General features: G+C 39.6%; 3 protein-coding genes across 4 annotated transcripts; 1 reads left to right on the top strand and 2 right to left on the bottom strand.

Moving 5' to 3' along the window:
- Nucleotides 1-31,678: 31,678 nt before the first annotated feature.
- On the bottom strand, nucleotides 31,679-34,638 carry C25H4orf33 (chromosome 25 C4orf33 homolog). 2 transcript variants are annotated; one of them, XM_054392380.1, is made up of 7 exons: nucleotides 34,615-34,638; nucleotides 34,443-34,477; nucleotides 33,853-34,042; nucleotides 33,553-33,613; nucleotides 33,309-33,360; nucleotides 33,003-33,202; nucleotides 31,679-31,796 (listed from the first exon to the last, which is right to left on the bottom strand). In XM_054392380.1, the coding sequence occupies exons 3-7, from the start codon at nucleotides 34,037-34,039 to the stop codon at nucleotides 31,697-31,699; spliced, it is 600 nt and encodes a 199-aa protein (XP_054248355.1). In that variant the 5' UTR covers nucleotides 34,040-34,042; nucleotides 34,443-34,477; nucleotides 34,615-34,638; the 3' UTR covers nucleotides 31,679-31,696. The 2 variants fall into 2 exon arrangements, with proteins under 2 accessions (XP_054248355.1, XP_054248354.1); XM_054392379.1 differs by lacking the exons at nucleotides 34,443-34,477; nucleotides 34,615-34,638 and having other exon boundaries at nucleotides 33,853-34,048.
- A 2,577-nt stretch (nucleotides 34,639-37,215) lies between these two features.
- On the top strand, nucleotides 37,216-62,448 carry SCLT1 (sodium channel and clathrin linker 1). Its single transcript, XM_054392230.1, has 20 exons — nucleotides 37,216-37,269; nucleotides 37,680-37,732; nucleotides 38,601-38,670; nucleotides 39,771-39,826; nucleotides 40,206-40,338; nucleotides 41,114-41,236; nucleotides 41,886-41,951; nucleotides 43,006-43,076; nucleotides 44,772-44,862; nucleotides 45,035-45,126; nucleotides 46,606-46,783; nucleotides 47,917-48,015; nucleotides 48,939-49,010; nucleotides 49,892-49,966; nucleotides 50,410-50,555; nucleotides 51,430-51,622; nucleotides 52,811-53,007; nucleotides 60,007-60,085; nucleotides 61,244-61,339; nucleotides 62,386-62,448. Exons 1-20 carry the CDS (start codon nucleotides 37,216-37,218, stop codon nucleotides 62,446-62,448), a joined length of 2,007 nt encoding a protein of 668 aa, XP_054248205.1.
- Nucleotides 62,449-65,565: 3,117 nt separating this feature from the next.
- Nucleotides 65,566-104,567, bottom strand: JADE1 (jade family PHD finger 1). The gene is made up of 11 exons (XM_054392203.1): nucleotides 104,555-104,567; nucleotides 95,038-95,115; nucleotides 85,246-85,328; nucleotides 81,635-81,792; nucleotides 78,984-79,171; nucleotides 77,334-77,545; nucleotides 76,461-76,628; nucleotides 75,629-75,745; nucleotides 71,537-72,064; nucleotides 69,960-70,077; nucleotides 65,566-69,098 (listed from the first exon to the last, which is right to left on the bottom strand). The coding sequence occupies exons 2-11, from the start codon at nucleotides 95,087-95,089 to the stop codon at nucleotides 68,197-68,199; spliced, it is 2,526 nt and encodes an 841-aa protein (XP_054248178.1). The 5' UTR covers nucleotides 95,090-95,115; nucleotides 104,555-104,567; the 3' UTR covers nucleotides 65,566-68,196.
- Between the last annotated feature and the right edge of the window lie 39,612 nt (nucleotides 104,568-144,179).

Here is a 144,179-nt window from a genome sequence, read left to right as displayed (position 1 = left end):
AACGTTCTTCAGTACCTTAAAAAAAATGAAGTTCATGTTCCATATAACAAGGGAAATATAAATTACATATTGCTATAAATAACCTGTGTGTTGTATCTTTCTCTCAAGGAAAGATCTAAAAGCCAGGGCTTGGAATACATTTTTTGCTACTTGGGAGATTTCTCTGTGCTTGTGAAAACTATTTATTCTCAAAATTGGACTTAAACTGACCTATGAATTAGCTGATTGTTTCAGCTCCCTATTGCAAGTTTTGTTGTTTTTATTGGCAACTAACAGCTGTGTTTTCCAGTTAGAGGAACCAATTCCATCTAGTTAGTTTTCCCATCGGCTTTAGTAGGCTTTCTCAGGCTTGTTTAGTGTTTTCCATCCAAAGAATTCTAGCTAGCTTAATTATAGGCAGAAAATTTCCTAATATTTAACTTCATGGAAGACAAATTTGAATCCCAAAGGTTAAGTACAGTTTTAAAGATCAGCAATAGGTTTTGATCATGGCTTTTTAAAATTTTGCTGAAGGAAAGTTAACCTAGGGCAAGAATCTGCATCACAAATCATTAGACTAACCAGATTATCCCTAGTTTTATTCCACATTATTTCTCAGCATATTCTTGGAAGCAGACTTTATATGTAAATTCTGTATGAAGACTACGAGGCTAGTTCACATTCAGATTAGGTCATTAACTTTCTACCTCAGGCATTTAGTAATGAGAGATTTGGGTTTTATTTTCTACCACCAGAGAACGAATCAAAATATAGCAAACTTTTTTTTCCACCTGTTGAGCAGCAGGTTTTGATTTTCTGTGCTACTGCAATGATATCCCATAGGAAGGGCAAAGAATCAGGTTTTCCAAAGAGCAGAGATTCTGATGACAACTGCAGTTAGAAAAATAATACCTTGAATTCTCCAGTTCCACTAAGGAAGTGTGGGGGGGTTCTTCCAATATTTCTAAAGGGGTTTGTCTGCTTCAAACACATTTATTCAAGTTTGACAAGAGTAATCTGCTTTAGCTGTACCTGCTTTGAGATCCCTTCCAACATGGGTTCTGTGAGTCTAAAGCCCTGGAAATGGATCCATTTACACACACCAGCAGTCTTCCTAAAGACCAATTCAATAAATCCTGGAGATGACTAGCACACAACATATTTTTACAGAAGATGCTTTCATACCTTACTAAGATTTCTCATAAACATCACTTCAGGAGAATATTATAAGAGCCTTAAAATAATAGGAATTCCAGATATTTGTATAGTAAGTATATTACATTTAAGGAAAGAGTCTTACTTCAAACGGAGCAGCTTGCTTTCAAAATCAAGTGGTTTGCACATTCACACTCTACACTTATGATGGGGATTGCTCCATCCAGATGGTTAGGTTTGGAATGCATTTACATATGTGGTCTAATAGCCCAAACGCTCTCTTCCAAATAACAACCTGGTCTAACAATCTACTTGACCAACTCAACTCTTAGGTTACCATTAGGGACTGTCTCTTCCTGTTCCATCTCTATCTGTGATGACACAGTCACTCTTGTTCATTTTCTGAAGGGTTTCTGAAGGTTTAGCTCAGTGATGGCATTGATTATGTATAAAATTGTCAATTATCTAGTATTATTGTTTACAAAGCGGCATCGTCTTCACAAATAAAGCAAACTCTCTGGGGTGGTTCTATTTCTTTCCACAGAACGACTACCTTTGAAAAATACCAGAGGAATTACTTATACACAGTCATTTTAACTAGGCTTTGTAAAAACCACCCAAGTGTTTACGCTTTACCAGCCCTCTTAGCAGGGACTTAAATTGCGAACAGGAACCTCTGCCCTAGTGGCACGAAGGAGAAGGCAGAGAAGTACGACAGTCTCCTACTGCTCTCCCTTATCCCTCAGCCACCACTGGCATGGTTTTCCTGTGGAGCAGAGCAAGTGAGGGCAGTCAATGCCATTTCTAAAGCAGCTTTATTTCTCCATCAGTTTCCAGCCAAGAAATTTGCAGGGTCAACAGGGGACATTGTTAGGGAGTCACACTTCTTGTTGCTTCGTTGCATCTAGAGCTTTGTTAAACATTTGGCATACCTTACGAAACACACTGCACACTGATAAGGGACATCTGCACCGTAGAGAACATTCTTCACGCTCCACTAATAATGGACCCAACTGTACCTTTAAGAGGCATGTCCTTGCATCTGCTAAGAGGGCCAGTTATACAGCTCTTGGTGCTTTATTTTTTTCATCTCTAAGAATTCCCTGTCTTTCTAGTTCCAGATTATTATTTTCCTATATTATGAAATCTTATTTCATCATTTCTTTTGTCTAGTTGTCTGGTAGCAGCCCTCCACAAATTAGGGGATTCTTCCCCTTTCAGTGAACTGTACATTAATTTAAATGTATGAATATATAAATAAAAGACACACTGACCTCATCACACTCAGAATATTTGAAGCCAATTTCTTTTATTTCTTCTTCAACACCACTTAACACCTTTCTAGTCATTGTGGCTATAGCTATGTCATGATAACTTGGATGCATTAGGGCATTCATGGTCTCAGCTAGTGTCAAGAGCAAGACTTTCAGCCTTCTATCTTACCCTATTATTTGTCTCTGCACAAAATAAATGTCATACCTATCTAAAACAGTATTTTCCTCTCAGCGGTAGGCACATACACAGTTTTAGCTACAAGATCCGTAACAGCTTCCCACGAATGCCTTCAGGGTATAGAATCCTTACAAGACTGGTACACAATCTTTACTAGATTTACTGCAAAGTTAAACCACACCTCTGCAAGATTTCCTAACATCTCCATCAAGGTTTGGTAAATACTATCGATTTCCATTGATTTTCAGATTACATTTAGAGAAAGGACCATCATTCAGTGTGAATCCTACAGCAATGACGTTCAGATTCATCACACTTAACTGAGATACCAAAGGTAGGTGTGCAATAACCATAAGTTCCCTCTATAATCATCAGAGACAGGCACTTTCAGAAAGCAATTCAGATTTTCAAAGGAGTGAATGGCTTGTGGAATGTGTTTACGTCCATTAAGTGACTACAGAAGGAGCCTGAGACTACAACGTGTTCAGTTTAGCCATGTCAGTGCAGTGCTAAAGGTTAAGTGGCTGGAAGGTCCAGGCTGTTTCTGACTATCAAATACTGTTGCACTAGACAAATATCAGGCAGCACACATTTCTCTCTCAGAATCAAACACTAAACAGAAGTAATGGACTAGATGTAAGAATCTTACCCAGCTGATTGACATAATTTGCATGTAACGGTTTTACCAATGTACAACAGCCAACAGGCATCCCGTCTAACCTCAATCAGAGCTTCCATATCCTTTGTAGAGCTCTTCATGACAGCACCCATGTCACACAATCATTCCTAACTTCAACACCTAAACCTGCATTTAAGTGCCCTTGCTTTAAAACCTTTGTATGTAGGACTTGCATGTAAAAGTAGTAATGACTTGCCCACGTTTCTTCAGGAACATGCTGAAAAAGGTCTAATGTAGTTAATTGTAATAAAATCATTACAGGTTATATGCCACTAGATGTTCATAGTAAAGTGAACTCATTAAGAAGAAAAAGTGGTGGTGTGTCTACTCCCTTGTAAGGAAATAGAGCGATTATTATAAGTCGGCTAAGCTTCATTAGGAAAACAGCAGCATTTCTGAGTTAGAGCAGCACTAGCAGACAGCAGGCTAGCCTGGTTGATCCATTTTAAAATCCATTTCTCTTAGCCTTCAACTACTATTTTCAACAGTACAATGTTTAAATTGCCTACCGTAACACAAAATCACCTACTCAAAGTATAATTGAAGCATTCAATAAATGAGGTATTCTGGCAAGTAATGAAAAACAGGGCACTATATACAACAGTAAATATTTGACTGGTTCTTCTGAAGAAAATTGCAGCATTTCAATATTTACTTTCAGTCAGAAGTGTTGATGATTCCCCTGCTGAGCAATAAAAGGGAAAAATTAAAAGTGCCTCCGTAAGCACTTGATCTTCCTTTTAAAAAATATTTGCCAAAATATTCTCTGTATTCCTATTGTTTGTGAATTAGAAAATGTAAATTGCAACTACATTTGGAAGTGTTACTGTTTTAAAATAGTATCTCAAACTTTGATTTTCCTATCTGCTCTCTGCCTTAAAGCGAATAGCAGTTTCTCACTATGACAAGATGGATCTGCCACCCTCAAGCTATATCAGCATGAACTACCATCAGCACTTGCTGAGCATCTATCTCCCATTATATACAGTTCCTAATGCATTTATGCAACAACAGCAATTATAAAAGTAACACTGGATGCCTGCAGATGGTTATTTGATCTCTAAACAATGAGACGACTCATTTTTGTTGTTATCACTGGTGTAAAATCCATCCTGAGTAGAAGACAGACAACAGGTATCTCTTCAACTATGTAATCTCTTGAGAGGAATCATCACTTACCCATGGTCATAAGGGTGACCCAAAATCTCACTTCAATTTTGATCATTCAAAACACCTGGAATAAATCTCATCTAAAGTAGTAACAACAACCTGCTCTTCACACACCTTTTTTCAGAACTAAATGTGTATTTAGCACAACTAGGTGCAATTCACATGAGAAAAAGTCACCTATTTGCTGGCTTCCACCAAGCAGCACACACTTGGAACCAATTTATGAATCTCGTCTCCATCTTCACCATGCAAAATAACTAGGACTGGCAATATGACATCATTTATTTTCTTTTAAAGATTAAATCTCACGTTGATTTTGAAATACTTATTCTATAAACAAAGGAACAAATCTTTAGTTATGGCTGAAAGCAGCTCTTCAGCATTAATCTTATTTTCCCACATCAAACTTTGAGTATTTCATGATAAAAAGTAAACAAAGAGTTAGTTCTGATTTTTCTTACTTTAACAACCTGAAGTTATAGCCTCAGCAAGCCCTCTAGGCTCTCACTGAGAAACAGGCATCTCCAGAGTGCAATTCATCCCATCCCATAACAAATGTCATGATACAGAATTGCTGTCACCAATGTGTTCACCACTGAATAAATGAGATACCTGCTTTTCCAGGTAACAAAAGATGAGAAAGTCCCCTCTGAAAGTGTCTTCGTCCAAAGCAACACACAACTCAGTAAAAGCAAACCAGAAACAGCATTCATGGGGTAGTGGCCACAGCCAACCAATAATTCCTGGCCTAACTGCAGGACAATGGCAACAGCATTACAAAGAACAAAGAATAGGTTATCATTAATTAAAATTATGCAACAAATAATTAAGTTCTGGTATAGATAAAATGCTATATGTATCAAAATACTTTTTTCTCTGCTCTTAAAATTACTCTTTAAAAAAGCCTGAGGAAGCAAAATGTGTTGAGAAAGAATTGGCTGAAAAACATTAGCCCATCACCCCCTTTTGCACAGCTCTTAATGTATTAAAAATAATGAATAAAGGAGACTAACGGGAGAAGTCAAATATGACAATACAATTAAATTACTCACCATCCAGAAATCTCTTGCTTTTCAAATCTGTGAGTTAAATATATGTCAATTCAATTTCCTTAAACATTTGACAGGACCTGTTTTCTATGAGATTTCCTGCTAACAGGCTTTCAGTCACATTAAGTGCTCACAAAGTGCACAGAAGTTGTGTTTTACTGCATAGTCCTAATTGAGCTGTCTGGGCTAAAGCACCTGAATGTTACAGGAATGTTTATTATACAAGCCCACTTACTCTCAAACTAGAAAAGAACATTCCTGTACATTTGAGTGCAATTTATCCTAGAAAAAAGGAAAAAAAAAAAAGAAAGTAAAAGGTCTTTTATCACTCTCTCATTTTACTGAATTATGCTTATGGAGTTCTTTTACAACGCAAAATCTGGTTTCACTCCGAACGCAAAAGAGCAAAGTCTCCAACACCTTTCAGGTGGTTTTCATTACATTTGATGTCTCTTTCTGACCTAGAAATATAAGTTTGTTCCTTGCCACATTCAGTGGTAACCTCCTATTTACAAGTACAACTTGACCTGTTTTCCTTTATTTCTGCATATCTCTGTAGTTTCTTTAACAAATTAATAAATAAGACACAAAAACTGCACAGCAGTTTAGTAAGCTCTTTAAGGATACAGAAAAACTTGGTTTACATTCTGGTTTTCGCCTCAAGTCTGGCCCCACTTATGCAAGCTTATTACCATAAAAACAACCCAAGATACTTCAACCTAAGAAAACAAAGGAAGACAGAACAGCGACTGGGAACTGTATCTATTTGTTTATAACCAAAAAATCACAAAATGAAGCAATATATAAAACATGCTTCTAGTAGTACTTCCCAAAACGCAATCAGTGCAATTACAGGCAGGGATATTAGATCACAAGATGAAAAGGCACTTGCCCATAGGTCCATAAAGTCTTTGCTCTCCTGTCAAATCTTCTTTTTCTCCTGTGTATTACTTCTGATTTTCCAACTAATTCTTTTTTTATTATTATTATTATTTCATTTACTTTTCCCAAATATCCTTTCATTGTAATTCAGCATCTACACTGGACCTGCATCTTGACTGACTGATTTTTCTCCCCCGTATGTCCATGCTTGGCAAGCATTTATTAGTAATTAAAGATTTCTCTAGTTTATTCAAAGGGTACAGAGATAATCAACAGGCAGTGACTTTGATTGATAGTCACTGTCATGAAACCTGGAGGATGAAACATCTGAGTGAATTTCCTTGAAGAAAAGCTCTGTAGATAATACATTCCAAACTATGACAGAGACATATTTTTACCCCATGCCAGTGATGCTCAGAAAGATGATACTGTCTACAAGAGATTGGCACAATGAAAGAGATTTGCTGCAGCCATCTGAGTTTCTCAGTGATCTCATTTGCCCTGGGGCATCTCACTTCTCAATATTACTTTAGACTCCTTAGTGGTATGACATATCAACAGAAAATCAATTGCAATAAAGCTACAGTGAAGCAACTTTGATTGCTGAGAAATTAAGACAGAAAGTGAATCTCATGGATTTCCAAATAATGATGAGAGATGACAAAAACCAACAGCAACGCTAGAAGAGTGAGAACAGCTAAAGCACCTCCATGGGTCATCATTCCAAACATTATTTCTGTATATATACACTTGATCTAGTGCATGTTACATGAGGGCTATAGTACCACAAAAGCTAATAAGTCATTGCCTTAGATGACAGCCTTAGCACCTGTGCTTCATCAGACAGCAGGAAGCCTTGGAAATTACCTAGAGAAGCAACTGGTGACCATACAGTATGGCCATGAGAATCTTGCAAATTCCATTTCAGCACATTGATTAGGTGCCTTTTACTCTCAATATCATTAAATTCCACATAAACACTTTATAGTACTATCAATTCTTTTGCCCTGATTGCTGTTTTTATCATGAAGTAAATACCACTTCTGCTTCCTGCACTAACAGATGCATTATTTCTGATTTTTCAAGTACTGCCAGCATGTCTTCAACAACAGTCTGGAACGTCTACTAATTTAAAAGAAAAAGTAATGGCTAGAGAGTGATGTTATAGAAGAGGCTAAGCACTTGTATTTCATAATAGATGGCTAGTTTATTTGTATGGGAGTGAAATCATAGGAAAACTTTTACAAGTATTTGACCTGACAAAAAGTCTTGGGGTTTTCTTTTTCTTAAACTGCACTAACCATTTTTCATGTCAATCAAAATTACTTAGAGTTGAACAGAAATATTAGATTATATGTCAGCATCAAGGAGAGAAATTCCATTGACATGACTAGACCTCCATTGATATCAGTAGGAAACAGCGTCACAGGGTCTTGACAGTATGCAGAACGTGCAAACAAAGCAAATTCATGGGTTGCATCTCAAATTCCAGCCTGGAAATGCTTAAGATTTTATGTGATTTTATGTACATTTCAAAGAGAAAGAACGGGAGAAAACAGGAAAAAAATCTGCTTCAAATGTTGAGAGGCACAAGTTAACTCAGTGGATTTAAAAGTATTTGAAGTTAAAATCTACCAATAATTCCACCTTTAAACAAATGAAACTAACCTGACAAAAGTAGAGGCTACTAGTAACAAAGGGAAATGGGGCACCAAAATTCCTGGTGTGTTGAACACTTACTTCTGAGTTCTGCTTCTTAATACATAGCATGACTTTACATGTGAAACACGTTTGGTCCCTTTCTCCTTCCCTCCTTTGAAAGCTAGACATGAAATACATGATCAACTTCTGCCACAAGAGATCTCACCGTGCAGGACAGCTTCAAGAACTCTTTTTTTGCAAAAAGAAGTCAAGTTCAAAGAAACGTGACTATCCACAGGAGAAGGCAAAAGTCACATTCAATTTGTCCCACAGTCTTTAGCCAATAATCTAGAAATCATGTCCCTTAAAGGCAATCTTTACCTCTTCATACATACCAGCAGTGTTCTTCTTCCCAAAGGTTTAAGAAATCATTCAGTGTGCATATTTTTTCACAGAGGCCAAATAGCAAATTTCTCTTGAGCATGGCATTTTCTGATCCTCTGAAGCCTTTCATGCAAGCTGGGATTTAGGCACACAGGCATAGTAGGAGCAGAGAAGTTGTTCTATTCCTGCCTATATTGTGCCTCTGAATAAACGGCTCCACACTTCACGCCTCCTCTTTTAGCCAACAAAGCCAGCTCTACATTCAGAAAAGGTTACACTACATTCTCTCCCCCCATACCCCAATCCCATTTAGATCAATCTAAAATGAACTTTCCTGCATTAGACTGCTAACCTGTGGAACATTCTGGCTGCAGCTTTTATGATTCCACCCAATAGTATTTTGACAAACAAGTTTAACATTGAAGGCAACAGCTGCAATTTGGCAGCCAGGAATTTTCTCTCTTTCGTTTAAATAATGTTTCTGCCAGCACTCCCTGTTCTTGTTATTCAAGGTACAGCAGCCATAACTCATGTCTCTGCAGCATTATTGTATGTATACTTTGGAGTAAAGAGGGCTCTTAGGATGTCTAATATGATGTCCTTTGCAATCTATTATTCAAGTATGAATCACCTTGCCAGTTAATCATACCATTATGAATGCTGAAGACGTGAAAACCAAGAGGGACTGCAATGCATATACTTCCAGATTCAGAAAAGCTATTTGAGGAATACAGACAGACGAGGGAAGATAGGTTTTGAACTGTGTTGGATTGGTGCACAAAAAATCAAGGGGGCTTTTTCCCTTAGTTGCTTGTAGTGATACTGGAAAAGAAAGGGGGGAAAATGCAAACTTCTACCTTCTGCTATAAGTGAAGACGTAAAAGGAGGAATTCAGCATGTTTGGATGAAACCAAATAGAATTAAAACCAATAGATAAATACATCATCTCTTTATTTACCTGCACTGTCATTTTAAGCTGGAAGAGGCTGATGCATTTAGTCAATCATCACCAGCACTGCATAGCATCATTAATCGCTTGCCCCTTTACGTGTTAGCGTACATTTTACTTCCTTGCGTGTACTTTGCTGCCACCTCCAGGACATTGTGGGTATAAGACTGAAAGTTTAAAAAGCTGTAATCGATTGAAAGGTACTTTACTCTGACCTCCAATATTTAAAACTGTAAGCAGGGCTCTAGTTTTTTTGTTTGGGTCTTTGGTTTGGGTTTTTTGGAGGGTTTGATTTTGTTTTTTTAAAGTGACTAAAAATCTGTTTGCAGACACCATTCATAACATATGGTTGTGATGATGGTTTATAAATGCAAACACTGCAGGCTGCATGTTAGAAAAGTAAAGGGTGCTTTAACGTAGTAATAACCTATTTAGCACAATGTTAAATTACAGAGGAAAGTCTATAAAAAGATACTCATTCTGAAGGAGTCTTTTGTGATTGTTATTCCACCTAATGTCAGAAGAAGAAACAGTAAACAGAGTTCTTAAACTGAAGTATTGTATAGGATTTTTTTTTCTTTTCTTTTCTTTTTTTTTTTTTTTTTAACTCTTAAGAAATTAAAGAAACACTGACAGCCCCTTAGAATTAGGCAATAATTGCCCTGGGAAAAAAAAGTTTCAAAATCCTCTAGAATGAGAAGGTAGTACCAGTATCTTTCTCCATCCTTTACTAATGAGAGGATCAAGTTCAAGTGGATGGAATACCAGGTATCATTAAATGATTAATTTTTCTGTCTTGACTCATGGGCCTTTTGACCTATCTTCTCTCTCCCCTATCCATCTAAGAAGGTGAGTGATAGAGCATCTTTGGTGAGCATCTCGCCCCCCACCAGGGCCAAACCAACACATCTGGTTATAGACATAGTATATACTTTTCTGGGGTATCTCCAAAAGCACAAGATCCTGAAGTCATAATTTGCACATGAAAGCAAGGTCAAAGAGATGGTACTAGAATTAGGTTTTTTTTTTAATTATAGAAGAAGATTGAATCGTGCCTTAACTTTCATTTTTATTACGAATCTTCCTATCTCAAAGCTATAGAATGCAGCCTAGTTCTATTGTCCCAAATTTGAACTCCAGCTTTCTCAGTCCCCAATTAACTGTAACAACGGTCAAATGAACACCTCACACACCCAGGCAGAAAAGGTCTGTACCAGTGGATTAGGAATTGCCACGCTCTGTAGAAAAGATCAGCACAAGTACTATGTATCACAGAAGACACAAAATAAATTTAGGGGCATTTAAGCAAATTATTTAAAACTTCTGTAGTTTATCCTACTGGCAAGTGCTTCTACACAAATCATGCTTTGCCTGGCAAGCCTTTGTAGATGACAACCTGCAACACAAACATAAACATCTTCCCATGTTATAGCTGAAGTGCTTTGCCAAAAACCCTTCAAAAATCTGTATACAGGGTAAGCGACGTGGCTCTGTTGCTATTTTTATTCTTGCTGTTATTTGAATAAAAACTTGAGTTGCTAGAGGTGAGGTGTATGTTCACAAGGTTCTTCTAAAATCACATGGCAATTATCTTGCCAGAAAAAGTAGAAAGCTCAGTAATATCACTTCCATTGATTTCCTGCACTAAGATCATTACAAATGTATCAGAGCCATGAAAATGCATAGGTGTTTGCTCTGTTTACAATACTACTGAACTGTACTTATCTTTCAGATTCAAAAGGCTCAATTACTTTTCCTCTCTTTAGATAGAATTAACTTGCTTTCCAATATGATCAGAATTCAAAGTAGGTACTAAGCTGTACAAAGCAAAAAGTATTTTTGAACAGAATGGTTTGAGATGAAGACAAGACAAAAACTTCAGTGTAATATTTGTATGTAACTTGATTTTGACCTGCAATCCAGAAAACAGTGCATAACATGTCAGTATTTCAGAATACGTCAGAACCACTGCAGAAATTATACAGAAACAAAAGCATTGCACCTGCAGTAAGGATCCAGATGCCTGCAAAATTCATAAACAGTAGCCTTAACTGAAATAATCAGCTACTCTGGGACGTTGTATTTCCTGAAGATCCCATTTAAAAACTGCCATAACACAGACCCTCTTTTTTGATATTAGCCACCCTGAAGAACTAAAATTTAACATGAAGTTATTTTGTTCAAAAAGTAAGCCTATGGTAATTCACAACATATTAGCACCTCATCAACATGGCATAGTTGTGGATATTATTTGGATGAGGGTTTTAAGTGTCTGCTAGAAGAAATTCTATCATCAAGTAGTAATGAGGGTGGTTTGGATCCTTTGGGTCTGGCTTTCTGCTTTTCCCATGCTCTGTAAATAGTCAAATTCACATTAAAAAATGTCTGTCATCCAAGAAAAGCTAGAACTTAGAGTTAGTAAATAAACTGAGGATTCCTAAGAACAAATCATCTTCTGCAATTCAGTCTTTCTTATATAGAACAAAAACAAAAGGCTCATATAGCCTGAACATCTAAAACATGTTTCCAGAACACAGTAACTCCATTACTGTTGTAATGTCTCATAGGTTTTTCACCACACAAAGCTGGATCACATTTTTGCCGATATTGTTAACATGCTATAGTTCCATGTAAACATAATCCAAATTAGATGTTCATCACATACAGACTTCTGCTGTCAATATTCAGAATGGTTCTTCACTAGAAGCCATCAATATGACCTACACACTGTATTTTCTAACTGACAGCTCATGCATCAGCCACATGCTGTTTATTTGTTAGCTTCATTGATTTATATGCTTTCTTACGCTTTCACTTGTACGTTTGGGAGGGGGATAGAATTAACAGAGGCCTCACAACACAGGTGCAACGAGCTACTCAGTGTGGACACACCATGAGATAAGTGTCCATGTCTTGAAGAGCAAGAAAAAATTACATACTGTGGAATATATCAAGCTGGTTTTACAAACTTGATTAAAGGGTAACAAGCTTTCAGGCATATATATGCCCCGAACAGAGAGCTCATACACTCCACTCACCGTGTAGTGTCATCAGCATCTTATTTGCAACTAAGCTTTGTCTCATTTTTTTAAAAGACAAAAATTTAAATGGGGTTTTGGGGGGCTTTTTTTGTTTTGGTTTGGGGTTTGTTGTTTGTTTGGGTTTTTTTAAAATAGTTTGCATTGCTGTCATGACAGCTAATACAGATGGGATGAAGAGTTCAAGTCCCTACTGTGGAGAATGAATCACAATTTCTGACAGCTTTAAACCAGACAGAATTAAGGGTCTTCCTCATCACATGAGTGGAACAGTATTGTTTCATGCTAAAAGAAGAACCTAATGCTTCCTTAGCCTTGCTTTATAAAAAGTGTTCCTGAGCCTGAAGCAACTACCAAAAAAACATGAAGGTCTAATTCATAGTTTCACCCCACAAGAGCAAAGGGATCAGATTCCCTGTACACAGGCAGAAAATTCACAACGTCAAAAAACACAGGGAAAAAGTCCTGATCAAGATAAGGCACAAAAGCAAGTAATAAATTAGTGACCACTGCAGGTGTAGTGTGACTCCAATTTCAGACTAAATCTTATTGAGATGAAAGTCCCAAGACAGCCCCATTTAAACTACTTTAGCATAAAATACCACTCAGTGTAATGGTGGCACTGTCTAGTTTCAACTGCCTCCTGCAATTTACTTTTAATCTATAACGTTCCCCACCTTCTGTGCAATTTCATGGCAGAAAAATAATACCTATAAAGGCTACTTTAAAAATAGTGTTTGTAGCTACAGATCGTTAGTTGTGAAGACACTGAAGTACCCTAGTGCTTCAATTCAAATGTAAATATTTGTGATTTTTAACATCACACTGCTCATAGCAAAACAAAGTAGTCATTTACCACACTTCTTTTATTCAGAACTCTTTGAATTATATTTACGGTCAACACTTGATTTTTTTCAAAGAAAGTATTCCCCCCCCCCCCAATTAAATAATGATTATTTCTTGAATGTTGTTATCACTAATGCTACTAAATACCACAGCATCTTTTCCAGAAATTGTAACAACTGAAGAAAGAGATAAAATATTTCAGTTACAAAACCACATTGTATAAACTAAATCAGGCCTCCTGTACCTCAGAAGGACCTGAAGGAAGGATCTTTGAAATAATTATAATTACCTCCTTGCTACCATTTGTCTCAAGACCTTCATCATAAATGGGTTAGTTCTTCCCAGTTCCCACTCCCTCCCCAAATCCTCCCTCCCCAGTATGAGTTAAAATGGACGGTACAGCAAAAGCTAAAATACAGATGCTGCCCATTTCTCTCACCTCACCTTGTTGAGCAAAAGCATCAGACACAACAGAGAGCAGGAAAGGAGCAGGAGACAAAAATAGTCATGCAAAAGAAAGCACTGAAGATCACTTACCCACTTACACCCAGGCATTCTGGCCCTCAGCAACCAGGGAAGTGAATGGTGAATACCCCAGTAAGATCATACTGTTTGAGTAAACAATTGTGTGTAACCTTTACTTCAGCTGATAGAAAATGATGCAGTATTCTATTATCTACACTGACAGGTGATTTATTGGTATACTTTTTATTCTTCAAAACTGTTTTAGGTATTACACTTCTCCACAACTGGACTGAATTTCGAACTCTAGTCTGCAATTCTGTGTCTGAACATTACAGCATTACAGTAATGCTGGAGATCCTTAACTGTTAATGATAGAGTAGTTCATTTTTTCCCTAATACATGCTTCCTAGGAATATTTTTACAGCTAGTCTGCTACAATATTTGAAGGCTGATCTCAAAGCCTTGAGACTAATTTTTCACAGCAGATGTTTCACTTGTGTCTTTTCCCCCTTCCAAGATTAAAAAACAGTCAAATGAGACAGGAATACTTCTCTATTAATATGCTGCTTCACTACCATGCATCTTAGCATGTTTTACCCGAAAACATTTCAGGTGGCCTCTAGGTTTCTAGCTAGTTGAATACAAGTAACCAACTTCAGAGATTCAAGATTATTCTAACTTATCTCATAGTAATTTCTTAAAGGATCAAGGCTACATTTTGAAAAAATTCTCAGCAATTCTCCCATTGTATTCCAGAAAATCTAACCATTTGCACAGAAAAAAAAAAAAATCAGTGAAGGGGCAGATGTTTTTAATCCAGGCATTGTTAATGCACTGGACTAGCTTCACTGCCTACAATCACTCTGTTCTCACAACAAGGGCATTTTTCTACCTTAACTTCAACTAGTAAGTTGCCTTCTCAGAAAAGGCATCTTTAAGTAATGCTGCTCACTGCCAGCTATTAAAGGAGATAATGCTAAATATAATTGCTAGATTAACGCAGTGTCTCCCCTTCACTACATTTAATTCATCTCTATGTTCAGATTTGCCTGCACCTGCTCAATCATACATGTTTCCTTCTGTAAGATCATTTGTAGGAATTTCATTCAACTTCCTTAATAAGTAAGAAAGTCTAGCATTGATTTATTTTCAGAAATTTTTTAAAGGAAAAAAAATGCTAGATAATACCAAAAAGTTAAATAACCATCAAGCACCCTTTCATTGCATCATATACCTAAAAAAAAGGTAATGTCTGAAGAGTTTTCAAAGGCAAACTCTGGTATTTCAGAATATTTCAGTTCTTCAGGGATGCTATTAAACGAATTTCAAGTTTCACTTCAAGTAAGATGTTTGTAACATTTTTTTTGTAGGTTGATGTGTTTTTCAAAAAAGTGAAGCTTTCAAATCCCTAGTCCACCCAAAAACCCCAAAATATCATGCCGTTGTGGGAAACAAGCTCTTCATGAACTAAAAATCCCACTTCTTGCTGGGCTTCACTCCATGATGCCATATGAACTCTATTTTCCTGCACAGCAGGAGTTAGCTAGCAATGCAAGTACTGAGCCATAGAGACTTCTCGGTGTGGACAGCTATTTCTTCTTACAGAACCAAACCTGTGGAATATCCCAATGGAGCTTTTGAAACAGCTTTTGCCTTAGCTTGGATGCAAGGAGTTAAGTTTATTTCATGTTTGACTCAGCATTGTTTGTCATTATTGTCCCATGAAGATAGTTGCTTATCTACAAGACCACAAGTTCATTGACTGTAGCAGCTGATAACCAGACAAGGCCACAGGTTCCAGAGGGTAATGCAAGCTGGGGCTCACTGTGACCGTTCTATGGGTCTTTTCCTGGAGAGGAACCTCAGAGATGACTGACACAGCGGTTTAGAGCCAAAAAAGCACACAACTGCAGGATCAGTGCTGACACCACACAAACATGCTATAATCATGGCAACTGAATGAGGAACTGTGATCACACATGAGACTGGAAAAAGTATGAAACCTTGAAGCTAACAGGGAAGTCTGAAGTCTGTTTTTCTCAACCAACTACTTGGCTCCTTCTCGGTTTCATTCAGGGGATTCATAAAGAACTACTTCTTCCCCAGCAGTGGATCGAGACACCAGATAATTCATGTCTTCATCACATGAATTTTGTGAAGACTGTTCTGTGTGAAGAGGCTTCTAAATTCTGAAGTTATATTCTCCATTCACACCATTTAACTGAAGATTGTGCCAAGTCTGTCTCCATCTTGCTGAATCTGGGAATGTGTGCATCCACAAATATAAAACCTACAGAAAGACACCGTGGCACAAGTTTCTCCTTTCTGTTATAACAAATCTGTTCTGCCTGAGAGAAGAACCTGAGAAGTACTTGAGTTCTTGTGAATTTTCATTAAACAAGATATGTAAACTTTGTTGCTTGTGAACAAAATGTAATTACAGTCAGCTTGTTCACATAGCCTTCAGATAGTTCAAGTTATAAGACAAGGCACATTATATTCTTTTTTAAAAGTATAAAACATGAGAAGGAATAATCAAAGAGTAAATACCTCAAAACAGTTTTCATTTTCTAACGTGTTCTATTTTTTAAGAACACAAGTATATTCATAGAGTGACTAATTTCCAAAAAGGGGCAAGATGAAAATTTGTTGCTGGTACAGTCATAGTATAGGTGCATTTATACTCCAAACCAATGCAGGACATAAATTTGGGGAAATCGTTCTCACAAATTTCACAAAACTACCTAATACATTGTTTCAAACTTAGTGGGAAGCTCAAGAGATCAACTTTTCCATATTCTAATCTAATAGAAGGCAAAGATATGAAATTATAGAGACAGCTTGATGATAGCCAAAGTCCCCCTAAGGAAAAGCAAGGTATTTTGTTGCTTAGGTCCACAGCAGCATGCCAAACAGTGTTTATGAACTTGGATACCCTTCTTAAAATCGCAGGTTTGCAGTTAATGAGCCATTGATACACGTACTTCAGAGATGCATAAAATTAAGACTGAGGCAGACTGCTGACCTAATAGATTTTTCATTAGAACTTTTTCAGGTATCATTTCCATCAAAGTCATAACAAAACTAAGACCAACGGAAGGCCCACAGATTTCAAGGAATAGTCTTACTCTGTTCTCTAGTGACTCTACTGACTTCAGCAGGTAGTTGATGCTACCAAACCACGAATTCAGACTCTGCACTTGACAACAGCCTTAGAGTCATTGTTCCACCCTTTGCATCAAGGGTTACAGCACAATCCTCAGGAACACAAGGGAATTGGCAGTAAACCGGCTCTGTACACAACAGACAGATGCACTGAAACACTGACCTTGGATTGCCAGTTAGTTTCCAGGATATCATGTTGGCAGTTTTCATGAGCACTAAATTCAGTGAAATGGAATGAAGTTTATTAGATTAATTGGCAGTTATTAAATTAGGAGTGAAGTGATGATAGTACCTAAGAGTCTTGCCTTCAAGACCCTATCTAAGCAGCAATAAAGGGTTTAACTAGAATCCAGTTTACTGTGAACTTGCAAACAAAATTTGATGTAAAAAGCACAAAGATTTATTTTCTTATCAAATACATTTGCAGGACTTGCTGTGAATGGAAAACTTCAATGGCATTTCAAAGTGCTATCAATGGGTTGCATCATGAAAGCTGAAAATAAAACCTGAGGGATATTCTAGAATAATTGTCAATACTGATGTAATAATCCTCCAAGAAAGAATAATTCATGGACTTAAATAGCCACTTGCTGTTGTGCCAGAAAAGCAAGACTTTTTGCTACAAACGCCCTCTCCTTTTCAAAGCCAGGAGGACATTATGTAGAGGAGCACTAAGATGAAAATTAAGTCCTCTGTTGAATTAAGACAATTGAACAGTGCTTCCTTTTGAAGTCTTTCACTAGTACAGGCACAACTGTTTGATAGCACAAACCTACCAAGCAGCTATGGAGTTGGTCTAGGAATTTAAGACATACTATTATAAGGTTTTTTCTCACTTGAGAATGACCAAAGATAAATCAAAACTCCGTACTTCTAAGGCACTATAAATACATTTAGTTCCATTGTAAAAGAATCATCGTTTATCATGACCCAATGAATATGACAAATCACTAAGAACAACAGCATCTATTTTCTGATAATATTGGGTAAAGAAGCAAGAAACACACTTGGGAAGATGCCTCATATCGAAGTACACACAAGAGCTCTGCATAAGTGTAACCTCAGAAGAGGGCAAACAAATTCAGTTTTGGAAGCCTACAGAGTCTGGCTTTATTTTAGTGTCTTCTATACTACCCAGGCTCAGCTTAATAAACTCAACAGCCTGAAGCTTAAACGATTAAAGAAAGGACATGTAGCAAGAAAAGACATATTAAAAGTTAAAGCCATCCTCAGACATAGCTATGTTAAAAAACAGAAAAATTGTAATGAACCCGACGCTTAGGAGAGAGCATTGTGCAGTTAACGTAAGTAATGAACCTTTCATGTGAAATGATGTAGTGTCACAACTCATTTGCATCCCACTTAAAGTGTAATTAAGTTTCCCTGACAGCATGGCTTATGGCTGAAAGAACAGACCTGGCTGCTAAATTAATCCAGAATCCCTCTAGTTAATAACACTCTGCAAAGAAAACTTCACACACTTTCATTTAAAGTTCCTAAACTTACATTTAAAGTGGCACTATAAGGAATTTCAGTGACTTCAAGCCACACTCAATTGCACAGCTGACTCCAAGACAAGGTTTGACCTTGCACACACCATAATACACAAGACAATGCAGCAATGTGTCTGAACACGTTCCCATTTTTCGTTCCTCTTGGAAAACTACAGCAAAGCAGATGATCATCAGCTGGTTCATTACTTGTAATGATACCAGTGCCTGTTTTTTTTTATATAAAAAAATAACATCCAGCAATGCTCAGTAACAGCCAACAGTTGCTCTGATTGAAATTTTAAAGAAGCCCTATTATTAATCATTCTTCTCAGGCACCTATAAATCTGTATCTAAAAAGGAGTTAACGAAAAACATTATAGGATTGTCCATATAAAGCAGTCATGCTTTTAATTTTTTGGCTAGTATTTTATTACCCTCCCATGGTGGAAGGTTGGAGTTGATGATCTCTAAGTCCCCTTCCAGCCTAAGCCATACTATGAGTCCATGTTTTATGGATTAGTTTAATCTTTACTGAGTTTCATCTTAAAGGTTCTATTTAGAGCAAAGAAGGTGAAACACTCCAGAACATACAAATCCCATAAAATTCACATGGACCTAAGAAAAGTTAACTCATTACTATGAACTATAAGTTATGGAGTGTCTAGCACAAGCAGTTTATAAACACTGTCATCTTATTCATGATTATATTCCTGTATGAATGTTACAAATCACAAGCAACCTACACAGTCTCTCCATTACTCTGAAAATATCATTAGAAAGAATTCCATTTCTGCCACTGGAAAGAATCCAGTTTTAGTAGCTCCACGGGATCAATCCCAAGAGTCAGTCTGAAATACATTACATGAAAATCTGCGAAGTCAGAATCTGGATCCAAAAGGAACAGGTACACTGCAGCTATAATTAAACTGTAGCTGTTACCAAGAGCTTATTCCTTCCCTACCGGAGGATTAGATATAACAGCTTTTTTGACTACCACATATGACTAACTGAAAAACAAAAATCATGTTTTGCAAAATGTTTTGATGTTCTGGAAATCAATTCTACTCTACAGCTGAAGAAAATGAAAGCAGGTAGCAGTCATTTTTTTATACATAAATAAATGTTCCAACTACTCACAAAAAAAACTTTTTACATTTGGTAGTAACAGAACGTGAACAACTAAGTCTCTCTGAGACATTAAGCTATACCTTTATAATATGAATATCATTGCTTAGACAGTTAAAATAATTTCAAATATTTTCTGTTTAGGGGATGTTCTAGAAAGCACATTGTGTCCAAGAAGTTTAAAGCACCAGTTATCCCCCCACAGTAAGAATTTATAATGATCAATACAAAACCCAAGGAGTACTTGAAATGCAGCCCCTTAGACTTGCTTATTTGCCTCAAATAACACAGTTTTATAGATTCAGAACAGATGTTTGTTTTCAAGTACTTCTAGTCATTATTTAATAGTAGCATCCGATTTATCTATATACAGCTACCACTTTTTACTTGACTTTCTGAAATACACCAGCAGGAACTAATGAAGAAAGTAAAGAACAGTAAGAAAATGTTGTGAGTTCCACTAATAATTTACAATTCAAAATTGAACTCTTAGATGTGATGAAACCAGAATTCATAGTCTCTGGCTTTTATATGGAGCAACTTGCAAGTATTATCCAAGGCCGTATGTGTATCTCATCAGACACAACTGTATTGGCCACATGTTTCACGGTAGCAAAATTCAACTTTCTTTTAAATGCAATGACTTTGAGTTGATTTTGCAAGGAATTACCAAGAGTATTGGCAATAACTGAGCTAGCATTGTAGAATAATTTTTTTAAGAATATGAATACTAAGACATTCCCACCCATCAGGTAGTTAGATATCAAAATACTGGTTTTTTTTTTAAGCAGCAAATAATTACACTTTTTTTTTTTTTTTTGGCACAGAGCAATTTCCAATTCCTTTCTTGCAATAGTGAATTGGAAAACGTGCTTTAACAGAATTAAACAGAAACTACCTAGGGTCCTTCAGGCAGCCAGAAAATTCTGAGGTAGTACAGAACCACCATGCCTCAAATGAAGGAAGAGCTGCTACAGTAGTTTCTCCTCTAACAACATCCTGTTTAAGTTTTCAAATCATGGCCACAGGGCACAATAAATCAGCCCCATGGCATTAAAAATCAGTGAGTTCCTGCATTGAAGAAATGCAGCTGAATATATTCCCTGAAACTTGTTTGCATATAGATGTTACATTTCCTCTAAAACATTTATTCCTTGTTATTATATGCAAATAATCACCTTGCATAGGATACTCCATACTCTCATTAGCTGAAAAGTATCATTGCAGATGTCAGTCCAGATGACATTTCTCTCTGGCTTTAATGCAAAACTCATTAAAATCAAAAGGAAAAAACTTATTTCCAGACTTTACTGCCTTCACTGAAGCCAATCTTGCTTTACAGGCAAAAAGAATCTGTTCATACTCACAAATCCAGCTCCTGACCCAGTTCACTCTCTTCTTTAAGCATTGGATAAAATGCTTATATATTCTTCCAATCATATACCCATATTGATAGCATAGAATTTATTATTCTCAGGTGACAAATACTTTCAAAGAATGATGCACCATTTCAACAACTCCAGCTTATCTCCACTTTTTATAGCAGATCAATCCCTTTGCGGGGCATTCTTTTTTAAGAGTCATTAAAATTTCAACATCATTTTTTATGTGATACTGGCAAAGTCCTTTGAAACCAACCCAGGCAACCAAACTTAGGAAAAGACCAGTTGCTGCTTAAGTACAAGAAACTATTTCATTACATGTGGTGAAATCCTATGAGTTTTGCATTATAATTCAACAGAAGCCAAATTACAACCTTAAGTATAATAAAAGACTATAATCAGCTATATTTTATGCAGTCTTGAGGACATACTCTTACTTCTATCTCAAATTAATGCACTTCACTCAAGTATACAAACATTCTAAAAGCTACCTGCCAGTTTTCACACATTACAGAAATCTTATTACCCTAAAAACATTACATGTGCAGTTAACTGAAAGTGTGAGCAATTGAAAAAAATGTATTTGTATTCTGAAAACTGTTTTTCCAAAAACCTGATCATTCAGAAGTGATTTCCCCTAAAAATTCTCTGATCTCATTGATAAGAACACAATCAAGAAGCCCTTTGACTTTTAAGAACATTAAAGTAATAATGCCTAGAGAGGAATCAAGAAAGAGTTCCTTTCAGATGGCATTTTGTTGTCCTTGCATTACTCACTGCACAGAGCACTGTCCTCCAGAGTAGAATCCTCCACACTCAATCAGAAAACAGAATTTCAATTACAATAAGGTTAAAACAAGCTCAGAGTCACCATTCATTAAATACTGAATACAACTTCACATCCAAACTCTCCTTCAGTCAGTAACTTGGATGATCTTTACTAATTTTCCATCAATAAAAATCACAAACATATGCAGTCACATAAAAGGCTTTGATCTTTATGCAAATGATTGCAATAGTTACCAGTCCAAATTTAAACGGTGTCTGAATTTAAATTATGCACAGACACACAGGCCATAAATCAAACCTTCATCAGCTCACTTTTGTGCTCCATCAGAAGTTAATTACTAAAGAGGGAAACAAATTTAAGGACCAGATGTTTGCATTCATTTTATTAATTGCTTATCACACTATGTAACTGCTAAAATACTCTATATACAAATTCTAAATCAAGTGAAGTTTCAACAATCAATAACCTTACAATCAGTGCAGTCTGTTACAGAAACTAAGCTATAATAGTACTTAAAACTGAAGCAAATCATAGCTTATATTAATTCCTATTAATAAAATTAACAAATGCTTTTTAAGCCTGGAGGCTTTTCAGTGTGTACAGGTTTAAGCTGTCTGGCCCCATGAGGAGGGATGAGGGATGGGACTACCCTGCAGTGGCACAGAACAGAAGAGCAAGCTGGATCATATATTCTACACCACGCTTACTTCATTATCACTATATGACAAGAAAGGGGTTGGCCAGGGTTTATAGCACTTATAATATATTCTATAGCTTGTAAAGTTTCCTGTTCCAGGATTTTTGTGTCCTCTCCCCAGTTTCCAGGCTGGGGTTCATCCCTTTTATTCCAGTTTCGGTTTGTGTGTAGCAGCAGCAGTTTCACCTGCTGTGTATGCCAGTACCTTTGCCCCTGTTTAGTTGTTTTGGTTTTTTTTTCTGTTTGGCAAGCAAAGAAACAGTTACATTTTTCACTCTCAGAAAAAATAATAATAAAATCAACGTATTGCTTTTGTCTCCACTTGTGAGAAATGGATGACTGATACTCAGCTCAATCACAGTCTGACAGCAACTACAAGCTCCTTAACTGTTACTCTTCTAACAAGACCTAAGATTCTTAAGTGATTTCTAATGCAGATAAGAAGGGCTCAGGGAACATGGAACACAAATCCAGTAGAAACCAGGCTTCACAAATCAGCTTGTAATTAGTATGTTCTAATTAGATGCTGAAAGACACATAACCATCCACAATTAATTCTATTAATGTTACAGCTTAGGGAACATCACAACTAGGTACCAAACATGTGAAAGCAATGCTAGTTATCTTCTGTTCTGTAGCTTGCTGAAAAAACAAAACTCATCTCCTAAAAGACCTGGAATTTATCTAAAACAATCCAGTCCTTATGACCATAATTAGTTACATTGCGGCTGATAAAATAAAACAATGATGATTAACAGTTCTAATAAACAAGCTATTAACTTGTACCTATACATAACCGATTTTAAGAGCAGTATATTTAATAGCTTAACAGAATCATTACATTTGTCAACTAGGAGCATCTTTTTTTTAATTAAATCATCTTCTCATGATTAAAAAAAGGAGATATTTAACAAAGTTTAATCAGAGCAGATAATTCTTCTGACTAAAATCAAATTTTTAAAGGCTATAATGGCTAAACCAAAGTTTAGAGCTGGAAATGTTGATACACAAGCTAAAAAGAGAGAAGGTGCACACTGAACAAAAGTTCTACTTTGAGAAAATTATTCTGGTCTTGATAATCAGGACAAAAAATTATTTTAGGAGACAAAAAATTCCAGATATTGGGGAAAACTATAGAAGGCTTCTAGAATACATTTAAGAATCATGAAGGGGGAAGGTGTTAACAACCAAAGAGGGAAATTCAGCACGTAACATTATAGGGAACACAAAATCAGATGAACACAGTCAACGCTTGTGGTGCATCTGTGCAATAGTCCTAGTTTTAACTGATAAATTTCACATCTTACAAGCAAGCTATCGTGATGTTAAGCAGTGCAGACACTGAAGACTCAGGAGGATGAAAATAAAGACTCGGCATGTGATACTAACACATGCAGCATGTGATTACTTCTCCCTATACCATTTACCAAACCTACTAATTAGTCTGGAGAGCCTCACCCAAACAACAAATATCCACAGATTAACTGAGATGGAAAGCAGTCAATTTACTTCTCTATTAAAACTAACTGGACAGGTGCAGGAATAAAATTTTTTTTAAATATTTCCACTTCTCATTAGCTCAGAGATTCTTCTCAAGTTCTGAATGCTAAATCTGAAATGTGTTGACACCTCAAAAATGCAATGTGTGGAAACGGATTCGTGTCTGAAGGAACTTCCAGGATATAAACAAATCCCCTTCTTTCAAAGGAAGTAAGCGCCTTACGTTTGTCAGTATCTCAAACTGTATTCCTACTCTCTGGCCTGCTGCCTACATCTTCATTTCTTTATGTCCATACTCATTCAACTGAAGTTTATTTTGGTTTAGGTTTTTTGCAGGTGTTTTACTACACATTGTTTCCTCTTCTCAGAGGGAGAACCTGAGGTTAGAGTCGGGTGGGACTGCAAAATATCCACTGCAATCACAGAAAGGATTTCAATCCAGAGGCACCTGCAAGACAAAAACGCCCCCTCTTAAGTAGCAACCTGCACTCAACTTCCAAAACCATCTTTCATGCCAAAGACTTCACTAATCTCATGAACAGAATCTGAATAGATACAATGTAGCCACTATTTCCTACTCAGTAAACACTATTACTACATGACCTGACAGAGTTTGAAGCACCAGGTCCATTGAAGGAAGATTTGTCACCCTTCTTCTCTACAAAGATTATATCAACAATGTAAAAATCCAAGTAAGATAGCCAGATCTCTTTGACAACATAAGGAAAACATGACTAACACCAGTTTGATCAGGGATTTTTGATATACTGACTGGTATCACTTGCCTATCCTCAAGGCAAAAAAACCTGTAGAAGTGATTGAAATGATCCATCAAAGAGCAATAAAGAAGCATTAAAGCCAGTATGTCATAAACTGTTCAAGAGTTCAGAAGTGACCATGTACTCTGCAGCCTTCTGTATTACATATTGAGTTTCTTGTCTACGATTATATGAACCCACAATGCACTAAACTACATATGCCACATGAACTGACACTTGTATTCTGTACTCATTTCACATGGACAGCATGCAGAGAATCAATCTGTTAGAAGCCAGAATTCTGCATTTACTGCAAAAGCAGGGAAGAAAATCCAGAATAATTTGTAGCCCCATAGCCTAACCAGTAGATACTCATGAAACAAGAGCTTTCCTATTCCCCATCGCATAACCTGTCACTGGAGGCAGAAAAGACCACTCAACACTGAATGAGTTAAAGCCTGGCAAATCTGCCTGACAGTGGTATATTCTCACCCCCAGCAGAATCTTCAAAGAGATCGCCTGTCAAGCTGCAAAAAGCTCTTTTGAAGGCTCTGCAAAGCTGTTTCACAGAGATTATAAAAGACTCCTTGACAATAATACAGACCTCTCACCAAGACTCAGGATTTCATTCTAGAAGTCAAAAGAATTTAAGAGGGTACAAGACCATGTATTTATCTTCTGACATCATTAACTATCTTCCTCTGAAGCAGCAACGTACTTTGCTGAAATTAAAAAAGGCCTGAAGTAGAGACCTGGCATAAGAGGTTGTAGACCACCCTGTTAACATTTAGGAAAATAATAAGGAACTTTAAAACCAGAACCAATTATTTCAAGTGCCAGGCACAACTGAAAATAAATACCATGGCTTGTATAAGCTACAAAGCACTGAGAATGTTACCCGCTTCCAGAATGCTTAATTTGCTGATGTAAGCAAACTCAGCAGTAAGAAGAAAGTGAACCAATTACACTGCCTAGAATTTAAGAGATCAATAGTTTTAGGACAGTCACTACTGGCTGGTTTTAAAACAGCGGTGAAGGCACAGCAATTTAGATTTCATTTCAGTGCTACTTTAATAAAATTTAGTCAGCTCTGGTCTACCACAAGTGTAAGAATATATTTGTATTGGCAAATAAACTACATAACTAACAGAGGGTATTTACAGACATACTCAGTGGTAGTTGAAATCATCATTTCTGAAAATGAATCACAAACATACTTTGGTATGCTTATAGCTAGTGCTGATACAAACAGTGCCTCCTGAAACATCACTCACAACCTTCCAACAGACCTTGCAGCTAAGGCTTTTTGCTTGTTTGAAATCAGAATAATGAAAACAAGCAGTGCCAAGCAGTATGCTCAGATAGAACTAGCTTCTAGAACTGAATTCTCCTAATAATACTGATGCTAATTTCAACAGACAGACAAGTAGATGGAAAAAGGCATAACTGCAATACACTTCATGTTAACTGTAGCACCAATCTCAATGGGACTATTTGCATGAGCATGTGTATAGCTGTTTGTACAACCAATGTAAATAAGGGTTTCATAATCAAGCTTAAAGCACCTCCCAGTACTTATGTTGAAACACTGTAGTAAACTAAAGCACCCACTGAAAGCAAAAAGAAGTCATCAATAAAATAATTGCAGCTTAACAAATTGTAACATTATAAGAAATACACCATAATAAAATGCAATGAAGTCCACTTCAGAGATGGCTCTGGTAGTGTGAAAGAACAGTTTTAAATTTTATGAGCAGCAAATTATGTACTGAGCTGTATTTCACATGGTCACAATTTAAAATACAACAGTTTTGTACTGTGCGTTTCAGAGGCACAAAACATCTCAGCCTAGAAAAAAAGAATAGCAGGCAACATAGTGCTGAACATCACATTCACCAGTATTGTATCATCAAAGTACTGGGCAGGACAAATATTAACTGACTTGCATTTCTAATGAGTTAACTAGAACAGATAATACAGTAGCTACACCAGTTGTTGCCAACAAAACATACATAAGCCAGCATGAACTTGGAGCTTACTAGCTCAAATAGCTGACCAGGCAGAGAGAAAATTATATAAAAAGTATATGAAGACAAGAACAAAATTTTACTCATGTTCAGAGCTTTTGCATACTGCCCCCCCCCAACCCCTTACTGCAATATGCAGTGTTAGATGTTACTATCCACCACAGCTAACAGCCTAAGCTGCTCCATCTTTGTATTTAAGGCACAAAACACTTCTGGCAGGAGGACACATTATCACCCAAGTTTTCTTAAAGGAAAACTTTGTTTTTGCTTTTTTGTATTGAACAACAATTTTCTGTTCCTCTTGAGCTTCGCACCATTCCACATTTTTCTCTAAGCTTCACTCCGGAGTGTTTGCATCGCTCAAGCCTTATCCTTGAAAGGACAGCACCATCTCTTACTAACCAGGCTGCATAAAAAAAAAAAACAAAACAAAACAAAACAAAACAAAAACAAACACAAAAACCCACTCCTTCAGAATTAAATATGGTATTTTGGAAACTTTGCAAGAGATTATCCAAGCCATTTGTAAGGAAGAACAAACAAGCAAGCAAGCAAAAGAATATTCAAAGCATTTGCATATCACAGCATTTTTTTGTGTATTACTGATATGTCATGGAATGTATATTCTATTTGTCTCATAGGAATACTACTGTAGGAAAAGAAGCATTAGAACTCTAACTACACAGCATGCCATAATGTTTCTTCTGATTAAGATGTCTCAAAAATTCAAAATAAGCCATCATCAGCTTATCTGAAATGGCTTTTTTCTCAAGTCAAGGATCTAGTAAGAAAGAATGGCTCTGGTTGAGGATAACAAGGTTGATAACACCGACATAACAGTTTTGACAACCTTCTTCTTCCACCTAGTGGCAACAAGCAGAAAAAACAAGGTCTTTGGGAGCGTAATCATGTTTTCGAACACCAACTCCATGAAGATTCACTGGCATTACAAGGAAGACTGAGCCATGTAGAATTCCAGTTTTCATGATTGCGTTTACAAGTAATAAACATACTATCAGAAGGAACTTAGAAATGCACTTAAAAGATAGAATTGTTGAAACAGACTTAAGGTCTCCTATGTACATTTTTCATTCATGAACCTCAATATTTTTATTTTCCAGGTTATTCAGTCTGATTAAGTAGGAGGCTGCAGCTATCCAAATCTACATTCTCCCTCAACTGTTCAAGCATTTACTACAAAGATTTGGAAAAAAAAAAGTAAAAAACATGGCAGCAAAACTGCTCACAGCATTTCATTAAATTTAGTAAACCAACCACCACAATAGTATAAACTAGGACAGGTAATGTTATTGCCCTACAAACATGGGGGGTGGCTGTAGCAGAGCATAAGAAGTAATTAAAAGGTTTGTTGAATTATCTGGCCACAGTGGAAAAAATATATCTGTTGGTATTAAGCACTATGTAAGAAACAGTTGTATCCATTATCCCAATAGAAATTTTAAGAACAGTATTTTCAAGGTTGCATTCTGCTTCTCTTTAGGATCAGCATTGTTATAGCAGAACCTACTGAACTAGAAAATGGATTAAGCCACAAGTGTATTTTCAGAGGCAATGACAAGATGATACTACAGATAAATGATGATACTTGTTTTTAAGCTAACCCTAGCATTAAACTTGGGGAAACTCCATTCCTTATCCTTCTTTGTCAGATATTCTCCTGGACAGGAGCAGCAGAACTATTTCCTCAAGCTTAAAAGCAAACAAACAAAAAACCACCACACAAAAACACACCCAAAATAAACAACACACACACACACACAAAAAGGCACTGTAAATATGCTTAGGTATTTACCATGTCTGGTATTTGTTAACAGCAGGACAAAGAAAGTATGGCTACACACAAATTTATGAGTTTAAGAGGTTTTTTTATACACACACTTGTCTCCTAAACCCTGTACCTCAAGGGAACATGAGGGCATAGGTCTACAAAATCTAAGCTCATCTCTGGGACAGTACCTCATGCCCATTAAGTTCACACAAAGTCTAAAGACAACAAGTTGTACACACTACTGCTGAAGCATGCACCAACTGGTCACCAGAAACAGTTTATGAGGTACAGAGATTATTTCTCCTTTTCCTGAATTTGGGGTGCTGTTGTCACGGCCCAGTCATCCTGTACCAGCCGTGTTCAGTGGTGGTGCGGCTCAAATGATTCCCTGGGGAGTAACTAAAAGTGAACTAATGCCAAACCACTTGATGATTGGACCAGAGTACAAGGGAAAGGGGACGGAAAAGGAAAGGGAAAAGTAGAAAGAGAGGAAGAGACATCGTTAAGGAGCCAATGAACAGACAAAACTATTTACTGGTTTCAGTTCTTAGAATTATCACAGGTAGAGTACCAAGTTCTTGGCAGCAGGTGCACACTTGAGAAGGCCTGAGGGCCCTCCACAGCAGCAAGGGCGGGAACGAAGAGGTGCGGAGCTGGTGGAGCAGCACGGCTGGAGGGAGCCATCCAGGCGGTGCGGACACCGCGCAAGGAGCGGCGGCAGGAGCGGGGACACGGCCGGTGGGGAGCTGGAAGGGCACTGCGGGCCATGGGGAGCCGAGCCGTTGAGCCTGCTCCTAACACGTGGCCGTCCAGAAGTTGCCGTTCGTCCTTCGCGCTCTGAGGGGCAGAGGTAGTGCTCCCAGAGCTGTGCAGAGCGCAGTGCGAACTTTAGCCATTCAAGGGCGCTGTTGCAACGCGCTTAAAATAAGGGCGGAGGGATTTCCCGCCTTCACAGACACCATCTCCTTTAAGCCAAGCCGTGAGGCAATTTCACACACACCCTGAGACAGTAATATAATTGGTATCTCAAAGCTGTTAACACCCAGACATTTTGCAAAACATGTCTTTTGAAGCTGGCTGTTCCTCAGAAATCGGCTAATGGCTTTAAAAACTGTTGTAGTGCTGAAAAAGGTGATGACAACAGAAAAGCTGTTGTAGAAGGACAACAGAAAAAATAGTGGTAACTTAGCCTCATTTTCTTAGGAGTTCCAGGTAGAGATGACAAAATAATTAATACTCGCCAAGACAGGCACTTAATTTTAGCCTTTGCAGAGCTAAAACCAAAAGCATCAAATATTGTGCCCTCCCTAGTGGGTATTTCCCCCCTTTCTAAAGCAATAAAACTCCAGCATGTTAGATTGTTTGTCACATGATAGCACTGGCACAAGGCCAAATATCATCCACAAGAACTATTTGACACGCGATGATCGCTTCAATTTTAACAGAGTAATACATAAGCAGTGCTCACAGGATTGAAGTGCTTAAATCAAAATGAAATGGATTGGTGGATAGAGTGTGTGCACAATCCGTGCTTCCTATCATGCAGCTCTGCATTTTATCCAACTGAAACTTACACAGGGTATAGCCAGTGTGACAGTTCAGATTATCTGTATTACTCCTGCTACACGTTTGCCATACAAAACTAGTACAAAGTTGAAAGCCTATATATATATATATAAGCATTTGTACACACTCATAAACTGAGATAGATTGGATTGAATCACATACCAAGATGAATAACGAATGAACATATACATGTACTGTTTAAAATTAAGTTTAAAAGTTAAGTGAAATGGGGTGGGGGGATTTGTTTTGCTTCTGAATGGAACTTCAAAAGCAGCTTGGAGATGTCAATATCTAGAATTTTTTTTTAATCAATACGTATTAGATGATTCAATATTTCAGACTGATTTAATTCTTTAGAAAACTGTACATGGACTCAAGATAGAAAACAGAACAATTGAATGTACAATACTTGTAATTTTCAACAGATGGCACTTTATAGCAAGGAATATAGAGTATCTAATTAAAAGACAGCAAAAAGCATTGGATCATTGATATGCCCTCGTGTATGACCAAGACATATTTCCTCATATTCCGAACCCAAGTCTTCTCACAAAACTAGAGAACATGACCACCTTTTACCCTGTGGTGCTATTTCAACAGGATGCAGGAAGCTCTCGTTCGAGTACAAGACTGAGGACCGTGTCGTGGTCTGAATCCTCATTCTGAACTAAAAGTTTGATTTTCATGTTGCCTATTTTTCAGACGCAAGATCTAGTTCCTGGGCAAGCTTCCCATCTTCTAATTAACCTACATAGGATCGAGTCGGCAGCCACAATCAAACAGCATTTGCTACGCTAGATTGAAAGAAAAGGGAACACTTAACTTGTAAATCCTGTCAGAGTTCACAGATTAGAGGTTACCATGTAACAGCATCCAGCACTGTTAAAGCATTCATGCCCATGTGTAGAAAATGTAGGCACACACAGTATTACCAACGTTAGGTGACATGCTTTTGTAAGCAGTTTACTGAACTTTCTCCCAGAAGCTTTTCTTGGAAAACATAATACATAGCCCCACTTGAAAGTCTATCCTCTGTACCTAAACATCACTAGAAATTCCACACTGAATTTGAACCAAAGAGGTCTGCTAATGAAGTAATACAGATTAAGCTACCTCTTCAGCACTGTGCAAGGGAAAACTGCAGCGATAGGAAAGTGTAGGGAAGGACAGCGTTAAACCCCACAGCGTCTTTCAATGCAAATACTGGGCCACATAACGCCACGACAGCAATATTCCTTTATGTTCCTCAAGAGGCATTCTTCTCCCGATTGCAATGAAAAAAGGGAAAAATATTAAAATAGACACATAAGAATCTCTTACAACAGACAATAAACAAAAAAGCAGCAGTGAAAACACAGCCACCACAGGAGAACGATTCCACCACAGATCCTGGACTTGTCAAGCTTAGAGCTCAGATGAAAACACAGCTGTAATTTTAGCACGTTTTCCCCCTCATTGGTAGAAGCAGATTCATCTCTTCACACAGATGAAAAACTCCACAGCCAGGTGAACTGAAACACAAGTGGTTGCGTGATTCATACACTTAGAATCAACTGGCCCAGATACTTCAGAGTTAATCTCAAGACTTACCAATGATTTTGTGTCAATGAAAGCCTTATTAATCTGATATTTACAAACTCTGCTCAGAATGAAGAAGTTGTTTTCATATAGCTTTATCCAATCATAAAGCTGTAAAAATTCATGTCTCAATCCATTTAATTAGTGAGAGACTTCCATATATTTGATTCAGGCTGCTTCCAATCTTCTCCCATTAGTCGGCTCAGGTTCAAGTCTTTGAAAAATTCCAGGCGATGACTGCAGGGATGAGAAATAAAAATAACTTCTAAGTCAGAATTTGTGACTAAGTTGCAACTCGAAAACTGGGTTCAGTTTTGGGCCCCTCACTACAAGACAGACCCTGAGGTGCTGGAATGGGTCCAGAGAAGGGTAACAAACTGGTGAAGTCTAGAGAACAAGGCTTAGGAGAAGCAGCTGAATGAACTGGGGTTGTTTAGTCTGGAGAAGAGAGAAGGCTAAAGGAAGACCTCCTTGCTCTATACAATTACATGAAAGAAGACTGGAATGAGGTAGGGGTCAGTCTCTTTTCTCTGGTAGCAGGTGGCAGGACAAGAGAAAAATAATTCCATGTCTTAATAAAATGCAGCATCCTCAACAGGACAAATTAATCTTTATTTTCAGGTTTCCTTGGACAGGAATGTAACCGGCATTCCATGTGGTCATTTTCCAAAACTTGAGTTTCTAGATTAAAAAAAAAAAAACACTACTGTGTTGTGTACTCGAGAACACTGCTGGGTGTGAAGGAGTTTTTTCTTAAATGGCAAAAAAAGGGTAACTTATCTAAAATACACCTTACCTGACTGTCATTTTATATTGAGTAACAAGTCTGCATAATAACTGTCATGTACTCTAGAGCTAGTTCATTTACACAGAATGCCCAGAAGTAGCAGTACTTCATCAAATCATCTCAGCCTCATAGTCAAAAGAAAATGAACAGGCCGAAAGCACAATTTTAAAATCAAGGTATTCTACTATTGATACTGGGCATCTTTTTTATGACACCTTTGAGTTTAGCTTGCCTTCTCAGATTTTTCCATAATATGGAGCCATCTGAAGAGGTGAGGCTGTTTATAACAGTAGGGGAGAAGCAAAAGAGATTTACTGGAAATTCTGTCTGGTGAAATTAACACTAATTGGCATTTAAGGAGGTGCTGGAGGCAAGGAAAAAGCAGAACAACCTAGCTATGATTTAGCTGAGGAAGGTGATAAAACAGATGCCAATGGTGTTTAATGCATTATTTCCTATGTACCTTGGGAATAACAGAAATCGAGTACCAATTACATCTCTCTGCCACAGTGCTTTATGTAAAGTGCTGTGCCAATGGATCTGGGGCTAAGCAGTGTAATTTAAGTACAAGTGGCATTCATTCTGAAAAACAGATTAGCTTTAATTATCCCAAGAACAGTGTAACTATATTACCAAAGAGCTAACTTTATGCTTACAAATCTGGTTTCTGCCCTTCCTGTAGCTCATGTTGAGGCACAGGATGAAGTGCTTCATATATTCTTGCTTCTCCTGAGCCATGAATTGCAAATGCATTGAACTTGTTAGTGCACGGTGGAAAGTAATTCCAAGGAAGATGAGCTCTACCCTCCCATTTAGTTTTCATTCTGGTCACCTCAAACTCTAAAGGAAGCGCTTCCTGTAAAAGGAAGAAATAAAAGCAGTAATATCAACTTTTAATCAGGCAACAAGAACCTAAAAACAATTAGTTCCTCTGTGTATTACAAACGTACTCAACCACTTACTTTCAATACTCTTCTTCTTCCAGAAAGCAGCAGCACCAAGTGTTGTCCATGGCTGTCAAAAAATGAGCAAAATTGTCTTAAAATGATGCCAAGTTGTGAATGTACTGTTCTGCTACAAGTATGTACCTTCCCTGTAATCTAACATTTCTGTACCCAGTCTTCATCATATATGCATCACCTTACAAGCATTAGAACTGGAAATGCAAATTAACGTTTGTGATTTTTTTCAGAGTGGAGTACTTACGGACAAAGTTCAACTTCTAAATACTGTTCAGTTCTGTCACTCAGGAAAAACGCTTCTACAACTGAAAAAGAACAACAAAAATCCAGGCTGCCAGCATTTTCTATTACATATTTTGTGATATCCTGAGCCCTCCACACCCCACTAGAACAACTCTGTTTTCACTATTTTGGGCCTGTTCCATGCCAGAGCTTGACTGGCTGTGCACTTGCTACTGGCAGCTTCATAGCTATTTGAAATGCTGTGCTACAACTGTAACTTCAACAGCTTTGATTTTTAGAGCTGAACAGTTAAAAAACTTACCCTCATAGTCCCAAAGTCTACTAAAAGGTTTTCCTGCCTCTCCAAGAGGAGCTGGAGGATCATTAAAGAAAGGAGCATTAACTTCCATTAGGAGTCCTGCACTGTCCAACTTCAACCCAATTGTTACTGGCTCATGGCTCAGAGGTAAGCCATCCCATGTGTGGTTAACTGTAAAGTCCATTTTCATATCCTGCATAAGTGAGAAAGCAAGTTTCTGAGAAAGAAGACCTCAGATTCCACTTCCATAGTTTGCTGGCTCAGGAAAAAGGTTCACTTTTGTACAAAGTCAATCATCAAAGTATTTAGACTTGAATGTGTAACTTTAAAAATAACCATAAAGTAATAAGGAAAACTGCAAAACTTTCATTAGCTTTCATTAGAGGTGTACCCAGTGCTAAGGCTGCTCAATTTACAAGACAGCAGAACTAAGATTTTCCAAATTAATGGCCCTTGTGGAAGTTTTAAGTTTATTACATTGCATCGATTTAGGTAAGCTGGTTAGTAGCATGCTTTTCAATTAAAATAAAAATAGCAGCAGATAACAACGGTGTAAAAGTAAATTAAAATAGCAAGATGAGGCCTTTCATTACCTTTTAACAGGTCACCTCCGCCAGTTGTTAATACCCTGTTAAAAAGATGCAAGTGCTAAATGCGACGGTTTGAAAGCAAGTAGTTTCCCAGCCTTTAAAAGCACCGCACGGCCTCTAGCCACGCAGAACTAGTAACGGACACGCTCAGACCGCAGCCTGACGAGCCTCGTACCTCGGAGGCGAAGGCTACTGCTGCTTTCCACCGTCAGCACCTTATGTCCCTCTGTACTCAGGAGATTTACGCCTTCCATCGCAAACCCCACCGATGCCGGTAACAAGGACAAAACCAAACAGGAAATAATTACACTGGTTTGTTTCTTAATTTCTCCAGGAGGAAGGAAAGCTAGAAACCGAGTACGAGGCAGCAACTTTACCGCAGCTCAGACTTCATTGCGAGACAGCGGCATAAGCTCCAATCCCGGTTTCAGTCACCCCCAGCTTCTCCAGCCAGCAGCCACACTTCCTGAGGAGCAGCTTAACACGCAAGCACCTATCGCAACCCCTTAGTTCCTCAGAGAAGTTTCACGCGGACATTTTTACGCCTCCAGAGCACTGCAGCTGCGCGACGAAGCGCAGCGCCACCCCTAATTCCCGTCTGCCCCCGCCTCAGACCGGACGCCCACCCGCTCCCGCCACAGCACGCATGCGGCCTCCCATATCCCGCCCTGCCAGGGGTGGTGCTGCTAAGGGACGAGCTGGTGGCTAAGGGCGGGGCGAAGGCGCCGCTGCCGTCACCGGGGGCGCGGCGCGAGGCGGGGTAACGGTCGTGAAGGCGGGTGGGTGCCGTCAGTGATCGTGGGCTGTCTCCGGGACGTGGTGGTTGGGGGTGCCTCTGAGGGGAGATCGGGGTTACTGCCCCCACCCCAGCACAGCTTTCCTTAGCGAGAGAAGTGCACACGGGTGAGTGTGCTACCGGCGCTTGGAAGTTGTTGCTTCCGTCTCTTTCCGTGATGCATCTCGTCCGGTGCTGAAGGGAAGCCCCGCCAGACACCCTGGGTGGCGGGTGGCAGACATAACCGGCTTCTCCTCGGGGTTTTGCAGGATTTGTGTGGGGAGAACTGCGAGCGGTGGTGAACACTGGAAACGTGGCCACTGATCTCGGCCAGGGAGAGAGCCAGGTAAGGGCTCTCCGAGCGGCCGGCTTCGGGGGCGCCCCGTCTGTTCCCGGGGCTGGTCGAAGCTGAGGGGCCAAGGCCTGGACGCTGCCTATCGGCAGCCGGGGATCAATTTCTGCAGAGGGTTAGAAACCCTTTCGCCTGTGGTTGGGGCAATGAGGTTTATATTCTGCAGCTCTGCTACTGTTTGCTACCGTGAATAACAGCATCAGAACTATTTTTTAGCTAGTTGAAGACTAAAAAGCTGTTAATGAGGGTAATAACCAAAACCATGAGAATTTTGTGATAATGCCTTTTCTTCCTATATCTGACAGGCAAAAAAGCTGTCTTGCAGTTACTCATAAAATTCGTTTTATAGATCAAAGTCAATATTCTTTATTATGTGTGATTTGTTTCAATTGGTAATTTTGATGTAAGCTTAACGTGACTGAGTACGTTTTAACTGCTTAACAGCAAAATGCTGGCAAAATTTGCGTCCGCAGAGTTTGTATTCCTGTGAGTAGGAAATGGGTTAATGTGGTGTCCAAGGATGTTTCTGTCTTAGAGAAACAGTGTTGCAGGAAAACTCCCACAGCGGGACACCATTCCAGAGCACAAAGTGCTGTGGCTGCACATCAATTTCAATGGATGCTAAACTTTGTATGATAGCTTTTGGTGGCCAGAGGTGAAAGAGCAGCTCTTGATTCCAAGGACTTTAGAAGCCAAAAAGCTTCTATCTGAGCCAACAGAGTCATCCAGGCTCAGAAACCCATGCCTTTATTGAGCTTTGCATGAGTGTTTATTGTACCGTGCTGTGAATAACAGATTTTCAAGTACTTGTAGTTTGCTTTTTGACTGTATTTAATTTTATCTGGGTGTAGTTTCTTATTCTGTAAATCTTTAGACTCTAAAGAGAGCTGAGAGTACATTTACTGTGAAGTGGTAAGAGTTGCCCTTTCTATTAAGGAGTTCAATTCTCTCTTCAAAACACTTGATACATTTTGAAAGGTGCCAAATGACAAATCTGAAGTTTGCTTGTATGCCAACTGAGAGCTAAATTATTTAAAGCCTACACTGAGTCTGATATATGGGTTTATGTTTTACTGGTTTCATGAATGTGAAATCAAAGTTCTAAAAATGCTGAATGTGAGTAATAAACATAAAAAGAGATTCTCTAAACACTGTCATATTTGATGTTGTAGAATAAATACTCATGTTAAATATGTAGTTGTAAAGAAGGTTCTTGGAATGAAATGCTAGTCTCTGACACTGATCAGTTATAAATTGGGTATTCCTGAATGCATTTTGAAGTATCAGCAGCCAGTCTTACAAAAAGTAATTCTTCCATTCCATATGTATAAGATAAGCTACTAAATACACAGAATTTGTATCAGAATGTATTTAAGAATTCATGTTTGAAGGTGAGACGTCGGTGTCATTTGTCCCCCTTTGCACCTTGGCCTGTCATGTTTGCAGACTGCTTTGGCTAGTGAGGGCAGCTACCTTCTTTGGCATCCTCTTACTATTGCCTTCTGTCTGTATTCTCTTTTTCCTATATCATTTTTTAGAAGAATAGATCATTAAATATCTCTCTGACTGCCAATCAAGTGTACACAGGTAATGGCCTGTGTTGTAGCTGTGATTCTCAAACTTGGTATTTTTCAGATCAGAGCCTAAATATGGCACTTGGACAGTATAAAGCAGATGAGAGTTTGAGAGCTACTGCTGAGCAGGTATGTGCATGCAGGGATGAAAGCAGTAAGAATTCTTATGATGAGGTTTTGTGACAAACACACACATAGATCACAACCCACTTCAGTGTGATCTGGCCCTGCTTTTGGTCCATCACACAACTCTAGAGCTGCTTATTTTCCAAGCAGCAACAGCAGAACAGAGCTGTCATACCAATGAATTCTGATATTTTTGGTGCATTTTCAAAAAGCTTGTCATATGCAGGAGAACATATCCCTGAAAGAATACTTGATTTCTGTTTTCACTCGTGGATTTTTGAACGTAGTATCTCACACCATCACTTTCAGCTTTATGATTACAGTAGAGACAGAACAACAGCTGAGTTGTATATAAAATTTAAAATTATATGTAGTCATGTGTAAATGCTAATGTATAATGTGTGCCATTACAGGAAAATGTCCCTGGTCATGATGGCATATCAGCATCTAGGATGATGGACCAAAGGTAACTGATTCCAGATAAGCAGGAATACTTGCAAATAGTCAAAAGAAATTGCCATGTGCTTTTAAAAGTGTAAATACCAAGGTGACTGTGGTCTTACCTGCATATGTTCACAGGTCTGAGAACTTGTGAGTTGAGTCTGTAAAAGTGTTTCTGTAGTAGTTGTTTGTAGGTACTATTCTATTATGTAAATTGAATCTATGACTTTTCCTCCACAATTAAAATAAAGGATGAGAGATGAATGAAGGAAATCTCTAATCTAAATTTGAAGATAATAAACAATCTTAGAGGTCTTTTCCAACAATTCTATAATGTTATGTTTATGGAAACAGTTCTTTGACAATCTCCAACTAACACTTGCCTATTAGTAAATTCTTTAATAACCACTGTAATTTCTTGTTACAAAAATAAACTATCCTTTCTTGTTAGCTTTTAAGACACTTCAGACTAATGCAGAATTTTCAGAGAATTACTATAGGTTACAAAAATGTTATGAAGGAAGAACTATACAAGTAGAACTACATTATTTTACATTGCCTTACAGGTCATTTTGCTGTTACATGTGAAAGCAGTAACAAAGACTAGGTTTTAATCATTTGGGATTTTATACATGAAATATGAACGTTCTATTAATTCTCATTTGTAGTGTCTCATGTGCTAGTTCTGTATGTAGGAAATCTGCTATTAATGATCATACTTTGAAAGTAGCAATTAAATTTGTTCATTTGATTCTGATGAATGTCGAGCTTGGAAATAAAGAAAAGTGACTTTTCTATTCTCTAAACTAAGAAATCTGTTCTGATAATTAACTAATTTAAAAATATTTCTGCATTTACAAGATTTTTTCTCAGCATGTTTTTCAACTTTTTAGCTTGTCAGTACTAATCACAGAGTATGATAAACATTTGGAAGAAATGAGAGAACAGCTGCAGCTTTACGAGGTATGGATATTCCTAACATTTCAGACTGTATGTTACTATTTTAGAGTGTTAATATCTAGGACATTAATTTTTATCAATGAAGTACAAATGTGCCGTGCTTGACAAACTCACTGGGCTGCAGTCTGCCTTGAATGGATGGACAGAAAGCTTTCTATCAAAAAGTTGGGAGTTTGTCCAAATTGCAAAGATGACTGTGCATTTGGAGAAGTAGTGTTGTCAAATGAAACGTGCATATTTTATTCCTCTAAATGTTCTCATGTGGTTGCAGGCTTTTTTGTAGGTGACATTCAGAGGAAGCAGCTGTTTCCCTCTTTCCTTGCAGGTATGATCTTGGACATGCAGTCCAGTTCAGTCCTGCAAGTGCAGATCCATCCAGCCTTCTTCATTCTTAATAGTTCTTCAGATTCAAATAATTCTTTAAATGTTAATTATCATGGAGGCAGTGGTGAAAGGGCACTCTCCTTTCAACCACAGCAAAATGAATTTTTTTTATCCTTCATACCAGTACGAAAAAGCAAAGGGATACGTTTACAATCTGTGGCATACAGGAAGGAATTTTTACTTGTGATTTACATGCAGAAGTTATACTGTCACTTAATTTGTTTGATCTGCCCATCATAAAGATTCTGCAAACACAGTCCCCAAGCCTGACCTGTTTCAGAAGGCTGTATAGAAGCTGTATGGTTTCAGTTAACAAAGCAGGTTACTTCCTCAACTTTTTTTCTCAAATGCTTACTGCATAAAAGATGAGAATTATCCACTGTACCCATAAAAGAACTTAAGTTAATTAAGAATCTGTAAGAGCTTTAAGAATTCCAAAAGATAAGTTTAATGTTGATGATAACTTCTGAATACTTAGGTATAACGGGACTTAGCACCTATTAAATTTAAGTGGCATCCTGTGACTTTCCTTAAAAAAAAAAAAAAGAGAGTGACTTTCAATTACTGTATTATGCTGAATTAAATTGTTTGTTGGTGTGAGAGGGGGATTTCAGCTCTCACACTGTTACATACAGTATTAGTCAGAATTAAAGTATGAAAGGATTACCAAAGCTTGTGTCACTAAATGAATGCTTACTCCTGCATGGTTTTTTTGTTAGGTACAAATGAGTGAGATGAGACTAAAATTTGAACAAGTTGCCAAGGAAAATGAAAGGTAAATAGTTGCACTTCCCTGTTACTACTGCAGCTTTTCTCTTTATTTCTAAACCTTAAAAAGCTTTTTTTTTCCCTAGGTCATTTTGAAATCTTTTGAACCTACTTAATAGCTGAAGATTTTATACTCAAAAGCTTAATGTTAGAGTCTTTAAGTGCTTATACAGATTACAGCACCGAGTTTAGGAGATGTAACCATGCCCCTAAGAGAACTAGATACTGAACTATTTCAGACTGTCTGTGTTTATAGAACATAACTTAATAGATTTCAATATGACTTTGAAGTAAATAGTATGTACATACTGAAGGTACAATAGACTTTGGTTGTTAAAATCTATGTTAGATTAATACCTTGCTGAACTTAGTTCTTTGAATTTCAGGCTGCATGCAGAGTTGAAAGAGGCTCTTGAGAAGCAACTGGAAACTATTCCTTTCATGGCTCTGGGAAATGATATTCCTGCAGATGAAGGCATAGTGAAAAACCTTCAAGAACAGCTACAACTGATGACTGAAGTATGTGAGATGAAACACTTGTAGTTTTTTATTTCTTTTGTTATGCCTTGACAGACTGGGGGAAGGTGTTTTATTTCTTGATTCAGAAATCACTTGTTTCAAGTTCCTTCAAAGTATTTTGAGGCCCTCTTGACTTCCTGTAGCCAAAGGAACAAGTACGTATGCTTCCAACTTAAAGACCTGAAGAAACTTCTTTTCTAGTCTCATATAAAAAGTTTTTCGTATTATTTCTTGCCTGTAATTTAACCTGATTGACTTGATCTTTATAATGAATTTCTGACCAGAAAATTAATGAAGTACTTCCATTCAAGTTTTTGTAGTAGGTTGGTATTTTAATCCAAAACACTGTAATGTGATATGAGGAGGTAAGTATACATCTGCAAAGATAAGCACATTTTTTTGAGCTTATTGCAGTGATGTATTAATCCTTTTGCATATGGTTAAGTGAAGATAAACTGACAGCTGAGTTTAGGTATTTGAATATTGTATATGCTGTAGTTATATATGCTGTAGGCCCACAATAAATACCTGTAAAAGTTTGAGCTATTATAAAAAGTCTGGAAAACTTGCATTTCACTTGCAGGTGGATTTTGAGTTTGTAATCATCTGGTTTTCTGAATCAGTTTGGCATTTTGTCTGCTTAGCTGTAGCGCGTGCAGAGAAGTACCAAAAATGGCATTTCTTGACTTGAAAACAGATCTCTTTAGAGAGTGATAGATGAAGGTAAATGTGATATAATAGAATATTTTATGCAAACTATTGTTCTGTAACTTAGGGAAAAGAAGAAGCAACAGAGCTCTGGCAGAGTATGTTACAGGAGCATGATCGACTCCAACAGCAGTACCAGGAACGCATGACTGAAATGCAGATTCACATGGCTGAAAGGCAAAAGCAAAAAGTAATTCTTATTTATATTACTGTTAATTTTGGAATGTTTTTTTGTACTGTAGAGATTCTGGGTCTTTGTGGGTCCCCCTGAAGTGGGAGAGGGTATTCTACCAGTACTGTTCCTTATTTTCCATAATGGTCATCTAAAGTTGTGTGGTCTGATGTGGTCACTGATTCATCAGTGAAATGCAGCGTGACAATTGGAAGGGTTCTTTAGGTTCTTTATTTCAAACATCTGGGCAAGAACTTGAGGAAGGCACCAAGTCTGAGCCAGAGATCTTCATCAGAGTTCAGCATCTGAAAACGCTGCTGAAGATTCCTGAAATATAATGTCTAAGCCTTTCACATTTTCTTCTGTGTTTGAATCCTGAGTTTTCTCTCGAAGATCACCATGGGATAGTGGGGAAAAATAGTCTCCATTTCCTGTTGCCATTCAATAAAGAAGCCTGTGTAAAAAGCATGTGTAAACGGATGAAAAATTAAAACACTGTCTTGTGTTTAGCATTCTGTTTCTCTTCTGCTCTTTCTGGGAAAGGCATATTGCATTGCCTGGAACACACATAAATTTATTTGAAAATGTTTTCATTTGACTATGAAACACTAATTCTATACTGTTTGTGTTGATAATGAATATAAGAAACTGTGAATTCTCTTTTTAGAATCAACTGGCTGTCTTTCAACAATTGACTCAGCAACTGCATATAGACAAAGAGAAAATAGAGTTGGTAAGTAAAACCTGAACAGTGACCTAATAAATTACTATTTTTTTCTGAATTGAGCACTAAAGTGTAAAAGAAGAGCAAAAAGTCCTTCACACATACCTGTTTGAGGATGAAATCGTGCCACTTGGATTTGCAAACTTGCATAGGGACCAGTTAAAAATCAAGTAGTAGCCACATTTTCTCCTGAGCATCAAAGATCAGCTCAGTGTGGTTGAGAGGTTAGCTCTTAATATCGTGAGCTCTGTCTTTAAGAAGTCACTGGTAAGCTTAGGCTCTGGAATTTAAGTATGTAGTCAGTGTACTTCGATAGCACAACCAAAACCATCTTCACAAAGGAAAAAAATAGGTAAATTATGTCCTCTTCTACAGTCGAGCTTTGCCACATGTTTATTGATTCCTAGTTTGGCACTGCTGGCTTCAGTGTCTTAGTCTCTTAAGATTCAGCCTAGGACTTCCAAGTTTGACAAAAAATGTTAATAATGTAGAAAAATCAAGGTGAAAGATTCAGTGAAGTTTGTGCTAGAACAGCTTCTTCTCATATGCGAAGAGGGACTTTCACTTTGAGTATTCTGTAATAGTCTTGAAATTAACTGTTACCCCTTAGAGTTAGATATTTTAGAAGCAAGAGATGCCTGAAACAATTCTTAGCAATAGTCAAAAAGGCAGGAAGAATCTCAGCAAGTATGAGGAAAGAAGGAAAAGGAATATATTGTGCTTAAGTCCACAGTACAATAGCATCTTGAATACTGCTTGCAGTTGTGGTCTTCTCTAATATCTCAATGTGATGTATACATAAGATGTAGACAGGCTAGCAGAGCCACAAACATATGAAATGATTCTCAAATGAAAGGACAGTTGAAGGAGAATGACACCTCCAACACTCACTGTGTTTGCCTTTCTCAAACACTCTACCTAAACCTTGGCAGTTGGAGACCAGCCACAGTGTTAAATGGACTGTTTTTATGGTATTATGTTCTTTAAAAATGCCCTATAACAATTCTGAATGTGGCATTTTCAATACAGTAAACTACATGTTACAAATCTCTTTATTTTGCAGAGCAATCAAGAGCTTCTGAAAACTGTAGCAGAACAGAATGTGCAACTAGAGCAGCTGCGAAAACAAATGAGGTATAAACTAGACAAGCAAAAAAATTATTGTATCTCTCTTTTGTATTTTTTTCTAACCTACTGCTGTACCATGGGGTTTGATTTTACTGCAAACTTACCTGGTAGTGATAGTCACAATGGTTTCAGTTAATGCATCTTAAGTTTGTTAGAAATGTGTGCATCATTAATGTTTGCATATTTCCAGTTTGGTTCATCTGTTTTCTGAAACATGCAACATTTCACCTTTGATTTAAAAGGATCAAAGTGTCAGTATCACATCTAATTTGACTCTGAAGGTAGTTTTTATTAGAATACAATTTGCTCAAAACCCAGTTATGTAATTATTCCTTACACTTCTGAAATTTGAACATTCAAAGTAGTTTCAAATGTGAATGTTTTTAATAACATTTTCATTCACTGTTTCCCAATAAAGACCTCTAAACCATAGGCCCTTTGGGAGTTAAAGATAAGAGAAGTGTTAATTATATTCCTGAAGTGTGCTAAGAAAAATGAGAACCTATTACACATTTTCATGATTATTTGTTTTTACAGAGAAAGTTTCTTCAGTGCCAGTTTACTGTTAATTCTTAATTAGTGATGGATGAGGTCAAACTAAAATTTAATTCCAGTAAATAGTGGATTTGTGGACTGAGAATAAAAAGGAAATTGATTTATTATCAAGCAGTGATATTTCTTTGTAAAGCATTACTTAAAGTTTAAATAAACTCTTTAAAATAAACTTATGCATTTCTAAGCTTAAAATTTATAATGTACTCGAAGTTTGTTTTAATTATTAAATTTTCCTTTTTGTTACTCTAATTTTCTTTTGATACTGTGATCAAAATATTTAATATAATAGGACTGCTACGTTTTAGTTGTTCTTTAAAATCAAACTACAAAGCTATCACCCAAAAAATGGTAAAAATAATTTCTATTTTCATGTAAACAGTTGAAGACGGCCCTCTTATATGCAGCTTTTGCAGGTAAAGCTGGTATTTAGAGGCCTAGGCTGGCTGAACACATGTTGGTACTGATTTTATCCCTGCAGGAAAGAATGTCTGCGTCAGACATTCCTTTTCCTCCCTTCCAAAACCATACAAAATATTCCAGTAAAGAACAATTGGTATCTACTATAATGCTACGTGCTTATCACTGCAGATTGAATGTTAGACAAATTTCAGCATCTGTTTAATGAGCCTAGTTGCACTATTCCTGAATATTGAAGTTACTGTGTCACAGTACCCACACTAAATGATACAGGATTAGAGTAAATGAACAGATTCACTACTGTTTCAGCTCATAAAACGTATTCAGATTTCAGAGCACATGAGTTAAATTCTTCAGAAGTGGTTAATGATTTTTTTCAATTCCTAGCCAAAATGCTTTAAAAAAGTGAAATTTAAATATAAAAAAAAAAAAAAAAGATTTCTCTATGAAGTGTCTGTGGCCAGTTATATTTATTGAATCACTTAAAAGTTTTTGCTTGCTTACTCCTTCCAAATATTTAATCAACACATACACATTTTTGTTAGGGTATCTTTCCACAGGACGATAGTTCAAAGACTGTGGTATTCCACTCAGTAAGAATGAGAAGAAAGGGGAAACCTTTTCTGCCCTAGATAAGCAGCATTATGGAATCTACCTATCCTTCACAGCTGTGACAACAAAGTTGCAATGGAGCTGAAATGTAGTTGATAGACTGTTTTCTTTATATAGGCAAACCAAACTAGATGGGCAGACCGCAATTGCTAAAGTTGATGAAATGACCAAGTTGACAGAGAAGCTTCAAGGCCGATTGAAAAGAAAGGTATTGTGGAGAAAGGAACAATGTTCTGTTGCATTTGACTGCCTAGTCAGTTACTGGAGTGCTGATGTTAAATTAATTGCAAGTTGTTCTATAATTTGGTTTATGTTAGTGTATCTCTATTTTGTTGATCAAAGCTGAGATGATGTCTGGATAATACATACATTCTTTCTAGGAAGAGGATGTGGTATTTGCCCTGCAAAGAGAAACTGCATCTGACAAACGCTTGCAGCAGATGCAGTCTAGCATAAAACAGTTGGAAACAAGGTAAAGATGACTCCTCAGGTGTTAATAAGAGGATACATGCATGTGAGATAAAACATTCCATCTTCTTCAGCCTCTGGGGTCTGTGCTTTCGAGCAGTTCTGTTTTCTCAAAGTACAGATGTCCTACGCTTGGCTGCTCTCTATTTGTAATTTTTTTCTATTCTGTAGCCTTTCAGAACAGCTTCTGATTTCAGTGTATTTAAAACGATAAAACACACTACTTGATCTTTATTGACTGTAATAGAGGAAAAAGTGAAGCATATGTGTTTTGTTCTAGTGCACAAATTCTAGTTACTCAGTTCTCTTTAGCTTTAGGCGAAATTTTAAAGAAAAACATTCACACTGAAACTTGAAAATATTCATATAAATTAGCTGGTTTTGAGGTGAATACAAATTTTTCTTTCTGTGGTAAGTAAGACCTGGCTTCAGGTCTTAGTAGAGCAATCTTTATACCAAAACATACTATTTAAGAATGCTATTAAAGCATGCTTCTTAAGAGTAAATACTAGTTACAAAAGTAGCTTGAATACCTGTAAGGAGCAGAACTTTAATTCCAGCACTAACTAGTGGCAGATCTAAGACTCAGATTCTTTCCTTCTCACAGCCTTATGAGCACAATTAGCAGACTCTTCATTAACTCTAGAAACCAAATACTTAGTAGGAAGCCAACCTTGTGACTGATAGTGCTGCCTCAAGTTGTTGTACAGACTTTTGCAGCTACCTCTACTTGATTAATTTAACTGGCCAAAGAATTATGGAAGCCCTTCAGTTTCTTTTAGAATGCCTAAAGAATTAGCTAATATTATTTTCTGTAGGGTTTTGGCTCTATGAAAATAGAGTTGTTGCTCTTCTTTGTATGTTTTATTACAAACATTTTAGAAAGTCAAAAGCATGGCTGCTCAAAAAGGCAGCCCAAGTGTTGCCAGAGTGCTCACTATGGATTTTTAGAACCATGCAATTTATTGTACCAGCAGCTTGTGGAAGTTTCTGAGGTTTTTTGGAGGATACCGCTGAGGCTCTCTTGCCCTTTCTCATGCCTACTAGTACTGACAATCATAATTAAACATTAAGAATTTCTGAGGTGCTGTAAAATTGCCAACAGTTTTCTTGTTCTAATGGTATAGCTGCAGCTTTATTGCCCACATCCAATTATTTGTTTCCTCCACAGAGGAAAACTATTCCTTCTGAGGCTGTTCTGTTCTGTTTTAATATAGAACATTTTCAGTGATGTATCCCAGGACAGCAGCATTCTTCTAATCATCTTCTGAGATCAGATATCTGAGTTAACTCCTTTAATTCTGTTTCTCTCTAGAAGTTGATGAATATTAAACTCAAGGACTCAGTCCAAAAACAAACAGAAGAATAGGAATGCAGTTTTGGCAACTTATGAATAAATATTTCCTATTAGTTTAGTTTGAAAGAATTAGTGTCTTAGTTAAGCATCTTACTGTTAAATGAGTAAAATACTGCTGTCTTGTAGATTATGTGTTACTGTTGAAAACGCTGAACTGCTGAGAACAGAACGAACAGCCCTGGAGAAACAAATTGGAGAGCTTCAGACAAGGTGTGCTAATCTAGAAAGGGAGAAGTCTGACGCTGTTGCAAAAGTCCAGGATTGTATACAGCTCTTAGAAGAAGCTAACCTACAAAAAAGTGAGGTAAGGCAATGATGAAGATGTTTCTTAGATGCTGGAATACTTTCATCCTTTGGAGTTGTGAAGTGCCTGACAATGTATTCTTATAGGCATACATGCATACACAGCCAAGCTGCTTTTATATCCGTTGTGCTAAAATCAGCAATGTGTAAGACAGTATGAATTTCAAAGAATATGTTGAGTGCCTGGATAAAGGTGATCTAAGTGATAATACTGTACCTGAACTTGAATTTTCAAACATTTTTGACAGTTTCTTATCAAAACCTTAAAAACTTAGTCTTACCAGTCAAAGAACATTTTAGGAGATAGTGTAGATGTTTCTTAAGAGTACCTTGAGATAATGCTCACAGGTGCTCAATGCAATGAATACAAAGGTCAGAACAAGAGTTAAAAATAAAGATGCCTTTAAACATAGTGCAGATTTTTTTTTTAGTGCAGATTTTCCTTTAAATGTGCAGATTTGATCAGCCTATTTCAGGCAAGCCTTGAGAGATCAGCAAAGTGCAGGAGGAGTCGACAAAGAAAACTAGACATGCAGGGAGGCCATAAAACAAGTCTTTACATACAAATGTCTGTCATAGGATGATGTCATGGGTGGGAGTGCTGCTCCTGCTAACATTATAATGCACACAAAGCTAAGCTTGCAAAAAGATATCAGAAGAATTTTTACAAGAGTGGTTTAAAAACAAAACACAAAATTTAACTTAAAGGTGGCAGTAAAAGAGTACAACCAATGAAGTGGCATTTTACTGCCTGAATTTGTCTCAGCCATTAGGGGTGGGTTTATGTCTTTCTCCCTTTATGTTCCCTGTGCCACCTAAGATTTTTTTCACCTCATCCATCAAGAACTGCGTATTCTGTAATCTTTCCAGACCAGCATCTCCTATTTTACTTTAACATCAGCAGCATTCTTCCATCCTCCGGAGGAAGGGATCCTTGCTGCACCTTTTTCTGTAATTCTCACCATTTTAGTGCAAAATGTTCTCACTGTTCTTGTTTTCTTGTTGGGTTTTGGTGTCAGCTACTTCAAAGTAAAAAGGGAAAAAGTTTTTTTGAACAGTGACTGTGTGATTTCCTCTCTCTGTGCTAGGTATCACCACTGGAATATTATCAAGTTGTTTTTTCTTTTTTTCTAGGCACTCTTTAGAGAGAAACAAAAGGAAGAGGAAATAAAAAAAATGAAAGATGAAATGTCTCAACTTGTAGAAGATACTGCTGCAGGAATTAGAAAGGCAGTAAGTTATGATGTTTAGAAGGAATCAGAAGATGGTTTTGTTTTCCTCTGTGTGAAAAGCTATTGATGGTGCAGTGATGCTGAGCAGTTTTCTTATAAGTGTTTTGATAATACAGGTAGCAAGGCAGTCTGCTGACAGTACTGAACTCTTCAGCTTTGTTATCCAGATGTATATGCTTCTGAACAAAACTATATTCTTAACTGTCTCAGTAACCAAAAGTGTTGATATCTGTGCAGACACAGATATACAGAAGGCTGCACTGTGGAGACATAAAGAGTGGCACTTCATTTTCAGAGATTCTGTTCATTAGCACATCGACAGCCTGAGTTGTATTGATATCAAGGTATTTGATTTATGACACACGGCCTTACCTTGGAAGATGTTGAAAGCTTATAGTGTGCATTCAGAGTACAGGGACCTGTTGAAAGCTATACTGACAGGTTTTTGGCATGGCAGTGGTTAAAAATATTCCCCTATTTGGGCAAGTGAGACTCTTCTACTAAGTACAGGTAACAGTCCAAAGACCCAGTATCACAAACTAGAATTTGCTAGAGAAATGACTAAAAAAAACGATTAAAAAGTAAAATTTTAAACTATGAGTTATCATGTTTCTCCAGGTATTAACAAATACAGCTTTTGTTCTCCGATCTAAAAATACTTGTTACACAAATTGCAAATACCTTGCACCTAATAGTCAGCAGGTTTCCTCATAGTCTTACTGTTCTTTTTGTCAGGCCTTGTCAAATTAGTAGTGATTGATAAACATTCTTGTGCATTTCTGCAATAAGACTTGTCAGTTATTGCAGTCCCAGGTATTTTCATATTTATGTATGTGCATCACATACAGACTCTATATAAAAGAAAGAGGATGGGAAAACACTGCAATGGAATTTTTTTTAGGTTTTCTTTGTTTCTGATCACAGGTAGACTCTGCAAAGAAGCAATACAATGTTCAGATTTCTCGACTAACAGAAGAACTTTCAGCTCTTCAGATGGTATGGCGTTGACTGATGAAACTGGGTTGACAGCAAAACATTTGAGAGGTCTAGCTTTGTTGGTCAAGTAAAATATTAAATTCAGGTAAAAGTTAACTGAAGTATGATCAACAGCCCAGGACTCTGTTTACATCCAGCACATCTCCAAACATGAATGCAACATCCAGTGACTTTCATGTTACTTGACATAAGTGACCACTGCAGAGGTGTCAAGGAGATTTGCTTTGAAAATTCATTTTCAATGTAAAGATTTGCCTTATGTGCGTACAGTCATATCTTATTTTTACTGAGAACTGGCTTGGTTCTGCATGAAATAATACAGTTCTGCCAATCTACCCATTTCTTGGTGTAAGGTTATTCCTTGAGTTACTTAGATTATTACCATAGTTCATAAGTGTTTTGACAGTGAGATTCTGTGCTCTAGAAAATATGTTCCGTGTGATGGCATTTCTTAGGTATGCCTGTTTCTTCCAGGAATAAATAAAATATGGAAAGCTGAGTACTGCATTTATATAGCTGGATATGTAGCAATAAAAGTTGATAAAGTATGGTAGGAGGACGTCTGTAGGTCACAATGATCATATTCCTGAATGAACCAGGAACTTGTAACAGATTAGGTGGGAGAACAAAAGAGCTGCATGTGTACGCACCTATTTATGGATTCAGTTTATTGAAAGGTTTCATTTTATGGTTCTCAGTCTCTCTAATGAATGGGACTGGCCATGTAAATAAAACAATGAGCAGGTAAATATAATCAAATGTACAGGTGCCAGCATCAAGAGTTACATATACAATGTCTGGGTTTTGGCTTTGGCACTTTTTTTAATTTTTATTTTGAGATATTTTTATTAGACTAATTTTTTAATTACTTCTGAAAATAGGAATGTGGAGAAAAACAGAGTCAAATTGAACGAGCCATTAGAGAAAAGAGAGCAGTAGAAGAAGAACTTGAAAAGGTAAGGCCATTGCATTATTTTTACATCATGTTTGAGATCTCTTTTTGGAAGGAAAAGATACGCTGATTTTCCCCCCTACATTTTCATATTTTTTCAATAGACTTTCTTAATTGTAATGAATTGTAAAGAAAATTTATGTATTTTGTGGCCGTTGGGTGGAGGAATTTTACAGCTGTAAAGGGTAAAGGGTTTTTAAAGCTGTAATACTAAACTGAAAGAAAAAGAAGATTCTTTGAAAAGTGTAAAAAGGAGAGATGTTTGACATAATCTGAAAGCTCAATAGATGGAAAACTAAATGACTGTCACAGTAGCAGAACAGAAATTCAGTCTTGTTTTAAATCACTGGAATGATACAATGAGGAATACGTGTCCTCTTGTCAGTACTACACTGCCAGTCACCAGAGCAAGGTAAAGATGATCTTACCTGCAAGTGTATTAATCAGATTTACAGGGAAGACAGAGGACGTGAATTTGACAGCCGAAAACTAGAGCAACTGCATCAGAAATATTTACTTGCAGAAACTGCAAAAGGTGACCTTCAACTCAGTCTACAGACAACACAAAATAAATTGAGACAACTGGAAATGAAGTAAGTAATGGATGTTATAGAAATCAGAATTAAAAACAATGGAAATCATTAACAATTTAAATAGTTAGAAATTGCATGTTAGGTTTTTGGTCGTATCTTTTTAACCAGTAGCAGGGATATCATCAAGAGATCATAATTCTAAAGGAAGGGGAATTATGAACCATTATAAAAGAATTAAAGGGGATTACATGCTATAGAATGAAAGATTTTACTTAACTACAAGCAGTTATTTGACAAAAAAAAATAGAAGTACATTTTTTGGAATCTTACTGCGTTTTAACATAATACTTGCATGAAAACTTACTCTGAAAGAGACAGTATTTATAACTTTATAAACTGATCTACAGTGTGGTGTCTCCTAGTACACGTAGAACACTGTTTATATAGCATGCTGAATTTCATGTCTGTTTTCAGAGCTCATAGATATTACTGCAGTTGCAATAATACACAATGGTAAGAAGTACACTACAATACATAGTTTTTAGAACAGCTATTTGTTTTCAGCATGAAAAGTGCAGGATTCTCTAGAAGTTTCAGTCATTTTTGTACTCTGATGATCATAAATCCTGTCACTTCACCAGAGCAATCCTCAGCTGGGAATCTGGAAATGCTATGAACATGAAAATCTTTTATTTCACATTGTTATTAGATTGACTTTATGAATTCCATCATCTTAATAAAATTCTTTGCTGACTTGTGCACAACTCTGGCTGTCAACCCCATTAAATGTGCTGAGCCAATTACAAACTTTCAGGAAGAAACAGCAGAACAGCTGTACTGAGTCAGACCAAAGACCTGTCCCAGTATTATTTTTTTTTTCTAGTACAGTAGTTGTTAACTCTTGACTTCCAACAAGACTTTTCTTCTGTTTCAGCTCTGAGGAAGAGAAATCTCGTTGCCAAGAAGCTATCTGTAAATTGCAAAGCATTCTGGATTCAGAAAGAGAAAAGAGTGCCTTTCTCAGTGAACAAAGGCTAAAACTTCAGCAAGAGAATGAACAATTGCAAAAAGAAATGGAGGGCTTGAGAAGACAGGCCATAGAGGCTCAACAAAAAGCTAAAATAAAGGTATGGGTTGGATGTTAGTTTTAGATAAACATAAAACTGATACTTGCTTAATAAGATGAACAGTTCTAAGAGAAATTCATTGAAAGTTTAAATCAAGGATGAGACTTTCAGCAATGCTTCCTGGTTTCTGCTTAGAAGGAATTTTGTTGCAGCGTCATGTGTCCCAGTGATTCCAGATTGTCATTTATCTACCATCTATTAATATAATGGGAATCTCCTTATAATTTTCAGTCCAGAGTGTTCCGCTACTTGTATGTCCACCGTGTTGTCAGAGTCATGTGTAACTACTAAGTCATTTCATAGTGTGGTTGTCAAACACTGGTGCTGTATTTTCTGAACAGAGGGCAGTTTTCTAGTTGCAAATGGTTGGTTCTTTTGGAATGTGTTGCATTAAAAGCACCTGAACAGACTACAGCTGGGATAATGAATTCGTAATGCCTTGTGGTACCTTTGGCTTTTGGAGGGAGTAACAGCTTTGACCTTGATGTGGTTTCTCAACATCTAAAGAGCATAATTTCCCCTCTGTTCTTAAGTCCAAGAGTGTAAAGATACTGAAATGGAATCTAAGTATCTGGAGCAATGAACAAGACTTTGGTGAGTGATTTTACAAGCTATGAATGGGGACCATCTCCAATCCAGTTTCCACTTTGCAGCACAAGATAAAGAAAGCAGTCAAATTAAACAGGAAATCTTGTTCCAACTCCAGAATCCTTTGATCAAACATAGCTGGAAAACAAATGATCAGAATCTTGTAACATAGAGGTAGCATTTGTAAAGTATATGCCATGTATTTGTCTGTCTCGTTTTTAATCAGAGAGGCTACCATTATAGTCACAGATAAGATTTATTGCTTGCTTTCATTTTCCTCTGGTGTACAAAGGATTTTAGATGCAGCTAAACTCCCAACATATTTTAGCTAGATGAAAAAGAAAGAATGTGTTCCTGTGGCGAAAACACCAGGGAGAAGGATCAAGATTATTTACCAAAATAAGCATCCACAGCTCATTATACTTTGTTGTCAGTTGTACTATTTGCTTAGATTGGCTTTGGGAACATGTATCTCTTTGAGCATATAATTACAACTTTAATTAACATGCTTTCAACAAATGTTTATAAATTTAACTCAAGCGTAGTAAAGTAAAATAAAAAGTGAGAGACTTGATTGTATCCGATTTGTATTTTTGCTAGATAAGTACAATGGAGCACGAGCATGCCGTGAAAGAACGTGGGTATGAAGCTCAGCTTAAGGAAATGGAAGACACCAGTCAGAAGTCTACTGCTGAACTGAGACGTCTGTTAGTAGCACAGCAAAAAGCAACGAATCGGTGGAAGGAAGAAACAAAAAGTCTTACTGAAACTGCAGAAGCCAGGATCAGTAAACTAAAGTAAGTGCACTTTTCTTCCTCTTCTAGAAGCTGTTACCATTTTACTTACTGTTTAGTGTATGGCAGTAGACCTGTGGTGAAAAACTATGAAGAGCAAACCACACATTTGCTTCTGGCAAAATAAGAAGGAATATTCTAAAGAGAACTTTGGGTGCTCATAGTGAAGCTAGCGCTGAAGTGAAAGTTTCTCATCTTGGTGTGTGAATTTTTGTAATGACAAAAGTAAATGGAATGTATTACTTTTAATTTTCTCTGCCAAGATACAGCACACTGTTTGGAGACTTTTAGCGTTGGATTGTGAAAAGCTCTGTATTTATAGCTACTCAGAACAGTCCACCATAAAATTAGTTGTTGAGTGAGTCTCCAGACTTCTAAAACGAGCTGGAAAATACCTTTGGGACACACATCTGATGTTTTCTTCTGAGCAGCTGCTGTCATAAACGAGGATACAAATGAGCTGTGTGATTGCCCTAAGCAAAAATACGATATAAACTTTACTTTTCTCTCATACAGGTTGCCAGGTAACCAGCAGATACTTGTGTTCCCAGCACAAAATATAAGGATATTTTCAAGTTTTGAAAGGGCACAGTAATAAGGGCATTTCACACAAAAGACACAGCTTACATATCATTGCTAGATGCTGGGAAATACAAGCACCTGTGGTGCCTGTGAGCCTGTGTACAGACTGATGTCAACTGGTTCAGAAAAGATAGTGGTGTTATTGGAAATGAGTGAGAAGCAAGTATCCCAGTGAGAAATGAGCCATTTACAAGTTACATCTGAAACCAATTTTACAAACGTAACTTTTGTTTTAAATGCACACTGCTATAGATAGTTTGCTTCCACTTGAATGTTCATAGCCATTTAGAAATACTAAGAATCCCCCCACTGATCAGCTTATGAAATAAGCAGGTATGGCATCTACATTCATCCTGGGTTTTCTTTTCAGTGTGCAGACACATGGTACTGTGTTAAAATGCAAATGAATTGATCTGTGCACAGTGGATTTGTATTGTCTGTCCTTTTAGTGATACTGCTTTCCTCCACCTCAGCTCCCTCACATGCCTTGTGTTTGGCTGCCTCGTAACAGCCAGGCTGTGTCTAGCTGCAAGCTCACTCTGGTTAGCTAGCTGGTGCTGGTAGGAGGATGAGTTTTGGACGGGCTTTCTTTCAACAGAGGCAAAGATATATGTTTGATTTATTTGATTTCCGAGCTCAAGAAATGGTCAGATCAAGTGGAGTATAAATTAGAGATTAAATTAGGCTGATATTTTTATAGAACTTCTTAGAAGTGTGTGTCCTTCTCCAAACTTGTTGAGATTGACAAGCTGATACATAGTAACTTTTCAACTAGGAAGCCTGATTTCAGAAATCTCATTTCTTTAAAATTAAAGTGCTTAGAGAAGAATATAAGATGGCGTACATCATTCACTGAGGAAGTGCACTGAATGGGTTTTAAAGGAAAAAAAATCCAGGTATGCAGCTCTGTTAATGAGAGATTTGAAATGACTCTTCAGTCAAAGCATAGGATACACTCAGGTGTAGTTCTTTGCTCAAACTGATTGTAGAAATTGCTTACTGTCACGTTAACAAGGAAGCAAACCTTGTGCCCTACTAAAGTTGAAAATCTGTGAATTCTAGCTTTTATTTCCTTTGGAGTCATCTTTGGATTTCTCATGAGTTATTATAATGGTTTACATATTCTCAGCTTGATCTGCACTATTTCGAGTATCCTATGCAATTTCTGGAGTCACAATTTTAAGCATAGCTTGACATTTCTTAGTTGTCAGAATGCCCATGGTGTGAGTGGAATTAGAAGACAAGTTCACTACACAAGCAAGGAAAACAACTTCCTGAAAACGTTCCTGTACCACTACTTGAACCTGGTTCTTCATCCTTTTCTCTGGAGAAGGATATGAATTAGACCTCCGGTGAACTTGGCAAACAGCAGTCTTGTATGTAGTGGTGCTCCCCTTGGAAACTAGGCTCATTCCTATTTAAAGTGACACTATCGTGACTGGTTGTACCTATTGTCTGTTCAAACAGAGTACTGTGAGTTCCATCCTGACTGAAATATGAAAATGATTGATCAAATATTTATTGATGACTTTTCTGGTTTATTAGCAGCTTCTCTGAACTACTTTCCACTTTTTCAAGTGTTCCTTTCAGAGTGTTTAGAACACTTTGTAGTAGTAGTGGATTATTACCTATGGTAACTAATTCAGTTTAAATCCTTATCTGTCAAAATATAGGCTGCCTTAAAATATGCTGCATTTTGCAAAGATTAATAAACAGTTCTTTAAAAAGGAAAAAGCCTCATCAAAGTGTTGAGCACGTCTGCAAGACACTGGGAGCTGTGCTTGTTCACTGCCAGTTTTAGTGGTATAGCTTCACTGTCTGTAATTAGCTGGGACTTACTAGGAGTTTTTTGACATATTGTCAGTAATGGAGAAATGCATTAATTGGAGAAGATAAATACTTTGTAGTGTTTCATGCTAAGGTAAATGTTAGCTTTTTAATTTGTAGCTTATTTTCTGTAAATGAAACTATAAAATCCCTCACAGTTGAGCATCTAGGCTCATAGGTCCTGAATGTAGTTCAGCAGCTTCCAATTAAAAGGGAAAAAATTCAGACTTCCAAAATAATTAAAACCGTGAAACAGCTGCTCTCCCGTTTAAAGCTTTAATGTTAAGTGTTAAAATGCTGCTATAGCAGACCAAAAGCTTAAGACCTTATTTATCTGCAGCAAAATGCTGACACAGAAAAGATCACAAACATAAGAGGAAGTCTGCTTTGTGAATCTGCATTACAAGTATGTGTTAAATTTTGCAGATGTCACTGTTCATGTGTGAGTCTGTCTCTGTGGCATCATCTGGAAAACTGCAATCATTTAATGTCCTGTATCAGAAAATACTTCCTGGTGAGCAGAACAGAAAACACCTTCCTCATGGATTAGAAATTGTGAGTGTATGTCAAGTCCATATGACCTTCTGCCTGCAGTAGCTCTTTTGGTTTACGTCCAAAAGCAAAGTCTGTTATTTTTGAAGATGTATTGTAGGTAATGCTTTCCCATCCTGTATAAGCTAGAAGCAGGCATTTGTATCAGACACTTGCTCTGCCTAACAAGGAAGCTGGCAATAGAAAGCAGCTTATACTCTGCTAGAAGGTTGTCATTTAAACTGGAAAAGGAATTTCATAATGAAATCTGTGTGGTGAATGCTCTGCTGTTACAGTGACAAGTGGCTATAACAGAACCTGTAGGTATTATCTAGAAACTTTAAAATCAGCTTATTTTTCATGTTACATGCATTACTAGATACTTAACTGTATAGATTCATCGATTCATAGATCCATGGGTTGGAAGAGACCTTAAACATTTTGTCCCAACTCTCCTGCCATGGGCAGGGACACCTTCCACTAGACCAGGTTGCTCAAGGCCTCATCCAAGCTGGCCTTGAACACCTCCAGGCAGGGGGCATCCATGAACTCCCTGTGCAACTTGTTCCAGTGTCTCACCACTCTCACTGTAAAGAATTTCTTCCTAATATCCTAATACAGAGCAGAATGAAGTTGGTACAAAAATGAGCTCCTGAGTCACACAACAGTATTCAATGTACAGTCCTTGCTTCTATTGCAAATGAATAATTGTATTTATTTTAAAATTATCACAATAACATTTTGAGTATTTTGAGTGCAAGTACAGAATGGCAAATCGCTTCTTACTTTGTTGTGAACTAAAATTAAGTTGCTAATTATTTAAAAAGTAAAATAATTTTGCAGTAAATGCATTTATTATGAAGGTATCAGCAAGATGGCTAAATAAGAGACTAACAGGTAAGCAGGATCTGTTGAATTAAAGGCTCTGTTTGAAACTCCTCTTGAGGCTAATGCAAGAAGTAGTATCACCAAGAAGGGTCCACGTGGAAGGAGGAGTTTATGTGGTTTTGGGAGGACTAGTTAAGCTGTGAGCTTTTAAGGAAAACAGTGGCTTCCTTAGAAACTTCATTTTGTACAAACTTGGATGAAGATACCAGCATACAGTTTTTGGTTTTAGATGGAGAGCTTTCCAAGTTTAGCAGCATATTGTGTATTTTGGGGACAGTCCGAGGCATTCCTTGGCACTTCATGAAGTTACTGTGTAATGTGTTGGATTCCTGTAAAGATGTGAGCAAATGCAGAGAGCGTGTTGGTGACATGTAGCAGAATTCCAGTTTTTGATGAGAATTATTACTCTTACAGCACAGCCTGTGCTTTATAAAAGAATGTTTTTCAGTAAGTTGTAAACTTTCTAACAAAAGTTGTATCCATGTCTGCTGGGGAGGTAGTTTACATAAAAGCATTTCCTACTGCATTTCACCCGAACTTTGCTCTTAGTGCAACTCTCAAGCCTTGAGTCAGTGTCCCGTTTGTTAGTGTAGGTGTTTCCTGTTCTTTTGACTTAAATTCATGATCTCTCGCTGTTTTTCAGTTCTATCCTCATTACTTTCATTTTCCATGTGAACGTGTCTGAAACATTTTGGCTTCTTTTCTAACTTCCCAGCAGCAGCATAAAGGAAGCATTAAATAAACACTTTTAAGAAATGAAGCAACATCAATGAACATTGCGTGATTTTTAATTCCAAAACAAAGAAAGTAAATTTTGCAACCTGCAACAACAGAGTGATGATGTTTCTAAACTAGTAGATCCATGAAAAACCTATAGATAAAAATGTTGATAAATGAGTTGATCCTTTAAGGCTTCACTGAAATTATTCTGTGCTAACTTGGACATTTGGGTCTCAGTTCAAGTTAAACATGTAACTGCAGCCTATAAAACTGAACTTGGAGCTGAAACAGCAGGCAGTGCATTGAATACCTGTAGTCTAAATATCAGCGTTCTCTTCATAAAAATACACGCTAGACTTCATTTACAAGAAGAGTTTTGTTCCATCATAGCACCTTAAGATGCTGTACAATTTTAGAAAGATTTATTGGCAAAAGACCTCACCTTCACCTTGCAAGAGGGCAGGGAACCAGTTTTGCTTCAACATACTTGTGCCAAAAGCCAGTCTTGAGGGTAACTAAGCAGGTCAGTGCCTCTTGCAACATAGGTCATCGTTCAGAATAAAAACATTGCCCTTGGCAACATGACTAACACCTCATGACTAGTGTTTATTCTCCTTATTCCTGCAAAAGGTCCAGTCTGGCAGACTGAAACAAGGCTGTTTGACTTCTGGCTGTATCAATTTTAGATGTACTTTTGGGTTCCAATGGCATTTACCACAGTGAACGTAGACAGCAAGTATTTCCAATGATAAAATAGTTCTGCAAATGAATGGTTACCGTTAAAAGTTGTGAAACTGTGGTGCAGGACTCATTTATTTCAAGATGGGTTGTCTCAGGGCTTTTCTATTGAGTTTAGGTTGTGTCTTTGTCTAAGAATTTGTACATATATAAAAAACTAATTTCATTTCATATGTGGTTATAAACACGTACAAAACCTATCAATCACCCTCATCTTAAGTTTAGAGGAATTTCAAATTTTAAGTTAAGGTGAACTTAATGCTCCTGAGAAATCTGTATGGAGTTTGGCTGGGATTAAGTGAATTTTCTGTGTGGTGCTGTGGTTTAGATTCATGACTGAACCAGTGCTGATAACAGAGCAATGTTTCAGCTGTTTCTCACTCTCCTGCCCCAGTGAGTAGGCTGGGGGTGGGCAACTAATAAAGTAATAAAAATTAGTAACAATACACAATATAAACAAATTGGTTCATTAATAACTTACTATTGCCATTGTCTAGTGGTAAGATATAAGTTGGGGGAAATAAAAAAAATGTTGTAAGATGAACCTGTTATGTTGGAACTACTATATTGAACAGCTTTTTTTAGTATTCACTTGATGTATAATTGTCACTTACAAAAAGAGAATCCATGCCATGTTTGTTTTAGATTTAAATACTTTGGTTACCTTAAGTCATCTGATTGCAGCTATTTTGGGTGTCTTTGTTCCAGTTTCTGCTTCTGAAATATTTCTGTCATAGTTACAGTCTGTGACTCATCAGTAGCCATGTGTGGGCTTTGGAGTTCTCAGGTTTATCTTTTCTATAATTGAAAAGAATCTGACTCTGAAGAATGACCTTTTTTGTGCCTGTGTATGAAGTGTGAGCCATGGCTGCCGCCTTCTCTTTACATCCTGCACAGTAGATGGAGTGAATTGTACAGCATCTTGAGTCGAAGAGGTTTCCTGCATTTCTAAAAAATTATTCTTGGCTGCATTTCTGTAATGTTTGGCAGCCGTGGCTGCTTATTTTAAGATGTTCATTAAAGAAAAGATTAACAGGATGAGAGACAGCTGCAGGTACTGGCAGTATACAAAATTCATAATCACCAAGAGTAACTGAAGCATATTATAGTATAATTCAACCAAAAAAACCCAGCTGGCACATGCTGTATTTGTCATAGGAGAATTTTGCAGAGTGTTCTTGCTACAGCTGGCAGATTTATCACCCGTCTGCCAAAATGCTAAAAGCTCACCTTTGTTTCCTATTCACTTAACAAAGACAATATGGAGTAGGGACTGATTTGATTATTCAACAGTTGGGGTTACTGCTCAGTTTTAATAGAAAAATCTCATCATGTGTGTTTGGGAGAGGGCTAACAATTGGGATGTGTCAACTGTCTGGCTCAATAGCTGTCATGTTTCCCTATGTTCACAAGGTTAAACTGTTCCTTTAACTACATGTTCACTAATTGTCAAAATAATTTCTTGAACTTTGGTTATGGCCTGTGCGGCTAAGAATGCTGGTTCCACACCTCAGGATGAGTACAGGAGACAGATTGCTTTCACTAACTGAGAATTTTTAATTTACAAAATCAGTCTATTTAGATAATCCTCTAAGAGGATGTAACAATGAAGATGGTTTGTCAGAGTTTAAGAATTTATTTTCAAAGCTGTATCCAATATTCCAATAACCAATGCTTTACTTTGTGTTAATCAGCATCTTTTCTTCTGATTCATAGAAGTGAGCTGAGTCAACAAAAACTTCGTAGACAGGAGCTCATTTCTCAGCTGGAAATGGCAAATGAAAAGGTAACTGAGGTAAGATAATGACTGATAATGACAACAACTTTCAGTTACAAGCTGATGCAGACACACTAGGATCTTACAGAAACCTATTTAGATGAGTTGTGTTGCTGGTTTAGAAAAACTAACAGACTTTTGACAGGAGTAGTCATAACTGGAAAACCCCCACTGTTTCTGCTGACTGATGCGTTCCAATGGCAGGGAGACAAATGAACTTTACTCTCAAATAACAGGAAAAGGAGAGATCATCTTCCAAGGTTACTAATCTAGCAACTCTAGATAATTTAGGAAATGTTTCCAAGGTCACTTGTATCAGTGTATGCAGGCATACCCTAAAAGGGAGTAGTTGTGGTATGGATAATGTAGCATGTGCAGAGATAGCAAATTCTTCACATACTGTATAGTATAACTTACATTGCATGTGCGTATATGCATATAGATAAAAGCATCATTCATTAAAGATTAAGGGCAGAGTTCTTTTGGAATGTGCACTGTTCAATAATTAATGGCCACTTTAGAAAACAGCTATCCTGTCAGCCTCGTAAATCCAGGGTAATGTCCAATTCTAAGGAAAGTTCTCATGTATTGTGGGGTTTTTTTTGGTTGGTTGGTTGGTTTGGCTTTTTTTGTCTGTTATTTGGTTTTTGTTTTTCTTGGGGGGTGGTAGGTTGTGGTTTGGTTTGGTTGGGTTTTTTTTTTTTTTAGTGCTGTGTTAGAGGAGAAAAATGGGGCTGGTGCAAAAACAGATTTCCATAAGTAAATGGTGGTTAAGGCTTTCTACAAATCCTTGGATAAAAAGATCTGTAGTAAGTTTATCATCTCCCTTACTTAAGTGTAGCCTTTTTCCCTGTGAGTATAGCTAAAACATCTGCATTGTAAGATTGTGTGAATTCATTTACTTGGATTAAAATGTCAGCTTTTATGCATCTTGCTTAAAGATGGTGAAAAGAGTAAAACTTCCTCTCCAGATCACTCTGAGTGACTGGAAACCTCAAATGATGTACTTGAGCTGGAAATTCTCTCTAATGTGTCAGCAGTATGTCTTCAGGCTTTTTCTAAGTGGTAAACAGATCCACTTCTTAACTTCTTCTTGTCTTAAGCTTCTTCACTACAGTATGTACGGATCCAGTAAGAAGAACTTTGCATTTGTAATAAGATATTTCATTTACACAGGATGAAAAATTAATGATGGAATGTCGAGAATATATCAACAGGCTGCAAAGGCGACTGAGCCAGGCAGAACAGAGGGCAACTGCAGCATCTCAAAAGGTACAAAACTAACAAAAACCTGTGTTATCTAAGTGCATTAAGACAATCCCATTGAATATTACAAAAGTAACTCCCTTTATATCATTCCTGGGGCAGAGGTGATCATTTATGTGCATTATTACTAATAGAATTTTAACAAGAAGCTATATTTTGGATGCCAACACAAAACTGATGCATGTCCAATTAAATGCCAGCATAGATTTGTTTATGGAAACTAATTTGATGTGCATTAAAACTCGTGTGGTTGAAAACATCTGAATGAAGGTGTATGAATATTGCCATCTTCAGAAATGACAGCAAATTCACAAAGAGGAAAAAACTCTTTAAGTAACTGCAGCTCCTGTTTACACAAAGCAGGCTTCTTCAGTTTGGTGTAACCTCCTGCACCGGGGACAAGCAGCGGGTCAAGTGATCAAGAACAAAAGTGGTGCTCTTACACTTGTCTCCTGGGGACTCTGGTTTAAGACCAGGCATGTCTTGCGCTGATGGCTGGAGAACTGCCTTCATAATCATTAGACAGCAGAGCTCTTCTGTGGGAACTCTGTGGAATTTTTCAGCCTGATGAAGTTCCCTGGTCTAATTCACTGTGTTGCTGCACAAAGAACAGGGGAAAATGGTGTGCAGTGGTTGCAGGGCAAAACTGATAGTGCAGATCTGCTTAGTGTTCAACTTGCAACCATGTGTACCTCTTGCCAGGTCCTGTGAATTGACAGCCATCAGAACTGCCTTCCCGTCTTTATTGTTAAAAAAATAGTAATTCAGTAACATAAAACATAAACAATACAGGATGCTGTTTGCACTGGTTTAACATGTGTGTGTATTCTGTAAGTGTACTCCTGCTACCTAATCTTTCATCATCTTGGATCTGAAACAAGACAAAAGCAGTAGTCATCTATAGAATGCATTGTACATTCTACTGTTTACCTCAAATCCCCACTTCCATATGCTTGTCCCCTGTTCTTTAGACCTTCCAGATTGAAGTTTTACTGATATTTTCATCTTACAAAAGCCTGTATCAGAAACTGACTGTTTCTTTTGAAATACAGCTCAGCTTGATAACTGCACAGAAGAAAAAAGCTGCTTCCCTCAAGTATCTGGAAAATACTTAAGTACGTGCATTGTTCATTTACTCTGTGTTGGAGTTGAGAAGATTGCTGGAGAAACTTCATATTGGAATGTTAGAATCACATACGTGGCAAGGCTCTTAAAACTTAAGATACATGTTTTCTGGTTTATTCAGGTAAGAAAGAAGTGGATAAAGATACTCTGCATAGATAGTAAAGACTGGAAGAAGATTGCAGAATGTTGTAATTGATATCCTCTAATGTAGCAGATGAAACAATCTGACCCAGTGCTGTGGCTGTTAGTGGCTTTTGGTCTGGAAAGCACCAGCTCCGGCTGTGATAAGATTTGTGCACAGTCTATGGCAATTCATGAGCAGCTTTGCTCACATGCAGTTGGTACCCTTTCATTTTCCTTTGTACTGCAGTAACTTGGGAACATTCTGAAAATCTTTTATGAACTGTAGCAAGATAATAATTACATCATGAATGTCAAGTAATTGCTGGGTTTATGATAGGCATTATAGGTGAGAAATGTCTCCATTGCCTTCCAGTGTTAACAATGTTCAGTTTGTTCTGATGCCCCTGGGAAACAGTAAATAAATAAACTGTTGCTGTGGCTATTCCTACAGCTCATTTCTAAGGACTGTAATCTGTTTGTATATGTCTGGGAACTTCAGTTCTCTCTCCCGTCCATTTGCCCAAAGCTGGTGAAGTCATTCAGACATCCAGCATTTATGCATTTTGATGTGTTTGAATTCTACAGGTGCCAGTGTGTGGGAATTCTCTCACATACATGTTTTTCTTGGATAGTTGAGAAACTTCCTACCTATCATTCTAAAAGTGCAGCTGAACTTAGTGTTCTCTTTCAGCACAGACCATAAACATCTAATAGGTGTTAACTGATTTTGAAGTGCTCCCATCCTGAACTTAAGTGACAAATCTTAAATGGGATTAGTACTCTTCCACTTTAACTTCTAAATCATTCGAGAGATAATGCTTGGCCAGTGCTTGATGAAAACTGTTGGTTTGGACTAACAAACTCATACATCTGTCGCTGGGGATCTTCAACATATTAGCATTTTAGAGGACAGACCTGGGTCAGATACCACATGGAAATAAGTTTGTGCCACCTCCCAAAAACCTAACTATGCCCATAGAGCCTGCAAGATGGAAACAAGCCTGAAGAAAAATTCCTGCTTATGCAGAGTAGTCATTACTTCCTACAGCTGTACACACTTCTTTACTAGCTCTTTCTTGGTTTGATATATGCCTGTATACATTGCAATCTCCAATTCTGCTAAGAGATTTCAAAGAATGTTCAAAGCAACATGGATACAATGTCCAGCAGCTCCAAACGTCTATTGTGAGAATTTCGTAAGTCAGCCACATACACGATAGAGGGAGGTAAGCATCAAGCATCTTATTTTCATTTGCATAATGTACAGCTGAGGTGATGACAGAACACCTGGAAGATTTTGTCTGAGCCATTAATCCCATTCCTTATTGAAGAGAGGCTCTAGCTGTGAGGTGAAACCCAGCTGAATGTGGCAGGCAACTGTATGGTTTTGGACATTTGGGTTTGTTTCTCGAGGCACAGAAGGGCACCTGCGTGGTTCTTTTTAATGATGGGTGTATTTGTTTGAACTTGTGCTCAGCATGTGAACTGCAATGACGACAGAAGCACCTAATGGGAAGGCAGCAGAGCAATGATGGCAGGTGATACAGAAAAAAAGACTTCCCACCTGTCTGCTTAATCCTCTGAGCAGATAAAAAATGACCAAATGCATCTGTCTGAGCCACACAGGGAATGTGGGCAGGTGAGGTCTGTCATCCTACCACCACCTCCTTTCATTTCCATTTGGTGTCTAGAGGAGGCTGCTGGCATGTTGCTCACAAGTTGGATGTGCAGAGGAAAGGCACTTGCTGAGGCAATTGAATTTGGGTCTTGCTGGGTAGGTAAGTTTTGCTCTTTCCCTCAGGACCCTGGATTGTTTCATGGGATTGAGCAGCAGGCTTTTAAGCCATCTGTTTTGATTGGTTTACATTTGTTTCTGTCTGTGTATTTCTCCTCACTTTTCCCCTGTAAAGTTTTTGTTTCCCCCGTCTTCCTTTCCTACCCCAACACTGGGTGTTGAGTGTTTCAGAGATTCCCTAGTGTGAAATGAATGCTTCCCATTGAGTAAAACTATTCTTGACTATGTTTATTTAGGCAGAGTTTCTAGGTGAATAGTTACTTCCATTCAACAAGTGAGAGAGACTGACTACAGAGGTGGTCTGAGTTTCATTTGGGGTCTTCCCAAGAGTCCTGTACCTTCTGGCATAGTCCAGATCTTGAAAGGTCTATTACTGCACACAAGGAACCTTTTCATGGTCTGTTGACTAAAGCCCAAGCCTTACTTGGGTAACCCCAGCAGTGCAGTACCTCTCAGAGAGAGAGGCAAGACCATAAATCAGCTGTAAGAACCTGTGTCAGACTTTTATTCACACTTTGAAGAGCTTCTCTTAGCAATTCTTAGGAGAGGCACACTTTCATCTTCATTCTTTGAAATGTTTTTGAGGGGTGCCACTCACAGTTGCCCACAAAGTGAATGCATGTGATACACATACAGATCTGAGAAAAATTACTTACCCATCACTACTTTTCAAGATGTATTGCTAGACATATGCCTTCAAACCTCATCCTCCAGGTCCATTCTGCATTTCCACCTCTTGAGTTTAGAGGAACCAAGAGGAACATACTGTGTCCTTCAGGCCTGGGCACTGCCTGACTATAGGCAGTTCATGGTGGCAATGTACATTCAGAGTACTTATCTGGAAGACCTATGGCTAAGAACCATCATATTCCTTGTCCAGTGGGACACAGGGTGATGGTGGGCTTTGGAAGGTCATGATGTATCAACAAATGCAAACTGTATTGAGGTAAGCAGCATCTCTTTGAGAATCAGAAGGCGAAAGCTACCATTCTCTGTGGATGAGACAGGCACAACTGTCAGCAACCAGAGCCTGCTAGTACCTGTAACCAGCCACATGACATGCTTAGGTTAACCATGAAAGGCTTTCAGGTCATTGCAGTGAAGTGTTTATGTAGAACCCAAACAAATCAGCTCCTGCAGATTCTGAAACACTTCTGGGCAAGGCTACTGCAAAAAAGCATTTATTCACATACAGACAAAAAGGCACAATTCTACTGAAGAGTTTAACAAAAAAATACAGCTGTCTTCAACTAGGTCTTTATAAATACTTCAGAAAAGGGAGAAAATAAATACAGGATTGGGCCATGTAATATAAAATAGTCATCTCTACATATACTTTTTATTTCTATCTGTTTCTCTTCATGCACCTTTTTTAATTCATTTCAGCTGAATGGACACCAAAGCTAGGCACATAGTGAAAAATCTTCTGTACAAGGTCTTACAAATGTAATGACAATTTTCTCAAATTTCTGAAATTAAGCTCTATACACAACACCTATAACCCTTCATTTAGATTTGTGAGAGTTTATAACCTAACAAATGGCATTCCAGGCAACTCTACAGAAGTTCAACTAGCCTACGGTTTGACAGAACACACTGATCTTAGTCAACGGTCTCTTGGTCAGCCTGCACAAGGAAAGGAAATGCTTACGAACAGAAATTCAGCTAATGCCTCTATCCCAACAAAATACAGGGGTGGGTGGGTTTCTACTGTCACTGCTGTACTTACAACACCTCTTCTGCTGAGCACTAAGCAGGGGAGACGAAGCTAACCTACAGAGCTGGTCACACTGCAGTCTTCTTACAGCTTATTTGGTTTTGGTTCAGCTTAACTTCAAACATTAGAAAGCTTATTAACCTAAACAGTGGGGAGCAAAACAGATAAGGCATTAATTCTGCACAACATTAGCATTCATAATAGTGCAAATTAACAAGGTACCTCCTTCAGACTGGCTTGAGGTTAAATCTTTACTTAGAATATTAATTTAGATTATACCAGCTATGGCTTGACAAACAATTCCCCATATGGTCATGAGCCTCTTTCTTAGAGAAAACAGAAGTGCCCGTCTGGAAAACGCTGCTCTATGTCAAGTAGAACTTACCTGCCTTTACCTTTAGTCTGCTGCTCTGTGATCAGAGAAGTACTTTTAACACATCTCAAGGGTGACTTCATAACTTGAGATTCACCAGTGCCCTGTGTGACTTTCACCTCTGTAAGCCAATCTAGTTTCTTGGGAGCAGCAATGGTGCTGCAGAAGTGCACCACCATGAACAAAATTCCCCTTCCCCACAGAAGGTCAAGACTTCTGAGTTCTAAAACAAGTAACAGGGATGCACAGCTGAAATATTTAGATATTTATGTGATAACTTGCATAGCAAGGTAAGAGTCTTAATAAGCCTTTTTTTTTTTTTTATTGAATCCTCTGGAAGACTCAATTATGGCAGAGTTCTACCGTGTTATCAGTGCTCCCTGCTCAGGAGGCAAGGGTCTGACAAGGAAAAGCAGCTGTTATAATGTCAGGCTAGTAGTAGGAAAGGGGTGGGGGGAAAGGGGGTCTTTATGTCTGTCTCTCTGTGACACACTGCTGTGTTGTCACCAGTACATACCTGACTTGACTCTATGCAGAATTCCAAAGTGTGCAGGCTCCTAACACTCCACATGTGCACGCTGCTAGGTACAAGGCCGTACCCTAATGACCTGCTCATATTATTGCTCATCACTTACTTGTTATTGCCATTTGCAATTAGTAAAAAAAAAAAAAAAATTTCTTCTTCCATCAAATCTAGTCCAGAACAGATTATTTTTTTTCTTCATTTGACTGTAAAGAGCTAATCACAATTTATTGCCTTTCCATTTTATTCTATTTAAAAATATATATTCATTTTAAAGCAACCCTTTAGTATTGTAAGCCTGGCTTTCCCAGTACATCCCAGTAGTGCATACCTGGTGGGCTTTGGGAAATGCTAGTGACTAGTGCCTTAGACTTTCCTCTCTGGAATTGTCATCATGCTCCTGGCAATAGGTGACTGACTGAAGGGTGACAGCTTATTCCACGGGGAACTGTAACCCACAAGCCTGACCCCTTCTCAGACCTTTTCAGAGTCCCCTCTGTGCTCAGTCTGAGTCTTCTCGAGCTGTGGCACTGTGAGGATGCTGCACCCTGACCTGTCCTTTCCTCCTTTTTCAGTATAATGTCATAGTTAGATCTGGTCATCTTGTAGGTGTATTTACATGTAAACTCTGGAGCTTATGGAGGGGTTTGAGCTGCCATCTCTGCTCAAAATGAATGTAACAGAAAACATTCTTCAAAGGGAGGAGAAAGACCTGCCACTATCAAAGGACAGTGACCACTGGTGATGTGGTTTAGCAGTGCAGTATGGTTAAACAACCATCTTAGATCCAATACACACTAGTTACATTAAGAGCTTGTGCTTTTCCAGAAGGTCTGGGAAGGGAGGAAAATTTTATCAGTGCTTTTTAGCTAAAAGGATGAACCTTTTAAAAGGTTTTTGAGAATTATTTTAGCGTTCATCACAAATCCTTTGTTAGTAGTGATGTCATTTTTCTGCTTACTCAGGAAAGCTGCAAATAAAGGAGATTCAAACTTCTTGCAGAACAGGGGTGGGGCAGAGAAAAAAAAACACCAGCTTCAAGTGCATGTAAACATGTTTATACAGCTCAGGAATAACGTGTTACCAATTTGTCAGTCTGCAGCCACGTCTAAGAACTCTCCTCTCTCACACCAATAAATAATGTGGAGTTGGCTTGTAGGCAGTGACTCTACTGACCACGGTGCTGAGACCGTGTGCCTGTGTCCGGTCAGGAGGCCAGGATGCTTCTCCTAATAATATCTGTCCTTCTGCTGATGGTGCTGCTTGGACTGAGTCTCTGCTGTCTGCACTTCTTCTCGGCCACTTCAGTCTCTGAGTCACTCATTTCAGCATCAGGGACGTACCCATCATTCTCGCTGTCAGGCTTCAGCTTGCTTTTGGCCCTGTCCTTCGGTGAAACTCTGCCCACGCCCAGGTAGGGGTAGCTGGAGTTCTGGCGGCAGGCTTCCTCTGGGCCCTCACCCTGCTGCTGCCTCTCCCCCTTCTTTGGAATTCGGAATCCGCCCCAGTTTTTGACCGGGCTGGTGGGCGTGGTAGGCACTTTAACTACTGTCTGATTAGAGTTAACTTTGACAAGACCCCCATTGCATTTAGGCACTATATCCCTCCGCGTGCCAGGTGCTGACCTACCACTGGAGTGGTTCACAGCCCTTTTATTTTCTGATTGCCTCTGAGAGAGTTCTGTGAGTCTCAGTGGTTTGTGGTTGTGTTTTGAAGTCTTTTCTTTGAGTTCTGCCTTGATCACCTCGCACTGTGGACGATTGTCTCTTTGTTTTCTGTGGTCTGGTATAACCAGGCCGTTTTTCTGCTGTGCTGATACAATCCGTGTGTCTGCAAAGGTCTTGTCAAGGTGCAAAAAGCCACCTGGTGCTGCACTGCCTTCCCTCTGGCTGGGCTGCCTCGGTAGGGATTTGCTGTCATTCCCAGCACTGCTTCTTGCTCTGTCTCTTTTGTGTGGTCTTTTCAAAGAGTGGCTTAGAGATGTGCCCATCTGTTTCCTGAAGAATGCAGAATGCCATTTCAAATCCTCTATCTTGGGGGCATTGGGGCCCAGAGATGGACTATTGAACAACACTGTGTTTTCCATTGAAGAGAAAGAGGAAGGCACACCTAAATGTAAACAAATCAAGTTCAAGTCAAGAACTTCTGTGTCTGGGTGAATACCACTTTTGAACATGCCTATTCTAACCCTGTCCTCCATGCCTGACATGTTCTTCAGGGCAAACAGGTATTTGGTGACAATTCTGCAACTATGTCATTGTTCCACAACAGACTGAGTGCTATGTGTGTTGCTGAGTTCCCTTTAGGCACACTGCACCTACCTACACCTGTAGCCAATACACATCCTAGTGTTGCTGTAGCCACCAGGACAGAGACTCCTCAGAGAAGGGGTGGGCAAAGGAAGCAGTGAGTGGATCTGTTTGAATCCATGTAAAATACAGCAGGTATGTTACTGAACACTTTAAGGATAACCTAGTTAATGCAGTAGATTTGAAGGTACTCATCTTTCTGAGAGATTACTGTCAATGAGATTAAGCAGGGAAAAAAAAATTCTTTTAAAAACAGGGTGCTACCTTTTCAGAATTGAGCTCTTTTAAACAGCCATCTATGATGCACAGCAGCACAGACAGACCACAGGCTTAGTAGGTAGCATATGGCACTTGAATGTAAGTCATGGTCCCCTGTCATAAGGAGTCATTAAACTGACACCAGGAATGATCTGAAGCAGGCAGCATTCAGTGCCCCATGGACAGGAACACTGACTTAGTTCCTATAGCAATGTGCCCACCATCAGAGCTACACAAACTCATTTTTTCTCCCAATCTGTTAAGGCGTGGTGCCCTGCGAAAGGTTTTAATGAGAACTAATAAGGTCCTGATTGTCCTTCATAATTAGTCATTAGCCTGTAACCAAAACTTTCAGTGCCTGTGTCTGCAGTCTTATGCAAAAAAAGGTAACACTGAAGCGTACCTGAAACTCTTTCTTGTTCCAGCTGCTTTGCGTAGACATTAAATATCTGTTCTTGAACTTTGCAGACAGATCTCTTGATTTTTTCCCTTCGGGTCACCATGTAAGTGAGGTTACGCACCTAGGAGGCAGCAAGGTGATGAGTTTTACAGGAATTGTGTTTCTGTAATGTTGTTCATCTGTACTTTGAATTAATTCAATTGAAGTGCTATACAGCATTCAAACACGTTAACACTGTTTTTAACCTTCTTCAACACACTTCTTAAATACCATGTAATTGACAGATTATTCCATCAGATCTGGGAGGGCCAGAGCACTGCAGTAGCTTCTGTGAACACCTGAATCCCTTTTACCTATATACACACAGAGGAAAGCTAGAGAAGTGCTGAAAATGCTCACATATGCTTGGTATTTTAATAGCCTCACACCATTTGCTTCTTACTGTTTGAGACACAACAGGAAACTATACTTAATCAACAGCAGGGAACTGTGGATCAATGAGCATAGCATGGAATATACGAGTGAGGAAAATAGAGTAGTAAAATATTTGAATTATTACTAGAATGAGGTATCCTGGCTTTTCATCACATTTAAAAATGGAAAGGATACATACAGAGTAATTTAAGATCCAGAGAACAAGGTGGCAAACTCAACTTATTTAGCTGATCAAAGGGAAGATAAAAGAACTTGAGCACAAGGAGCAGAAACAAATGGACTGGGGAACAGCTCTCACACCCAGCAAGAGAAGGGTCATGGGCTGGAAGCTGAAACTAGAAAAAAAGGTTGAAAAGAAAAGCTGCAGTGATTTGTTAGAGTAATTATCCATCAGGGTCCTTCACAAAAGATGCTGCATGAGCATCTGCTGCCCTGATTTAAAGACTAGACAGCATTCTTGGGATAGAGGCTCCAGTTCACCCACAGGTTACTGAGGCTGAGGAAGGACCTCCTGAGCCACGTTCAGTATGTGGCCTACACAAGCCATAAGCTGTATGGAGGTAAAAAACTTATAATAATGTCAGTATTTCTGGCTCTAACATATCCTAAACTCTATTAGCTAACCCCCTAAAAAAAAGAAAAATAAAGGAAATCAGTTTGTTAAAGGGTCAGATGCACCTCCACACAGACAGTCCTGTGAAATGTCTTGTTACTACGTTGTGTCAACAATACCCTGGGCTGCTGCAAATCAGGGCATGTTTGATGCTCTTTTTGTCTTGTGCACCAGATGAAAGGAGCAGACAAAGACCTTAAAGGGTAAAAAAGCTGCAGCTGGGGGTTGCAGGAGAGCCTCCAGCAAGCAGTGTTAATCAGTAAAGTAGCATAAGCGGAAATGCAACAAGCCAGTCAGAAGGAGATTGGATACCACAAGCCAAGACCTGCTGACCCTGTGAGCTAATCCTCTCTTTGAACAGGGTAACTGGTGTGCTGTGGAAATTCAGCATTAAGGGTCTGTTCTGACAATACAACTTTGAGGCAAGATGCAGCATGGAGCACACAAGGGCAAGAACTGAGCACGTCACTGGGGACCTCTGCTAACGAAGACCAGCACACCTCGCCCAAGCACAGGCAGTGCCATGGCTTACCCGCTCTAGATCCTGCCGGAGGTGTGTGAAGAGCTGCAGTCTTCTGAACAGCACATCCTGTTCCCGTTTAGCAAGATTGTCCTCTTCATCCTTCTTTGGAGTAATCAAAGGCTTGTTGAAGTTAGCTTTTCTCTTCAGCTTCCAGTACTGGTAAAGGAATTCCACTGGCTCCTCAGGCAGCCGAAGAGCTTTAGCCACTTCCAAAGACTCCACAAATGTATAGAACTCATCCTCCAGCTGTTGGAGCTTCTGCTTGCGGAGGCTGACCCTGTGGGCCTCCTCCTGGTTTTGATCCATGCTGTGGAAAGGGTCCATGCGGGCAGGAGGAGAGCTGTCCTGAATCCCATTCCCGTTCTCTTGTCCAGGGCTCTCATTGAAAGTGTCATCAGTTTTCTTGGTGGAGCTGTGCTTGGGACAATAGGACTTAAATTTCACCTCATCATTCTCTGCCAGTATGGTCTTCATCTCCAAGCCACGATCAAATGCACAGGTGACATGAAAGGCTGTTCTGCAGTTCTTCACTGAACACTACAGAAATTAATTTAATCAAATTAAATTTAAGAAGTCACAGTACCCAGAACTATTGGAGCTTCCAGAGCTGCCTTGGAAGAACAACCCTGTCTCCATGCTCTGCTGCTGAGCTGCGTGTACTTTGTTGCTCTTTAATTAGGTTTAGGATTTGGTGCTCTCGGGCCAGGCTATGATCAAGTGGCCCAGTGGGACAGGAGTGGTTAGCCCCTCGCTGCTGAAGGACCTAGGAGCAGTGTTCTTAGCTGAGCCACTCGTGCCAGGTCCGTGTAACACAAAGCAACACATCCCGCCTTGGACTGCACCCACATGGCAGGGAAGGGAAAACATCTGGGTGGCTCAAGGCCAGCCTGGTACTTGTAATTAGAAGTCTTCCCCAGCACCTGGACCCAGGCTACCCAGAAGGCCTCTACCAAGGGGAATTTTCATTTTTCCTGTTATCCCAATTTTAAAAATGTCAACTATTAAATCACTATCAATTACTACTTCACTGATGACAGCCTTCACCTGGGGGATCAGAACAGGAAATTCAGTTTTTTGTCATTTTCCTTCCCTCCCAGTGAACCTATCGCTCGCAGAGTAATGGATACTAGTTCAGCTGATGTAGCACTTCAGTTCTACTATATGTAACTTTCTCTTGCCAAATGCTGTCATAGCTATTGCCAGCCACAAACTGGAAGGTTTAAATCGGTACATGTATGTGTACCCACACAAGCATCTGTATCAATTCACACCTCTGCCTCCAGCAAAAAGAATTTCAGGTGGAAATGAATGTTAGTGCTGTTAACCAGGAGGGAAAAAAGCTATGCTTAACCTTACAGAGAAATGCATGGCACTAGGATGTTTATACACAACTTTGCCAAGAAGCCAAATCTCTTTCCTCCAGGTTTTCTTGCTCAGGTTGACTCAGCAGCCAGATTGCATATGAAGGTACAACAGAGCTTAAACTGTAGAAGTTTCAGATGAACATCCTTTAATAAAAATCAACATACAAAAAGAAATTAAGAAATACCAAATCATCCTTTGCTCTTTTCTCTCTTACTGACCAAAGGGCAAAAGCAGCCCAGCTGGATCACCCAACAGTACAGAAGAGTTCTTTAGCCATGGTTTCCAACCTGCTACTGTTTAGAATAATCAGCTCTTAGCATGGCTGATGTTTTACTGGGACGAGAGGGGAAAGCCTGCCTCATTGGAAGGAAACCTGCTCAACCTGGAAGAATAGAAAGTCTTGTTTTTCCAAGCCTGCTGCAGCTTCTCTTTGCTCAGCAGATACTGTTGTGCTTTAACTGTTGTGCACACCAAAAAGAGCTCTGGAGGATCTCTCTCTCTCTCTCAGTTCATCCAGTTAATGCTACTTCCCTTCTATTGCAGTGCCTCTGCATGATGTTGTTCTTTGCTGTACAAAAGTCCACAACACAAATCTAAGTATTTCCCACTGCCAGCTTTAACAACACCAAGATTTACACAACTCCTGTAACATGTCAGGCAAAACTTACTTGTTGTCTCTCCCCCATCATTTTAAACGTAGGGCTGTCTGAAGTGGCAGCCATAATGCCTGCAAGTCATCACTATAAGGGGAGAGGTAGCATCAGAAGAAATATGGAAGCACATTTCCCTCTCCCCTGCACACCAACCTACATAAATACTTAAGGGTTCAAATACTAAGTCATCCCTCAGAACTGGCCTGGAGAACGGACAAAACCGTTTCAGCTACCTAACAGCAGAGGAAGGGCCAGCTCTGTGAGGAGGAATTACCACTGCAAATTTATATGCTGTGGACAGATTTATTTTCTTTAGTTAACATTTACTATTTTATGCATTCCTTAACTGGAAATGGACTGATAGGCTTCACTGGAACTACTGCTGCACTGCTGGTGTACAGCTTCTTCTGGCAACCTGCACAAATGACTTGGAGCAGAGGAAAAAAGGAAATGGACACAACTTATGTTTAAAAAGCATAGGGCTTTACGCATTTCTGTGTCTTAATGCTGCTCTTACCATCATGGATCCTGGAAGGTTAGGTTAGCCACAGAACAGAAAAAGCTCTACAGCTTCAGACTCCGGAGCTTTCTGAGACTCATTTTGCTGACGTATGTGAGGCACTTTGAAGGTGCAGTGTTACCACAATACTAAGCTACATCTTTGACACAATCACAGCATTGCCCCAAGTGCATCACCCCTCCTTATCTCATCACTTGCTCTCCAGTAAGGTAGATCAAAGCTTTATCATCTCATGTATCAGGAACCAAGTATCTCTTGTTTCAAAAATCTGGGGCTTGGCAATGTGTTTTCTCAATCTCCAGGTTTTAAAATTGTTCTTAAAAGGGATTATTTAACATTTCTGAGTGATTTTCCACTGTAAAGGATCTGCAAGTGCTTTCCAGCTAACAGCCCAACATAAATATGGAGATGAAACCACACACCCCAGTCTGAAGTGCTCTGGTGCAGATCAGTTCAGTTATTTAACAGCAGCAGCTCACAGGCTGCAGTGCTGAATCCAATTCCAACTGAAACTGCAGGGAGGATTTCAGAAGTATGCAATGAGACAACCTGGCACTGGCACAAGAATGCAAGCTGTTGGTATGAAACATGGCTTTATAGTGCTGGCATTATAGGTTGATTATTTATTGCATAAGGAAATAATGTCTTTTTGGAACTATTGAGACTAGCCCTTTGTTTTGGTTCTGCCCCATCTCGCTGTTTCGGGCAGTCACCATCCCTGAGCTCAAATGAGTGCCAGCAGTCAGATCAGTAATGGGGCACTGCTGCTACAGCAGAGTGAAGTGGGAAACTCACACCCAGGAGAATTTTTTTGCCCTCTACTTAGGAACACCAAGAGCTCCTGAATTATCTACAACGATTGGAGGAAGTGGGGTTCATCTCCTCAGCTTGTGGCTTCCTCAGATCTCAGGGCAGACCAGTCAAACAACCTTCTTCTTTCTTACTGCTCCAAAAACCTAATGTTACATGATCAGACATTCTCCTCAACAACTTAAAAGCTAGACCAACAATAAAACAGTTAAAGAAAAAATAGTTACAGCCAGAACAGTCCAAAGTTAATTGGTACCTAAAATGAGAAATTCAAAGCTATATCTACTTTTATCATCAATGAAAGTGTTCAGTTCCACTGACATGGCTGAGAACTAGACAGGCTCAGCACTTTAAAAATTCAGGTTGTTACAGGCAATACTCAGACCCCCTTGAGGTATCCAACTTGTCTTAGAAGCCACTAAATGAGCACCAGTGGACATGCTGCTTTCAGCATTCAAGTTTTGTTGCCATATGTGGTAGATGACAGAAATGCAGGGGTTTTCCTCTCAACAACACTTACATTTTATCCCAAAGTACTAATATGTGTGTCAGCATAGCAATAGATAAGTCTTAGGTACCCCACCTGGCATTATTAATAAAATCTTCCTGGAAAGTAAGGGCATGCCAACATCTAAAAGCACTGTGTGTGAACTGAAGTCCTTACTAACAAACAGGAAACCAAGCAAAATATGCTGAGGGTACATATTTTGTGTATCTACCAAAAGCATGTGGGTATTTGTGCAATTTATTTACCTGTATAGAAGCTCCAACTTTTTCATTACAAAGGCTGCACACCAGTGCCCATCTACTGCTGGGAATGTGAGAAACCTTTGTTATGGGCTCCATTTTTTCTGGGCTTCCAATGCTCACCTAAGAGAAAGGTTAAAAAGGCTATGAAATAATTTTATCAAAGATATCACATTTCTTGTGTGCATGGGCAAAATAAGCATGCTACAAGTTCCTCAGTAAAAAAAGAATTAATTGCCTTTTTTCAAAAACACAACTTCCTCATTGCATGAACAGTTTCAAATTGAAGCTCTCCAATTTAAAATTATCATGCAGGAAGAATGCCTTTGAGAACCCACAGGAATTCTCACTGTCACATCCAAACCTTCCTGATTCAACTTTAATGTTCCACTTACAAAATAAAACTGTAATTTGTGTACTTATTAAATGAGTTTTGCCAGCAGCACAGGCCTAATTTCTTGAGGCCTAATTTTGGTTGACAAAGGTAATGTAATTACTCTCTTTAGAGATGATGCTTCATCCTGCCAGACGCCGCATCTATCTGAAAATCCTTTACACTGTCTTCCATACCATAGAGATACTACACTCAGTGTAGCAGCACTGCCTCCTCCCCTAGGGGTGTCCAAAGCCAGGCTGGATGAGGTCTTGCACAGCCCAGTCCAGTTGAGAGGCATCCCTGCCCATGGAGGGGAGGTTGGAGTAGGTATGTCTGAGGTCCCTTCCGACCTGAACCATTATATGATTCTATGAACATGCACTAGGTTGAACAGTGTCTTTGACAGATTCCTCCTGTCCCAGAATCACTGCAGCCCTCAGTTCCCAGAGGATCTGTACCTACCTCTGGGATCCACAGGGCACAGCTAACGTGGACCCACTTGGTGCCACTCCGGGTCGGCTTCATGGCACCACCCTTCTTGGGACACAGCAAACACTTGGGCTGGACGCCAAGTGCGCAGGTCCTGCAGAGCCAGCTGCCCTCTGGCACCTTCAGGATCCCATAGCAGGCCTGAGATCCCAGTTACAGTCAGGGAGAGAAAGCATAGGCAACAATCTGTTACTTTTGGGCTTACACAGAGAATCTCACAACTCTCAGAATTTTCTTTGTGGAATAAAATATAGAAACATCAGCTTGTGGATGATCTCAGGATGCTTTCATAAACTTATCCAATCACACTGGCCAGTCATTCCCCAAATAGATCGTTCCATGAAAGAAGCAGAAGTCATGACAAGCTGTGAGGCAAAAAACCACTGCCCACTTCAGCTGGGATAATGAAGATCCTGTTTCCCAGCCCACAGAGCAAGGGGACATCCAACTGACAACCCCACCAGCAGAGAGCTGGGGTGAAGTGCAGTAGCAGAAAGACTATACTGAACAGGAACTGGGCCAGATCTAATTCAAAAGGCAAGAACCACAAAGTCAAGTGCTCTGCTGTGCAATGCTCTATGTTATTCCAAAGCATTGGGGGTTGCTTCTTAGCAGAAATGGTGGCTAATAAAGATCACTTTAACCCCCTTATCATGACATCTCTAGAATTCCATGTAATAATTCAATTAATTCTAAATGAATCCCACAGCTCAATGGTGAACTCTGCATCAATTTAACAGATCGATGTCTGTCATGGGAAAAAAAATCCAACCTGTTATCTTTAATGGTTTCAAAAAGCTTTTGTCACCATCCCTACACCCCCCACCATCCGCCTGACAGCCATACCTGGTGCACACAAATATTGCATTTGTCACAAAACACCATTTCATTGCCATCTTCTCCATCTGGAGACTGGCAGACATCACAGACAACATCTTCATCGTATTCAATCCCAAGTCCTTCTTCCGTTTCGATAGCATGATTCATGTTATCATAGCATCGCTGCTCAAATCCCTCTATGACCCTTTCCATCATGTACTCGTCCAGCTCAGGCATCCCTGGGAAACAGGAGTTGTTACTTATTTAAGGAGTGATAGACAATCATGCTTAATTCAGTGCTAAAAAAAAATCAAATTCAGCTTCTAACTGTATTAAACTAACAGAAGCAAGAATCCAAACCAATCTTGCAAAATCCTGAGAAAAACTTTTCCTAAACTGATGTTTAGGCTTCCTGGTCTTGTTCTGATTTCTCCTCCCAGGACTGCACTGTCTATGGCTTTTGCTTCAGTTCCGCAATGCAGATGTTTACTCTTTGGTGAAAGATTTGAGAGTGTTTTGAATCAAATGTGATAGGGGTAGAGGAGGGCAGTCAATGACATCTGCTATCATACTTGGATCAAACCTGCAGTTTCTAACAACTGTGGTTGCCAGCCCGATAGGGTGCAAGCCCAACTAAGGTCTCCATCACCTGCTACATACATACTGCTACACCAGTAAATTAATTTGGTTTAAAAAGCAAAAAACCACAGTCAGAATATATGTAATCTGGGACAACAAATAACTGCAACACCTAATCTGGGATTTGGTGTTTTCAAACAGCATCCATCAGGAAGTTATTTGTGACACCACAGCTCCAGGCTGGCTACATTATAGTATTGTGATGCAAACTTAATTAAATTACTCTCGTAGACCTGAGAAGAAAAAAAGTAAGTAACCAGCAAGAAAAAAAAAAAAAAAAAAGCCCAAGTGCTTCCCCCGCTGGCTTCCACCTCTCATTTGCTGTGCCAACATGCTGGCTGTGATACTTCCAAATTGATGCTACAACCTTCAGCACAAAATCCCACCACACAAACACCTGTGGAACCAAGAAAGATACACTTCTGCAATCAACCACCTTCCTCTTGCAAAGTCAGGTTCAGGCAAGAATTTTCATATCCTTAAATCACTACAATACAGCACAGGCTTGGGATATCCTGCTTTTGGTCTCATTCTCAATAGCTCATGTTTGCTGTGACATGCAGTCGATGGCAACATCATGATGAGTGTCTTAGCAAGAAAATCCTCCTTTGGCTCTTCCCATGATTAACTGAGCCTCAGGTTCCACAAAATGAAGTGGTGAAAAGCACACCACAAAGATGATACAGAAAAATAAATCCATTATAAAAGGACTAACTGGAAAGACTATCATTCAGTTCTTTTCAAGGACCCTGATGGCAAAATGGGAACTCTTTTGAAAATTCCCTAGTGAAATGGAAAGTAGCAGAGTAAGAAAACCAGACTCTGACTTGGTCTGATCATAACAACTCAGCAGTTACAAACACAGGTATCTCAGGGCTTAATCACATCAGGTCTGCTTTCCTGTGCCAACCTCAGCTCCTACAATCGCTGTCTCTTCATACCTCTTTCGTCTCTTCCCACTGCACTCTCCTTAGAATTATTAAGACTGCCAGCTTTAAAAAAGAAATAGCAAGAAAACCACAGGCACTGGTTGCTCACCCATTTCTTTGAACTCTTCATTGGCAAGCCGCAGCCACGCTACATCCATGTCATTGAGATCGTAGCGGCACACGCTGTCCGCTAAGGTCCGAATGTCAACGTAGCCCAGCTCTGGAGGCTCTGAACCTGATGAAACAATGTACTTCCTGGGACGTGTAAAGGTGACAGCTTTTGTCTCTGACACAACTCTAAAACAGACAGACAAGCAGATGTCAGGTGTGCTGGGCTACCCAGAGACTTGTGTCTAGAGAATTGCAATTGCCTCATTTGAACTGACTAACAGTCATCAGTAGGCATCTAAGCATCTAAACAATCACCTTGCACCGCTGAGATGGGAAGAGAAAACAGTACAGTGCATTTCCATAATGGACTGGTGCTGTTATAAATTAATGGGAATTGTCGAGAAACCCAACTCATCACCACAAGTTAAATAAAATGAAAAGGCTAGAGGATAGAGCGGTGCTTACTCCGACCTGAAATCCACACTTGTTTGAAGCTGGCTGCCAACTGCACTTGGTTTTAAGATTTTTTTTTTCAAACTGATCTGTTTTACTACAATATCAAGAGCAAGAAAATTCAAGGGAAAAAAGTAGTATTTCCTGCTACCTTCAAAGTTTGCTTTCTCACCATGTGCTTCTTTTGAATTTTTTAGTGAGTGTAGGTACAGAATTGCCACCTTTGTGGAATTCTGGAGACCTTTCCACAGAGAATCAGTAATTTGTACTAGCTTTACCTTCACTTACCCAAGCACATACAAGCTCTGGCATCCTGGGTCTGCATTTCCTCTTTCAGTCACTAATGTCATGCTGGGCAAAGCACAAATATTAATCAACTGCTGCCTGAACTACCTTCTCTCAGGTTTTGAAGGCTCCAGCTGGCCAACAACCAACTATGAAAGCATATTTTAGCTGCAAGCCAACTGAAATTTTGTTTGACCACAGGCATTAGTTCAGGAAATGGCAAAGTACCTACAGCACATCACTTGTTCTAGGTCAGATTCCTGCAATGCCACAGCTCTGCAAAGTCAGGAGCTGGGAGCAAAACCACTCGATTCACAAACGGCAGCAGTCCCTCTACCAACAAGCTGGTGACTTGCTTGCAAACAGCAATATAACTCTCTCAGAGCACATGCAGCATGGTGCTCTCAGCAGAGAGCACTGCACCTTCTCTAGTGCCACAAGGGAGAAGGTAGCACCACTGTGTGTCGAACACAGCTCTCTGCTGGCAATAGCCTACGCTGCACAACAAGCAGGACATGCTCCATGCCATTTTGCCCCCACCTCCTCTCCCTGTCAGAAGATCCTCATCTGCCGCTGCTGTATCTACACACGTATGTCTCAGTATAGCTTTGACCTGTTTCAGTCTCCTGCACAGACCTAAATCCTCCCTAATTTAGCTCATTTCAGACAACTATCTGAGAAATGGCAGGCAAGCTGAATGTTGAATTTGGGACTCCTGAGGTGCAGAAGGGTACTGTGAAAGAATACAAATCTTAATGACCTCATCAGGCTAACTGCAGTGCCCAAACTGCTCCTGGTCATACTGCACAGTACTAAAATATGACAGACTACTACACCTCACAGAGAATTTACTTCAAACTGGGCACTGTTTTTGAATATTCTGTACCATCAATTCCACACTGAGCACCTCTGCATGCCTCTGGGCAACACCCTGCACCTGCCCCAAATACACAGAAGACATAAGCACAGGTAGTTTGGCTTCAAACCACAACCACAAACCAACAGTGCTGTAGTTCCCCTACTCCAAGGTCAAAGCTGGCAGATTCAGACCTAACAGATGCAGTGCACCCAGAATTCTTTGTTGTATCAGAGACTGGGCTGTTCTGACCCCACCAGCATTCCTGGGACATGTGGTAATGCCTTATGGGCCAGCCTGGACATACTCAGAGATCTAACATCATTAAATGGCAATAATCCTTGTTCTCTCTTGCTCCAACTCCAATCCCAACTAAGCATAAAACAGACAGATGGGCTGCAGCACACCACTGCCCTTGCAAATGTACTGTTTAGTTTGAAACAGAAAACAATATCTAAGAAACAAGGCAAGGAAAATAAGGGTTTCTTGGACAAGAGCTAGAAAATATCACATTAATGTATTTAGTTAAATGCATTTAGTATAAACTGTATTTAGTTATATCTGGATGGTTCTTCAAACAGCTGAAATATTGTACAATGACTTCCTATGTCAGTAAAATAATCAAGCAAAAAAATAACATGAAACCAAAATAAATGCTGTACTTTCTGTAGCCCTTAATTCTGCCTAGTCTGTTCCTTGGAAGGAACCTATGGCATAGAAGAAGCATCAGGCGAGGGCTCTCCCAGCAATGCTGAGTGAGGTCAAGTCTGGGCTTAAAAATAGAAGCTATTTTTAAGGTTCTGTCATCACACTCCATCCTAATGCAATGCCAAAAATTGTTCTCTGACATTCATATTTTGGCACACAGGCAGAACAAGCCTGACTCCTGATCTCTCCCACCATTCAAAGAGCTGAGGCAGGTTGCTCTTCATCTCTGTGAACAGGATCTTTCTAGCTAGACACTGTGGAATAAAAGCTCAAGAAGCCAAAGCAATGTAGACACAACCTGCTAGCATAAACATACGTGTACTTGTTTGCAGTCCTCCAAACTATACCTGGCTACTGGTTCTGGGATGGTCCCTGGGCTAACTGGCACCTGAACTCCCTTTTCCCACTCCTGCCTCCAGGGATCTGCCAGCACATAGTACTCATCAGGGTTCAGCTGGAAGGAGTCATGTAACTTCATGGCAGTGATCAGGTCCGTTCTGAACACCTGCAAAGAGAGTGACCAAGAGAGAAAAAACAGAGACACTGACATTGGATATTCACACACTGTGATTCACAGCTTCAGGGTAACCACGGAGTAGTGTGTTACAAGGTCACTGTACCAACAGTGAGCTGATTCAGCCCAGTGCAGGACAGAGGCTTAGCTTTATCACAGAGGAAGGGGTGGCTGAAGGTGTAAATACTGACAGAATGACTTCCAGCTAACTCCACTGCAAGTTCTGGTGCTCCCCCTGTGCCACAGGCATGATGCTAAAAGGTGCTACCCACTTTTACCCCTGCCTTGGATGCAATAAAGGCTGCAGGAGCTTTGAGTTTTAAACCAGCAGAACAGAGAAAACTCATTTATGCGCCAATGTGTTTTTGTTGAGTTTTTTGGTTTGTTTTTAATTATTTGAGCTCTGACTAATCCAAAGACATTCTAGAAATTCCCTGTGGTAGAAATCAAGGCATGACTCTATCACGACCAGCCACAAGAGGAAATTCTAAGGAGATGACTCTTTGTGCAAGTATTTCTAAAAAATAACCCACAAAAATCACATACAATAACACCCAGAAGACTAGAATTCTGGTGGCATCTCCCTGTTCTGCACAGGTGCTTGTTATTCCATCAGCTACAGACACCTCTGCAGCATGGCTGTCACTCTGCCTCTGCAGGGGCATGCGTCTCAAAAACAAGCAGGATGTTTGGCAGCTTTGGGGGCAGCAGCCATAAGCAGGCAGCAATGGGATCTCCCACAAGCCACGGGATGAAACAAAAAAGGGGCCACTCTCATAGCAGGCATGCTGTGGTACTGCAGTGGAGCCTTTGCCAGGTTTGTCACTGTCCGTCAGCACTGCAGAAGGCAAGGGGTGGTAGCACAGAAATCAGAACTGCAAGCCTGCACTTGTTTACAGCTCACCTCACCCTGTAAGATGAAGCTGCTGTATACTACAGTAACTGCACCCAGCAGTCCTCACCTCCACAACAACTAATGTTTAACCAGTCAATGCCACATTCAAAGGAAAGGGTTAAAAGCAACCAGGTGACAGAAAATAAGCATCACCAGGGCAAGAACACAGGTAATATCTTAAGAAAATTTCCCCTGCAGACTTCTTGGTTTGTGGTGGGCAGAGTCAACATGCACCAGCCCCACACTGCACAGTTACAAAGGGAAAGGCAGAAGCAGTACTCCGAGCTTCTCCTGCTGGGCTGCTAAGGGAACAGAGAGACACAACCTCCCAGTCCTGAACCAACAGCCACACTTTTACTTAGCTCCAGCCAAGTGTTGCATACAGCTGAGGAAGAACCAGCTCTATGCAGAGTGCTAACTAGGCAAGCCTCCCCAGGACAGCAATTATATCATATACTACTCACACACCTCAACCCTCAACAGATTCCCTATGTATTTTAGGGAAATGGTGAAGGTGATTATTAATTATACTTCTGAGAATATTTCCAAGTGCGACGTGCTTTGCCACACTACACCTCCTGAAACCCCTCCTCCCTCCCAACAAGCATACACCACCACACTTTGTCTCAGTATGTTTCTGCTTCCACTCTGGTTTTGTCATAAAAATAGGATCAAATCATGACATGTTTCTTAACACTTGTCTTGACATGTTCAGAAAAACTGCTAACTTCTAAAACTAAAGAATTATGTTATCATATGAAGGAGAGGAAGAATGCAGGTAATGAAACATAGTGGAATGCTTTAAATAATCCCATTACAACTCCTGTGAGGCTCCAATCAAGAAATTAATAACTGGCTCAGAGAACAAACAATCACAGCTGGCCAGGGGATTCTGCACCTCTAAGTGACTTGAATTAAAGCAATGAAATGTCAAATGTAAAGAAGACTAAAAATATAAGATCGGATGTGCAACTTGCTCAAATTCAGAGCCAAAGTAACTCGGGTTCTTGGATAAATTTGTTGCAGAACTCCCTCAGTAGCAAAGCTACTACAGCACCTCACAGCCAAGAAACTCCTTCCCAGGCCCATGGCCCTGTGACACCATTCTTTCTGCTCTAATTTCTGATGCAATCAGACTGCCTGGAGCAAAGCAGAGCTTACAGAAGTGCTGGCTCACAGAAGCACTGCACACTTCAAAGCTAAAGGGTGAAACCCTGGCCACGCTCACGTCAATGGGAATTTTGCCACCAACTTCAGTGAGCCCAGGATTTCACCCAGGGAATTTAGCAAGTGTCAATTTACTGCCAGCACGCTTATCAGAATAGCCAGTGCTGTGGCAGTCAGAGACAACACGTATGTGGGGAGAGTGGCAACAGACTGTGCAACAGAGCTGAAGAGGAGTAAATAAGATGCCCACCCAGGCTGAGAACACCCAAGAGAACAGCAAAAAGCTACAAAGACTCTGACAACAAATGCAAGAAGAGGGAGAGGAGAAAACAGAAGCATACATAGAACAGCAAGATTGGTAACTACCTTCAATGATTTCCTGATAGCCTTTCACAAGGTAGTTCTCAAAACAGAGTCTAACGCGCTACTTCTAAGGCATGCAAGAAAGATAACCAAGGACAGCACGCATCACCAGCAAGAAAAAGCTCATGGGGTCTCCCCATTCACAATAACATAAAGAAAAGAAGGGAAGATCTTTAACAGCCAACAATCAAAAAAGAAGACTGGAAACCACCAGTACTAGGTGTAGCTCACACAGAACAATGAGTGCAATTCTTCCTGTGGAAACTCTTCTCTGGGAGAAGATTAACCTGGTTGTCTAGGGAGACTAATAAAGTACATTTTTTTCTCAACATCAATTATTCCCTAATACATCAGAAATACATGTATTGGGCAAGTATGTTTAATGAAGAAATTCCATCTCCCAAAGCTAAGCCTTGTTCTGCAGCCTTTATAAATTCTGCAGTGTAGCATTTGCCTGAAGATAGGAAGATTCAGCAAGAATATATCCAAGGAACTGGACTGCATTTGTGTACTAACAGTTGATTGGTCCTGGGAAGCTCAAAGATCTGCATCTTCCTTGATATAATTTCCTCAAAGCACTATGCAAGACAGAACTGTCAGGAAGCAGATTTCTAGTTTGACAAGCAGTTTAGCAAAGATCAAACACCAAAACACAATACCAGCTAGGAAATAAATGCACCTAATGTAAATTTTCACTGTTCACAAACCAAGCTACAAATAAACCCCAATGCCTAAAATAGTAGAAGAAAGACTCTGCAGCCATGTTGAGTAAGTGTCAAACTGTGACAAAATTCACAAAGTGGTTCAGCCAGCAGCTGAACTCCCCAATCTCCTGGCACCAAAAAAAAACCCAAAGCCAAACCCAAACAAAAAAGGAGGGGTGGGGAGCAGGTGCCAGCTAAAATGTAGCAAAAAGAAAAAAAGAAAGTAAATCAGAAGAAAAGGATCAATTACCAGAGCATGTACAGGGCTGTGTATTTGATAGATGTAACAAAATGCAAATCAAACTCCAGAAATACCTCAGAAGGTTTTCGATCTTCATGTCTGGAACACGAAGTCCTCCGACGTCGAGATCTGGAATGCTGGGACCAGGTAGACAGACCTAGGACAGAGAAATGTTCACTTGCAGACACTGCTAGTACATCAAGAAAAGCCTCTGCTCTCCTCACACAACCCAGAAGGCCACCTGATGTCAGTGGGACTAGATGGTGAAGACAAGACAGTCAGGCTTCTGTGGCAAACCTCCAAAAGACTCTTCAAAATGAACCAGAAAATAGAAAGTTACTCACTTGTAAGCTTCTGTGGTCACTCTTCTGTTTTGTTTAGAATTTCCGGATTCTACCAGCATGTATTGGCTGGACTGCCCTCATCAGCCTTCCACTCAGGATTTGAAGAGAGCTACTCCATAACATGCTGCCCCCTGAGCATCAATAAGTAACTTTCAGCAGACCGATAGCTGACTTGGAGGTCTGCTGACAGCCTGAGATGTAATCTTTGAAGCTAAGGTATTCATGTCCTAAATATCTCTACCAGTTACCCAATTTTTACCAGAGCAGGCCTTTTCCAAATGAAGCACACTACCATGCCCACCAAACAAGCTGTTCTCTTTTCTGCAGCTAATCTCTCAGTGTGACTGTACAATTTTTGTCTGCATAATTATCCATGACATTCCAAACAAATTATACCATTTTGCCTTGAAAACTTTTGACAGAGTCTGTCAGCTTTCAGAAATATTGTAACAGGAGAAAGGAAGAAGAGAGAGAATCTACACTCCATTGACAAAGTAGTGCTTTGACACCCCAGTGTGCAGATCAACTGATTTTAACTCAGTAAGATTTACAGACACAGCAGCAATTTTCCACTGCCAATTCCACAGCACTACTGAAAAAAAAAAAGCAAAACCAAACTCACAACAAACAAACAAACAAAAGTAAAAGTCCTGTGGGTTGGGGAGATGAAGGACTTGTAATAAGGGGGTTAGAACCTATGTGTTTAACTCTGAATTATGAACACAGATTTTGCAACTCTAGGCAATAATTGTAGACAAATAAAACTGAACTGATGCAAAGGCCTTCCCACACTGCTCATGTCTTCACTGCCTGTGCACACAGGTGCCAGAAATAAAAAGTGTGGGGCTGCAGTCTGTAAGAACAACTTTGCCATGCATCATCCAGCAGAAACCTCTTGGGGATCAGAAAGCACTGTTCAAAATCAGACTGCATAAGGATGAGGTAAGTTATCTATGAAGTCACTGTCCAAGACTTTCACTGGAAAGATACAAATTAGCAACAAGTCATCAGAAGAATTAATTATGTCATAGCTATGCTTTTGCCTTCTCTTTTCCACCAGTAATACATTAAGGAATCTGCCCCAGTGAACATCCCTCTGTAACAGAGCAGTGAACAACAGGCATTAGGCAGAACATGCTGAATGGTCAAAATTAAAGCAAGGTGCACAGAAAAAAAAAAATTAAAAAATCTTATCCTCTGAGGTAAGAATACAGAGAAGATAATTCTAAGCAAATACTAGTGTTCTAATTTTTAAAAAATAGCTGGTGCTTTGAAAGGTTTTTGAAAAGTCAAAGGCTCTTTTCCTAAGCCTATTTTTTTTCTTTTTCTACTCCTATGCAGGGAAAAAAGAAAAAAAAAAGTGACTGACTGCCATTTCCTAATCTGTGTGGGAAGCCAGACTCCCAAGACCATTTAACTACCGTTCTATTTAAACCATCTCTTGAAAGCTAAAGAAAAACACACAAGCAAAAACACCTCTGAGGACTATGTCAGCATGCACCCAAAGTCAACCTAAAGAAGTCAGAGAGGAGTAAGTGAAGTCATTCAAAAAAACTGAGGCACACAGCTAAGATCCAGATTTGTCTTGCAATGTAACATTGCAATCGTTAACATTTTAACATCCAGACAGATGTGATTTCTTTAATCCAATGAGGGCTTCTTCCATGCTAACTAACTTCCTACAACAAATAAGGGAAGAAATAGTTTCTTACATAGTTCTGTTACAGCTGTTTCCTTGCACCTAAAATAGGTGGATACATAGTGAAATACATAGTGATTTTATAGTAAGCTACTGAAGAGACTGCTGTATTTTTCTCAGACGTGCAAACTGCCTATACATAATACCATGAGAAAAAGGTGGAAGAATTTCTCAGGGAAATGAGACTTTACTACCCACTAAGACCTCTAACTGCAGCTAACAGGTGACCTTTGGTAAGGGCTTAACTTCAATAGGGAAAACATTTACTCCCTTGAATAAACAAACCCAACTATAAGGCCTGCATTCACAAATTCAAATAACCACTTAGGGACACAAGTGCAAGAAACTGTGAGAGTCAGTGAAATGATAGTAAAATATCCAGCCCATAATAGTAGTAAATTTAATTACTTTGGAAATCTCAAGTCAGAGTCTCAGCTTTGTTAATGGCAAATATCACCGCTTCAGCAGTACCAAGACCAGGTCACTGAACTACCCAAAGCTGCTGTCATTAATAAGCAATCCACCCACTCTGAGTGTATCAATGAAAGTGCAGGAGGAAAATGAGGATGTTACTTCTCTTTTAAGCATCCTGTCCATTATTTTCATATTTAATCCAGAAGAGGGACCTGGAAGAAAATGTTCACAGGCAATTACAGCTACTTCAGTGACTAATGTATCTAAATACATGCAGGAAGAACCATTCCTGATTTAAGTAGAAGGAGCAAGCTACTGTGGTCCAAACAAATACAGGATCCAGAACAGCTCTTTTATATTATGGAATCACATGAGCCTAGCTGAGTTATTTTAGGAAGATTCCAGACACTTTTCATCAAAATGAGCCTCCTGCATTAAGTACCCAAAATGACTGTATTAATCAACAGTTTTCTGAATACTAACCTTAGTCTCAAACAGCATTAGGATCACCAAAATTAGAAAAAACAACTAAAGATCAAGACAGAGTTAAACCCAGCTTTGGTATAATACCACCAAAATAAGCATAAGGAAAGTCTGATTCACTGGGATTTGGAAGATGTAAAACTTTTGTAGGATAACATTATATACCTCATGGGAGAAATGAGTTCTACAGCATATGGAAAATTAATGAGATGTTAAGAGAGCCCATACCATCATGCGAATAACAGTGGATGTGAAAAATACACAACTCCAAAGCACAAAACTAAACACATCCAGAGCATGAATCACTAGGCATCGGAGGTAAAAGGTGTCCTGTTACAAATTAGGGGTGAACATAGTAGTCTAGGTAGCATCATCACTTCAGGAGACACCCCAAGATCTTTCTGATATGTTTGGGATCCTTTCAGATGGCCTAGCTGTTCAGATATTTTAAAAGGTTTTCATCACTGAGAACAGCAAGAGGATCATGCCCTTACCACACATCTCAGTTTTCCCTTTGCATTTATCAACATATAGAGCAGTCCCAAACCACTAATGTGGTGTAAGTCACAGCAAGAAAGGCAAAGCTCCAACACACTACTAGTTCTGGAAAGGTGAGTTCTAAGTCTCAAGTAGGAAAACTTTCTGTTCCCCTCGGCTATTATATATACCTCCCATTGTAAATACAGTGAGTTTATAATACCACTATGGGGTGTATATAAACACATACACCCCCTGGTGCTAAAAAAAAGCAAGCAAGAAGTGTGAATTCTTTTTCCCTGTGAAGTACTCACTTACCAAAAGGGAAAATATAATCAATTTTAAGTGTATCCATTTATTAAATGATCTGTCAATAAGATGTTTTGATTCAAAGAAAAGCCCATCAAAACAGCAAATTCCTTGGGACCAATAAGCCAACTCAAGCCCTCAGGGAATTCTACCTCACAACCAGTGCAGTACAGGCTCAGCTATTCTGCATCATGCACAAGGCTGATGTAAAGCCACCTGCAGGGCACCCAGCTGCACGCCTGGAGAACCACCTGCCCCTGCAGCCTCCGAATACTTGAAAGCCTCAGATCACCGGGGTCTGCAAGCACTCCTCTCACCATCAATACACTGCTGCTACACCATCACAGCAGCAGCACAACAGAGCCAAACATCTCCGGCACAGATCTATGTCTGGCTGTCACTTCTGCTTAGTGCTGCCATTTCCAAATGCCTACACTGTTGCTCAACTCACTCTGAGACCAACTAGGTGCTGCTGCCAGCACTGTCAAAAAGATCTGCAGCCTGAAGAGAAAACATAGATGCTCAGTCTCCCCATTTACTGTCTGGCCCACAGCTCCTTACAGCGAGGCTTCGTGTCACTTAGACATAACTCTATGTCTAGGCACAAATTCCAGCACAAAGAAAACAGAAGCAGACTATTCTGAGGCTGGTTTTCCATTGTATTAGCTACAGAAAGAGCTGTGCAAACGTCTTCAGGCCTTACCACAGAGAAAGCAGCATGTATGCAAATACCACCTACATCATTTCACACAGCCATACTCTTCATGCTTCTGTTGCTGTAGGACTTGCCCATCTATCTTCCTTATCTTTATATAATAGCATATTATTACACAGTAATCTCATTCAAGATGAAAAGGGGAAAAGCAACAGCCTTTTATCTCTTGTCAACACCGATCCTACTCAAAATTTAGTGTCATTTGACAAGTACCCAATTGCAGCTGCTGAACAATGCATGGATCCAGATGATCTCTCAGTGCTTTCCAACACCACTGCTCAATTGCTCAGCATCTGACACATGTAATGAACGATCTTTGCAGCTCCCTGACACAGCAATTCAATACAAGCTCCATCGTAGGATCTCTCTTCTCAGCTGCACATCTGAGTTGTATAATCTCAGATGACAGAGACAAAACCTAATGGTGAGGAATTCCTACCACAGCACCCAAGTGCCACTCCAGCTCCCAAGCCCAAGGCTTCCCACTGCAGAAATGTTTTACCGTAACAATTTAATACAAGTTACCAAAGTCAGTTTGAGCTCCTCCCAAGCTAGCATCCACAGGCTGAGGTTGTCAGGCCTTAAAACTCCAAGGGAGGTAGTTAGGTGTACTCAGTACCACCTGTCCTGCAAAGAAAAACGTACCTCTCCAAAAACAACAGTGATGATTATGTGACGGCCCTTCCTCAGATGTGACATCCTATCAGCCCAGGTTAAGACCTTCAAATCACTCATCAAGAGCGCTCAAAAGACTAACAACTTCATCAAAAGTCACCCTGTCTCAGTCAGCCCAACCTCCAGGTAAGATGATAGCTCTGACCACTTTTCATCACTCCAAACGCTACAACCCTTTCTCAAAAGCATAGCAGTGATCATAAATTTGCTGCTTTTCCCAAGTTCTAGCTCTGCAGATATGTTACATTCTGTTGTTTAATCACCATCCCTCATCTACCAGCCAGTTCAACTGAAAAATGAGAAATGTTCTTTACTTCCTTTTCCTAAACTGCTGCACAGCACTACGTGCACGGCTCAGTAATTGCCACATTTCAGACCAGCAGCAGCTGCAATTTTGTGGTAAATGACATATGCACCTAAGGTTATGTACTCAGCAACCTTTGTGAAGGCACCGTGGGATCCATCTCAAACACAACAGGAAGCCACTGGGATGAAAAGCCCTTTCTAAGTCGAAGATCCCCATCATTCAGTCAGAGCAACGGATATTGGCAAAATATGTTTAACTTTAAAATAGCATTTGTTTAGCAATGACAGAATAAAGGTCCATCTGAATTACAGAACTATACTCATAATCCACAAGTATTAAATCTTTCATTTCTCAGGACTGACGTGAAACTTTGTCAATCTTAGAAGTATTTTTCATCTGCAAGTGTCTTCAGTCCTTCTCTCAGACACTCTGCATGCAGGAGTATGATGAATTGATAACCCCTCCATGAATAAATGAACAGACATCATGGGAACAAGTAAAGTGTGAAGAAAATCATGCTCTGAATTCTTTGCTCATAGAAAACAGCGACCAGACACTCTCTGACATCAAGGAGAGCCTAGATTTCACCCAAGCTCCCCATAATACAACTGTCTGAGCTTCAGATCTTGCCTCCAACAGCATCTGTCCACATGTTCAAGCAATTTGTGCAAAAGGAATACCCTGAAGCTATAAATGGAAACTACTCCACTGCACAACTTCATCTCACCTGGAAATTCAGAACATGGAATATTCAGCACAAACCACCTTTGCAGATTTACAGACAAATGAGGCTAAAAAGTCAGGTCAGACACTGAGCTGTAAGGATCAGATGGCTTCAGTATCTAACATTTAATTAGAGAAAGACCTGGAATCATAAAGAGGAGGAGTTTTTGCAATGGAGGAGCAAGCTGAATACCGTGTAAGAAAAATTGCTCCAAAACTATCAAAGCCCTAACCAGCCATGAAGATAACAAGGACTTAATTGAGTTTGAGGTAAACATTACTAATTTACTTATTCAAGATTTTGAAGAAGATGGCATTTACATCCTAAGGCTTTTATACGGGCCTGGCTAATATCCGTATCTATTGTAGTTGCCCTAATACACTGTCTGGAAAGGGACAGAAATTAACAAGCTGCCAGACAACAAAAAAAGGATTACTTTGAGGTGCCCATAATCTTAAACCTTCCCCAGGCCTCTTTCAATACCTTTCCTCTTTATTTAGTTCAAAATCCAGAATTATACCTGCAGCTGGTTTTCATTCAATTGTATTTCATGGATAAAATGTTCAAAAGTGACCTATAATTTCAGGAAATGGAATCTCTGAGAAGACACTCAGATATCCAGGGACTAAGTGCAGAACTGCTGTGTGCAACTTACACTGACACCTCTTGCTTAGTGCTTCCAACAGGCTATTTTGCCCACCTGTCTAAATGAGGATTTAGAGCTCTGATTCCAAGAGGACACAGCTCAACAATTTTCAGTAGTTAGGTTGAAGGACATAACATAAAAGCTTTTGGGGGCTTGAAGTTTGCACTTGGCTTTTGGCAAAGAATCAACAAAGAGGGAAAAAAAAAAAGTGATGAGAAAAGCAAAGGTTCTGCCTTTAAGCTGCAAGGCTTTAAAATACTGCAAATAATACACAATTATGCACACTACAGTATCTTACATAAACCAGTGAAAACATATCCGTACTCTAGGACTGCAGCCATGTTGGTAAGTGATCTTCTGTTACATGCTTCACCTCAAAATGAAAGCAATTCTCCCTTCCCTGACCTTACAAAAGAAGAGCACCTTTTCCTTCCTCTGAAGAGCTACTGACATGCTTCTATCTTCAGTGTAAAGTATTTTTAGTGTTCAGGATATCAGGAGTTTGGTTTTTTCCTATCGCCTTGTGACTACCAAGGAAACTGATTCAGTCCAGTGATCTCATAGAAAAAAAAAACCTTGTATGTTCATTGATTTTTATAGAAAAATTCAATTATTAGTAGCATCATTAGTATCGCTACCTTATAAATATTCAAGTTCCTAAATTCAATAAAATAAAGCATGCCTGCTTTCACGCCAAAATGACTTCCAGGTGACACTAGTCTACATGCTAGAGTCTGCTCCAGACAATGATCATCACTCACATTATTCCAATATTTATCCAGTGATACTCGTGATGAATCTGAGATGCCTGCTCACACAGTCTGATAAAGCACAGTATGAGAACTCACCTTCAGAACTGAAGAAACCCAACAGCTGGAAGCCCAGTCCTCACCTTGTGAGACAAGGGAGAAGAGCAATGCTGAGCTCTAAACTGAAGCACTACTGAGTTGAATATGAGAGGCATGCATGAAGCACCCTGGAGAGTCTCTCCACCCAGCGGAGAAAGGGCCTGGATGTTGGGACATTGTTCTCAGGGAAGTGTGAATGACAGAAAGCCCTGGAGATGCTGATCCTACACTAAATGTGTACTCAGCTTCTGTTTATTAACCCTTGAACTTTCTGAACAAGTGTATACGGATAGAATGAATGTGCAGGAACCTGCATCAGAATTTATCCAGTAAATTCACAAGGGGAAAAAAATTATAATTAAGAAAAAAGAAAAAAAGAGGAGTGTTAAGAAAAAGAGGGAAGTGGCTTATATTTCAAACAATACTTGAAAATACTTTTGAAACTTCCCTGCCTTTTACTGTGTTATTTATTCAACAAATAGTTATTTGTATTAATTAGGCTTTAAAATAGAGCGAAGATCAAAGGGCAAGAGTTTGTTTTCCTAACTCATTTTCTTAGATCTGGAACTGATGAAAATACAGCTTTTTGGAAAACATAATTCAGTAAGTTGACAGATCAGTTCCAGATAGCTATTTATCAAATGACATTACAAACAAGCATTCTAATCAGCAACAGATCAGTCACTTGTATCTATTTCAGAACTTCAATTCCAAGATTATCTGCTTTATATTTTATTTGGTAAAGCCTGTAACACATGGCACATGAAGGATCAAAGAGTGAAATAAAATGGGTAAGAGACTGAAAATAAACACCATTATCAAAATGAAACACTATTATATAAAGCTGCTGGGGAATGAGAAAAAAGGAGCAAAGCAAAATTCTCATTGAAGACATCACATTTGCTGTTACTTGTTTTACAAGTAAAAACACATCTTGTTTTGGGGATGTTCATACCACTTTGGAGGAAATACACTGACTTCACTTTTTATAACCCAAACTAAACTACTAACCAAGAAAAATCAGATCTGATTCAGGATTTTTTTTTCTTCCAAAATTCCCCAGTTGCAGGTAGTTCTCAAAACCAAGCTAAATCACCACATCTCTTTTAATTGCGTTTACTCGATACTTATTTGGACTGACTAGTTAGTTTTCACCTCCCCTAATCCTTGCACCACTCCTTCATTTCAGCAAGTTTGCCCAGGGTTGTTTTAAGGTGCAGATTTGGCCATAAGTGAGCAGGCTCCCACGCAGCACAGACCCACCTAAGAAATGCAGGCAGGAAAAGCAGTCACCTCTGCAGGGTCACAGTGCAGCACAGAGCTACATTCTCAGAATAAAGCTTTCGAAGCACATCGGAAAGCTCTCTGATCATTTTCTGGCAAATTTCAGGCTGAAGCCTCAGAAAACACTTGAGATTTGAAGATGTGCATCCAGACAGATCAAATGAAAAACAGGATAAAATCTCTCTGCCAACTGTCTAAGCTGCACTACTGTCAAGTACAACCAAATTCCTTGGTTGGGCAAGTAAAACACCATAGCACATATCCCAAAATTCCACGTTATCTCCCCTCCTCTCCTTCTTATTTTTATTATGCTTAAATGAAAGGTTATTACTCCTAGAATGCAAACACAAGAGATGTATACACACAACACAGAACTTGTTACGTCAGTTAAAAAAAATAAATGCATTCTGTATACAAATTTCTAATTTTCTGAATTCAAATTCTTGAAAGTTATTTCTCAAATATGATTATCTTCAAACCAAGAAAAGGAACTGACTTTTCTATACCATCAATCCTTTCTACTTAAGCTTCAAGTAATATGCCTTTTCACTGCATATGACAGTAGAACAACACTGAAGCCAATTTAAAATCCTAATGCAAACTTCTACTAGATGCTAAGCTGTGGACAATGTCAGCAGATGTCTCCACACAAACAGTGTCTTTCTAATGATACATTACTCTCTTTGCAAAAATATTAAAGATGACAACCAAATTTCCCCACTTGTTTCTTCTTACTAACACTGTGTAGTCAATACAGTGGGGGAATTCTGACTCCACCAACCACCTGTGCTCAGAATGCCCAAGTTCAAGACTGGATCCACAGAGCAGACACAATTTCTACCAGTCCAAGCAATATGCAAAATGTCTGTCACATATACCACTGCATTAAAATGTGTTTCAAACTCATAACCTACTGCACTCTACAACAAAGAAGCACTTACTGCCATTGTCGTCAGAATCCTCACTGCTGCTAGGAAGCTGTCTTCGTTTCATGATCTCCACGGGAAACAGCAGGCAGCCTGCAAAGCAATGAGACAGCACTTAGCCCAAGATAATAATAATACACAGTCATCAAGTTGTGTTTCTGATGGTATTTGAGGATTTACAGCACACAAAGGAAAATAAACAACTTTAAACAGCATCTGAAATACAAATGGTGAGTATCTCAAGGATGCTTAATTAAGCAGCCATCATGCAAGCAGGTGAACAGAAGTACAGATTATCAGTGACAACCCCACCAACACTTTCACCCCACAACAAAAGCAGATTTTGCTCTGAGAGGTCTTAAAATCACTAAATATCTGCAGTCAATGTGTGCAACTTCCCCTGCCCATTTTGATATTAGATCTGCAATACAATAACGTTTTTACTGCTTATGTAAATATTTACTTTGGCTAACATGCTTTTGGAACAATTTTATTCTGTTTAAAGTGCCAGGTTTACAAAATCAAGATTAAAGTAATCCACTTAAATATATGTATAAAAAATACGAAACAAACAAAAAAATCAAACCATCAGCTGTAGCAAGCCAAGTCTTCCCAGATAAACTAAATATGCATCATCTCTGCCATGGAAGGCACCATTCCCTAAGGTAAGAGAGCTCCCTTCCTCCCACAGGCACATTTCTAGTGCCATGCCTAGCACAAACTGTTTTTCAGGAATCAGATCACCAACTGATTACACAGAAGCTCCTCTAAACTGCCAGACTTCCACTGATACTGAATTCAACTGCACATGACCCAGTGACGTAAAGGTACAAAGTTCCGTATCTTTTTAAGTGCTATTCCCACTGTTGCTATTTTCACACGTATTCTCTGTGGAATGAAACCAAATTTACAAAATTAAGGAAGCTGTAAATAGATAGTCAGCATTTACATGTAGAAAGCTATTAAAAAGTGTGAGTTGAAGAGCAGTAAGAACATGACAAGACACGTGGAGAAAGGCATATCCACTGTAAGTTCAACTGACAAGGACTCTAGATGCACATCACATCCTCTGAGTCTTTGCTTATATTAATCCTGATATAAAGGTCTGGGAGTTCTGCTAGCAGCAAAGCCCTCATACATTCCTCTAGGACACAGATTTGGAAATCAGATGCCAAAATACTTTTTTGCTTCTAGGTAAGTGCAGAAAATCCAAAATCCTCACTTTCATGTGAGTTGGGATTTCCTAGAAACCCTTTGGCAAAACCCTTTCCCCTGACCCTTGAGTATACAGTTGACTACTTCAACTAAATCTCATTGTAGTAAAAAACGCTTTCAACTTTTATAAGACAATCCCCAAAATAAGGAAAAGCAAGAATCCTAACTGAATGCTGATGCTACTTCCAAACAAGCCCCAAAATATCATCTCTTCCAAAAATGATTCATATAAAAAGAAGTAAGAATTTTTTTGAGGGAATTCTTTAAATCATCACTAGCGGATCACAAGCAACTGCTTGTTATACACTTCCAGTAAAGTTGACAAAGCTGCAGGAGCGTGAGCTTTGCAGGATTGCCTCCTTTTTTCATATTCTTCATCCAAGCAGAGGCAGGGGGAAGCCTCCCTCCCATAGAGTGACTTTCCAGAGCAAGATTTAATGTGTCTGTCTTTGAAATACGTAATAGTTTTGAACTGCAAACTTTGCTTGCTAAAGGTAAAAAACTGAATGCTTGACTTCACTAAGACCTTTTGTCACCAAGAAGTTCACATATAATGTCTGATGCCAGAGAATAAAGAATCATAAATGACAACCTCTTACAGTACTAGAGAAATTCTCTCTTGAAGAATTGCTTTGAAGCAGACCAGAACTTCATGTGCATGGCAGACGGAAACGCTGCCAAGGAATAAACACACAAACCAGCCTGCAGCATCAAGGCCTGGTATAGATGTAGTAGAGCCAGAGCCAAGTTCCAATATGGTCACTTATTAAGACAGAAAGCCAACATTCAGATCCAAACCAGGCTAAGACAGCACTGAAAAAAAAAATATAGCTGCTACAAGGCAAGTATCATGGGGATCAATTCTGTAAGGTGCTTCTCCTAGTATTCTCCTAGTATTTCCCATACTTTTCCTGTAATTGAAAGAAATACTAACAACAGCAATGCAGAACATCATCTTCACTGATAATGAAAATATCTCCCATAAACAAAGTAAAGATATGGAAGAAAATAAAGAAAAATAATGTTATCTCAGAAATGTAACTTCTATATATCCCTGATCAAAATTCTTCTAAGTTCATTCCCACATGGTGTGAAAAGTACTATGAATGGTAACACAAAGTAACATAGTGTATATACAATGAGATGCACTCATGAGCTTGCAATGAACAAGAGAATTTGATTCTGCTCATTCGCATCTTTCTTGGATAAATGGCTTTTGAGTTCATCTCCTTCTAGCCATACTTTCCACTAACGCACAAAATAGGGAAAGACCTGGAAGTCACTCCTTCCTAGCATGTGTCATTAAAATCAAACTAAACATCTTTATCGTTGCTGATGTTTAAAGGAGAGAGTGGTATTCACACCTCCCAGTTCAAGTGCTCTCCACAGTTTTTCAGGAAATAAACCAGAACAGAAGCCACTTGCCCAGAGTAAAGAGTATTAGATAAGGCAGCTAATCTCCTTGTCCACTCTAGTCAGGTTTCTGAAGTAGGTCACATTGAAAAGCCTATGATCTCAAAAGTAACATTAAAAAACCCCACACCATGTGATGAAGCTTCTGTAAGATTCATTTATAGATGTATGTGGAGGGAAAAGAAAAAAACCAACATCCAGAGATCCTAGAGACCTCATTTTCCCAATCTGAGTTTAGGAGTTAAATCGCAAATGGAAAAACAGCATTAGACTCCTTACAGCAAGTCTCAAACCTTTTAAGATTAACCCCCTAGAATCTTTGACATTAGAAGCAATAAAGCAGCTTTTCTCTACTTCTAAAATAATTTTAAACTGTTTCCACCAGATGTTCATATTCACAGTTCAGAAGAAACGTTCTCGAGATAACACAAGAAAAGCCAATAACAACTACAAGCACACAGATTAAAACACTGCTGCTCTTCAGGGTATCACAGTGCCTCTGCCTCGAAGACTATCAGTTTCTATCAGGTGATGGTGACCTCAAAGTCATGCACGAACTGCATTAAAAATAAACATAGATTATGGATAGTAATGGTAGGGTACAGGTTTACCTCTTCAACCACAGACATTCACATTTTCCCAGAATGTTTAGAGAACATTGTGAATTCAAGTAACACTCATAATCTTCAAGGGAAAAAAAAAATCAACCCAAACTATAACAACTTGTTCGTCATGGGACATTTTAGCTGAAAAACCAGAGGTATTTTTATACTGAAGAGGCAGGATAGGAAAACTATAACACTTTTCAGTAAAATTACTTATCTCGATCCCTTTCCTAATGTGAGATTTGAGTACCAGCAACATTTCTTTTAAATTCTCACTCTTCACAGTCAAGGAAGTGTTGGTATTTTTCACCTGACTTTATTTTGACATATGCATAATAAACTCAGGTGCACACAGAATACATCTGATCCAACACTGATCTCATTAAAACATAAGCAGGAACTGAAGCAGGTCTGTCAGTTCTAAGGGTCAGAAGTAAAGGCAGGTTCAAACTGACTGTACTGCAGCTAGTTTAATGGTGCACATCGGCTATAATCACTACGCCAGCAGGCAAAGAGAACTGGCATGTAACCATAAACAGGGTGAAACATTTCAGCCAAGCTTCAAGGTTCATACCAATAAGAAGCAACTATGCACTCAGCCTGCAACGCTTGCAGGACAGGAACAGACCACCCGGGTTACTGAACTCAATTCCCAACACCTACGCACAACCACGATTGCTGTTTAATCCAGGAGTTTCCACAAAACATCACTGTATCCACACATGCCACAGAAAAGCTTCCCAGCAAAATGAGTCTGAAGCAAGGACACAGCCAGCCAAGCAGTGCCTTTGATCTCTTATGGCAAACATTTCCACAGCTGTTTTTCCCAAATCCTTATACCAGCCCCAAAAGAGCATCTGTCTTTATGCTGTTCACCTGCAGAGGATGCCCAGCACTTCAACAGCTACAGTAGGGTCCAGCAGCCCTAACACAGCAATGCCTGCTGCATCACCAAGCCAGACATACCCAGTTTCACATGACACCTGTAAATTCCAAGTAACCTGGCAATGCTTGTATGCTGTTTCAGTTTCATTTCCTTGAAAGATGATGGTTTCTTCATGTTAAAACCATCCTTCCAGAAACCAGATAGATCAACACACAGTACGCTGACAGTTATTTCTCATGAGGACTTTTGACCCATTTTTTGGTGTTCCAACGCCAGCCTTCAACCAGACACAGCTTGAGAGAACCATTCATGACATACCGGCAATGCTACCCCATTTCCAAAGGTGGACAAAGCATTTAAGAGCATTTTGTGCAATCACACCATCACAAGCGGCATAGATGGGGCAGAGGCCATGGCTTTTTAGCCACCAACTACCTGCAGATGAGCTAGCCATATCAGAGCACTGCTGGCAACATGCACCGCTGCACTGCTCCAGAGGCTGAAGGCACTGCACTTTACAAACACATTACTAGTAACTTTTCCAGCCATTTGCATCATACTACCTCTGAAAGCTAAGCTCTGGGCTTCTACTCATTGGTTAGGCACAAACTTCAAACATACAAACATAACTCTGGACTTAATGGTACAAATGCTCAGATGGCTTTATAAAGGCAACACTGGACATGTCTTCCGGCTATTGTACTTTCAGAAGAGCACTAAGCCTTCTCCAAAGTACTTGTACAACACCATGCAAACAGAGTGACTAGATAATAATCCAATATAATCAATGTCAAGGCACAAAATAGTATCTCGAATTACATATCCTTGTGAAGGTAAGCAACAAACATCTAACTCTACACAAATAACAAACAGAGTTGGGGATACAGATATTTGTGCCTACTTCCCAGTATCTGCTGGCAGATGCAGTGCAATAGGTTAGAATCAGCAACACAACAAGTAGAGCAAATTCACTTTTTTTCTTATCAGTATGCATTACCATGCTCCTCTGATCTTAGCTGTGCTAGAGATTGATTTAAAAGAAGCAACAAAAAAATCCCAAAAACCTCACTGGACAGCAATGTCAAGATCTTTCCTTTTACTATTTTTCCCCTCACACTGAAGTCTCAGGAGTTGCACAGGTAAGAGTGAAAAAAAAAATCCAAATCCTTTTTCCCAGCTTCAATAGAGCAGAAATCCAGATATAACCCCATAAAAATAGCATGGCAGTGTGCACACATGTACACATTTAACACACCATGGAACTTCTTCTTCTACTACTGAGCAGTTAAAAACCCTGGATACTTTTTCACTCAGTTTGACCAAGTAGAGAGACATGATCAAAGAAGCAGTAAAGTGTGTCAGTCTTTGTTATGCAAATAGCTACATGCAACTAGATTTTTTAATCATCTACATCCTCAGGTCAAAGGTTTTACACAGCACAATTCTTACTAAAGTATTTTTAAGGGTGGCATAAACCCCTGGGTAAAAAGAGTGTATAACTCAAACTCTGACAGACAATTAACTACAACTCTGTTAACGGGTGTCACTCTAATACTGCACTGAACAGCTGCAGAGACAGAATGGGAAGAAAGCAGAATTATGACAGATGTACACCCTGAAGACAAACTGACAAACTGGCTTTTCTTGAAAGTAACCCACTAACTGCAATAAAACTAAGACCTAATTATCTCTAGTACACAAGAAATCCCTGAAAACACTCATTGTACAAATCAGTGTCACACAGTCCTAACCTATGGATAGTAGATGAAGACATTTGCTTCTGTTACTGGACTCTTTTAAAAAAGCTTGGTTCTGACATCACCATAGTCTTCAACAACCAACATTTGACATAGCAAGAGAAAAACCTGCTTCCTTCAAAAAAATGGAACTACATCAGAAATATCATAGTATTAAAATCTAGAACGTTCAGATTCCTCTTTATCACTAATGAAGACTTCGGTAACAACATTTTGTAATTGCAAAGATACAAGAACAGTTCTTAAACGAAATACCACAGTACTACATAGCAGAGTCCTCAGCACAAAAAAAGCCACAGACCTTAAATTTGGAGGAAATCTCTGTGTCTCATGAAACAAAAAAGTATGTTTCAAGGCCAGGAGTGCTCTCCACAAGTAATATTTTTACTGACTTCAGCACACCTATTCTCAACGTCACAAGGAAAGACAGAAGGACAATTTTGGACATATCAGCCCAACACTTCTCAGCAATCCACGTGCTCATTTATGCACCTGTGCAAGTCACATCATAGTTACAATCTAGGCAAGAGCAACAAATTATTCCCTAACTATGCTGGTGAAATTGACTGCCCCAAATCCTGAGTAATGATAAACTGGGCTCTGTAAATTAATTCAACCCACCCTGCATCCACTGCAGTTAATTTCTTCCATCTAGAAAAAGCTGTCAGCTTGGTCAGCTCCAGCAGAAAACAGGACCATGAAGCAGCAGTACTAACCACATGGAGAAAACATTTGAGGAAAAACTGGAAGAATGGGGTTTTTTTACTATATTCTGTGCACTGGGAATGAAACCAGAGAAGCTGGGAGGAAAATGTGCAGCTGCAAGGGGAAAGGGGAGTTTATTACGATTATTTTATTTTAAACATATGTATTAAACACAGCTCAAAAGCAGAGAGCGAGCGGTATCTGAAGCCAGAGGGAAAATCCTGCCACTAAAACATGGAAACAGCAAGGGTTGTACAATATCCCACTGAGTGTGAGAAACCTCTAGAAATAGAATCATAACAAGCATATTTTGGCGTAACTTTTATGAAGGTTTTAGGTTTGCAAGTGTGGGCAGCATTTCTTAAAAGGCAGTGCCTGTCTAAAAAGGAAATTATCCAAATTACAAGTAAGTCTTTTGCTAGAAAGAAAAAAAATGGGTGTAGCTTAAGAGCATCTTCTTGTTTCAACAGTAAAATTTAACCAGTCATTTGCATGTCACATACAGCTGACTAACAGGTCTTAAGATCTTCACCTACGGGTGCATCTAATGAACTTTAAAAAAAGCTCTCGGCTGAAACCCAAGAATGAGACCAAGGGAAACGTTTTAGTCAGCATCCCACTCTCCGCCCGGCCAGTGACTGCTCCAATCGCCCCACAGGTGAGCGGTGCCTCGACCCTTCCTAACGGTGGCCCCAATGGCTGCCACCGCACAGCCACTTCCAGATGGCGGGAGCACGGACTTGGAGAGTGAATGCCCTAGTGCCGCTTCAGGCCCACGTTCGGCGCCTCTCCCTCCTCGTCCCTCAGCGTATCCCGTCTCTGCTCCCGGTTCCCCCGGGCGGCGACTTCCCCTACTGGCGTGTAGCCTCAAGCCCCCGCTGTTAGCGCCCGCGCACAGAACTGCGGAGCCGTCACGGAGTGCCCAGCGGGGAGACAGGAGCCGGAGCCGCCGGGTCACACCGCTCCCGCGCGGGTGACACCTCCCTGGGCAGCGGCACAGCTACCGACTTCCATTTGAAATGGCCCGGCTCCCCCCCTCCTCCTGGCTCCGGCTTCCGCTCCTCCCCGCCGCCGGCCGCACCAATCCGCTCGGCCGCGGCTGCAAATCAAACTTGGTGCCCCGGGCTCCGCCGCCTCTCCCTCAAAGCCCTGTCACTGCCGAAAACGGCCAAAGCACCTTCCCCCCAACCCCATCTCCACGCTGCGATGGAGGCGGAGTGCGGACGGGACGGCGGTTTGGCGGATTCAGCCGCCGCAGCGGCACGGCGGAGACTTGAACTCGTTTTCTGTGTCTGTCTCTCCTCCCACTCCCAGACAGTTCTGGAAACTGTGTATCACCTCTTGTCACAGGAAACCAACCAGCAGGCGGTGCAAACAAACAAACACCCGTTGCCTCCACCCTCCCCAAAACGATGAGCACCCCACCGCCTATCGTTAAAGAACCGGCGGGCGCCAGCGGTAAGGGAAAGGCGTATTTCAAATAAGCATCCTCCGAGCCAGTGACTACCCGATCCCGGGGGACGGGCAAAGAGGCAGCAGCAGCATCAGGACGGCTTTGTCTAATTTCAGCAAGTGGAATAATCGCTGGAGCTGCACTTGCCTCCTGCGGGCGAACGAGGACGGACCGTTACATACAAATAACGCCGGTATCTGGCACATTGCAGCCCAGACCCAGCCTGCTTTGCCAGACCCCGGAGGAAGAGCGAAGTCGCGGAGCTACCCTGCGGTGCATGGGCAACTTGAGGCGTTCGCCGCTCTCTCGCGCTTGTAGTGCCGTTAACGTTACGTTCGCATTTCGATACAGCCGGTGACGTTCCGTTCCCTCGTCAACAAACTCCGGCGCGCTACAGCCGCCCCGGGAGGCCAGCAGAGCAACGCTTTGCCTCAATGCACCCCCCGACCCGCGGGAGGGGAATGCCCGTAACCCCCACCTCGCCGAAGTTTGCACCGCGTCCCCTTCCCGCTTTCGCACGAACTCCCCGGCCCCAGGCGGGGGTAGGGCGCTGCGAGGCTGCCGTGCACCTGCCGGCCGCTGCGCCGGCAGCCAGCATGACGCCCCTTTCCCGGCGGGCCCGGGCCGCTCCGCGCTGCTCCCCACGACCCGCACACGCTCTCAAAACACGTGCATGGGAGAGCTCTCGCAAGTTGCTCTCCAGCCGTGCGCTCCGCCCCGGAGAGGGGAAATCGGAGCACCTAGACAGCCTACTCGGTGCCCCAAAGCACACTCTCTTGCACCCATTGAGCGCACTACAAACCGGCTGCGGCTCTCCCGCTCCGAAAGGCAACTTATGCTTAATTTCACCGACGAACAGTATTGATACTTTCCAAGCATTTTTTTCCCCTGCGAGCGAAAAACCAAGTGCGGCTGGGGGGGAGGGGAGGGTTCAGTGTAACTATAAAGCTCCTTCTACACACACACGCCTGCCCCCGTGCACACGCTCCCAACCGTTGGAGAGAGGCGATGAGCCTCGTGGGCATGTGGGTGACACGGTGACAGACACTGGCCATGGCTCCCCCCGCCCCCTTCCTACACATCACTATCTGAGCAGGACCTGCGCGCTGCCATTGCCATCTGTCTACCAAGTTGCTCTCAACGCTTCCTACTTTCCGCGGCGGGGGATGCCCGGTGATGCCCCCGGGCCGCCACCTCGGCGCAGCGCGGCACGCCGGCAGCCCACTTGGCCGCTGCACCTTGAAAGCTGCGCGGTTCCCGACTTGCTGCGATAGCAGCCCGCAGCGGAACACAAAAAGCCGCCTATCACTGCCAGCACACCGGCCCGCTGCTGCAGAACGGCGGCACAGCCTCCCCTTCCTCCTCCCACCCGCCCCATCCCTCCCGCCCGCCCCAGCCCGGCACAAGTTGCTTGTGGGATAGCGGGAGCCGCAACTCGGCCGCCACCCCTCGCCCGGTACCGAGCCGCACGGCTCTTGGCGCCATGTTAATGACGTACTATCTTATTTCCACTAGGCAGCGACCTTCGGCACGAAACTGCTCTCTCGCCGCCTCCGGAGCGACAAAAAAAACCATCAAATATGGCTGTGCTGGCGGCTCCCCCGGCTGGCGCTGCGGCGGCGGGGCGGCGGCGGGCACGGTTACCTGCTGGCAGCAGCGGCGGGGCGGCGGCGAGGCGGCGGCGACGTGAGCAGGCGGCACGGCCGGGCTCCCCCTGCGCGGAGGGCTCGGGGCCGCCTCATGAGTTCGGCGCGGCGCCGGGGAGCGGGCGCGGAGAGCGGCTCCCTGCGCCTCACACACTCACACACACAGAGACTCCCTCTGACTGACGTTTGTACTTGTTATGGAGGAAGGACTCCGTGAATCAAACTCGTTTCTGGGTCACTGCTGCCACAGGGGGGAGCTGCTTTAATCCCCTGCCAAAACTGGCAGGCGAGGGAAGAGGGGGGGGAAATAATAATAATAAAGATAAGGCAGCGCCTGGGCTGGGGAGGCGGCGGCGGGCCCGGGGGAGCCGCCGTTAACTCTTGGCGGGCCTGGCCGGAGCAGCGCGGGGGGTTCGCGCCTGCCAGGCTGGGTCTGGCTGCGCTCTCTTCTGCTCCCTCGGCAGCGGGCGGCTTCCAGGAGAGCTCTCAGCTCCTGGCTGCGCCGACCCGGCCGGAGCCCCGGGCGTCACCGGCCGCCCGGCTTCTGCCGCCTCCTCGATTGCGTTCAAGCGCGCTCGAAAATGAGGATATAGAAGGCAAGGCGGTAAGGTTGGCAGCTAAGAAATGAGCCGTGTCTGCTCTGAGATCTCTCCCGGGGCACCGCTGGCGTTACCCTGCAACGATTAACTCCTCTCCAAAAAATGTAAGGCGATTTCACAACCAGGAATCATGACGCTGCACAGGCTCCCTCTGCACAACAACGCATCCATCACTTCTTTTCAGGCAGAGAAACTGAGGCACGTAAGAGTTAAACGCTGTGGCCACATACATAGCGCATAATTGCCAGGGCAAGAATAAAACTGCAGGCTCCCTATTCTCTGTCCCCAGCGTTATCCCTCAAGCTCCCTAACTTTGAGACTCTCAAAGACTAGAAAGAGCTAACACATACTGCGATTCAGTTCACGTCTTTCTAGCAGGAAATGAAATTATCGTAAATTGGCACCAAATTACATACTAAACTTCCCATTATAAAAAAAAAAAGTATGTTTGAATGCAGATTTCTTTCTTTTCCACATAAAATGCTTTACCTCATGCTATGCACCTGTGCTCCCTAAGTGAAGGAAAACTCCCCCTTTTGAGCTGAATTCCTGAGCAAATACAGTACGAGGTAATAAACACCACGGAGAAAACCCAACATAATCTCAGTCACAGAATTAAGGCGATCTGTGCAAAGTAATCCTCATAGTATGCAAATAGAAATTAATGCAGCCTCCACAGCAATATTAGCCTGCCAAAGAATCACACCTTAGTTCAGCTGAGGAATTGGGTTGTAACTCATCTGTGCAAACCAAGTCATTTATCCTGCCATCTCACCCACCTACCTACCTGATAATGAAACGATACCTATGTTGTGCACATCCTAAAGAGTTGTGCTTCACTACAAAAATATCCTTCCCCACTACCTCCCCCCAAGGTATTTTTTCACTGTGAAAATCAGACAGTCGTGGATTTATTCTTAGAATAGCTTGAAGCATTGTCAGCCTCACTCAGACTTTGATTCTCTTTGTTTTCATCTGCATTAAAATAAGAAAACACACATTCTCTACATTTTCCTGCACTTAGCTTGGCATCCCAACTTGCAGAGATACCTGATGGAGCAGCTTTGCACATGTCAGCAGTCTATTTGGAAGTAGCTCCACTGGTGGCATTCATATTTGTAGGATCAGGGCCTCTGCTTTCTACTGTTCACGGTATAGCCACCAGACACACCAGATCACATCATCTGATAAATAACCCATTTATTGCCAGAACTGCATTCATACACCCACCATCTTATCCCCGAGCTTCCAATAACCCCAAGCACTAGTCTTCCATGCTGCCAGAAGAGTCAGGGACTGGAGATGTTGGTCTGTAGTATCTGAACAGCACGTGCTCACTGCTCTACCATGGTATAGGTTAGGTCAGAGGTTCTTCACTCAGTGGTCTGCAGGTCCCTTGGGAGTTAATAGACTACTTCTCATAAGTCCATAAAAAGTGAACAGAGTTATTCAAGCTGTTGTTAGCTGGCATGTTTCACAGATTGCACCTCTACTGGATGAATAAGATTTTTTAAAATATTGCCGATTGTAAAAGAGCAAAGAACCAGTGGAAATCTTGCTTTGCCCCGCTTTAATGAATTCTTTCCAAGAAAGTTCAGAACTGGCTTCTGAGAAAAACATAAATGTCAGTATGCTCTAATTTCTGAAGAGGAATGATAGAAAGTTTCCTGTCTTAAACTCTTCGGATTTGAGGCAATATTTTTGTTTTTCTGTAATTAGTTTTCCTTTGCATATACAGCCAAGTTTAAGTTATATCTTGCATTTTAGGAAACATATCTCTTGGGAGTCATGCAAGGCCGTCGTACGTGTAGGAACAGAACAGGAATGCTTGCAGAATGGTGGTTTGTGTTTTAGAAAGTAGCAACTAAAAATGCTATCTAAATTACTGTAGAAAACCCGAAAGTGAGCCCTCTGCACTGTAAAAGCAGCTGGCCCAGTCTTCAAAATGAAGGTAACGCAGCTGGAACAAAGATGCTCTTTTGTATCTGTGTGCAGTGTATCATCCAGACTGCTCTGGAATAATGCACTCATACATTTTAAAAGGAAACACTAAAAAAATTGAAGGGTTAGTAGCTGGAAGAATAATTTTGGAAATTATTGGAAAACGCTTCACAAAGAAAAGGAACATCCTGTACTACTTCAACACTGCAGGTATGAAGTTGTACACAAATATAGCAACGGTCAAACAGGAAAGAACATAATAGAACACACCAGGATAAAGCCACTGGCATCATTAATACAAAACAGTACTAAAAAAGATCTACACATGATCTAAATAAAGTGATGACTTGTTCACTGCAGAATCAGCTTTAGCAGCTAAAGACACCATTACAACTCCTGCCCAAGAATACCAACAGCAGACACCAAAATAGAGGTCCTCACTTGCCTCTCTACAAACTCCCATCGCAACTCAACCTGCCAGAGTGGGTAGGCTGCCTGTGGTCAGACATAGGAGGACAGTAAAAGCAAACCACATGGGGCAGAGAGAAATCTTAATTCTGCATTAAACATCTGACCACCGTCTGACCTTAAAGATTAGGAACCAAAACAGTGAGAGACAACCTCACAGGAGTTTTCTGCTCTCTCCACTGGCTAAATTTCAATGTGATGGGTAAAATTCTGCTGAAGGTAGAAGTTTTGCCATGGACAGCAGTAGGACCAGGATATCAGCCTTCATCCCAAATAGATATTTACCCCCTCAGCAAAGCAGACATTTTGTTATCATAAATAATGTCATTACACTCTGTACCTCAGTTATCTTTAGCACTCATTCCAGGAGAACTGAGCAAACAGGCTTGGAATTAGGCTTTGTACTAACACACAACTTCGGTCCTTTCCCTGACTTTTTTCATCAGATATAGTCACAAAATTTATTTAAGTCAAGGAAAGAATATATGGCTTTTCAGCACTTCCTTTCTCGCCTTTCATGGAAATCTGTTGCTGCAGCAATGTCTGATAAAATATTTCTACTATTCTTTTTTTTATTCGATAATATTCATTTCAGATTTGGAATATTTTCCAGTAATTCTTGCAGTCTCTGCACATGAAAGTGGAGCTTATGTCATTGAGTTTCCCCCCACTCTTAAACTTAGCCCAAGTATCACTCAAAACTCAAAATTGTTCTTCTGCTCTTTTGGCTCAAGTTTTTAAGAGCTACTTGCATTTTTCCCTTCTTTATTTTGAAGATCAGAAACCTGAGGATGAACACAGTATGGTTTCAAACCAGCACTGTCAAGACTTTAGCTTGTACTAGTCACTATGAATAAGAAATTCCAGGGGAGCTTTCATGTCTTGTGTGAGCTGTAGCTGTATTGCAGAGAGGTAAGACAGACACACAGCTGGGCCAAGTCCTGTTGATGTCTATTTTATCTGTAGTTGATCTACTTACATGAGCAAGGGGGGAAAAAAGATTCTGACTCACATGTATGTAAATTTATACCACTTAAAAATCACATACATTCAATGTTCTTAACTCTCGCAGAAATAAAACTTGTTCACACAGTTTATCTGTGGACCGTGGAGGAACACAGTGGGCACATTTTTCCTAATCTGAATACATATCTTATGGCACCTGACCCCTTCACCACATTACAACGCACAAAAAAATTAATTGGTGTTCTGGCTTTTTCTTCCTTCTCCTTATCTACAACCACTGAATGGTGGTGTGTCTGGATTAGGGAGGTCAAAAAGACTAAACTCATGTAATGTGTTATTTCCTTTCAATCTGAAGCAGAGGTTTAGAGCTACCAGGATTGCCTGTGGGAGCGATTTGCAGATTCACAGGCCATACTCCAAAGCTGTGCTTTCTCCTCTGCTCACAAGCCTCATTCTTCTGATTTTTAATTCCTCTGTTTTATTGAAATTGAGTTGTTGTGAGAGGTCACTAACTGGGTATAGGAGCCATTATCCCAGTAAGTAGAAGCAGTGCCATTAGGGGATGAGGATGTAGAGGGAGAAGATGAATTTTTAGAACTGAACTTTACATTAAACATGCTGTAAAACAGGATGCTCACAACAGAGAGACTAATGAAGTCTTCTTAATGACAAAACTTGAGAAGTAGAGATTATAATATTCATTTTGTGTATGGGTAGGCAGGGGCATACAAAGGTTAAATCACTTGCTTGAGTCACATGTTAAGTCAGCATTAAAACCAAGAATAGAAACCTGAAGTCATGCCTCTGAATCCAAGGTTTCTAATGATTAAACTACATCCTCTCCTTTGGCCTGGTCTATAGCACACAGCATAGTACAAAGTATACCTCCATGACATTTTGCACATCAATATCTTAAAATATTTTTGTAAGTCATACACAATCATTGCAAGGATATGTAACTGCTGACATGGTATATTCATCTGAAAATGAAGTGGGAACAGGTATGCCTAACAGGTAGAATGTATTAAAATCCAAAATCTAAACAAACATCTACTGAAATCAAGCCCTTCCAAATTGTTGTAATTGAAAAGCGGAAACTGACAGGAAAACAGCTGAACAAAAACCTCAAGGGAACAACCAGAAGCAGGCAGTTAGCTTGCAGGTCTGCAATTTAAGCAGGAGGAAGCTGATGCATCACCTTTAAGGTAAACAACACAATTTTGTACATGATGAGGGAAGTAATTAACAGCCAAGGTAATGCCCTAAGTACAGAAAGAATGGGTTGTGAAAACCTCAGGCAAGTGAAAGTTTAGCAGCCACAGATCAAATCTCAGTTGAAGTATTCACACGTGCCTATCTGGCAGCTCATCAAGCAACATTACGCTGGCTAATCTAAATGAACTTCAATATTAAATTGTGTTTGTGCAGGCAGAAATCATGTAGCAAAAGAAAGGTGCTGTGACAAGACTCGTAGAAGAGTTCAAAAGAATCTGATTACAGATTTTTTGATTGCATAGTGCGTCCTGATAACTGGTTGCTAAACATGGAGTAGTGGTACCAGTTCATTGGGAAAGTACAACAAAAATCAATTTCTTTTTGCAGTAACAACCCAGTGCTAAAATTACTTAAAAAAAAAAAAAAGGCAACTTCAACTCTGGATCCTTAGGAGTCAGAAAAAGATTAAACTTGAAAAAAATGAAGATCAGCCATTGAAAGTGCCCTGGGTCTCTTGTGTAGCATTTCTGGAAAGAGCAGAAACCTTGAAAATAAATTCCCATGTGGCCCTTTTGAGTTCCACTGGGTATTTCATGGAATTGCCCCAGAGCTGCTTCTATTCTCCTGGGAAAGCCTCTTCCAAACACAATGACTCACAGGTTATTGAATTTAGAGCTGTTTTCAGACCATGAAACTGAGGTCTGCCACAAGGCCCAGGAGACCATACACCCTCCATGGCAAAAAAGAGGTTTAAGACAATTAGACCCAAGTTACAACACAGGGGAGATAGTCTGTTCATCCTCAATAGGGATAGGTCCTTCTCCTCAGTTTACTGCTTTGAAACCCCCTCAGAGAACTTGTCAGTCATAATTTTGACAAAGGACAAATTTTCTATCTAAATAGTTAGAGGTCCACTGATTTCAGATGCAGTTGTCCTAAACCTACTTCAAATATTAGTAACTTTCTCTCAATAGTACACAAATGTAAGACAACAAAGGTGTAAAGAAGTTATCACTTCTAAACAAGCACTAGTCAAGCAGGTAGCTGTTGTTTACTTCAACATTTTTACTTTCATAGTTACATTTTAGAAATCAAGTTATTCAGTGTTCGACACGTTGGAAAACGTGACTGAGAAAAAATGTCTTTTTTTGGGTAGCAATATTGATTGCTGAGGTTTTCTACAAGTTTCACTGCATAAGTTAGCACAAAAAACAATGGAGAAAGTTTTAATCATAAATGTAATAAAAGTTACCTCATGTACTTCCATGTCACTGTTACATATACTCAGAAGTTCAACACTACCAAACCAGCCTCAGAAGAAGAGGCTGAAAATATCCAGCACAAAAATCAGTTTACACAATAGGGGAAGCCAACCCTTTAACCTCCTTCCCTCCATCTCTCACCCCACAAAAAGCAAAAGGTTTGGGATAAACAGGGCAGCAAACGGCCTGAGCTGACTGCCTCTGTATCTGGCTGGCATTGCTATGTACCCAAAACAGTCCACACTGTTATGCTTTTGCTTTGCTAACAGCTTACTAGAAATACACACTCAGGGAAACATTTGGGAACATAACAAAACCTGCAAGACCCTTATCAGGTAGAGAATTATTATCTGTTTTGCACTTAAAAAAAAAAAAAAAAAAAAAAGACGAAAAGCCATAATGGTGAAGAGACACAAACAAAAACTGCCCCTGACAAAGCAAAGAGACTCAGTCTCACGATTCAGCCCTGACATATTACAATAGCATAATCCTTCAGTGCTGTTTGAAACATACACAACACAAAAGGTCAACTATCCTTAATGCTGCATGTGCACACTGGATGTGTCCAACCCCAAATTTCTGCTTGGGACTCTAGGAGAGCAATGAGAGTTACAGGAGGTAGCAGAGTCTTTGCACATGAAGATGTTCAGAGATAGAACCTCAGACAGCTGCACAGCAGATTTTCAGTGCACACAATGCAAGCATTCAGGATGCAAACATTTCATACCACTTATAACTAATTCTAAAGGGGGTTTTGTAGGTTCATTTTTGTTTGGTTGGGTGGGTGAGGGTTTTGTTGTTGTTGTTCAGTTCTTAGGGTTTGGGTTTTTTTTTTTTGTTTTGTTCAGGTCTTTGGGTTTTTAATGGATGAAGGAGTTTATTGCTGATTTAGAAGTTACAGCTTCTTTGCCACTGCTCAAAGCAGAGACTGCCGCTGTTTAACTAAGCACACAGTAAAGAATGAAGAAAACTTTGAAATGAAATCATTACTCTGGCTCCTGTGAACTTTGCTTTACTAAGCAAAAAAAAAACAAAAACAAAAACCTGCAGCAAACAAAATAATCTCTGACCTTCCAGAACAACATAAAAAAAAAAAAAAAAGAAAGAAAGAGAAAAAGGTCTGATCAGTTTATGTGGGCAGATTTTGGCACAGGATAAACATCTCTGTTTGCTCCTCAGATTGCACAAGTCAGAAAAGAATCTCTTTTATGGAGGACATGCTTTTAAACTATTGTGCTTTTATGTTTCCTTGACAATCCCAGGCAGGTTACTTTCTTCGCATGGCAGTGTGAGTACTGTGGCAAAGTAAATGTGCCAACTGTCTGTAATGTGGTATCTTTCAAGGAGGCATGGGTACATCCTGCAGCGAGCACGCATATCCTTACATAACTGCCAAAACCACAGTTCCAGCCTACTCGGCTTCTCAAGTATTCTGCCAACCATAGCAGCCTATCTGCCCTCAGCCAAAGCTAAAGGTGAGCCCACAGTGTCTCAGATCTCTTCTGGAAAAAAGCCCAACTACTTAAGGGAGCCAGGCAGAGTCTCCAGCCACAGCACACACTGCAGGGGAAAAAAAAAAAAAAAAAAGAGTTTAGAGAAAGAAAGAACTCCAGCCCTGTAGCAGACAGTCCCATGTCAGAGTACAACTTGTACTAGCTCTCTGCTGTAGTGCTTCAGATCAGTAATATTTGTAATAAAGCATATATTGACTAATAGCCTGGACAGATGCAGAGGAGCAAAGGGACTTGTCCTCTCCCAGTGCGCTGGTGCTGGAGCCTAGAGCAATGATTTGGCTCTACCTTCACATGTTTATTTCATGCTTTCCAAAGAGATGCTCCTGTGGGTTCTTGGGAGTACCCCTTCACAATGTTTTTAAGGAAATTAAGCATCTTTCATGGCTGCTTTAATAAAATGTTGCAAGCATTGTGCAGTCAATAGTGCCTGACATGTGCCTTGTTAGCTTATCTGCAGGAGTTTGATTTCAGTGAAGAAAATCAGTTGACAGCAAAAAGGTCCCAAATCTCAGACAGCATAATTAGAGACCAAGATCACTGCTTGCATAAGCCCTGTCATTTCATGGGAACAGAATAAGTACTGAAAATGTGTACATGTCACATACTGTCCCCCATACAGGGAGTCCCATTAAGCAAATCAGCTGGTTACTCTTCAGAACATTATTAGCATCAGCTGGTTAAATGTTTTAAGTCCTTTTGAAGTTGCCAAAGATACACTAATACCCCGAATGCTGTATTTTCCATTTAAAAATAGCAGTCCAGAAAACCAAGCTTCAACACATACACAAAATCCTTCTCTACATACACACACACACACTTATTTTCGCAAGTATGTCTAAGTCAGATCATCTCCAAGCCCAGCTAAAGGAAGAAGACACCAAAACTTGTCTGTCTTTTAAAATTCTATGTACCTATAGTTTGTGAGCAACTATTGAAACCCAAAGCAGGAAGCGCAATTCTCTTTTTACTAGGAATAACTGTTTATGCCACTAAATTCCATGGAGCTAGGATTTTTCCCAAGGCTACGTTTTATAATTACAGAGAATTCTATACAGCCATTGCTATTCACACTGTGGGATATTACTTAATAAACTGATGTATCAAACACAACACATTTACTCTGATTGAAGATCACATCTCAACCTGAACATCAAATGAGGAATTTGTTGACAGGTTTAAAAGCTGCATGTCATTTCCAGCCTATGCACCAAATGAAATCATACTTAGCAATGTGTTTGCTACGTTAATCCTAGTGCAAAAATAGACAGGTTTCACCCTCTGAAAATTTAGGCCAGGTTTGAGAGCATTAAGCACAAGAACAGCAAAAAATGTGCTAGGTTACTGAGTCTAGGTTCAAAGGACTTTGATGCCCAAGGCTGAAAACATAGCTCAGCAATTTTGCGCTCATTTGCCTGGCTCTGGAATAATCTAAACATACTTAGTACTTCCTTGCATGATTGCAACATTCCTTGAAGATCTGCAGCTATTTGTTTTTTGGCATGATGTGAACTGCTTCAGTTTGCATAATGAGGTCATGGCTTCAGCCTCAGCCCAGTGAAGGCAGAAGAGACGGTCTAGGGCTACCTATTGGTTAGATGCTTCCACTTTCTCCAAGCTGAATTTCACAATGCTGTGCTGCAGAGCCAAAGGGCCTGGTTGTTCTCATCTGCTTCATGACTCATATAAATTCTGTTGCACAATGCTCCAGCTTCAATGAAAGGGATGAAGGACACACATTGCAGCCCAAGTTTGGGGCTAAATTATTATCTCTCTTATCTTAGTACTTAGCAATTTTGTCCTGACTATACTGCTTTTTAAAAACTGCAGGAAAAAAATTTCAATGCTTAACTCATTTTTTAAAACAACATGAATATTTTAGGTCTGAAGCTGGCATAAGACTTGGTAGATAAGCTACACCAACTAAAACGTCTTTTTTGTATTTTTAACCTCTATTAATGATACCAGTATGTTCAGCTTACACTTTCCTATTGAGAAATCATTTTGTTCTACATACAAGAATATCTCCTTGTCTATGTAGGCCACAGCCTGCAAAAATAAACAAATAATACATTTTCTAAGAGATTAGGTTCCTAAGTGTGTTAAACTGCTTGACAATAAGAAGCCACATGAATTTCCTCCAGAAAACAAAACAAAACCCACACAAAACAAAACAAAAACACCAACAGCTTTTGCAAGAAACAAGCGAAATTGCAATGTGCTTTTTTTTTTTCCGTTTGCACTAAGGTTACGTCACTTATCTCTAGGGTACAGATGACACTACCAACCATGTGCCTAGACTCCAGAAAAATTATCAGTTTCCTTTAAACAGTTTGAGGGAAGAAAAACAGCAAGAATGCTATATAGAAAAGGAGGAAGACTTAGTCTTGAACCTATTTTTGAGAATTCTTTCACTTTAGTCCCCAAATTTTGTTCTACAGGTTTTCATATACAAAAATTTATCATTTGTGCATGCAGATTAAGTAGCTGCCTGTGCAGCTACCCAAACTGCACACAGTGCGGGCTCAGCACCCACACGCACTTGAAGCTGTCTCTAGACAAGTTCTAACTATTCAACCCAAGCATTTTAAATCATCTTCACTCTTTAGGAGATCACTTCACCTTTGTTGAGATACTTTTTTTTAACCTTGAAGTCACTGCTCCTCAAAAGGAGCATTACCTTTCCCAATGATATTACACAGAAGCCTGCATGCCTAAATGTTTCTAAGTCACATTGTGAAGAGGACACCTTAACCCCCTGATTCCCATAAAGTGCATCACACTCCAATAAAAATTGTCAGGTTGCAGAATGCCTTGCACCACTGAATCGCCTGCTGACTCTTCAGCTCCGTGGCTCCACAATAATTCTACATCTTAACAGTACCTACCCATAACATAGGGTTCTGTCCACCAGGATTCAGCTCTTGTTCATGATCAGAAATTCACAGCCAAATACAGGTAGTACACTAAAAGCATTCTAAGATTTCTACAGTAAAATGTACATAAACGTGATAGGCTTCACAAATGACTGCTGAAGCATTAGAGATCGTTAGTCCCACAGAGAAGCACTAACATCCTGCAGTATCAAATTGTTTATCAGTAATGTACAGAGACTGACCCCACAAATACATTTCTATCACTTTGTAGTTGTTTCATTAATTACATATATTAAGAAAATTGAACTGAAGGATGCAGCAAGTACTCGCGGGGCAATGAATGGCTATGTCACCAGCAATTTGCTTCTTTTCCATTCAGAAAAGTCCTCCCAGTTTTCTTTGTTTCTTTTAGTGGCAAAGAGGATCATGAAAGGATGAAAGCTGTGAAGTCACAAGCACAGCAGATAGGAAGAGAGACTTGTATTGCATTGAGATGAGATGACTCCAAGAGAATTTCATAAATGTGCAGAGTGAACAAGCAACCCAAAATTTGGGGAATCTTCAGATCGCAGTCAGAACATCCCAGTGCAGCTTTTCATTATGATAAGACCAGAAGCAGCCCACAGATAGTGGTGAAGCTCATAGGTACTTGCAAATTCATTCTAAACATCATCTGTGGAGTCTCCTGTAAAAGTATGATTTGTAAAAACTAACATTTATATAGTTTAAATGTTTTAATGTATCAGGTTAGGTACTGACTGTATTATTTACTGATTTGTTGTCTCTATATAAAATGTTGTTAGAGGCAATTGTAAGCTCGTAGTTAATAACATTTTGGATAAGTCTGTTCTGCTAATTTATTTTTGTCTTGTCTAAAATAATACAAAAGAAAAAAAACCCACCAAAACTATTATTCCTTTTCAAAAAAGAAAGCAATATACTCGTGATTATGGTTTAAATATTTAGGAGATAGTTCTTTTTTTGCTACTATTCCCTAATACGTATTCAGTCCTTGTACCATATTACCCCTGTTGTGTGTACATATATATTTATGGTCACACAGACAACAGAAGCTATACATGAAATATCACCACAGTTTATTTTAAATGTATTTTGTTCATTTTTGTTTGTTTTTTTTTTTTTTTTAAATATAGACTTTTTCCTGATAACCCAAAATCATCTTATAAAAATAATTACTGATATTTATCAAACTCTATTTGGATTTTGAAAAAAAAAAAAGTAATACGAGAAAAAATAATTCTAATAAGAGTACATATCATAGAATCATAGAATGCATCAGGTTGGATGGGATCCTCAAAGGTCATTTTGGCCTTGCACTGAGCAGGAACATCTCCAAATAGATCAGGTTGCTCAGGGCTCCATTAAGTTTGTCCTTGAATGTCTCCAGGGATGGGGCCTCTACCACCTCCCTGGGCAACCTATTACATTGTTTCACTACCTTAATTGTGAAGAAATTCCTCCTAATATTCAATCTAAATCTACCTGTCCCACTCGCTTGTACAAAAATAAGAAAATAAAGGGGGAAAAAAATAAAATAAAAAAGGAAACACTCCTCCTCCCCCCGCAAAAAAACCCCTCCAAAACACAAACAAACCAACCCCCCACCCAAACCAGAAGATATTTTCTGCAGCTGTTCTGTGGTAAATGACAAAGCACAAAGTGTCCCTCAGTGGATGTGCAGGATGTATGCTCCAGAGTTTGGAGTGTCCTCATTTCTTGACACTTTTCCCTTTTCTCATCTATGCAAGAACTGCTGACTGCCACATTTCATAAGGAGGGGCAAACTTATTCTTCAGTGTTTTAGGTGCTATAATTAGGAATGACTAATTCTCCTGTTCTAGTATTACACTAGCAGTTCTGAAAGCAAAAAGACATAAAAGTTGAGGGTTAATGCCTCTCCCCATTTTTTTTACCCCAATTATAGGACACGATTTTTGGAATACTCTGTGAAATGTTAAATTTGCTCCATGATACAAGGTGAAAGCACTTCTCCATACTCACTGATAACAGCCTTCATATTTTGAATTAAAGGTCAAATAAATCAAACCACTTAAATCATACGCAACTACAAGGAAAAGAAAATAGAACTTGATGGTAATAACAGCAGAACATTTGAACACTTCATTCTAGGTCCTCCAAACCCTTGCAGTGGTTTTACTTTAATGTCCAAATCTATTCCATGACTACACTAAACCTTTCTGGAATGAACAAAAAGTCCTGTGATAAACAGCAAAAACAGTGGGTGAACTAAAGAATTTCACTGACAGACCACAGTACTAACATTTTCAGGAGAAAATTGCTCATTAGATATACCAAGCTTCAACTGTCTCAAAAAAAAAAAAAAAATGCCATTTGGTTTCTCACTTCAAAGTAGAAGCTGGCTATACAAATTTTCCTGGAAAATGCACTAGCTTGAACCCAAAAATCTGATGAACCATCCCTTCCTATGAATAGATAACTGAAGTATAACAGCATTATACTAAAGCATTTATAATCTACATGGTGAAAGTAAATAGCACTTCTCAAAGTATCTCCTCACTGGAAATCACAGGCTAGGTCTGGATCTGACTGCCAAAACACAAATTATAAGTTCCCTCAAAAGTTATTCTGCTTCAGTCAATATAAAGTTTCATATATATCAAAACTCTTGCACTGATTGAGGAGAACCTGTCTTGTGTCTTTCCTTTAATTTTAATATTTCTTATTTCCTCTTCTTTTCCTCATGGATATTCTTTATGTTCTCATTCTAGACAGCTGTTTCTTCTAGCAGCTGCAACAGCAGTGAGAGACAGAAATCCTGGGACTTTGTTGACCACACAACAGCATCACTCTGGTGGTCCCCTGGTTACTAAATGCAGCATGGTTAGGTGAGCAAGAGCACCATCTTTCTGAAACAATTTTGGTGCCAGGAAGCCTCGATGGTTTTCCTAGTGGGGGTGCATCTGTGACTGAATGAGATGGGACTTCTGCAGCCAGCTCTGTCTTACAAACACGTCAGTCTGAAACTGCTGTCTAGACATTCATCAAGCTGCTGTGTTTCATCCCTCCATATTTAGTCTTCCTGTGTTTAGGCTTGCTTGGATTGAACAGGCTTAAATATTCTCTCCTTCTTTGGCATGTTTGGTACATGTCCAGAACACTCACTAGCTCTTTATCAGTCCCTCTATTATGAGGCTTCCTAGTCCAACTGCTGTTCTGAATCAACCATACTAATCTTCCTCAAAAAAGGGCCTCTTTCTACATCTGTGCCTCAAAACACTTCAATGTTCAGCTCATTTCTTCAGGTGGCACATGGCTACTTAAGGAAAATGGTCCTTAATGTTATGTGAAACATAATACCTGCAAATCTTCATTTTAGGAAGCACAAGCACTTTGGAGATTTAACTTTAAAATATGTCTTCTATACTAAATACAACCATGGACATACCTACCTGGTTGTATAAACAGTCTAAGAGATGTCCAAGACTAAAGATCCTCTAAGAAGTACACAATTATTCCCATTCTACACAGAACTGCTTCTCTGAAACAGAAGGCACACCAAACACTTGCTTTTCCTCACTTCTCAGTTAGTAGTACTTGTTTTCACCATTCCAAATAAACCCAGATTTCTTTTTATGGTATAACACAGAACAGCTTTAAAGCTCCTTCTTCTGTCAGGTGAGCCATTTATTGGCTTACCTGGCAGAACGGTTAGGGTTTTTTATCTGACCACTACTTTAGCATCTTAGTTCAATTGTATTTGTAATTTAAATGTCATTAGTTTGTAACAGTCCAGGCACCTAATATGTAATTATCAATGGAGAGACAGTGGTGTCTTTCTTCTTCTGTTCCCAGGAATCACTTCTATAGGGAAGGCCATAAACTGATGTCATCTAACAAAGCTACACAGGAAAAAAAAAAGCTAAAATAAAAAGAGGTTATACAAGGCTTGTGGAACATGTCGTAGAAATAATATAGAAGTGGCCTTTAACCTTTGCATCGTAAAGCTGACTTTTCTGTCAGTGCATTTTCCTAATTATTGTACACTTTGTAAGAATTAAAGAGGTTGAGAAAGTAAGTGGAGCTTACCAAGTTAAATGTAAATAATGAGGCTAGGACTTTAGGACTACCTCCATAGTAAAAGCAATCTGCAGAATTATTATTAAAAAAAAGGCAAGAGGAATAATTTTTGTTTAGTTTGATGGGCTTTAGTACAATAAAAACTTGAATTAAAAAAAAAAAAAATCACAGTGGCAATTTTTTTAAAGCACCCATGCCATGGTTTGAGCTGTGGCAGCAGTTATGCTGTCCATATTCTTGCAGCTTAGAGTCACCATGTGAAAACAGCCCAAGATTTTAAACAGCCAAGCTTTTACCTGTCAGTGAATGAAATTCTGGTCTTCAAGTACAGTTCCATTAAAGTCACCATCATTAAGAATTAGCTCTCCTGCACTTCAGAAAGGTGTTCCCCTCAATACAGCTAAGAGTCCTTTACATTTATATTGGTGATGGAAATAAGATCTACCAGACTTCTGTTACATCCATCTGATAGCATCTCTTTACCCCTGATGTTTAATACTAGCATATCTTAAGGGGACAGTGGTAGGAAGAGTAAGATTAGAAGAAAAAGTTGCACCTCTCAGACATTTTTTCTTCGAAAAAAAAGCAATTGTCTGTAGCAATATGGACACAGATGTTTTCAGACACAGAAATAAAATACAGATGCTGGAGACCAAGTAAATTTCATATCTGTTTATGGGTCTAAATTGTCTCAAGAAGAATGAGAATCACATTCTGCTCTGTTCCATGTGTGTATCATCACTAAAACACCAAGGAGTTCTCCAAGCTGTAAAATCATTCATCATTATGTCTACAAGTAAGACATGTCCTGGTAAATCTGACCATTCAACTTTCATCCCTACTGTACACAAAAGATGTAACAAGTCACTGTAATTAAACAGGAATTCTGACATACTGAATGGTCTCTCCTCTGTGATCTGAAACCAGACTCATGGCTCAGGAGTTAGGTTTCTGTGATCTCAGGCTGATTTTTGCAAAGCACAGAAGTATGACCTGTACTCAACTTTATACAATAAAATACTGTTGGGCTGTGAGCTGCAAGCTGAAACAAAGCAAGATAAGTAAAAGCAAGAAGTAGTAAAATAAGTAAAAACAAAGACTGAAGTGAAATTTTTAGTTGAAAGCAGTAACTCAAAGACTCAAGAGACAAATACTGCCATGAAAAGGTATAAAACCCCTAAGAGCTAATAGTCAAAAGTCAGCAAGATGAAGGATCAGTTTATTCCAAGCAGTAGCAGAGGCCAATGCTTCTCTACCTGACCAACCAGCAGAGACTCATAAGATGTTTGCATTAGGGGTGGTGCACACATTTCTTGTGGGCCTAACAGAATGTTGTTCCTACCGATGTGTTAGCCAATAAATAATTACTGGGTACATCAGTTGTATAAACTCCTACTGGCAAGTTTCTAGACAGAGTAAAAAAATACTGATACTATCAATTTTGATACCTATTTTGATACCAACAAACATTGCTTCTTATTGATCTTAATATCCATTGGCACCACTACACTGTTGAATTCAACATCACAGACACAAAGTCATTTATTAATAACTGGTCCTTGGTATTTAGACAGAGAACAAAACTATAACATTTATTTAATTTCTTCCAGGAATTCTGAGTGCATACATACTGCTCAAGCTCCCTTGGTTTTCTTGGAAGTCAGCTCACTGTAAAACAGGTGAGTTTCCCTTCAGCATCTCTCCAGATAGCTGGGTTTCAACCTCTAGACTTCCATCCTTCTTTCAGGTTTTACAGCATTGGTTCTATTTAGGTTTCTCCCTGCAGTCCTGGGTCCTCTGGCACACTTACAGTTTTATTTCTGAAGGCTGACAACACAGACAGCCATATCAGCTTTTTTACTTTCAGCTGCAAACATCATTTCTCAGTCCCACACACATACCTCCAAAGCCAGCAAGGCGAGACTGACACACTCCCACAAAGCTGCCTGAGAAGCTACAGTGCCACATGGAAAGACAGTTGGATTTACTGGCATTGTTTCTCATTTTCAATATTTTGTCAACTCTGGATTTTGAGTTTAAATATGCTTATGTGACTGAAGGAAAACTGATAGCTACAAAAGATTTTGCTTGCTCGTGTTATCCTAAGATGGATCAGTGTTGCAACCAGAGTATGAGCATGCGTGGTGTCACTGGCACCTCCTGAACAGACAAAGTTCAGCTTTTGCCTGCTGGAGAAGGCTAGGATCCCCAGACTAATGCTTCCTGCTGGTGGTAAATGTCACCATGGTATCGCATTACCACAACTAGTTTAAAAAAGTCTGACATTTAAAAGATACCAACTTAGCAATTGCCTTCCAACCACACCACTGAAGTACTGAGTAGGAAGGAGAATCCACTACCTAGCAATTCAGCCTTCCTTCAGCACTTCTGTTTTTAACAAGGACATTTCCCATGCAAATAGTGACTCTGCCCAAATCCTCCTACCTTAAAGTCATTAAGAAAATCCTAACCTTAAGGAGCACAGCTGATGGCTAATCCTGAATGAGGTGGATGGATATACAACACTACACCAACACCTGCCACACCAAACCTGAGGATGAGAAATCAGACTGGTCTTCACCCTTCAGTAGTGTACAGCAACATAAAGGGTATCCCAGCACCTGTGCAGCTGCTTCATTAAGAAATCAGTCACGGAGTCTCAGGGAGGTTTTTAATAAAAACTGGCATCATTTTCACAAGTTGTAACAGATCCCTTTATGAGTTTATAGCTACTGAAACGGGGGATGCACTATGCAAACGCAATGAGCTAGAGCAAAAGATTAAATGGCTACAAGGGTTGAAGGCATTGAGGGTTGGCTTTTAGGCTATTTCACATCAGGAAATGACTTAGCCCAAAGCAAGCAGTTGAGCAGATCTATGAGGTTGGTGCTGAAACACCTCATATCTCCATCACATTTCATTGAGGAGGGTTACTTGGGATCAGAGCTGGGCCTCAGGCCAAAACATCTTTACAAAACTGTTCAAAACTTTCTGAAGAGAAGTTCCCCTTCAGGGCTGCATGACCTAAACTACAGGTTTCTCCAAAAAGCACTGCACTGCCTTCATGTTTTTTACTACTGTTTCAGCACCATAGTAGCGCCACTTATGAATGTGAGATGCAAAGGAAAGGATCATTTGCACCATTTGGGTGCCCACTTACACTATGGGACATGCTGCAGACCCACTGTGACACTGGACTCTTGTAGTGGATCTGTCTGGGACGGAGTTAACTTTCTTCATAGCAGCACATATGGTGCTGTGTTTCAGATTTGCAACTGAAACAGTGTTGATAGCAGCAATGATTTGGCTATAGCTGAACAGTGCTTGCACAGCATCAAGGTCACCTTCTTTTCCTCACTCTGCAATGGAAAGCAGGCTAAGGGTGGGCAAGAAACAAGGAGGGAGCATGGCCAGGACAGGTGTCCCAAATAGTCCAAGGGGATATTCCCATGTAGTTTAATACATTGCACAGCAATAAAAACTGGGAACTTTTGTCTTCCAAGTTAGCAATTGCTCAAGAGCTAGCCAGGCATCAGTGTGATGATGGGAAGAAGTGAGTGATTGCCCTTGCATCACTTGAGTTTCCACCACCACCTCCCCTTTCCATCACTTAAAAGACTATCTTTATCTTGCTCCACAATTTTTTACTTGCTTTTGGTCTTCCCGCTGACGCAGGGGACCAAGTGAGCTACAATGCAAGTGCATAGCTGCTGACTGGAGTCAACAGTCACAAAGCCATACCTGTCTACTATCAAGCTGCTAAGAGGAAGGGCAGGTGAAGGAAAGCTTGCTAAGAGTTGTTAAAGCAACAGCCTTAGAACAGGAGAGGGAAAATTATTAACAGTTAGGGAATCAGATGGCAGCTCAAGCTTGGATGGGAAGGATGACACTCTCTCAGCAAGAACACCTTCTCTTTCTTCCTTTTCTCGAGACATGAACTTCTCTCCCATCCTGCATCCCCCTTTCTGCAGCCTGTGCGATAGAGAAAGGAGGTGGAAAATCTCCCGTTGCCCAAGAGCAATAGATACATGATCTCAGGACAGCACGGGCCTCTTCCCAGCATTTTGTGGCAATCTACTCAATTCCCTGCAGACTCATGTTCTGGGGGCTGTGAACAATGCTGTGGGCTGCTCTCTCTGGCATTCCTGCTGATGCACAAGCCTGTCTACATCTCCATCCCATCCTGGTAACAGTTCTACATGAACTCACCATACTTCTGGCACAATGTCAGGACAGCACATGGTAGCCCACAATAGCCCTTTGTCTCTGTCCTTCCTCAGGAGACTTATAACTGACCCTGTCTATAGGCTGTTTGCTGCAGCTAGGAACCAACACAGCTCTTAGCCTGCTAAAGTGAGAGAGACGAGTCTGTGCTGCACAGCATCTCTGCAGAAGGACTTGCACGACTACAGAGAGCTGCAGCAGCAGGACTGTATCCCTGCAGTTCCCCTGCAGGGGCTGGCTGAGGGTGACACAGCAACTTCTGCTTGTTGAGACATGCAGGGAAAAGAGGGGTTACTGCAAGCAATGCACACCTCAGCCTCTAACTGATTTGTGTTTCAGATAAACAGAGACCTCCAGAAGGTATTTACTCTTGTAGCTGGGGATCAAGGAAAAGCTGTTACTGCCTTGTAAGCAAGCTGACCCATGGCAGTTAGTGTAAGAAAGGGGCTGCACTGTAGCCTCTCAGCACAAAAGTCCGGAAGAGCTGTGCTTTCATGGCATGCATTAAATACAGCTCCCTGTTCATGGAATCATAGAATTGTTTAGGCTGGAAAAGACCTTTAAGATCATCAGATATACTGGGGCTGATTTCAGCACTTGCACAGTTGAGACTGGAGAGGTAAGGTGGCTCTGGAAGGAGTGTTTCAAGGGTATGGTAGCCTCAGACAGACCAGCCCTGTGCATGGTTTCATCATGTCTCTGAGCCTGATGCTGTAAGCCTGCCAGAAAGGTCAGGCACAAATTCCCCCCATGCCAGGGCAAAATCCAAAGTGGAGGATAGAGCCTAATGAACTCTTGCAAACACAGAAGCATATTTGGACCTAAACTTCCAGGTTTGTTTTCTCCTGGAGAGATCTAGCTGATCCTAGACCACTTAGAACCAAATCAATATACAGTAAATTGGGTCAGTCAAGGGATTAGCTTCAAAACCATACTTTTATTTAAAATGTAGCTGCTAATATGGACACAGCTTTAATCTTCTCATTATTGCTCTACGCTTTGGGCAAGTATTTTTTTCTGTTCTCTTTTAATTTACAAACTGGTAATTATTTTGTTGTATTTTTATCTTAAGAACCCAGTATTTGATGTTTACAAACATTCTTGTCCACCACTAAATGAACAACACCCATTACCTAGCTAATAAACATCCTTCATTCCTATTATCACAGGTCTCCAAATCCTATTCAAGCTGGCAGTATAAGGATTAAATAGATACAGGATCCGATGTAAGAATTATGATTTCTGTTGAAAATAATCTAAAGACTAAAACTAGGGAATAGACACCCTTTGTGCTGGTCAGTGGATAAATATGGTTTCCACTCCACTCAGTTTCCATGCTTTCAGAATAAAAGCAAAATTACAGAGTTTTTGGACCACAGCACTTGCACTGTTTGGAGGAGTTGGGTGGAGCATGTTAATTTTTCACCTTGTTCTTCGAGTCAGGGTTGAAGGATACATGTTAGGGAGTGTAAGTAAACTTGTAAAATCATGGCCTGTGCTGTACTTATTTTAGATACAAATTGAGACTACTCCACCTTTTTCATTACAAAAAATAAAAATCAGTCACTGTAAATCCTGAAGATGGTGAAGGTCTAACCTACATCCTCAGTTTTGTGGTGTTAAACTAGGAAGGGTCACATGGAATGTCTGACCTACATAGTCACACTACATATGGATTTACATAAGTGCTCCAAAGCTTTCCAAGGGCACAGAAAAAGAGCAAAGAGTGGGCAACCCCATAGAATTTCCCTGCCAAGTACAAATCTTCCCAAAACCACATTGTTTGCCACAGCTCAGTGCATGGTCCAGCTGACAAAGCCTTTAATTGCAAATCACCACTGATCTCTTCTTAGGTTTAAGAGCCTCTGGAAAATGAAAACAGCAAGTTGCAATTCAGCACCTAATAAAAACACAAAGAAAAAATATTTCTCTGAATAGAGCTGAAAAGCTCACATAAATTTCAGTGTCCTTGAGATGCTGTAACTGCAATCAAGGTCATTTCCAACTGATACTGGTCCCGCAGGGAATTTCTCTAACTACTATTTACCAGGCTGTAGTCATTCCTACATTTTATGTCAATAAATCATGGTATTCATGTGGTCAACCAGAAGTAACTGTAGCTTGGTAGCCCAGTCTCACCATCATATTGGAATCTAATTCAGACAACCAGCACAGAACAGGCCAAAACATACTAAGTGAGTCTTGCAGGTGATTCTGCCACTTTGCTCTGGTGAGACCTCACCTGGAGCACAGGTCTGGAGCCCTCAATATGGGAAGGACATGGACCTGATGGGGAGGGTCCAGAGGAGGGCCATGAAGATGATCAGGGGGTTGGAGCTCCTCTGCTATGAGGACAGGCTGAGGGAGCTGGGGTTGCTCAGCCTGGAGAGGAGGAGGCTCCAGGGAGACCTAGTAGCAGTCTGCCAGTATCTGAAGGGGGCTTACAGAAAGGATGGAGAGAGACTGTTTACAAAGGCCTGCAGTGACAGGACAAAAGGCAATGGCTTCAAACTAGAGAAGGGCAGATTTAGATTGGATATCAGGAAGAAGTTCTTTGCTATGAGGGTGGTGGAGCACTGGAACTGGTTGCCCAGGGAGGTGGTTGAGACCCCTTCCCTGGAGATATTCAAGGTAAGGCTCAATGAGGCCCTGGGCAACCTGTTCTAGTTGAGGATGTCCCTGCTCACTGTGGGGAGGTCAGACTAGATGACCTTTGGAGGTCCCTTCTGGCCTGGACCTTTCTATGATTCTATGATTTTGTCCTGGATTTAGGCTCCTGATCAGTCATATCCAGTATCTTCTTTTTTGACAGAATCTATTCTAGCCACAATTACATTCAAAACAGTATTTTCAAAGGTTTACTGAAAGCCAAGGAGACATTGACCTTAGTTCTAACATCTTGTTCCAGTAGCTCACTTGAAGTAATACATCTTCTCCATTGATCTAAGCAAGTCCCAGGAATATTGAAAGGTTTAAAAAAAAAATCCATGAAATTAACCTCTTGGTTATCTCCATCTGCTTATCCACTCCTACTTCTAACTTGAGATCTATACCTGTCTTTACAAACACATTGCTTTCAGCACTGCCAGGGACATTACTATTACTATTGTACTTGCCCATTCATCTGCATCATGTTCCTAATCTGTTTGTCTTTCTTCTTGAATAATTCCTTTAAAGGGAAAGTTTAGATTTGTGATTGATACTTATGAAGACTCTCTCCAGCAGAATGCTCCCTCTGTAAAAATCTCTGGGTCACCACAGAGGAAAGGTAAGAGATACTACATACATATACAAAAAGACAAGCCTGTGCAGTTACAAACATTAGAACTGTGGGGTTTCTTCCTGTGGTGAGTTTCGCACAAGAACACTACATAATGATAAAGTCTGACTTATTTTGGAACCTCACAAACTTTTGAAGTGAAGTGCCACATTTTCCCCCCCCAGTTCTTCCTTTTTCTTCAACAAAAGGCTTTATCAAATAGTCTTGAAAATTTAAAAAAAAAAATGAGAAGAAAAACCCCAACAAGGTCCTTCTACCTTTTGAAATACTGTGTCTGTTTAATATTAGTTACTTCAAATACTGACAGCCATCTGGAACATTATGGTTCTGTCTTGACTGCCAGAAATGGCTTCTTTTGTTTACTCACCACTAGAGACAGTTTCTATTCTACAGAGAGTCTTTAGTCTTATCACAAAACAAACTAGATAGGCAGCTATGAGCAAATAAGTACAGTGAACCCTGTCCTTAAACACCCTACAGAAACAACCTGCCTCCCTTGGGTTTTCACAGTAGTTCCTTCATCCACCACAGGTAGGCAAAACATGAGATCACATTATTGCTCGTGTTAGAATTGGTTTTCCTTTATTTTATGCTTCTGCTAAGGCACAGACCAGTACTTAAGAACTTGCAATTTCTAATTAATCTTCTGGAGAAAATTTAGACCCTGTACAGAAGGAAATGGAGATCACAATGCCTATGTACCTCAGTGCACAAAAAAGGTGTGATGCAATCAAAGCCTTTTATCTTAACTTTCAAGAAGGCATCTAAAACCATACACTAATGTAATCCATTATATAAATCTTTGCCTATGTGGTATGGGTGCAACATGTTTGATACTCCAATTTAAAGCAAATGAAGGAGCCCCCAAGCCCCCACAGCTTATAAACTTATCACTTCTTTCATCATTCAAAAGCAGGCACACAAGAAAATTCTCTTTAAAGAGGGAAAAAACCTAACAAAACAACCAACCAAAACAAAACCTCGAAACTATTCACCAAAGAGATAAAAACCCACAACTGAATCACATCTCTTTTGGTACCCTTAGCCAGACACAAAATGGGGCTGCCTTGTTTTGCAAAGCCAGTTAGCATCTGTTTGTGTCAGAGCAGGACAGTCTTGTCTCAGTCATTCTCATGTGTGCAGGGTAACCTGTGGCTAGCAGCATCGTCAAGGCCAGATCTGGTGACTACCAGAGCCCAGAGCAGATCAGTCTCAGTACTAGAAAAGAAACAGTACCATTTCAAAGCAGCTCTATGTGCTTATCATTGTTTGCTCGCAAAGCGATGAAGCCTCATCAGTCTGAATTGTTAGGTGTAAATACATTTGTTTAGACAGGATATTTATTGTTAAGCTACTTCAGTGCCTCTTTCTGTCCTCCCTCCTTCGGTTTTCAAGATACAAGAACACTGCTTTCTTCTTTTGGACATTAGGAGGAAGTTCTTTACATTGAAAGTAGTGGAATACTGGAACAGGTTTTGCCCGGAGAGGTGACAGAGGCCCCACTGATGGACACATTCAAAGTCAAACTTGATGTGGCTCTGAGCAAATAGATAAAGATGTCCCTGCTCACTGCATGGCAGGGGTTGAACAAGATAACCTTAGAGAGTCCCATCCAACCCAATGTATTCTATGATTCTATTCAATGATTCTCACACTGTGGGGAAGTTTCTGCTAGGAAAGGTGGAAGAAAGAATACACAAAGCCAAAACCTGAAACAGCTTCTTTGTCCCTTTTCCTTCACTCCTGTCTACTGACAGCCATACAGTAAGTCTTGTCAAATTTATTTGCTTTTCTCTTTAATCATCACAACTTTATCCAAAACCAAAAATAATAAATTACTGGATCTAAAAAACAGACATTCTGCTGAATTTTAAACTTGCATCTGCAGGATAGAAAGAATTGGCCAATGGATTTATACCTACAACCTAGTCAGCTTTTCTTTTTCCTGCCATTAGATTGCCAGAGGTTACACCTTGCAGCTCTCACCTGCAACTTCCCCTTTCCAGAAGAACTACTACATGTCATTTCTTATCAAATACAATTTTGATTTTTTTTTTGTTCTTCTGGACATGGCATTCAAAGAGCTTGTTTTTGCTGATTAAATTACTAGAAGTGTTTGGGAAATTTGCCTTAAAGTATCTGGAGAAAAGTGTGCATCTACAAAAAACAAACCAACAAGCAACAACTTCTTTGTAGCAGACTGCCAGCAGCTGAGCAGTAGGGCAGGAATACCACTAAAAGAATGCAGATGGGTGCTCTCCGGTGTCCCCCCCAGTTTGGGAACGTGCACCCTCCACCCCCTACAAACTGGTTTTAGTTTATTGACTTTCAGAGCACACTAAAAGGCCAATTTGTTTCCCCTAGCTGCAAGAGAACTGGGAGGACACTGGTGAGAGATCATAAAATTGGCTCCATTCTCACTTACAGCAGTAGTGATTTGTATGTTAATAACAGGAAAACTGAGGGAGAAGAGTCTCCAGAGAAGCCTGGGTGTGAAACTACTCCCTAAGTGTGTCAGAAGCAAAGGCAGACAATTTCTAAACATGTAGTTAGAAAGAAAGAAATCCATGTTGGTGCCTAAATAAACAAGTTCCCTTATTTTCAGAGGTGCATAGCACATACAAAATCATAGTCCAGCAGTCAGTGGTACAGAACAGAACATTCTGCTCAGCTTTCTGGATGTAAGCAGGCAGGAAGATAAAATGATTCCAACCATTACACTAATTTAGTCCATGTGCTCAATTTCAGAGTACTGTAGGTCTGCATTTGCCTACACAGATTGTTCCAGTTCTCCAGTCTCTCTCACAACTGGTACCCTCCTGCAGCCACATGAGGTTTAAAATGTGGCAATACGTTTTAGTTTCATTATTTCAGTCAAATTAGAGATCTTTTCTCCACTATGCACTAAAGCACGGTTGAAATTATCTGGGAGGGAGGGAGGAAGATAAAGCAACACATTCTAATTAAAAGCATTTCTCTGTATATTGACCTGAAATTCTGAATGATGTATCCTATCAGTGAAAACTCCTGCTCACCTTTTAGTCATAAATGGGAAGAGCCCTAAGTCATCTTGGTGAGAAAAAAGTGGAATAAAAAGAATTAATAAACATACCACTACTGAAGTACCACATAAAAATGAGATAGTGGCAAAAAGAGGAGAAGACTTCTGCAGTTACCACTGGAAGAAAGGAGCTACCAGACAACTGCTATCAACTATCTACCACACAGCTTGGAATCACAGGCAAATTACTGCACAAGATCACTACACCTCTGGGAATTAAAAAAAAAAAAAAAAGGCAGCTTTTAAAAGTAACAGCATTGAGGAAAGAACCTGGGGGAAGTGAAAATGCACTGATTAACAGTGAAATAAATTTTAGGTTGAAAAAACAAAGATTTTCAGAAGCTAAATTGTATACATTAATTTTTTTCTTCCATAGTCCTTGGGACTCATTATTTTAAATATGCTTATTAGCTGGTATGTACTTGAAAAAAAAATCATGCACATATTATGCTGTAGAGAAAGGAAAGAATGAGAGGTAATTGCTACAAACTTTCATCATGGATGAAGGTACAATAAAGACCTTCCCTCAAGGAGGCACATCAATGAGAGCCTAAGATAAAAGGTGTAGTAGTAAGACGGACACTTGTTCTGCCTGGAAAAACTGCTAGAACAGTTTGCAAAGCTAGTTGTACAGCCTTATTTTCCACATTTAAATTAAAAATTACAGTACAAAGTCCTTTTTTCAGTTAAATAGGAATTTAAAAAAATCAAATTTAACAGTACAGTTCCTCTAGTGGTTTTCTGGTTAGATACGAAAGCAGATTCTCTCTCCTGGGTCATTACCAAAGAGAAAGCAACTGTGTCATTGGAAAGGAACCTGATATACTGAATTACTGATGCTCACTTGACAGTGCTTAACTACAACTATAGGGGGAGTTAATTATTAAAGTAGACCAGAAAAATACATTTCCAAAGACTTGAAACCACAACTGCATGATAAGGTCTATATAATTCATTGGATTGCTAATTGAATAGAGATGAGCCACAAACAGTTTTCTCTCTTTTCTTCCTCTGTCACCTTTGCTTGCAACTTTCCTTCTCCCTCTCTCTCTTCCATGGCCTTGCCAAAGGTATCTCTGTGTTGACTACTGCATGAGGTAACAAGAAGGTGGGTGGGAGTGAGGGGAGGAGGTGAACAGGTCCCCTGAATCTGTCCAGGGGAGTCTGAAGAGTTTCTGTGTTGCTTATAAATTGTAAACATATATATAGTACATATATTGTGTATTTTGTACACATTCATTGCATTTCATATGTCTAGATTGTAGTTTGCTTGTAAATACAGCTTCATTTCCTTCCAAAACCTTCTGAGCTAGTCTGGCAGTTTTCCTTTTGGGGGGCAATTCTCCAAATTAGTTGGGGGGGTAATTTCAACCCACCACAGAGGTCAGTGTGGAATTAATCAGAGCTCCAATGGCAATACCAAAATTATCTTTAAGAGATGATGGCTAAACTTATCAAGTAATGCCCAGCAAAGTTCCTTACTGAGGGTAGATAAGTTCCACCTCTCCAAACTGCATATTTTATAATCTGCTTATACAGCAGCTCATCCATACAGCTGTCCCTTCATTTTAAATCCACCTGCTGTTTTAGCTGCTTCTAGTGTGATAGCCAACATGCAATGAAGTGCTGAACTGGGTCTTCAGGATGAAGAAGGGTGAAAAATACACAAAAGCCCCTGCTATTCTGAAATTAAAAGGAAAAGCAAGCTGTTTGCTTTGCTTTCACTTACTTTATATCCTATTTCAGAAACCTTATGGCAGGAAAAGAGAGAGGCAAATAATTTCTAGTGGACACATGATTCAACGTGCTCAATGATGTAACTTAGACTGTATTATATGCATGATGTTGCTACACTCATCCCAATTTGGCAAACATCTTCATGTTAACAGGCCCCACCAGTATCCAACTGAGCACAAAGGTCAAGCTGAGAACATCCCATAGCAGGATCCATTGTTTTCCTACGAACTGTGCCTTGTCTATCAAATTAGGCACTTAAAGAAATGAAACAGTTACTTGGTTAAATGACTGTTTCCCCTGGCTATTAGACAAAATGTATTACATCTCCAGGCATGTGATCAAATGATGGAGAGTTTGACCTAAATTTACTTACTGTGCTAAACAACCAAAGGAACAAAAGGAATTACGCCTCACTGCCTACTGTCAGCTGCAAAGAATATCTATCAGTCTGTAACTGCAGATGAAATGCACTTTTGTAGTTTTCTGTGCTGGCATCTTGGAGCAATTGCAGGTCAGGTAACAAAAGACATTTCAGAGAGTTTAGAGCTTTTGTTTGTTGTTTGGTTGTGGCTTGTTTGTTTTTTGTTGTTTTTTTTTTTTTTTCCTAGAAGCTTTATGCCAACTGTATTTTGCACTTTTGGAACCCAAAAATTATACATTTTAGAGGTGCTTTGACATCAGCACAGCTAAGCCTGCATGGAATTTCCTCTTAAGACAGATGCAATCCGAATCCTTACAAAAATACCAGTCTCAAAACAGCAGAAGTACAAACAGATCATAGTCTCACATGTTTGATAAACCAGACTAAAAACACATACACTTTCTAGAAACGAGGGTTTTTTTATGGGGAGGGGAGCATTTCGAAATTTCATTGACTCTGTTGATTTTGGGAGCACCTGCTAGAAGCTATTAGCATGCAGCCATTTGAAACCAGGTTGAATTCTTTTATCGTGATGTCATTTAAAAGAAAGCTGGCTAAATAATACATTCAGTTAACAAGGCTGAATATTTCCTATTGAAATTCAAATGTTTTGGGCATCCAACTCCCTTTAATTCTTTTACAAATAGATTTTCATATTCTGGTAACAATAGTCTTTCAGTCTGTCACACCTCTGAATATGTGGCTGGTAGCCATTTTGAGAAGCAGCAGAGAATGAGAAATAGGTTTAAGGGAGTGATTTACACCACCCAAATAGTGCTTATGTACAAAGCAGAAAATGTATGTGTGTGTGTCTACTCAGTCTCCTTCAACACAAAATTAACCTACAGTTCTACAGGGAAAAAGAGGAGCTATGGAATAAACACCCACGTGTAACGAACCTGGATGCCACAGTTCAGAGAAGCCCAAGGGCTAATGTGAGCAGGGACTGACTCCACCAAAAGCAGCAGGACCTGGTTCCAGTCTGTGAGATCAAAGGTTCTGGCCTGTTTTGACAGAAGCATTGGTAGGGTGCTATGGGCAGATCCTGTCAGAAGAAAAGATCACTGCAGACTAGAGGTTTTATCAGCTGACACTGGCAGCAGAACCTCAGGATGGGGAAAGAGCATGAAAAGGGACTTAATGCTTGCTTATGAACTGGGATCACTGTTTATATGAGTATAAAACTTTGTGAGCTCAAGTGACTGTGCTTGCAAAGGTCATTTTGTGCACTGATCTTCCCAAGCATAGCTTTACTGTGTGGTCTGTTACATTAATTGACAAGTTGCACTCAAGTGTTAAAGGCGTTTTAACTGGACAGAAGTATAAGAGAAGTTTTATACACATTCCTCTTGCTCAACATCAAGCATCTCTCAGTTCCAGCTTCCACTTGACACCGCTCAGCGTGCTCAACAAAAAGGGTTTGTTTGCTCTTGGTCATTCCTTTAACCTCTTTTCTTCACAAGAACTGTTACAGAGAGCATCAGCTCTTAAAGGCTTCAAGGAACTTTTTAGGTTTTCTTCTTTGTTTTCCTATGAACATAACCTTTTACAAATATAAATGTATTTTTTTCCTCAAGATGTAAAAGGAGAGGATTGAGGAAAGACCAAGCTTATTCCCAGTCCTAGGCACAGCCCAGTTTTGTTTCCTGAGATCAAGCAACAGAACATTAAACAAATGGCATAGTGAGAGGAAGAGGCACATCTTGACACACTCACAGTATATTGACAAACTTCTTTCAGCATCAAAAGACTTCCTTCTTTTTGCAAATAATTTAAAACTCTTGCTCAAGGTTTTTGAACAAACAGGCCAATTGGCAGTCCCTCAAGGAGTAATTTTCAAAAAATATAGCTCCCATAAAAGCTGCTTATAGATAAACATTTAGTTCTGTGAGTCAAACCAGCACCCACACCCACCCACACCCCCCTCCACACACATCACCACATTTCAGATCGTGCAGAAGATGAGCATTGGAGCCAGCATTGTAAAGGCACTTTGAAGATTCCTCAGGTGGCTCAAAAATGTCTCAGTCAGATCTTTTTTTTTTTTCTTTCTAGAAAACAACATGATGCAGTCAACATTAATCTGATATTTCAGATTAAGCCTGGGTAATAATTCCTTGCTGCCAGCAGAGCAAAATTCTCTCCACCCACACCAAGCCCCACATTGCCTCTCCACACCCTATAATGCAAATCTATGCTCTTCATATACCAAATAAAGAGCTGCAATCATAGACAAGGGAGTTGCCTGCAGCTGAGCTGACAGTGACAAACTTCAGGTTATACAAAAGATCCCCTTACAAGCTACATCAAGCAGCATTACAAGCAAAGCCAGCAACCTGAACCAGCAGCCCTCACTGCTTGCACTATATTCCTACCTTCAGCAAAAAATTCTTCTGGGCAGCAAGAACAGCAGTAAACCTGTCATTAAAAGCCACAGTGCTGTCACATCAGTGACTCTCCTATGTCAGCTACAATCTTCAGCTGAGCTGTTTGCCTCTTTGGGGAGAGCATTCTGTGGCTGTCAGGAAATAGATCATGTATGTTGGTCCTTCATGAGCATATTCAAGCACTCCAGGGCACAAATAAACAAAACAGTCCTATTCTTTGGGAAATCATGTTTGTTTTTAAAAAGAAGCCAAAAGATACCTTTGTGAATAGTCTTATATATGAATTACCACAGTAGAACTTACATGTAAATATGTCATGTAGAATAAGCCACTGTCACTCATTTCTTTCCTCTGCACCAGAACTGGAATACAGATTGTTTTTACCACATTCTGGCTACAGAAATGTATTGCCAAAACACATAGCTGAAATCCTTGAATCACAGCCAAACAGTTGGCTAAAACCCTGGAAACCTACTGATCATTACCTTGGGCACTGGCATCTAGAAGCACAAAAAAACCTAAAAATCTCTTTCTTGATGCCTCTCTCCCTTTTGTGCCCCTGTCAACATCAACTGAAAGCAACTACCACAAATAAAGGAGCATATCTCTTCAACAATCCAAGATGCTATCCGTTAGATAATAGCTTCTGAAGAGAGAGTCATTTTGTTAAAGTAACTTTTTGGTACAGCCAAAGCATTTCTCCTACAGCCAAGTTGTTGCAGTGACAAACTAATGATGTTCCAATGAAGTAATATAAGCTTCAGAGAAATATGGAGCACTAAGACATTAAGAGGTTTGAGGTCATCAGAATTGCTAGAACTCTTTCTTATCTCCAGCCTCTTAAAATACAGCTGCTAAGAGGAGTAACAACAGCATCAGAATATACATGATAGTGAGGTTAAGAAGCAGAAGAAACAAAAAGTTACAATCCTCCACAGTACTGAAGTCTGTAGGAAGTTATTTCAGAGCATTATGTTGGAAGGCTTCTTTATCTAAGCACACTCAGAAATCCAAATTAATCTAATGAAATACTTAAACCATTAAATCCTTTTGCAGGTACTCTCATTCAAAATTATGATGGATTTAATGTTGTTCGTCTTGAATTAATTTTGCAGATTAACTACTTGGAAGAGTTGACTTCTCATCAACTCTAAGTCCCATTCTTACAATTATTTACATAGCAAACCCAAGAGGAACCAAGGTGTGACCTGAGACTACACTAGGGCTGTGTACCTGACTGTAAAGCCATTAAGAAACAACAGATACAAACAAATGCTATTGTTGACCACCCAAACAGCAGAGGCATGCTTATGTGTGTGTCCCTCCCACTATGCATGCTGATTTTTCACAGCACATCAAACCACATTCAAAGCCTCAGCCCTCAAGAGCAATCAATGTTCTAAGCCCAGTACATAGAGTGATTCACTGGAGATTGTGAAGCACAAGAACTTTTGTCCCCAGAGCAACTCATCTGTGCAGGAGACAGACACAAGAGCTAGTCAAGTCTGTGGAAATAGCTTCTCATGGGTACCAAAGTCTAGATCTAGTGGCAACAACCTAAATGCAAGTATATGCCAAGTGAGGCACTCCACTCCTGCCTGTGGGAAAGAGGATGAAAGATGATAACTGTAAATTAATACACTATATTAAGATATTCAGATGATTAATGCAGACCCTGAAGTGAGTAGATTCACTTTAAAAAGGCTTTGTCAAGCCAGTCACAGCAGATGGCTGATTTCTTTTACATCTCTCCACACAAGAAGTTTACTTGGTAGAAGAGACCAGCAGTAAACCTAAAATGGACAGAATCGTTCAGGGCCTTGTAAGAGAAATAACAGGATACAAAGTTGAAGAAGATGCAATTCAGAGTAAGCTATATAAAAAGTGAATCTTTACTGTCAAGAAAAACCCAACAAAACAAAAACCCCAAACTTATCCAGTGCTGACAAAGCAGAATTTTGCCATGAAGTAAGCATCACAACCTTTACAACAAAGCAGTTGTATCAGCCACACACTGGATCACTGGTTCTGTGTGTGTGATGATCACCTGCATTAGTGTAACAAATCTGTACACTACATGCAAAAATAAAATACAAATTGTAGTCCACAAAGAAAATATATACTCAACGTGGTTTTTCAAACATTAAGTGTTTTTAAAAGGCTCTGAGCTTTGTACATTCCTTAAATTAGAATTACGTTTTAAATAATTTCTTTAGGAAAGCTTTAGTAGTGATGAGATGCACAGAAGACAGAAAACAGAAAACCACAGAAAGAAGAACACAAAATCACTTTCCCACTAACATCATTCTGAGAAATACTACCAAAAAGTCAACAAGTTTTCTGAGAAGTTTTCTTAGTTAGATTTGCTCAGCTTGACTTCATTTTGGTTAAGTGGCTGAAAAAGAACCTTCTCCCTTTATACCCCTGTTGCTACTTTCTCTCTGGTGATAACACAAAACCAGAACTCCAAGTCTCTATATAAATAGTGCATAAGGTTCCCATATCTGTCCTCAAGTATGAGTTTCAGCTAAAATGCCTTTGAAAGAACGTTTCAAATCAGGCATAATTTTTAAACAAGGATTTCAACTCTCATTTACTTCCTGTTTTGTTTTCCAAACACATTGCATCTAACCACCTGATTTCTGAGCCATGTCACCTACAACTGCATTATTTATTTGCCAAGACAGCCTGAGCATCCACAATTCTGCTAAACACATGCTTGCTAAAGATTGCCTCTTCAACAAAATACAATGTTCTACTCATGAATGAACTCCATGGTGCTAGCAGCAGGTGTTACAGGAGAAAATAAGAAGTATAGGAGAAGATCCCCTGTGGTCCTTTGTACTCTTAAGGTCTCACCCAAGCACACATCTGTAACAGCCTCCAACTACACAAGCTCAGCAATATATACCATGTTACTTCCTTGCTGTACATGTACAAGACTGAGAAGAAACAGCTATCACAACAGGCAACTTCAGGTAAATGAAGTTGCCATGTTTTCTTGCTTCCTCCCATGATTGCACTTAAGACAGTGAGCTTTGCTTAAATTAATCCCTACCTTAAGTTCTTTATGGCAAAATTCTTCACTTTTCCTCCCTCAAGTAAAACTTCCAAGATGCTCCTGTGAAGAAATATGCATGATATGATTACTGCAGGAATAATCAGATGCAAAAGAACGCAGAAATTAATAAGGAGTGGAAGTAGGGCCACTCCTTGTTGCAGCAGGTCAGGGCAGAAGATCCACTAAGCTGTCCTAGCAGGCTGCATCATTAGACAGAAACAGGCACCTCTACAGGACCATCCAAGTCCACCCAGAAAACTGACTTTTTTTCTCCTCCCTCTTCCTTTAAGAGAAAGCAAAATCTTAAAAGAGCATCTTCTAGATGAAACTGACTTCTTCAGAATTTTTTCAAGTTTCTCTGCACACTGATATATCTCAACATGTCAGACACAGATTTGTGAAATTGTTCTGTTGGCCACAAATAGGGCATTCCAACAAAGAACTCACTCAGCTCTATTCAGTTGTAGAAAGCAGTTGATGCACACCCGGAAAACAGTTATATGAGCATCTGCAATAAAGTCTCACGTGCTTTGTTAGATGGGAGAAAGAAACAAATCCTGGACTTAGAGAAACTCTTTCTTTAACGGCATTCAGCATATCAAAGCTCTGCATCTCAAGCTTCTCAACAACAAAATGAAAGTCAGCATTTTAAATGCAGAGTACAGTAAGGATACAATAGGTCAAATACTTGGATACCTACTGCCAGAAACAGTCAGCTGCTTTCACATTATATTAAGAGGTTTTAAAAGCTGACTAAACTGAGGATTCTACCAAAGTGACTAGCATCCAAGACAAAATTATCTGAGGATGAAAGTAGATGATTTCCTTTTAATTGCACAGCACAAGTCTAATCTTTCAGGGAAGGTAATTTTTTCTGTGGGAAAGACATCCAGATGATAGCTTCTATCTCTGTGCATGCCAAGTTTTGGCCTCTTACAGTACAAACTGTATCAGCTATAAATGCTTCATTTTATTTGTCTGTCAGCAGCTCCCCCCTGCTTTTATTTTCAGTATCCTGATTTTCATTTCATAAGGGTAATTTGAATTGAACAAAAAAAAAAAATTAGTTTATATTGATCCAAGATGCTCACATCTGTAACATGATATTAATAGGATTATGCCAACACGGCAAATATGTAGAAAACCTGGCACCCTAAAAAATACTTCCTGATACCAAGTTTAAAAAAAAAATAAAATAAAATTTACACATTCAGCTTTGTGATGCAAAAATATTTCATACTATCATTCATGGACTGATCACTACAATCACGGAATCATAGAATGGTTTGGGTTGGAAGGGAAATCCAAAGGTCATCTAGTCCAACCTCCTCTGTAGTAAGCAGGGGTACCCTCAACCAGATCAGGTTGCGCAGAGCCCTGTCAAACGTCACCTTGAGCATCTCAAGGAGTGGGGCCTCAACTACCTCCCTGGGCAACCTGTTCCAGTGTTCCACTACCATCATGGTAAAGAACTAGTTCCTAACATCCAATCTAAATCTATTCTCTATTTTGAAGCCGTTACCCTCATCCTATCACTACAAGCCTTTGTAAACACTGTCCGTCCTTCCTGTGGGGCCGCTTCAGGTACTGGACAGTTGTTATTAGGTCTCCCCAGAGTCTTCTCCAGGCTGAACAACCCCAGCTCCATGCAATGAGAGAAATGAACTTTGTTTCAAACTGTAATTCTTAAATAAAAAGAAATCTAAAAAACTCTCTGCCCTCCTCTGTAATGTGCAATTCCACAGACACCTATCAAGGAATTCAGAGTCAATTTTATAAAAAGAAACAAATGGCTAAATGTGGAAGACAAGGTATAGAGAGCACATAGACACAGAATAGACACACAGCAGAAACAACATTAGTAGAGGCTCTCACATGCTTCACTAGGGCCTGAAGAAAGCATATATTTAGATATGTAAAATATAATTATAGTTTAGGTTCTTATCTACCTTTAGTGATTTTTATCTCCTGTCAGGAAAATAAGCAAGACTGCCCTCTTGTCTATTTCTATGGTATGGAAAGATGTTATATCTTACATAATTATATTAATGTGCAGCAAACAGCAGGTGGCTTAGGTCTACTTAAAATACCGATCAGTGCACATCAGCTTTAAAATTCTCTTGCTGAGATTTGGAATAGTAAAGAAAACAGTAAGAATGTTATTTGTCTCAACTCCTTCCAATCAGAACAAGTTACTACAATTAATCACTAGAATCCTCCCCTAAAGAAACTGTCTCATGAAGGCCTCCTAGGAGAACCTGGAAACATTTGGCTTAGGAGATGAAGGGAATGAAGAGCTGACAGCCAAGAAATGGGACTGGCTGGGAAAAGAAGCTCAGGATACTCTCCAGTATATGAGGCTATTTTAAGCACAGAAAGAATCTCTGCATCTGGAGTCATCCTACTTACCCAGAGTCTTGATTAGACTTCCCTGTTTACCCTGCCTCTGATGTGGAAAAACATAGGTACGGGAATAAGAAGGCTTGAAAATGAGCTACTGAAAGCGTTAAGCAGCTTCAGAATTCCATGGGATCAGAGCTGATTCTTCTCCAAGTCAGACCAAGGGAGTCTCCGTCTACTACAAGTTATGCTGACTGCTCAAAGCTTACAAACCTTTCTAGTACTAATCAGCCAGGACACCAAGAAGAGAGCTGTTCTGTTGGTATTTAAATAAGCAGACTTTTCTTGGACTATTGATCCAGAAACACTTTTCTATCTGACAAATCATATATATTGGTTACCTTAATAGAAATAAAATACAAAAGTAACTTCACCAGTCTCTCTTCCCTAAACAAAATTTTAGAAGCTAGAGATTGTTCTCAACAAAAACCTCCAAACTAAGAAAATTCTGAGTTCTAATTCTTAATTGTAGTACTGCAAGAGAAAAGAAGCTGAGATTTTAACCCAAAAAGTCACTTAATTAGTACAAACTTTGATGTTTCAAATTGATCTAACATGAATCACTGCCTCCAACTGCTGCAGTAAATTTGGTATACATCAGCAGCACAGCAACCCTTCCTACAAATGAGGGGAGAACCAAGGGAAAGTGGATTTTGAATATGGTTCTGCAATACCATTTTTTGCTCATAGTAACTCTTCAGAAGTAGAAATATAAGCAATGACTGACATAGTCAACACCTAGTCAGGATTTTCTACCACAAGGCTGTTTTGATATACTCTTCCCACATAGAGCTGCATACTTCGTTTTTGCTTGGCTAACCTTAGGCTCTTAAATGACAATTAACTTTAGCAATGTTCAGAATGCCTTCATTCAGTTATTCATATTATTGAGATGGAAGGTTTTTGGGGGGCATAATTTTTGCTGTTCCAGATATATTATAACTAAAAAAAGAAATGTTTTCTATTCTCTCTTTCTTCTGAAAGGCCTCACTAAAGCAAAATTTCAGTCGAAGATTAATGCAGCTCTGGAGGAGATAAGTTTCTGACAAACAGGAAAACGTGAGTGTTAATTATCAGCATGAATTGAAATAAAGTTCCTCCTTAGGAGGTTTCTATTCTGAGTTTCCAGTGTATAAAGGAAAGAACTTGCCTTTCCCTCTTATCTTACATATTATGCCAATTAATTTACCTATATAAGTAAAGAGGGAGATGGAATTTTCCATGCATTTCTCCTCTTGTCGTATGTTTCCTTACACAGATTTTAACTTAGGGCTACATACTTTGGGAAACATTTTGAAGGGAAGGTATGATTTGGCTTAGAGGTAGAGACTTGGTTTTGTTGTGATTTGGGATTGATTCAGCAGCATGCTTCAATTAGAATTCTTTAAGCATTTACTAAAAGTGAAAAAAAGCTCAGAGTGCTAAGGAAAAAGCTCTCCAAAGTGACAGCCAAGGAGAAATGTGTTTTCATCACATTCACATACACACAAAAAGCCATTTTGGGTTTCATAGTCAAAGGAGTGAAGAAAAAAGAATTGTTATCCAAGACCATATTAAAAATAATCATCTTGATACTGACCTTCACTGCTTCATAACTTTTTATGTCAAGGTCTCCTAAAGAAATAACAGTTACATGCTTGCTCTCTCTCTCATGCCAGCATTTTCAGAATCAATACGCTAATTTAATCAAATATAGTGATTTTTTTCAAACATTATGGCATTAGGTAGTTAAGCTGAGGAGGGAAAATATCAGCACAGAGAAAGGTTGTAGCTTGTGTTCCAGCCTTACTACACACCATAAAATGCATGCATAACAGAGGTGCTGAACTAATCCTATCTGCAAGAAAGCTTGAGCTGGATCTCACATCTTCCTAGACACCAAAATCTCTAGCTACACAGGCAAATCTGTAAGAAATCAGGATTTATTTGTTCTGCTGCGGGTGCAGTGACTTGATTGAGACCTGCTTTCACAGTTTTCATAAAGGCAGTTCCATTAACTTACATACCTCATTAGCTAGTCTAATCATCTGATTTACTCTAAATTCCTTTTGCTCATCATCTTTCCCTACTGCAGCATTTATCTGTGCTTTGAAGACATAGGCAGCATTCATCACATCTGCAAGACAACTGGGACAGAACAATTCCTCCTATGGAAAACTTATGAAACATTCCTCAAAACCATCCATGTATTGTCACATTAAAGCTTATGGGGGAAAAAAAAGATTATCATGTAATTTAAGAACATAACAATTATGGAGTGCATAAGGTGACAGATATCTCCCTTCGGGTTACCTTCTGCAAGATGTCTGAGCTAGCAGACTTAGTGGTAAAAGGAATGCAAAACTCTTATTAGTACATTCAGTAGTCACAGTCATTTTTCCCTTGGTCTGTTATTTTGTTACTGAAGTCACTGGAACTAAGTAAATTTAACATTTTCAGAGTGGAAAGAAAAAAATACAATAGCCAAAGTATCTGCTTGGAACCACACTGTTCTGGTTTTGCCAAGCAGAGAAATTGTCTTAAGAAATTATTTACTGCCTTGTTTGAGAACCAAGTTCAACAATCGAGCTGGACAAAATACACCCCAGAAGTTGCTGCCCAAAGACAGAGTGATTCAGTATGCCTTACCCAGCACCGGGAATTTTGTCAGTGTGTAGAGTGCAGAACCAGAGTTATTCTTTGGGTAAATAATTCATACTACATACTGCTTTGGGGGATTGCATTGCATCCCATTTCCCCCCATAAGAGAGTATAGTTTAGCAAATGAATTAAAGCTTTCGATTCCAATGTGCAGTTCTGCAAGAGACCAACAATGAATTCCTAATTAGGTGAATAGGGTTTTTTCTCACCTTGCCCCCCCTTATATATGAGCAAAAATAAGCCATTTGTTGAGCTTGGTTTGGTTTTAGAACAGCTTTGACGATTCAAGTAATACTCACCTCAAATTAGCATCACAGAGTTTCTTATCCAGCATTGTTGAACTAAAAATTGAACATAGTATTAGCAAACAGTAATACACTACAATATTGAGTCTGCCAAATTTTATCAAACACCTAAAAACATTTTCCTGTGATTTACAACTTCATTACAGGTACAATCATGCTGCAGAAGCAGCCTACTCTTGGTGGGTTTTCCTTAGATGTATTTATGTGTATTTTTGAGAAAGTTTATCTTCAAATTAGAGTAGGAATTAAAGCCACTCTACCACATTTGACAAGGAGGAAGCATTTGTCTATTGTGTTCCTGAAGTGTACAATAGCTGTAGGCAAAGTTCAAAAGTACAATTTATCAAAATTTGTGAAAAGAACACAAACACTGATTACATTTTAAGGTCAGCTGGTCACTTTTTAACTTTCAAGAACTTAATTTTGCAGGCCTGTCTGTGCTAGCAGACATACTAAATAATGTCATTAGTTTTTGTGGAGACTTTGGAAAACACAGTTGCCTCACGTTTAAATGCCACATCTTTCATATTTATCATGTCTTACATTTTTTAAAGTAACATTTGTAGAAGTGATTCTCCTCCAATCATGGATGTGTACCTGCACCTTCTAGGTCCCTTTGGGAGGTCATTTGGGGCAGGAGAATTAACAATGTGTAGACATGAGTAACAGTTCTAGTTGTCATTCTCACTAGAAAAATATTAAGTACAAATTTTGATGCTTCCAAAGGGAAAGACTGAAAAGACAGACAAGATTCTACACTGGCTAAGGACATGTGGCTCTTGGTTTCAATTAACAGAAGACTTCATTTGCCTTGTAAATTAAGTTTTCTCTTCTCTTTTTCTGCTTACCACTATTGCATGTCCCTTGTGCTAGCCTAAGCAATTGCAAGTAGCAATCCCCTCAGAATGAACCTGACTGTATGTAAAGAGGAGGAAAACATAAAAATAAACTTTAATTGAGTTGCAGGAAACAACCACTATCTAGAAGTGACTCCAAAGTGTTCAGAAAACATAGAGAAGAAAGAAGTGTAAGTGCACCTGCCA

Source organism: Indicator indicator, chromosome 25, assembly GCF_027791375.1.
Source record: "Indicator indicator isolate 239-I01 chromosome 25, UM_Iind_1.1, whole genome shotgun sequence".
Lineage (NCBI taxonomy): Eukaryota > Metazoa > Chordata > Aves > Piciformes > Indicatoridae > Indicator > Indicator indicator.
This window is presented reverse-complemented; position numbering and strand designations above follow the sequence as displayed.

What these genes read in the sequence shown, in the direction of transcription:
- C25H4orf33 (XM_054392379.1), bottom strand. Translation starts at nt 34,048, where the DNA reads ATGCAGGATATGAAAATGGACTTTACAGTTAACCACACATGGGATGGC. An exon ending in TTAGAAGTTGAACTTTGTCC is followed by an intron (nt 33,361 to 33,552) that starts GTAAGTACTCCA and finishes ATTTTTTGACAG; the next exon opens with CCATGGACAACACTTGGTGC. An exon ending in GAAGGGCAGAAACCAGATTT is followed by an intron (nt 31,797 to 33,002) that starts GTAAGCATAAAG and finishes TCATCCCTGCAG; the next exon opens with TCATCGCCTGGAATTTTTCA.
- SCLT1 (XM_054392230.1), top strand. Translation starts at nt 37,216, where the DNA reads ATGGCACTTGGACAGTATAAAGCAGATGAGAGTTTGAGAGCTACTGCT. An exon ending in TCTAGGATGATGGACCAAAG is followed by an intron (nt 37,733 to 38,600) that starts GTAACTGATTCC and finishes TCAACTTTTTAG; the next exon opens with CTTGTCAGTACTAATCACAG. An exon ending in AACAAAAAGCTAAAATAAAG is followed by an intron (nt 51,623 to 52,810) that starts GTATGGGTTGGA and finishes TATTTTTGCTAG; the next exon opens with ATAAGTACAATGGAGCACGA.
- JADE1 (XM_054392203.1), bottom strand. Translation starts at nt 95,089, where the DNA reads ATGAAACGAAGACAGCTTCCTAGCAGCAGTGAGGATTCTGACGACAAT. An exon ending in AAGATCGAAAACCTTCTGAG is followed by an intron (nt 81,793 to 85,245) that starts GTATTTCTGGAG and finishes CTCTCTTTGCAG; the next exon opens with GTGTTCAGAACGGACCTGAT. An exon ending in GTGCCCTGTGGATCCCAGAG is followed by an intron (nt 75,746 to 76,460) that starts GTAGGTACAGAT and finishes CCTTTCTCTTAG; the next exon opens with GTGAGCATTGGAAGCCCAGA.